The sequence below is a fragment of the Lepidochelys olivacea genome (assembly GCF_965140295.1).
Source record: "Lepidochelys olivacea isolate rLepOli2 genome assembly, chromosome: 24".
In the NCBI taxonomy this organism is placed as follows: domain Eukaryota; kingdom Metazoa; phylum Chordata; order Testudines; family Cheloniidae; genus Lepidochelys; species Lepidochelys olivacea.
In genome coordinates, this window is record NC_140434.1 from 8599285 (window position 1) to 8743095 (window position 143811).

General features: G+C 43.6%; 4 protein-coding genes and 2 long non-coding RNA genes across 18 annotated transcripts in view; 4 read left to right on the top strand and 2 right to left on the bottom strand.

Annotated features, from left to right (window-relative positions):
• The first annotated feature begins 1875 nt into the window (after positions 1 to 1875).
• Positions 1876 to 8438, top strand: PSMB4 (proteasome 20S subunit beta 4). The gene is made up of 7 exons (XM_084613163.1): positions 1876 to 2060; positions 2668 to 2874; positions 5187 to 5333; positions 6361 to 6442; positions 6666 to 6782; positions 7607 to 7695; positions 8283 to 8438. The coding sequence occupies exons 1-7, from the start codon at positions 1915 to 1917 to the stop codon at positions 8293 to 8295; spliced, it is 801 nt and encodes a 266-aa protein (XP_084469289.1). The 5' UTR covers positions 1876 to 1914; the 3' UTR covers positions 8296 to 8438.
• A 3773-nt stretch (positions 8439 to 12211) lies between these two features.
• Positions 12212 to 71267, bottom strand: POGZ (pogo transposable element derived with ZNF domain). Of its 10 annotated transcripts, none has more exons than XM_084613152.1 (20): positions 71052 to 71267; positions 57035 to 57159; positions 54584 to 54742; positions 41429 to 41476; positions 37868 to 38043; positions 34043 to 34151; positions 33310 to 33489; positions 32130 to 32330; positions 31173 to 31282; positions 30433 to 30767; positions 28422 to 28576; positions 24438 to 24538; positions 23265 to 23411; positions 21684 to 21818; positions 21200 to 21372; positions 20425 to 20565; positions 19542 to 19601; positions 16148 to 16260; positions 15180 to 15204; positions 12212 to 15074 (listed from the first exon to the last, which is right to left on the bottom strand). In XM_084613152.1, the coding sequence occupies exons 2-20, from the start codon at positions 57156 to 57158 to the stop codon at positions 13505 to 13507; spliced, it is 4062 nt and encodes a 1353-aa protein (XP_084469278.1). In that variant the 5' UTR covers position 57159; positions 71052 to 71267; the 3' UTR covers positions 12212 to 13504. The 10 variants fall into 10 exon arrangements, with proteins under 10 accessions (XP_084469278.1, XP_084469276.1, XP_084469273.1 ...); XM_084613150.1 differs by having other exon boundaries at positions 23256 to 23411; XM_084613147.1 differs by having other exon boundaries at positions 23256 to 23411; positions 31173 to 31246; positions 33196 to 33489.
• LOC311512112 lies at positions 70083 to 89522 on the top strand. Of its 2 annotated transcripts, none has more exons than XR_014709396.1 (3): positions 70083 to 70199; positions 71676 to 71842; positions 88784 to 89522. It is a non-coding gene; the product is annotated as an uncharacterized lncRNA (long non-coding RNA). The 2 variants fall into 2 exon arrangements; XR_014709397.1 differs by lacking the exon at positions 70083 to 70199 and adding an exon at positions 71288 to 71366.
• Positions 73773 to 92152, bottom strand: LOC311512111. Its single transcript, XR_014709395.1, has 4 exons — positions 92067 to 92152; positions 76791 to 76854; positions 76173 to 76350; positions 73773 to 75578 (listed from the first exon to the last, which is right to left on the bottom strand). It is a non-coding gene; the product is annotated as an uncharacterized lncRNA (long non-coding RNA).
• Positions 92153 to 93641: 1489 nt separating this feature from the next.
• On the top strand, positions 93642 to 119164 carry SELENBP1 (selenium binding protein 1). The gene is made up of 12 exons (XM_084613778.1): positions 93642 to 93788; positions 101966 to 102019; positions 102716 to 102828; positions 104881 to 105066; positions 106403 to 106523; positions 108036 to 108218; positions 110838 to 111016; positions 112832 to 112910; positions 115003 to 115124; positions 116589 to 116681; positions 117131 to 117249; positions 118029 to 119164. The coding sequence occupies exons 1-12, from the start codon at positions 93785 to 93787 to the stop codon at positions 118189 to 118191; spliced, it is 1416 nt and encodes a 471-aa protein (XP_084469904.1). The 5' UTR covers positions 93642 to 93784; the 3' UTR covers positions 118192 to 119164.
• An 11038-nt stretch (positions 119165 to 130202) lies between these two features.
• Positions 130203 to 143811, top strand: part of RFX5 (regulatory factor X5) — a 20217-nt gene continuing 6608 nt past the window's right edge. Inside the window, exons 1-8 of one of the 3 annotated variants that reach the window (XM_084613165.1) lie at positions 130206 to 130518; positions 132477 to 132607; positions 135487 to 135520; positions 136046 to 136128; positions 136622 to 136744; positions 137588 to 137704; positions 141706 to 141787; positions 142711 to 142909. In XM_084613165.1, the coding sequence (XP_084469291.1) occupies positions 132489 to 132607; positions 135487 to 135520; positions 136046 to 136128; positions 136622 to 136744; positions 137588 to 137704; positions 141706 to 141787; positions 142711 to 142909 (757 nt within the window). In that variant the 5' untranslated portion in view covers positions 130206 to 130518; positions 132477 to 132488. Of the gene's footprint in view, positions 130519 to 132472; positions 132608 to 135486; positions 135521 to 136045; positions 136129 to 136621; positions 136745 to 137587; positions 137705 to 141705; positions 141788 to 142710; positions 142910 to 143811 lie in introns of all 3 variants that reach the window. The other 2 variants (XM_084613164.1, XM_084613166.1) reach the window with 2 other exon arrangements.

Consider the following 143811-nt stretch of genomic DNA (forward strand, 5'->3'; position numbering starts at 1 on the left):
TAAAATGTCTTTCAAAGAAGCTGGCTCTTATTATCAGCCCGGGAAATTATTTTCACTGAGTGATTCAGGCAGACATGTGGTTCATGAAACACACTGTCTCCAAAATTGTTTGCTGGCTGGGTAATCAGCAGCTCGTTAGCTTTAATCAGATCACTCCGCTGTCACTTCCTTTTCTGTGTGTGTAGATGGCAGAACAAAGCATCGCAGTGAGGAGTGAATGGAGCACAAGGGAAGGGGGATGTCATTCTACATTGCTGGCTTTTTGTAAATTGCAGTGACTAACCCTTGATTGGATGCTGAGCAGTTTAAACAAGAGATCCCAAAAGGGGAGGCGGAAAGACAGCTGGGTTGTATTTGCATTGTCAAAAGTCAAGTGAAGGGGGTGGTGCTGTGTGCTGGAGCTCAGATTAATTGGGACTAAGGCCTTGAACGCATATGGGATTTCAGGTTTCAGAGTAACAGCCGTGTTAGTCTGTAGTCGCAAAAAGAAAAGGAGTACTTGTGGCACTTTAGAGACTAAGCAATTTATTTGAGCATGAGCTTTCGTGAGCTACAGCTCACTTCATCGGATGCATACCGTGGCATAAAGTCTGCTGCAGTTTCCACAGTATGCATCCGATGAAGTGAGCTGTAGCTCACGAAAGCTCATGCTCAAATAAATTGGTTAGTCTCTAAGGTGCCACAAGTCCTCCTTTTCTTTATGGGATTTCAGTCATCATGGCCATTCAACAGTGTAACTTTCCCAGTGCAAATATCTAGTATACATAAGTGCAAAACCAATACAGGGGCCCCAATGCAGCTTATTCATGCTAACAAACTGGGTAAATTGCACCAGTGCAAATAGCAGCTATACCTGCCTACATTACATTTAGACTGATGCAACTATAGCAAAAAGAAAAGGAGTACTTGTGGCACCTTAGAGACTAACCAATTTAGTTGAGCATAAGCTTTCGTGAGCTAGTCTCTAAGGTGCCACAAGTACTCCTTTTCTTTTTGGGGATACAGACTAACACGCCTTCTACTCTGAAACCTGCACCTATAATAGTGGCTGCAACTGGGACAAACCCCAACATACAGGAGGGCTAAGTGTTGGGGAATTGCATTCACGCCAAGGTTTGGATTTAGCTCTCAATTCATTTGTCTGGTCTAAGTTTTTTAATAGAATTAGATTGGCCAGGGTATTGCACTGAGATGTTGTGACGTGATGGATGGCACTGGGTTTTCACTCCATGCTGTGACACCAGTATGCACTCATTTGCAGAAAACGTCATGATGTTCTGACTGGTAGAGGCACGCCTTGCGATGCATCACGTTGGGATTCTGCTGGGAATGTTTTGTTCTGCAACACACAAAAAGAGCAACCCTGAATGTGCGGTAAGGTGTCATCCTTAGGTCAGTCATAACTACAATGGCTAATTATCCAAATAACACAGTTACATGATTATTATATTTACATATGGCTCATATTCAAATATAGGGGATAGCTTTGGGCAGGGAAGTTCTGGTATCCCAACTACCCTCAAGCCCCACACCCAGTCCAGGGTAGTGCAATATTCCTGCTGAAATGACTAGTAGTGGAATAGTGAATAGCATTTTCCATGCAAAGTGCCATCAGTAGGTTTCAGAGTTAACACACCGTAGCGCTGAATGAGAGCAGGTCACAGCTCCAAGAGTCGCTATTTCAGGGCGGTTATTGCTATCAGGGCTTCGCTCAAGGTGGTTGCACCCATAGGCCCTCGGAGGAGGAGCTGGGAGCCAGTCCCCACCCACGCCGCACCCAAGATGGCGCCCAATGGGACTCGCCTGTTTTCTGTAGGGGCCACGCTCAAGATGGCGGCGTACGGCGCGCGGGAGCGGATAGTGGCTGCTGCGCCTGCGCGTTGCACAGACTCAGTCCGCGCCGGAGTGACTAAGATGGAAGCTGGGGGGATGCGGCTGCCGCTGCCGTTCTGGGCCGGGGGCCCGGCCCCGGGGGAGCTGTACAGCCTGCCCTGCCCCAGCGCGGCCGGCCCGGGCCTGGAGCTCCTGGCCGGGGCCGGGGGCCCCCTCACGCGGACCCAGTGAGTGACCGGGAGCCGCTTTCGGTTCGGGCCGCGGCCTCATGCGGGGCGGGGGGAGCGGAGCCTCGGGGAAGCGGGGCTGAGAGAGGTGGGGAGGGGGCCTGGCTGGGGGGAGGGGAGGAGGGGGCCTGGGGGGAGGCAGGGGAGGGCCTGGGGAAGGGGACGGCGGCTGGGCTAACCCCACCCACGTGGCCCTGTGGGGAAGGGAGAGATGTGGGGGAGATGGCTGAAAGCCTGGCAGACCCAGGTGAATTGCTTTCTTTTGCTAAGGAGGGGACAACGTTGGGGTCTTCTGGGAAAGGGGTGAACAGGGTTGCCCCCCCCGCCCCCAGGGTCCCTGGAGGCTGGTGTTTCCACAGCCCCTATTGTACGTGCCTGTGCTGCCCTGCCATCGTGCTCTGTGACCCATTGGTCCCCATGTAATCAGCAGCCCCTGGCCCAACCCCCATTGGGGAGGGGAAGGTGTGGCTGTAGGGTTCATTTGGAGCAGAATTACAGTCTGCATCCGCGAGTCAGGCTCGGGAGAGGAGTAAGGGCCGTTAGAAGAGTAATGCTGCTGTTGGCTGTCCAGTGCGGGGAGTGCTGATGGTTTTGTTTGTCTCCCCAGGAATCCCATGGTGACAGGCACCTCGGTGCTGGGAGTGAAGTTTGACGGTGGTGTGATCATCGCTGCAGACATGCTGGGCTCCTACGGCTCTCTGGCCCGGTTTCGTAACATTTCCAGGATCATGAAAGTGAATGATAACACTGTGCTGGGCGCATCTGGGGACTACGCTGATTTCCAGTACCTCAAGCAGGTTATTGACCAGATGGTGTAAGTATTTCTCCTCTGCTGACCCATGGAAACAGGCCTTCTCTCTCTGCATTAGAGGGAGCCCCATTTCCCAGGCAGAGCAAGCTTGCACTGTTCTGCCTATGCTGTGGATACCTAGACTTGGCTCCACTGGACTTTACTGTAGTAAATAACAGAATGATCAGATACATAGATGAACACAATATGTTGGGGAAGATTTAATCAACACACCTTTTGTAAAGGGAAATCATGCCTCGCCAATCCATTAGCATTCTTGCACCCCCATATTCCCACCCCCACCTCTCGCACCACATGGGAGCTCCTGCACCCCTCCCCCATTCCCACCTGCACCTCTCGCACCAAATGGGAGTTGCCCAGGTAAGCACTCCACACCCAAACCTCCTGCCCCAACCCTGAGCCCCCTCCCTCATTCTAGCTCCTGGCCAGACCCTACACCCCAACCCCTAGCCTGCTCCTTCACCCCCAGCCCTGTGCTCAGTGCACTCCCACCCTCAGATCAGTGCAGAGAGAGAGGAAGAGAATGGGCTGTAACCAGGGAGAAGGTAGGTACCCACTCTATGTGGGCAGGGCTGGGATCCCAGACTGGCAGTGGACTGAGCGGGGCTGGCAGCCAGGACCCTGGCTGGCAGGAGCCGGTGGACGGAATCCCAGACTGGGAGTGGGCTGAGCCGCTCAGCCCACTGCTGGTCTGGGGTTCTGGCTGCCGGCCCCTTCTCAGCCGGGGTCCCGGCCGCAGGCCCAGCTCAGCCTGCGACTGGCCTACGTGAACGGAACCCCAGGCCGGCAGCGGGCTGAGTGGGCCGGTGGCGCAAGATCAGCATTTTAATTTAATTTTAAATGAAGCGTCTTAAACATTTTGAAAACTTTGTTTACTTTACATACGACAGTAGTTTAGTTATATAATATATAGACTTAGAGAGAGACCTTCTAAAAAGCGTTAAAATGTATTACTGGCACATGAAACCTTAATGTGAATAAATGAAGACTCGGCGCACCACTTCTGAAAGGTCGCCGACCCCTAGGATAGATAAGACAGAAAATATCATAATTCCAATATATAAATCGTGGTACGCCCACATCTTGAATACTGTGTGCAGTTCTGGTTGCTCCATCTCAAAAAAGATATGAGATTTGGAAAAAGTACAGAAAGGGCAACAAAAATAATTAGGAGCAGGGAACTGCTTCCTTAGGAGGAGAGATTAAAAAGACTGGGGCTGTTCACCATGGGAAAGAGATGACTGAGGGGGAATATGCTAGAGTTCTGTCAAATCATAAATGGTGTGAAGAAAATGAATAGGGAAGTGTTATTTACCCCTTCACATAAAACAAGAACTAGGGGTCTTCCAATGAAAATAATAGGCTGTAGGCTTAAAAGTAAAAGGAAGAACTTCTTCACACAACGCACAGTAAACTTGCGGATCTTGTCAGGGATTGTTGTGAAGACTAAAAGTACAACTAGAATCAAAGCAGAATTAGATAAGTTCCTGGAGGATAGGTCCATTGATGGCTATTAACCAAGGTGGTCAGGGATGCAACCCTATGCTCTGGGTGTACCTAAAACTTTTGACAGCCAGAAGCTGGGATGGTCGATGGGTCACTCAATAACTGCCCTGTTCTGTTCATGCCATCTGAAGCATCTGGCACTGACCTCTGTTGCAAGACAGGATACTGGGCTAGATGGAGCATTGGTCTGACCCAGTATGCCCATTCTTATGCTCTCTAGGGTTTGCCAGTCTAGCATCTTTCATTAACACTAAAACAAAATATTTTAAATGAAAGTAACACAAATACCCCAAATTAGTGTTTACAAAATGAATTAGCTCCAGAGATGCTAAAACCCGGTGTGTCATTTTAAGTGTGAGCTCTTTGTTCATCTGTCCCTAAGAGTGCAAACTTGTCTCCATCCCATAAGGTCCCACCACTACCACTCCTACTTAGCTGGCTTTGAGCATGCAGACTAGCTGGAGGTTAATACAGGGCTATTGATTCTTGATCTGCAGTCTCCTTCACCCCAAGAAGGAAATCGCAAATTCTGTACTACAAATCACTCCTCACAGGCCCTTTGTTGGAGATTCACTGGACCTATCAACAGGTCTCTCCAGTTACCCTTCATTTACTTTAGATCTATGGCTGATGAGCTGTAAGAATGCAGAGATGTGTTTTTGCTTTAACAGCCTGTGAGGATTTAGTATATAGGCTATATTGTCTTATTGCTAGCCTGGCTGGCAGGGGTGGGGGCTGTGGTTAAATCTAAATAATGTCAAATGGTTGGTAGGTTTTTCTAAGTTGTCTAAAACTCTTCTCTAAACTAGAATTGATGAGGAGCTGTTGGGAGATGGTCACAGTTACAGTCCAAAGGCCATTCATTCCTGGCTGACCCGAGCCATGTACAGCCGGAGATCCAAGATGAATCCACTCTGGAATACTGTTGTTATTGGAGGCTTTTACAATGGGGAGAGGTGAGTCCTGCACAAACCATGTGAGATGTGTAGCGTTACTTCTCTGCTACATGCCCACTTCAGGGACTTGATCCACTCACCGCACGATAGAAATTGGTGTCATTTATAGTCCCTGGTAGAATAAAGCTCAGGGCTTGATTTAAGCAAGGACAAACAGTAAATCTGAAAGATCTAAAAATGTTTGTAAAGCATAGGAAAGGGCTTTCAATGTGGTCTTAGCTGATCAAACTTTTGTTACTAGCTAATCTGAGGTCTTGGGGCATTAATTTTCTGCCTCTTTCAGGTCAGACTATATCTTGTATCATGGTACATAGATCTATTTTTCCTTTCCATTGCAGATTTTCAGTACCGGGGCACACGACTGCCTATATAATGTGCATATGCAGTTGTTGCAACTGACTGTGTAATTGCTTCCCCTGTGTGTGTGTGCAGGTGAGGCCTGCCTTTTGATACACAGCTGCATGCTCCTGCCGTTGTGGCCCTTGGTGTCCCATAGATCAAATGCACTTCCCCTCCTTGGGCAGTCATTTTACAGCCTTCTCCTTGCTTCTTGTCAGGGACAGCCTGTCTAGGAGAGAGAGCTCCCATTCCATACTTACTGATGGCTTTTTTTCTAAACCACTTCACAGAGGAGCTGACCCTCAGTCTAGCAGCACACATCCCACTCTAATGCGGTCTGCTACAGAGGGCAGTACTAGAGGGTATTTTAAAAAGAGTAAGCCGTGTACCTGAAGGCTAGAAAATACCCTGATCCCAAGCTGTTCTTTTGAGTAGTAGACTGGAAGTTTGTTCGATGCTTGCCCTCGAAAGAACTATCTGTTAAAACAGGAGCCCCTGAACTTTCCTTCCTTTTGGTTGCCTGTGTGCCTAGAGTATCAGCTGGACTTCACCTTTTTCTTGGCTAGCCTGAGGAGTGTTTGCTTTGTCAACTTGTGCTGGAGTTTCCTTTGTAAGCTGGTTACACCACCAGGAATTGTCCCAGATGCTGATGTTTCTTCTGTGCCCCCAGGAATGATTCTGTGTTCAGTTTTCTAGGGTACGTTGACATGTTGGGTGTTGCCTATGAAGACCCTACACTCGCTACTGGCTATGGAGCTTACCTAGCTCAGGTAAGTGCTGGTAGAACATAGACTGGGAACTGTAGAGAGAAGCAGCACAGGTTAGTGGCAAGAGCAGGGACGTGTGAGTCAGAGGCTTGAGTTCTCTGCTAATGACGTGCTGTGACTAGTGCATGCTGCTCTCTTGCTTTAACTGCAAATTCAGCCTCGTGGAACTGAGTTGTTATGGAAGATGCTTTGTTTGTTTATTTATTTATTTATTTTTTAAATGCAGCCATTAATGAGAGAAGTCTTAGAGAAGAAACCCGTCCTGACGAAGGACGAGGCCCGGGACCTGATTGAGCGCTGCATGAAAATCCTGTACTACAGAGATGCCAGATCATTTAACAGAGTAAGTATCCTACCTTGGTGTTTCCTGGTCATCCTGCAGGAACTACAGTACCTGTTGTGCTGGCTCAACTGACATGCAGAGTGTAGCCTCTAAGTTTGTGTGATTCATCTTCAGTCATGATACTCTGCTGTCTTATAACAACTTCCTTCCCCTGACTTCAGAGTGGTTTAGAGCTGCTAAGCCTCACAGCATCTTTGTGAGGTAGTGAAATGGGGAGTATATTTGTTTGAGATGTGACTTGCCCACGTCACGGGTTGTTAGCAAAGGTGGGAAGAGAGCTCAGTCCTTGTTCCCTGCTCTAATCTTGGAAATCCAGCTTTTCAAGACTTGCAGTGGCTCCTCCATCCCTAGCAACAGCAAAATGCAGTTTGCCAACTACCAGAACTGGCAAAGAAACTCTTAGTCTCAAGTTTCTGTAAGGATATTTAAGTAGGCAAAATACACCAAATTAGCTGATGTTTCTCTGAACATTTGGGATCTGGGAATTGACGTTGCTGCTTAGAGTGGGTAGCTCCTGCTAACTGACTTCAGATAAGGAGTGTCAGGGCTCAGACTTTTAGTTATAATCCAGTCCTTCAGTTAGCTGTGCGTGACTTCTGCTTTTGCTGGGCGAAAGGTAAAGCACTAGGTGAAGGTAATTGAATGTGACACTAACTGAGTATTTATACTAAAGCAAATTTCTTCAGTGAAAGGTGAACTTCAGATATTCATTTTTTGGTCACAAACTATCATTTACCCAATGTCAAAGCACTTGCAATCTCAGATTTCATTTGCATTAGTTAGGGCTTACTGGAAATTCTAATTGTTGATCTCCTCCTCCTTAGTACGAACTTGCCATAGTGACCGAGAAAGGAGTTGAAGTGGAAGGACCTCTGTCCGTAGAAACCAACTGGGACATAGCACATCTGATCCGGTAACTTGCCAAAAGTTGTACACGTCACTCAAACTGACAAATGTATTGTAACTGAAGGCCATCTTCTGCCCTCAAGCTTCTAACTGCCATGGGAGTTGAGCCTCCTTCTGGCCCCTGTTTGGGGGGGTAGGGGGGGTTTGTAGATTTTTTTTTTTTTAAAGTTGTGTTGCTCTGCTATTGGAACAATATTTCTGCTTGATGTCATAGCTTGGAAGAAACTGGGGGCATGAATGCATAGTTCTGGCAAAAAGGGGGAAAGCATTTATTCTAGAAAACTCTTTTCTGCACCAAGGGACAGCTTCTAAGGTATTTGAGGTTGGCTAAATCTTGGACCTGGTTGCTTTGTTTCGGTGGCCAGGGTATGAAGCCATTACTAGACAAAGGTTCCTAGGGAAGAGATCTGCTGCTGACTTACCTGTTCACCAGTTTTCCACTTGTCTTGGGCAACTGCCTTTTATCAAGCACTGTAACACCTAAAACACCCAAATCTGTCTTTCACGCTTATTGATGTTGACTCTAGTTTGTGTGTGCTTCTTGTGTAACTGACTTGTCTTCAAACAACCTGACCTTTTAAAATCTCTTTACAGTGGCTTTGAATGAAATCTGAAGAATTGCTTGAGCCTGGTGCATCCATATAGTCTTTCATATGCACGGTGTAAATCAGTTATTTCTACCAGAGCGTAGCGCTCTGAGCAACCCTGAGTTATACAAGTTTTGTAAATGAAATAAACATGTTGAAACAAGTTTACGTATTTTAAGCTTGAAAACGTACTCTGCGTGGGACATCTAAAACTGGTGGTGTACTAGAAGAAAATCTCTCATTTTTAGCTTTACTGAACAAGCAAAGGGTCAGAGTATTTGAGGTTCACAGGGAGTCAGATGTTCCTCTGAGAAATTAACTATTTTTAATGGTTGGTGCAGATGTATATGAGCCTCTTCTGGAAGAGGCCAGGATTTAATGGAGCATCCGCTTTGTGCTGGTAAACTTACCTTTCACAATTGTCAGGGGCCTGGCCATGACTTCAGCATCATTGATAGAAGGCTGTACCTGTTCTATCCTATAAGCATAGCACATTTATAAGACATTCCCTTAGTCATAGCTGCAGCGTAGGCGCTATATAGACCCTCTAATGCAGAAACAGATGAGGGATGGACAACAGTGGGGTCTCCTACTCTACACACACCTTACTGGCCTTTAAGTCTAGCAGTTGGACATCTTGTCTTGCACTCGTCCTGCTTCTGTCAGTACAAGCCCCATACTACTCCCTCTGTGCTTAGAAAGCACTTTTATCTAGTGATCCAGCTGTACATACAGATTAACTTAAAATAGTACAAACACTTCTGGAAATAGGTCATGGAATGTACCCAGCTCCCAGAGAGACTGTTCAGGGATGTTACCTAAAACGTCTTAAATTGTGGGCATGTTTACCATGCTCACATCAGGGAACACTGTAAGCAGGCAACTATATTCTGCATCCATTTAAGTTCCTTGTAGAGGGCATTGCACTAATCCAAGGACAGAAATCTTTCCAAGCCATCACATTTGGAATATCCAGGAGCAGTGGAAGACTGGAGTTGCAAACTTGAATCGAGGTAGGCAGACCTGCTGCTGCCCTTTCAGTGACTGACAGCGTGGTTCAGGGTGGGTGACCGAAGTTTGCTTTATAGGGTCCTGTACTGGCTGAGCAGGATGCTTTTAATTGTAGAGGGTCTGTGCTTAGATGGAGACATGCTGAAGGCAAAGGCTTCAGGTTATTGTAATGCATGTGAAAATACTACTTACCTGCCAAGTTCATCTGCCCTTGCAACAGGAACCCCCTTCATTTCAGATAGATGAGTTAACAGTTGCCTCATCTGTTTTGCTCTGGAGCTGCTGATCTCCAGCGTTTCCTGCTTATTTACTATGGAACTAGGTTTGATGATATCCTATTCCAGTATCTGGCAATTCAGTTACATGATTTAACACCATGAGGTGATACAGAGCAAAACCTCACTGTTACATTACTTATTCCCAAGCCTGGTCATTCTAACCGAAAAGTGCAGCGTTCTCCCTTTCCTGCCCACCATTCTCCACAAGAGTTTAGCAGCTGTAACGAGATCTTATTACTAGGCCAGCATTGCACTTACACAACTTGTTACATGCTAACAGCTGAAGTATTAATAAAAACTGACACTTGGGAAAATAAAACTGTTTTGAGATGCAGTCTCTTTGCTTACCATGTGATCAGTTTTGCAACTTATTACATAAGCACTCTGCAAAGCGTTAGTGTAGCATCAGTTTGGAATGACTTGGCATGACTGTAAGCTTGGCAAAATTAAGAGCTACATGGTTGTAGGCATGAACAGCCTTTCAATTTATCTTGAAGCTGAACTGCAATGCATTTCAGAAAAATATCAACATTTAGTCATTTAATAGAGGTGCACGCTTAGAGTTGTGACAACTACTCAAACAACATGGGCAGCCCCAACAGCCTGGAATACCAACAACTGATGGAGAAAACGGGCCATGCATTTGTATCATGATAGGTAAGAACTTTTAGCTCACCTTTTAATCCAATCCCAGGTGCAATGAAAACACAATTTTTAATAACACCATATAGATTCATAGATACTAAGGTCAGAAGGGACCATTATGATCATCTAGTCGGACCTCCTGCACAATGCAGGCCACAAAATCTCACCCACTCCTCCGAAAAACCTCTCACCTATGTCTGAGCTACTGAAGTCCTCAAATCGTGGTTTAAAGACTTCAAGGAGCAGACAATCCTCCAGCAAGTGACCCATGCCCCATGCTACAGAAGAAGGCGAAAAACCTCCAGGGCCTCTTCCAATCTGCCCTGGAGGAAAATGGAGCAAGTGCTAAATGACATCAGCTAAGTAATAACACAGGGCTCCAACCTTTCCTCACAAGTAATTCCAGAAGGGTAAAACATCCATGGGACCATCAGTTTCATTGCTGACTACTGTGCCTATTGCCCCCCTATTTAAGCACTACCCAGGAAAATTAGACTTGCAAAGACTACTCACAAGTGAGTGTTTTATGAGCAGGCTTGTACTTAAAGCATATTAAGTAATCCAATGTCCTTGTCCTGAGAGGCAGATACTTCATATCTTCTCCATGGTGCAGATTGGAAAAACTTGATACCAAGAGGTTACGGATTTCAAGTTTTCAAACAGTTGCTTTAAGTTGAACAGGGATTTGGATGCCTAACTTTAGACTCCTGTGACTTGGCCAGGGCTACATAATATCAACGCGGAGCCAGGATTAGAACTTGAGTTGCTAGCTCCCAAGCTTGCGCTCTGGTCACGGGCCTAATGCTTTACTGACCATTTGTAAACAGTAAAAACAAACTACCTTTGCTATTTAGCTTATAGCTGTCTTAAGAAACAAAAAGGTATTACCTCCAAAGAGTTAAAATACCAGTTCATTCAGTTAAATAGATGGTCTGACACATTTATACTTTCACAAATGATTATGTATATGGCTGGTCTTCGACAGTCTTACAGCTCTTACCATTCACTGGTTTAACCAGAGGTCCTGCTTACATCAAATTCTAAAAGGACTTGGATGAAGCCCTTGAAAGAGAACCTCACCTCAACAGTGATTACAGTGAAGGAACTAAAACCATTTGAAATTAGGAGTTTTAAAGAGTTCTGTAATCAAATGGCCTCATCATAATAGTAGGTGACAGTAGGATACAACTTGGTATGAACATCATACAAAAAACTGCCCATAGCACACATGCTCTTAAGACAATCGTACAAGCACTTAGAGATAAGATGCCTCCACTTTTTTGGAATCGCAGGTTGTGTGTCTAGCCAGCTAATACATTAGGAGGATAGTAAAGAATGCAGCTACATGTAGCTAAAATACTGAATAGTCTGCTTAAACCGGGCTCTCTCTTTGCAACTGATTTAGCCTTGAAATTATAATATATGACTGCTGCTTAAGTTTCATTTGAAAAGGGTGCATTTATCAGCATCTATGAGGTAAAAACTTAACTTTAAGCTGTAGTTTAAGAATGCAGAGGTTGCCAAATAAAGATGAAATGCAATATATTTATACAGTACAATATAAATATGTATTTATGCTTTTCAGACTTTTTTTTAAAACCCCTTGAAGTCACGACAACAGGCTGTCCCACTTAACCTACTGTAGTTAATATATGGCAGTTAGGGGCCAAACTCTGCTAAAGTCACATTGATTTTATGGAGGGTTGCACAGGTACAAGTGAGGGCAGAATCAGGCTCTAAGTGTTAACTACATGTAAAGCCATTTCATTACTATCCCATCTCTGGCTTTTTTCCAGACACACTGAGCTACTGAGTCCCTTCCCAAGCAGAGGATTTGTGTACAAACGGAATCAAATCAGGAATTGGTCATGTCAAAGAAAAAACTTCATCAGCTTCACATTTTTTGCAGAGTTCAGAGGAGCAAGAGAATTAATATAGGATAATATGTACTTTTCTATCAAAGTCACAAGAGTTAAATAGTTCTCCATAATAAAAACACATATTTATAAATCCATTTCCCTGGTTTTATTAAATGTTCCACTTATGTACACTTTAAAGATGAACCATTTACAGGTTTGCACATGCTGCCTCCTGCTTTCCTTGGGTAATAGGGAAGGTTCTCAAAAACCTCTACGGAAACAGAAAGGTGCAGGTGCTTCTGATTTTTGTATGTCAAAATGCTTTCAGTTTATACCATAATACATACAATTAAAAAACCCTCAAACATGCAAATTGTAGAAAAATTTAAGCTGGCAGTGAAAAATAAAAACAAACGTCTTCCTTTTGTGCACATCACAGTTTGTTTCATTAAATCAGATTTTCTAATTCTAAGGAACGTAGTGTCTGATGCCACTGGTTAAAGCAGGTTTATCAACTACTAGTAGTTTAAAAAGGTCGTTTAATGGTCCATATAGTTTTAGCTCCCATCTATTGTACAGGAAGATCAAGACAGGCTTGTCTTGTCTCTTCCGTCATGTACCCTCTGTCAGTAATTCTTTGGAGCAAGGTGGGTGGGTGTCAGATGGTTTCCTGGGTGGCGGAATGAAACCATCACACACAGTGTCCTCCAGTTGTCATGAAGTCTACTCAAAAACGAGAGGCTGGCTTTAACAATGTACCTAACTCCCTAAATGTAGATCTCAGTTCAACCCCAGTTCAAATACTAATGGCTCCTAAGAACCGTTGCTGGCATTGAACAGGCAAAATTCTATCGCTTGTGTTTTACCCTGTGTCAAGATTCACAAGCAAAGTCATTGCTCTTCTTTTCTTTTTTAAAAAAGAAACAAAAACCCAAATCTTAATGGCCAATAATAGAAGGTTTCACACATTAAAGCAATAATTCATATCTAAAGTTACTACAGAAACCTAAATCTCTGGGTCAAGTGTTTAAAAAAAAAAAAAAAAAAAAATCTGTGTTAAGACAACCAAAAGATTTATATACTGGTTCATTAGCTACATTTTTTTTTCCTTTCTTTAGAAATGGTCACATTGACGATGTAGTATAATTCAAAACATTTTTGCACAATAAAACAGAAAACTATAATACAGTGAGGTAAAGAAAACGCAAAAATATTCACCCACAATATAGCTTCAGAAAATACCAACACAGTGATTTCTTTTTTTTCTTTTTTAAAAAAAAGCACAAAACTTATAAATGAACAGCATAAATGGCTATTAATCTGAGTGATCACCTACAAATTTCCTAATCCCACAAATCCACAGGGAAGTGTAATGGTCTCATCCAACATTTATTTAAAAAATAACCCTTTCTGGATCATGATTCTCAGATTAGTGCTCAGATTTCCATCAGATCCAAATCAGCATCTTCAAAGCCATAGAAGGATTCAGTCTCGCTTTCCCCTTCAAAGAGCTGGTGGAGGATTTCTGGGTCTGTAGATTCTTCGGCACGGGTCCTATCCTGGAATCCAACTTCTTCGTCCTGCAGCTCATCGCTCAGCTTCAGTTGCTCCTCCAGAGAGGCAATCAGCTCCTCCTGCATGTCGGCATTGCGTGTGGGAGAGTTGGCCGTGCCATCGGGGCCCGGCAGCACGCTAGCCACCAGGAAGGACTGCTGCACGAGTTCAGGACAGTCGCCAATGACCTCCAGAACCTCCGCCAGCCAGCATAAAACCAGCTGGAGAAGAATGTCCGAGTCGCATGTGGAGTCCGCCATTTCCTTGGCTTGCTCTTTCCACTTTTTATGCAAGAAGTTTTTCACAGTCCTTTTTATGCACACATCTAGGGGTTGGATTTTGGAGCTGCAGCCAGCAGGGACTACGGCTGGCAGAGTGCTGGATGCATTCAGTAAGGAAAGTACCTCTTCAGACAGATGTGTTCGGTGGCAATCCAGCACCAGCATGCCCTTGCTGTTCTGGCACTCTGTGTGCTTCTGCCACACTCTAGAAGACCACAGCTCCATGATTTCGTCATCGCTGTACCCATTCTCCTTTGCTTCCAATATAATAGACTCCGGCACGTTGGCAGGCTGCTCTACATGACCCCTGTAGAATACCAGAGTTGGCAAAATGCTGCCATCAGCTAAGATAGCGAGGACAACGTCGCACCAGGGCTCCCCGGTCCCCACTGTCTGCAATGCATTCTCTTTCCTGTCGTCGCTGCTCAGTACCTCCACATCAAGGAAAAGAGAGATCTCGTCAATGGCTGCGATCATGGAGAGTGGCAGGTCCTGGGTGTGGATCTGCCGTTGCACAAACTCAATGAAGCAGCTGGCATTTTCGTCTACGTCTTTGGGGAGAGGGTGAGCCACTGCTCTGCGGGTGTGCATGCTGAGGTTGTGCCTGAGCATGAACCTCACCGCCCATTCGTAGGAGATCTTGAAGCCTCCCTCAAGGGACCGGCCAATCTTGGTTGCCTTCTGAAAGAGAGTCTCCTCGTTCACAGGCAGCTGCTGCTCTCTTTGTGTGAGGACCCACTCTGCTAGCTTCTCTTCAGCCTCTAAGCTGAGGTACTTGCCCTCTGACAAAGATGCTAAGTTGTCTTCTTGGAAAGCTTGAAACCTTCGCAGCCAGCGCCTGATACGCCTCTGAGGATTCCTGAAGTGCTCTGCTGCCTGTTCAGTGTTGCAGCACAAGGCAAACAGTACGACACGAAGCTTTTTCACGGACAGTTGTTCCTTTTTGCTTACAGGTTCGGGCTCTTTTGCTGGCTGTTCTTCTTCTTGATCATCAATATTTAAGCACTCTTCCTCCTGACTAACCGCAGGTCTCTTATATGCCTCTAGCACCGCTTCAGGCTCCATCTCATCCTTCTCAGCTAACAAAGGCTTTGTTTTCACAGTAGCAGCTTTACTTGGGGGATAGGTGGAGTATATATTCTTCATGCTTCCGTCATGGGGCTGGCTGTGCCTTGAAGGGAGAGAACACAGAGAACCAGCTTAAAACAAGAAAAACAAAAACAGGGAACAAAAACTAGAAGAGTATTTGGCAGATGAGAGATGTCAGACAGTTTACCTTGAATGTGAAATCCAAGTGGGCCCTGAAAAAGGAAATATTTGGAGGTTAGTTTGCAAACAGAAAGTGAATCAACAAGACAGACAACAACAACAAAAATCATTTTTCTAAGATGATGATCTTGTACCTCTACAGCGTCAGTCATCCTGAAGGATCTCAACACAATTTGCAAACACTTTATATGTGTAATTTCACACCCATAGAGTAATCATTGTATCCAACACTGAAATGCAGCCACCTCTGGGTTGATGCACAGCAGCTAACAATGCACAGTAACACTAGACAATGACCATTAAAACCAGCAGAGAAATACTGTATTCATTTGAATCCACAGGAGGAATACAGTTAGGCCGGATATAGGCCAGTAAACTGGAATTTGCCCAGTCCACTGGAGGTAACTCCTTCCTTTAGCAAAATGTAATAGGGATATTTAATGTTAAGCGTCTAGGATGCAAGTTTTAAGACCCATCCAAACTTGTAATTTCAGCAGCAGCACAATGCCTCTTAGCCTCTCACTGGTTCAATAGTGTCTCAGAGGAAGAGTAACTTACTAACAGCATTCATGCAGCCCCTGGATGAGTCCCACAGCCATATAGCTGTAACTATATGCAAAAAAGGAAAGGAGATATTAAACCAACCCCTCAAACCTCCAGAATAGACAGACTCTCTCATTCTGTTATGAAGGGTCCACAACACTACACATCTACCTACAAGTCCTATGGCCTGGGTTATACAGCAGGTCAGACTAGCTGATCACAGTGGTTGCTTCTGACCTTCTAATCTATGAATCTACTCTATGTTTTACATCTAAATAGCATGGAAAGCTAGAGGAATTATAGGCCAAATTCATCCCAAATAGATACACCAGGGAAGCATCTGGCCCATAGTCTATAAATAATGCATTATGCCGAACATTACTATTATGCTACAGTATAATGTGACATTTCTGCTTCATCTCAAAATCTTACCTCGGAAAATGATGTTACTGAACTCATGTGATGGGTTGAAGACCAGATGCTTGGCCATTGCATCACCTTCAGATGTTGCAAAAAGACAGGAGGCACAGGCCAACTTTACCCCACTAGGAGGGGGAAGAGAAAAGAAGTATATAATAACACAGCATCACAACAAACATATGCATTTCATATAAAGCAGCAACCATTAATAAAGAGATCTGGAAAGTTCTCATGGAGACTAAAGAGGCTATAAAAACAGAAAACTTAGTTGAAATCCCCCATTCATATTACCTCCTTATTGACTGGGTACATGTCACCTCGGGATGGGATTCAGAGATAAAATTTCTAGACACCATTACTGACTGCTTCTTGGAGCAGCTAGTCCTGGAACCCACAAGGGGAGAAGCAATTCTTGATTTAGTTCTAAGTGGAAGACTGGATCTGGTCCAAGAGGCAAATATAGCTGAACCACTTGGCAATATCGACCACAATGTGTAATTAAATTTACATCCTTGTAGGGAAGAAAATACCTAAGAAATCCACCACAGTAGCACTTAACCTCAAAAAGGGGAAATACACAAAAATGAGGCGGCTAGTTAAATGGAAATTAAAAGAAACAGTCACAAAAGTGAAATGTGTGCAAGCTGCATGGAAATTTTTTTAAAAAACACCATAATAGAGGCTCAAACTAAATGTATCCCTGCTCCCAAAAAACAGTAAGAGGACCAGAAAAAAAACCACCATGGCTAAACAACAGAGTAAAAGAGGCGGTTAAAGACAAAAAGACATCTTTTAAAAACTGAAAGTCAACTCCTAGTGAAGAAAACAGAAAGGAACATACATCCTTGCAAGTCAAGCATAATTAGGCAGGTCAAAAAAGAATTTGAAGAACAACTAGCAAAAGACAAGAACTAAAAGTAAAAAAAATTTTTAAAGTACATCAGAAGCAGGAAGCTAGCCAAACAATCAGCAGGGCCACTGGACAACTGAGGTGCTAAAGATGCACTCAAGAAAGACAAGGTCACTGATGAGAAGCTAAATGAATTCTCTGCATCGGTCTTCACTGGAGAGGATGTAAGGGAGATACCCACACCTGAGCCATTTGTTTTAGATGACAAATCTGAGGAACTGTCCCAGATTGAGGTGTCAGTAGAGGAGGTTTTGGAACAAATACTTTAAAAAGAAATAAGTCACCAGGACCAGATTTCTGAGGGAGCTCAAATATGAAATTGCAGAACTACTAATTATGATATGTAACCTATCATTTAAATCAACCTCTGTGCCAGATGAGTGGTGGAGAGCTAATGTGATGCCAATTTTTAAAAAAGACGCCAGAGCCAATTCTGGCAATTACAGTCTGGAAAGCCTAACTTCAGTACCAGCAAAATAGTTTAAACTACAGTAAAGAACAGAATTATCAGACACATAGATGAACATGATACGTTGGGGAAGAGCCAATACAGCTTTTGTAAAGGGAAATCATGCCTCACCAATCTATCAGACTTCTTTGGGGACGGGGTCAACAAACATATGGACAAGGGTGATCTAGTGTACATAGTGTACTTTGCCTTTCAGAAAGCCTTTGACAAGGTCCCTCATCAAAGGCTCTTAAGCAAAGTAAGCAGTCATGGGAAAAAGAGGCAAGTTCCTCTCCTGGATCAGTGACTGGTTAAAAGATAGAAAACAAAGAGTAGAACTAAATTATCAGTTTTCACAGTGGAGAAAGGTAAACAGCAAGGTCCCCCAAAGATCCATACTGGGACTAGTGCTGTTTAACAGTCACAAATTATTAGGAAAAAAAGGTAAAACAGCGAGTTGGCAAAATTTTCAGATGATACAAAATTACTCCAGACAGTTAGGTCCAAAGCAGACTGCAAAGAGTTACAAAGTGACCTCACAAAACTGGGTGACTGGGCAATAAAATGGCAGATGATATTCAATGTTGATAAATGCAAAGTAATGCACACTGGAAGACATAATTCCAAGTATACATACAAAATGATGGTGTCTAAATTAGCTGTTACCACACAAGAAATCAATCTTGGGAGTTATCGTGGATAGTTCTCTGAAAACATCTCTTCAATGTGCGCCAGTCAAAAAACCTAACAGAATGCTGGGAACCATCAGAAAACGGGTAGATAGTAAGACAAAAAATATCATAATACCACCATATATAAAAACATGGTATGCCCATACTTTGAATACTGCGTGCAGTTATGGTCATCCCATCTCATAAAAGATAGATTAGAATTGGAAAAAGTACACAGAAGGGAAACGAAAATTATTAGGGGGATGGTACAGCTTTCATGTGAGGAGAGATTAAAAAGACAGGACTGTTCAGCCTGGAAAAGAGACAACTGAGGGGAGATATGATAGAGGTTTAGAAAATCATGAATGGTGTGGAGAAAGCGAGTAAGGATGTGTTATTCACCCCTCCACATAACACAAGAACCAGGGGTCAGTAATAGGCAGCAGGTTTAAAACAAGCATAAGGAAGTACTTCTTCACATACCACGCAGTCAACCTGGGGAAGTCACTGCCAGGGGATGTGGTAAAGGCCAAAAGTATAACTGAATTAAAAAAAGAATTAGATAAAGTTCCTGGAGGATAGATCCATCGATGGCTATTAACTAAGAGGGTCAGGGATGCAATCTCATGCTTTGGGTGTCTTAAAAGAAGCTGGGACTGGATGACAGGGTGTGGATCACTCATAAAGTGCCTTGTTCTGTTCACTCCTTCTGAAGCTTCTGGCACTGGCCACTATTGGAAGACAGGATACTGGTCTGGGACAGATAATTGATCTGACCTAGTATGGCCATTCTTATGACCAAATTCTGCCTTCAACTGCATAAGTGCATTTCCCATTATGTGCCACATGAAATTAGCTCACACTAAGGCTATGTCTACACTACTGCGGTAAGTCAGCCTATGCTATGCAACTCCAGCTACGTGAATAATGTAGCTGGAGTTGACATAACTTAGGTCAAGTTACCGCGGGGTCTACACTGCAGGGGGTCGACGGGAGAAACTCTCGCATCGACTTACCTTACTCTTCTCGTTGAGGGTAGAGTACAGGGGTCGACTGGAGAGCAATCTGCTGTCGATTTGGCGGGTCTTCACTAGACCCACTAAATTGACTGCCAGAGGATCGATCTCAGAGCCTCGATCCAGGCTGTAGTGTAGACCTGCCCTAAGAAGTCATTAGGAGTTGCAGGTTATCCAGGGTAAAGTAAGACCCAGGATCTTGTGCTCTGTTTAAACACCTTTTTGCTATTACAGAAAAAATATATTGGATCTTCTTGAGAAAGTGGATAATTACAGAAGATGGCAGAGTTAGAAGATCAGAAAATAAATCACTTTAGATGGTTAGAAAATTAAAATAAGATGTAATCAAGTTTGGCATTACCAGGCAGTATAGTTTTTAAACAAAGCCAAGTATTTTGGACTCTTCCGAGGAACGTGGTTGCTGTAAGATAAAAAAACAAACATATTTACTAGAGGCTCAGGATTATTCTGCATATTTAGGCCAGACAAAAAATCATGCACACTTATTCAGAGAAACCTGATCCTATTATAGAACCATTCTGTTGTAAGTTTCCCTATCTTTCAATTAAGGTTTCAGGGGAATGGGATTCCTATCCCTGATTAAACTGCTTGACCCTGGCTCTGGGGGCAACTGTGCTGCATCCATCCATTGTTTTCCAGGATCTGTAGGCTTGTGCGATTAACTACATCTTTCAATGAACTATATACTTGAACCTGTTTTAGGAGCAAGACAGCAATATCCCTGCTCTGAAACCCACACCTCTCAGCTATTTTCACCAGGTGGCAGTTAATGACAGTTCTCACCTAGTAATGTTATTTGTCACAGTCACTGATGCTCAAGAACTTGGAGAGGTTTTTAGGCCCAATGGTCTAGAGCAGGATCACCAAATCCTGATTCTGAATGGGGAGAGCAGCTGCAAAAGTTAGACGGGGTATTTCTAAGTGGCTGACAAATTAAAAGGAGTCGGGGTACGTGTGTCTGTGCATGTCCCTTATGTGAACTGAAATCCACTGAGATTAATCCTCATCCAGCATTTGCCCTCAACTGTTTGCTCAAATCATTTAGGTATATAAAGAAACCCATTACCAACCATTGTACCATCGATACAAATGACATGCCCTATAACCCACTTCTAGTGAACTGGAACTTACTGATGCCCCAGTAAAGGAGAATGTCAATCTAAGGGGGAGGGAGTTCCAGTGTATTAGAGGTTTGCTTTTCTAGAGAGCCCTTTTACACCTACTTGATCATATGGTTGGCATAAGCTCTGGAGCAGCAAGTGCTATAACGACACAGCGAACAGTGGACGTAGGTAGGAAAGTGGTTTGGGAAATCTGGGATTTCGAAGCTGCACTCCAAGCACGTCTGCCTCCCCAGAACACTCCTGCAGATGAAAGGGGACACTCATCAGTGGCTGTACAGGTACCTTGTGGAGTTACAATTTCTGTTACTACAAACCCTGTCAGGCTGGCAGACACAAAAGACAAAGCTAACCAGCAAACAGTGAAGACTATCATTGACAGAGGCAAACTTCCAGAAAAAATTGCAGTCAAAATAATCTCTCCTCTGACCTATACTTTCAGCCCTAGCTACATAGATTGTCTTAGCGTTAGGCTTTAGTTTCACCATTTGTGACACCTCGTTAAGGAATCACTCTCTTATGCCATGTACTCAAATACAGTGGACTGCCCTAACAAGAAAAATTAAGGCTGCAGTGTGGGACCTCTAAGGGAGACAGGCTGAGAGGGGGAAGAGAAAGAGGGAGGCTCCTCTGGGCTCTCTACAGGGAAAACCCCACAAAAGAGAAAATTTAAAAAAAAAAAAATTGTTTAAATCATTTGACTTAATCCTGGTCTTGTGGAAAGCTGGCTTCTCCTGGCATGATAGTTCTTCCTGGCAGTGGACAAGCCGAAACTGCACAGTGCCGAGGAGCAGACTGCCATCAATGGTGGCATAACATAGCTGACTGCATTTTCTTTAACAACCTTTTAGTTTGAAACTTAACAAGAAGTTCTGACATTTTCTTGACTGCTCTCTTCTGGATGTTCCTCTGGACAGGTGGGTACAGGAAGATGGGCTGGGGGTCCGTAGAAGTCGTCAGTGGAGTGGCTTCCTGCAAGGTGCCCTGTGGCGCATCAGACGAAGATACTGGCACTGTCCGCGGCTGTCCTCTAGATGCTCTAATTGTAACCTGCAGCAAATGATAGATACCTCAGCTTTGCATATCTTAAGACACGTGCTGCCCCACTCCTGATCTCTGCTCCTCAGTTTTGCAATGGTCTGCTCAACTTAACATGGAATGGCAGGTGGAATCAATCTGTTCCAACAGGTGGAGATCTGAAGTGATGCACATTCTGCAAACACCTGTTTTATGGCATCTACTAAAAACTGGTAGAAAAATGCTGCTGGAATTTTTAGGAGGTACATATTGATACTGTTGATATACTTCTGAGAAAATGTAGGAGGAGGAGCAAGGGCTGCTGTTTAGCTTGGATCCCTTACCTTGGTTCCAGGTTTCAGTCCTTCTAGCTGCTTCGGCTTTCGGAAAGTTTTGTGGTGCTGCAGCTTGTGTTCAATTTTATCCTTGGCGAATAGGAATTGCAGCCGACACTTGTTACAGTGATAAACACTCTTCTTCTAAAGCAAAATAAAAAAGGAATTTTTAATTTTGGAGAGTGGAGGCAAAAAGGGAAGGTTCTTGGGTGGTTTATTTTATTTATTTAAAGAAACCAAAACAATGGCTTCTCTTTCTTTTATTCCCTTGACCTCAAGTCCAGCCAAGTTTAGGTGCCATTTAAAAATGCTGTACTAAAAATAGCTACTGGTGGTGTTTGTTCCATTTCCAGTGGGTAACGTGTCCACATCATAAAATCACCTTCACCCCAGCAATTGGTCCCTGTATCAGCAGAGGCACCAAGAACTGCAGGGTCAAGAAAAATGAACTCTTCTCTTTCTCCTAGAGGGGGTTTTCTCCAAGTCACGGCTGAGGCACACTGGCAGAGTAGCACATGGAAGCTGCTTGCCTTTCCAATGCCTACCCTATACCTGTTCTGTGGGTAAACTAAGGGCTTCCAGGGTTGTCAATCTGCTACCTGCCAAAAGCACTAACTTTATATAATTTATAAGTACGCTTAGAACTACTCACACTTAAAAGAGGTCACCATTCTAGGCAACAGATATGGAAACAGAGCTTCCCAACAGCTGTACAAAACGTGGTCTGTGGGATGGAATTTATTTTCTGGAATCTGAACTTTTCACCCAGAAGGATAAAGGGCTGATATCACCCACCAACAATCTTTGTTAATTACGAAGTGGAAACAAATACCAACACGGAAAACACAGGATATTTGTGCTAATCATAGCTGAGGTAAGAGGCATGGGGTGGGTGGGTGGGTGGGTGGGGGTGTGTGTGTGTGAGTGTGAGTGTGTGTGGGTGAGTGTGAGAGAGAGAGAGAGAGAGAGAGAGATGAAGTGGGCACATCGCCTGTTTCAGGCCCCGATTCAGCTTTAAGCATGTGCTCCATTCCCAACGAAGTCTCTGTGAAAAGGAGTACTTGTGGCACCTTAGAGACTAACCAATTTATTTGAGCATGAGCTTTCGTGAGCTACAGCTCACTTCATCGGATGCATACTGTGGAAACTGCAGAAGACATTATATACACAGAGACCATGAAACAATACCTCCTCCCACCCCACTCTCCTGCTGGTAATAGATAAGCTATTACCAGCAGGAGAGTGAGTTTGTGTGTGTGTGCAACATGATTATCATACACATTGTAAGGAGAGTGATCACTTTAGACAAGCTATTACCAGCAGGAGAGTGGGGTGGGAGGAGGTATTGTTTCATGGTCTCTGTGTATATAATGTCTTCTGCAGTTTCCACAGTATGCATCCGATGAAGTGAGCTGTAGCTCACGAAAGCTCATGCTCAAATAAATTGGTTAGTCTCTAAGGTGCCACAAGTACTCCTTTTCTTTTTGCGAATACAGACTAACACGGCTGTTACTCTGAAATCTGTGAGAAGTGAAACATTTTAACCAAAGCGTTGCGAAGAATATAAACCTAACTCCGTACTTGGGTTACCTGGTGCCTCATGAAATGCTGCTGGAAGGCATTGCCATTCTTAAAGACTTTCAGGCAATAAGGACAGAGCAGGTGCCGTGTGTCCTCGTGGATCATTCGGAAATGGCTATCCACTTCAGAGTAAAGCGACGAACGATACTGACAGACCTGGGGAAAGACAAATGCAAACAATTAACATGGAAGTAATCTAGGAATTTATATCACATCTATCACTGTAGTATATGGTTACTTTCACTGAAGCATCTAAGCAGCTGCTAACCTACACCCCCTTTAAGTTACTGAATGAACTTATCTGAAGTAAGCAGAAAGGGAGATCTAACAGGAAGTGAGACCTAACAGTGAGTGATCTCTATCAGGTAAAAATGGGGCTGGTCAATCTAGGTAGATTCTTATATGGCAACCATAATCATGGTTCCTGAGCACCTGAGGAGTAATGAGCTCTGAAAGGAAGTAAATCTTATGCAGTCTTCATCACTCAGAATAGAGGGCTACAAGAAGAGAGAGATATCTTGGGGCGTCGGGGGGAACATCAGGGTTTACTGGGGGATACCCATAAAGAATAAAAATAAGCTACTTAGATTTTTTTGAAGAGACTACATACTCTTAAAATTAATAGTTCTGAGAACAGATCTCTCCTGAGAATTCTGTTCTTTCAGATGGTTATAAAATTAGCAGTTAATGACACTATCCATCCAATCTAAAAAGAAGAAAGGGAGTAACAGTGCAAACAGGAATAATAGGTAGTTACTGAAAAGCAAGTCACAGTATGTCAGATAGAACAATTCACTCAGGCCCTATGTCACACTGAAAGAAGTTGCATTTTAGAAGTTTCTTATTCTTCTCCTTTTCTCATTGGATAGGCAGCAGTGGGGCCAATTTATGAAGGGTAGCATCTTGAGAGTGGATGCAAGCACTGATCTCAGGGTTAGACAGCAACTAGGGATGTAGTGAGTGAGTGACAGAGCCTTATCTCCTCCTCTAGAGTGACAGTTTCTCTTTCCTGAAAAGGCACCCATCTCCAGGCCCTCAATGCAAACTACTAGTGTCTGCTCCCTCAGCACTGACTCCAGTGGGACTAATCACCTACTTAAATGCTTTGCTGGAAAGTTCCAGACCTCCTCCTGGACTTCACAGAAACAGTCTAAAGCACAGAGTTTAAAATGTGTGTAATACCTGACAAACGTAGGGCATTTCTCCAGGCTTGTGGGTATCCTTCATATGCTGCAAGAACATTGGTTCACTCTCAAATGCCCATTCACAAATCTTGCACTTCGCTGTAACAGGAAGGAAAAGCAAAGTAACAGTTAAAACCCACACAGCACAAAGGTTGCAGTGAAGGTCTTTGAAATCAGATAATATAATCCCTTTGAAGGAAGCAAAATATTACTTGTTCTCACCTCTTGGATCTGGGGCATGTGATTTAAATATATCTATCTATATCTACTCTCAGCATCTTCTGGAAGGCATCACCAAAACCAACTGAGCAAGGAGTAAAACTGAGTCATCAAAGAACATGGAAAAGCTCCATTTCCTTTGGCCCAGGCCAATGCTGCACTGTTTCCAAAAGTACATTTTTGATCAGATTAGTTTATCATTATCTGAAGTCTATTTGGTAACCCCTATGTGAAATGAATTTGGAAGGTCACAACTAAGCTTGGAATAACAGAGACTTGGTGGGGTAACTCACATGACTGGAGCACTGTCATGGATGGGTATAAACTGTTTAGGAAGGACTGGTGGGAGAGAATAGGTGGAGGAGTTGCACTGTATGTAAGGGAGCAGTATGATTGCTCAGAGCTTCCAATAGGAAACTGGAGAAAAGTCTGTTGAGAGTCTTTGGGTTAAGTTTAGAAGCAACAGCAACAAGGGTGATGTCATGGTGGTCGTCTGCTATAGACCAGGAGAATGAGGTAGAGGAGGCTTTCTTCAGACAACTAACAGTAGTTTCCAGATCACAGGCCCTGGTTTCTCATGGGGGACTTCAATCTCCCTAACATCTGCTGGGAGAGCAATAGAGCAGCGCACAGTTTTTAGAGAGTGCTGGGGACTTCCTGGTGCAAGTGCTGGAGGAACCAACTAGGGGCCGTGCTCCTCTTGACCTGCTGCTTGCAAATAGGGAAGAATTGGTAAGGGAAGTAGAATTGGGTGGCAATCTGGGCAGCCCTGACCATGAGATGGTCGAGTTCAGGATCCTGACAAAAGGAAGAAAGGAGAGTAGCATAATACATACTTTGGACTTCAGAAAAGCATACTTTGACTCCCTCAGGGATCCCCTGGAAGGTTAATATGAGGGAAAAGGAGTCCAGGAGAGCTGGCTGTATTTTAAAGAAGCCTTACTGAGGGCGCAGAAACAAGCCATCCTGATGTGCAGAAAGAATAGCAAATATGGCAGACGACCAGCTTGGCTTAACAGAGAAATCTTCATTGAGCTTAAAAACAAAAAGGAAGCTTACAAGAAGTGGAAATTTGGACAGATGACTAGGGAGGAGTATAAAAATATTGCTCAAGCATGCAGTTGGAGTGGCAGCTAGCAAGGGATATCAAGGGTAACAAGAAAGGTTTCTACAGGAATGTTAGCAACAAGAAGGAGTCAGGGAAAGTGTGGGACCCTTACTGAATGGGGGAGGCAATCTAGTGGCAGATGATGTGGAAAAGGCTGAAGTATTCAATGCTTTTTTTGCCTCGGTCTTCACAGACAAGGTCAGCTCCCAGACGGCTGCATTGAGCAGCACAGTATGGGGAGGAGGTGAGCAGCCCTCAGTGGTGAAAGAACAGGTTAAGGACTATTTAGAAAAGCTGGACATGCACAAGTCCATGGAACTGGATGCAATCCATCCAAGGGTGCTGAGGGAGTTGGCTGATGTGACTGCAGAGCCATTGGCCATTATCTCTGAAAACTCGTGGCGACTGGGGGAGGTCCTGGATGACTGGAAAAAGGCAAATATAGTGCCCATCTTTAAAAAAAAGGAAGAAGGAGAATCTGGGGAACTACAGATCAGTCAGCCTCACCTCAGTCCCTGGAAAAATCATGGAGCAAGTCCACAAGGAATCCATTTTGAACCACTTGGAGGAGAGGAAGGTGATCAGGAATAGTCAACATGGATTCACCAAAGGAAAGTCATGCCTGACCAACCCGATTGCCTTCTATGATGAGATAACTGGCTTTGTGGCTATGAGGAAAGCGGTGGATGTGATATATCTTCACTTTAGCAAAGCTTTTGATACAGTCTCCCACAGTATTCTTGCCAGCAAGTTAAAAAGTATGGATTGGATGAATGGACTATAAGGTGAATAGAAAGCTGGCTAGATCATCGGGCTCAACAGGTAGAGATCAATGGCTCAATGTCTAGTTGGCAGCCGGTATCAAGCGGCGTGTCCCAGAGGTCTGTCCTGGGGCAGGTTTTGTTCAATATCTTCATTAATGATCTGGATGATGGGATAGATCGCACCCTCAGCTAGTTTGCGGATGACACTAAGCTGCGGGGAGATGTACATAAGCTGAAGGGTAGGGATAGGGTCCAGAGTGACCTACATAAATTGGAGGATTGGGCTATAAGAAATCTGATGAGGTTCAACAAGAAAAAGTGCAGAGTCCTGCACTTAGGACGGAAGAATCCCAGGTACTGCTATAGACTGGGGACTGATTGGCTAAGCGGCAGTTCTGCAAAAAAGGACCTGGGGATTACAGTGGACGAAAAGCTGGATATGAGTCAACAGTTTGCCTTGTTGCCAAGAAGGCTAGCGGCACATTGGGCTGCATTAGTAGAAGCATTGCCAGCAGGTCGAGGGAAGTGATTATTCCCCTCTTTTCGGCACAGGTAAGGCCACATCCGGAGTACTGTGCCCAGTTTTGATTCCCCCACTACAGAAAGAATGTGAACAAATTGGAGGGTCCAGCAGAGGGCAATGAAAATGATTATGGGGCTGGGGCACATGATTTATGAGGAGAGGCTAAAGGAACTGGGCTTATTTAGTCTGCAGAACAGAAGAGTGAGGGGGGATTTTATAGCAGCCTTCAACTACCAGAAGGGGGTTCCAAAGAGGATGGAGCTAGGCTGTTCTATGTGGTGGCAGATGACAGAACAAGGAGCAATGGTTTCAAGTTGCAGTGGGGGAGGTCTAGGTTGCATATTAGGAAAAACTCTTTCTCTAGGAGGGTGGTGAAGCACTGGACTGGGTTACCTAGGGCAGTGGTAGAATCTCCATCCAGAGAGATTTTTAATGGCTGGCTTGACAAAGCCCTGGCTGGGATGATTTAGTTGGTGTTGGTCCTGCTTTGAGCAGGGTTTTGGACTAGGTGACCTCCTGAGGTCTCTTCCAACCCTAATCTTCTATGATTCTAAGCTTCTAATGGACAAGTGTCCATTTTCTTTTTGCGGATACAGACTAACATGGTTGCTACTCTGAAAAGTGTCCTGTTGACATTTAGAACAGGCCAAAGAAAGAACCTAAGACTTGTGTGGAAACAACAGTCCCATCATGCTTTGCAGATAAAATAAAGCTAACTTTAAGGAGTGGAATTTTACTAAGCATAACATTTGGCAGTTTTGAAATTGCTGTGACAGATATTTTAGCAATATACTAACTGCAAAATGCATGCAAGATGTAGAATGACTACCACTGTCCAAAGAAAGGTATAAACAATGACTAGTCATCACGTTTTAAGACAGTTGAAAAGTTACAAGAGATTGAGTAAGGCATAGTACCTGAACTTTCTCATCCCACAAGGTGGCACTGGTGGGCATGGTGTGGGGAAACACATCTTATGTGTATAAACTGAGGACTTCAGTCTGCTTTCACCTGCACTAGATTAATTTTATTGTTTAAAAGAATAAACAACAAGCCCCAATAAAAGCTCCATGGAGTTACCTTAGCTCAGAATTTCATTCCTTTAGGAGGTTCATATCAGAACCTAAACATTATCTGATTATGATTGGTTTGGATCTTTAAAATATCCTTGACAATGAAATCACTTTGGACTAATACTACAGTTTGGTTTGAACTTTTGCAGGCATGCAAGAAAATGTAATTCCATGTAACCCCACATCACACCCTGCATCATGATGGCATGGTCCCAGGATGGATAGACCTCTTTCTCCAGAGACTTACACTGAAATCCTGAAATAAACAAACAACCCCCCTGCTACCACCACTTACTGGTTGATTCATAGGGACTGTGAACATTCTCTAGGTGGCACTGCAGCTGGAAGGGGGTGGAGAACTGCCTGTAACAGTGCTGGCAGATAGTATGGACATCTACCTCCCCATTCTGCTGATCTAGTTCAACATGGTGTTTCATATGATTCATAAACCTGAAGGAGAGCAGAGTGTATGTGAACATAAATACAAAAACATTCGCATCCATATCAACCCTGGAAATGGTGTGAACCAGACACTTTTACATTGGTTATTTTGGCATTGCTTTCACTAGTAGCAAAAACATTTATTTTCAAATAGCTAATAAAGTAACTGCATTTTTGGCATAGCATTAAGATACTCTCTTCTCACTAACCCTACTAAAACCAGGCCTGACATGACGGCAACTCTCCTCCATCAAAGAGATGGACATGACGTTCCTCACTCTGTGGCCCAGAGATGCTTCAACAGCAGCTTATTCAGCCCCTGGATAGCAGGATACATCTGACTCTGCTCTCTAACTGCCCACTGAAGGAGCAGCATCAAGAGGATAACAACTAAAATTCTCCATCTGCCATGATAAAGCATATTAGCTCAAAGTCAAATTTTAATACTGACTATTGTAGCAATAAGATACTAGAGAGGATTCTTATGCATTGTACAATCTGTTCCACAAACAGGAAATTACCTCTTCTCTTCAGCTCTCATGTTCAAACTCAACTGGATAAAGCAGTGGAGAATACTCTATCATGGGTTCTAGGGACTGGACTAGCGGTTAGTTAATCAGAAATTACAGGTGTTAAAAGTTCTATTAGGACTCAGGATTCCATTATTCTAGCCCAGAGGTTCCCAAACTGTGGGCCGTGGCCCACCAGACAGTCCTGGGTGGTCTACTGGCCACCATACAGTCCTGGGTGCTCTACAGGCACAGCCATGGGTGGAGTTTGGAGAGGACACTGGAGTTTGTGAAGCAGACAGTGACGAAGTGGCAGCTAGTGATGGCCCCTGCTCAGTGCCGGAGGAGCTCAGCACCCACAGAGGGCGATGTGGAGCCGCTGTGCGACAGGAGAGAAGGGGCTGGCCCTGAGAGGTGGCAGCTCCCAGGGTGGCTGGTGGGTTCGTGGCTGTTCCTGCTCCAAGCCACTGCACCCCCACAATCCATGGCTATCTGGCCTCCTGGAGTATCAGCTCCACGGCTCCCCCAATAACCAGAGCACAGCAGTGCTGCTCTGTTTCCTCCTGGACAATGACCATCACAGATAATGGCCGGGCCCAACCCGAGTGCCTGCCTTTGCCCAGCATTGGGGGCCCCCGAACCTCTCTCTTGTTCCCGGACAGGGGCTGCCTGTGAAGCACACAAGGGTGCTGGGCGGGTGACTGGGGCAAGGCTGCCACGTGACAAGCTCAAGGCACTCAGTGGTCTGCAGAGGTGGAGGGTGTCAGTGGGGGCTAGCTGTGGCACCTGCCTGGCCCCTTCACTCTTTTGCTGGCCCTGCTCCCTGCTGAGGCAAGGGGCTGCGCACGCTCCATGGTGCCCTCTCCCTGACAGACGTGTGGCAGCCATGCTACATGCTAAACAGCCCCTTGCCTGATTTCCCATTTGATCACCTTGAGGGGAGGGAGCACTATCAAACTGTATACACTGATAGCGGGGAGGGCATAATTTAAAGGTTCAGCTGCCCCTGAACAGCTCAAGTCATACCTCCAACCCCAGGTGCCACCTCCTGGAAAGCAGCAAGAAGTGCTAATAGTCGGCTGCAGTGCCTATTGCAGCTGCAGGAGGGCCTCAAGGAAAAAAGTTTGGGAACCCTGTTCTAGCCAAAAGAATTCTGGGTTCAGTTCCCAGCTCTGCCACTGACTCATTGTGTGATCATGGGCAAATCACTTCACCTCTCCATGCCTCTGTTTGTGACTTACCTACCCTATAAGGGGGGCTTTGGAACTTAATTGATTGACATAGTAACTCACTTTGAGACATGCAGATTCAAGAACTGCGAGGTATTGTTATAGGGGCATGTGGCATTCCTCTTACCGTATGTTGTTCTTTAGCCTCTTGGTGCAGTGTGGACACCGGAAGGATGTTGGAACCTTGGGGAAGTTCAAAAGCTGAGTCACTTTGCCGCCATCCCTGCCATAGTAGAAATCATCTACCAACATGATGAGTTTGCTCTGGGATGAATCACCTGCATTTTCACTTTGCTCTGGAGCTTTAGCGGGTGGAGACAATGCAGGGATAGGTGTGGAGGAGGGTGGTGAAGCAACAGTTGCAGTTTTTTCTGGAGATGGAGGCTTTGTAGGCTGAATATTTGGTTCAGGTTCCAGAGATTTTCCTTTCTTGAGGAATTCAACCATTTCAGGGCAGCAGTACTTCAGGAAAAAGAAAAGCCACACTAATGATTAGATTGTACATAACAGTAACTATATCACTACACATACAGTGTGGGCTGTGACCTCATTGGCTCGCACACGCTAAGCAGGCGGGGTCTCATGAGAGCTGGGAGCCCACCACAGCAACCTTCAGGAAGCAGTGAGGTGGATGCTCTTCCCTCCAAGTCGGTACAGCTGAGTGAGACCATTGATAGGAAGGGGCAGTGCTACTGGAGGAATAGTCCTTTTTAACAAGATATAAAACTAGGTCCTGCCTGCTTGGAGTTATTAAAGATCCTGCGGTAGATTTTCCATTCCCCCATCAGATTGTCCTACCCAAGTATATTGCCGTATACAATCAACAGTACTGACTAATGAATTCTTCATCTCAGCATGGTTACTTACACACATATGTCCTCTTAAAGCCTCAGTCACTCGAAATTGGGCATTGCATCTTGGGCAGACTTTCCGGCCACCATCTTGTAAATCAAATGTGGGGACAGGAGAAGAGCTGACTGTAATAACAATAACAATAATAACAACAATAATAAAAAACTGGATAAACCAGATCTGGAATCTGATACTACCCCTACATTTCAATAAAAACTTGGATCTAAGTTCTGGCCCTATTGAAAGTGATTCATTTCAAGAGTAATAACGTTAATTGCTAACAGGACTTGAGAGGAGAGGTATGAAAATGTGCAGATTTATGACCACTCATATGAGATACACTGCACACTCATCACTCCTCAGAACACAGTCACTGATGTCCTAAGAATTTTCTGATAAACATCTTGCAGCTAAAATCATCTTCTCCCACTACTCCAATCACACTCCACTCTCCTTGTATCCTTTCACTGACTTCCTGCCCCCATCCACATCAAGTTCAAACTCCTTGTTCTCACCTCCAAACATGGGCAGAAGTCCAGAATCTGGATGGCACAAAAGTTGGCTTAAAGCCATCTTTTGCCTCACTCCCACTGAGATGTGCCTTCTGTGCAGGAGAAGTAGCACAGAAGCTACCCTCTTACATGTCTGTAAAGAGCTCTGTATGCCCATGGTGATGTGTAAATAGTAATTCTAACAATGGTAGCATGGGCATCCATAACACTGAATACACAGTAATAAATACAAGGAGTAGTCAGGAACTCACATGATAAATATAGGACACTCACTAGGAAAAACTTTAGAGCAATGAAGACATGAAATTCAACTGTATAGCTGTTTAACAGGTCTGTTTCCCCTTTTATATGCAATCTAGATAACATGCTTAGTTACCGTTTTCTGCTTCAGAAATTGAGTGTTAGGAACATCTTTAGAAGTCTGTGCTTTCAGCAGAATCTAGGCTACCACAGACCGTACCTTTCAGCGATGACGACGACGACTCTGAAACACTGGATCGCTGGGAACCATGTGCAGGGCTGCTATTAGAAACCACAAGTGGACCAGGGCTCTGGCCTAATGAAGGAATGGTATTCAGTGTGTTCACCAGCTTAGCAACCTCATTGCTGTTCTCTCCAGTTACTCCAGGTCTCTTCACAGTCACAAAGCTTGCAATACTCACTGCCAACAGAAGGGACAATGGAGAAAAAAATTTAGGAACACAGGATTTGATATACCAGGCAAGACCTCTCATCTCTCATGTCCTACATCCTGATATATCCGATCAGACCATGGGTCGAACATGTCCCCCATCATTTACTGTACCACATAAGACCATCAGTTCTGGTATCCTGACTCTGACCGTGATCAATACCTGATTCATCAGAGTTGTACAGGAAGGGTTAGGGGAGGACAACACTCTTCTGACCCCCTCCAGCTATCAGCTTACACCATGAAACATGAGATTTGTCCTGTGAATAACTATACATGTTATTGATTGTCAAAAATTATCCACACCCCTTTTCTGAATCTTGCTGTAGTATTTGACTCTGACCTCCTAAATGTAATTACATTGTCCGGACCACTTGCTGAATGAAGCAGTACTTTTATTTGTTCTAAAAGTTGTTTACCATTATTTTTGAACAATGCATCATTATTGTAATATTGGACATCATATAAAAGGAATGACTAATTTCCACTGTGCCCTTCTTAATCTTAAGAACAGCTTCATATATAATCTTTCAAAACACACAAATAAGCATTTCTTAGGGTCTTTCATCTGAGTATCTCAAAACATTTTATAAACACGAATTAGTTAATTCTCATACCCATCTGGGATATATGGAAGGATTATCCCCATTTTACAGATGGGTAAACTGAGGCACAGAGCAGTTAAGTGACTTGCCCATAATTACACAATGTGTCAGTGACAGAGTCAGGAATAGAACCCAGGACTCCCTCTCCCATACTCTAGCCACTAGGCCACAGATCTGAAGATCAAATTATAAACACTTGAATCCCACTGCTTTCCCATGGGAGGTCTTACCTAATTTAGGGTTAGTAGCTTGACTGGATTGCCCTGGCTGCTGCACAGTTAACTGTCCAAGTGTTGTTGGCTGCGTTGAAGTAGGAGTTGTGGAGGTGCTGGGAGTGGACTTACTTTGCTGTTGTGACTGGGACTGTGGTACAGTGCTCCTGATGGTAAGCGTGGCCGGAATGACCGTAGTGAAAGTGTTGGTAGTGGGTCGCACCGGCATGGTTGTACCTGGTCTCACCTGGGCCATTTGAGAGAAAACCTGAGGAACTCCAACGGTTGGTTTAACAAACTGGGTACCTGGGGCTTCAAAAAGAACAGAAAACCTGGTTAGATCCGATGCTCCCACTTGATGTGTCAGATATCTAACTGCTTGTTTCCCAGCAGCATTGAGCCCTCTCAACTCCCACTAACTTCGCTGGAGGTTATGAATGCTCAGCACCTTTGAAAATAGTTTCACTTTCCAAGATGAGTGAAATGCAAAAGGAAACAGACAGTGAAAATTACATGTTCAAATTCTTCCCTTTTTAATAATTTTGGGTAGGATTTTCCAAAGTACCACAGTTTTCAGTGGGACTCATACTCCTAGTCATACAGACCCCAATCCTGAAAACTCTTACATATGTGCTTAGCTTTACTGCTGCGAGTGAGACTACTCAGAGTAGGAAAGTGTTTGAAGGACGAGGGGTTTAGGTCCCTAAGAAAAATCCCACTCTTCAAGGGCTACTGGCAACACAGATAAGGAAACAAATTTCAAGATATAATATTTTTAGTTTATGTTCCTTTAGTTGGATAAACGCTAAACAACAGATTTCTACCACATGCCCATTTAGTCTGTTTCAGTGGATACACTGCTTACCTGGGACTAGGGTAATGGGTCTAACTGTTTGGCCTTGCTGTACGTTCAGAACAATTCCAACCTGATTCATTGTGTTTTGTACAGGCCGGACATTCCTTACTGGAAATCCCTGCATTTAAGAGGCAAAATTATCTTTAACATATTTATTCCAACAAACCAAAAACAGAGATAATCCGTGTGCAGTTTACCAATCACAATGTGCAGTTAGTGCCTGAATGGTCTTCCCAAATTACTTCTTTGAGGTTTGCTAGGTATGTTTAGGAGTGGAAGAGACAAATTCAGCAATCACAGCAGAACCAGTATTTGGTCAGTATGAGTCTGCATCGATTTCAGTTGGCATTAGATTGGACCCTATTTCTGCAAAGTAATAAATCCAATTTCTCTTCCAGTAGAAATCTGCTCAAAAAGATCCTCTAACCCCAACCCCCTCCCACCCACCTCAAAAAAGTAAAGGTAAATGAAGAATTTTCATATTGACAGCACTAGTCAGAGTAAGTCATATGAAGTGATCAGAGTGACAAACTGATAAGTATTAGCCAAGGCAGGTTAGTCTTCCAAGCATTTTTATTCTCTGTTTTCCACAGGTATTTGTTTGTTACTAAAATAAAACTAACAAACAGAACTGACGATCCAAGAGCCCAGGCTCCTCTGTACCAGTCAAAGGACCAGCACCATCCCCTTGTGTTGCCATAAGTACTGATAAAAAGGACTTTAATATAAGTGACAAGTATATCATTACAGAAGTACTTAGAAGTACAAATATATTGTGGAAATAATACTTATGCATTTATAGGTAAAAAATACAAGTGCAAGTACTTTCATGCCTGTATTTCCTGGCCAATAGATGAACTACCACCTAAATAACATAAGCACATAGTAGAAGAGAAAGAAAAAGAGCAACGATTAAATTTTATTTATATATACAAAAGAGATGGAACAACAATGAAAAAAATCACTTAAAACGTAAATAAATTTCCTTTCCATTATATCATTTATATGTTATTTACAAACAGCAGCTCATTCGATTAAATGGGCATTTTCTTCAACAACAGTAGAATCTTGAATGTATCATCCTGAAGACAGTTCCTTCTTGGCAAAAGGATTTGTCCAGCGCTACTGAATAATCTTTCCACTGGAACATGATTGGCAGGGTAGTATTAAATTTGATAAAAAGTTTAACAACTACTGGATGTTTTTTCAGTTGATCAAATTCATGAGATGGATCACTGTGGAGTTGTATACCAACAATTCTTAAGTGGGAGTCAGATGCCCCCTGATCATCAAAGCAGTAGAAATTAGTGGCATCTTTGGATGTTATTGCTTGATCTGTAGGCTTTGGTAGGCTGTCACAACAAACCAGATTATGTAAAAAGAACTTCCTCTGCAATTTTTCTCTCAATCTGAATCACAGCCAATGCAACTTTAAAATAAAATCGGCGTGGCACTGGAACAGCAACAAATGACTTTGCACTTTTGTTACTCACAGCTGCATCAAACGTCAAAATACATCCAAAGCTTTTCTATGGCCTTCCTTCACATTATCTACCAAGTCCAGTGGCAACCGTGGACATCACCTCCAGCAACTCACTTAGATATTCCAGCTGTGTTGGAGAATTTTGACAGTGGGATATGCTCCATCACAATATTAACTCTATCAGGCATGTTGTAAATACGGTGAAAGCTACTAAACTCTGAATTCCATTGCTTAGAGGTAGGTTTGCGGATTGTTTTTCCAAGTGTGTCATTCACACTCTCAGAACTCTGGTATGCAGTGTTGCTTAAGATAGAGCACTTAGCCACTACACTTCTGAAGAGACGCTTGTATTGAGAGTTCTTGGCAAGAGCCCTAGAAGCATCAGTAGTTGCTACCAAGTTCAGAGTGTACGAAAAACAGTCATATGTAGTGGCAAAATATGTGGTGGTAAAATATACATGAACAGTCAGCAGTATCGCTTGTCAAAACTTCATCAATACTCACATGGCTACATCTATCAGAACGTGGGGTGTCCACTTGTTTACTAGCATCCTCCTCCACTTCTTTATCAGCATCATCCTCCAACACTCCAGGTCCTGAAAACAGCTTGAAGGCTTTAACAAAATTGCTAACACTATCTTTGTCAAGTGTTATTTTTATTGAATCCAGATCAAACTGTGAGTGGATCTGAGCCAACAGAGAAGTGATCTTATTGTCTTGTGTTCCAAAAAAGTGATGGAAGCCTAAGACTGCGGACTCTTGTTGGATTAGTAGTCAATCCAGTGACAGGTAATACCCACGTAGCTTCTTGCCTGATGTGTCCACACATCTCCAGTCGTGCAAACATAACGTAGAGATGCCAATTTGTTTTTTATGCTTTCAAGAACCAAGCTGTATTGTCCCAGTAGTTTAATCTTTATTTTTTCAGTTCACTTGACAGCAGCCTTGGGAATAATTCCAATAAATAAAGTGTGAAAGCCACACCCTTCAACAGTTGACAGAGTCAGCATATCACTAATAAAACTGAGAATTAGTTTGTCTATATTTTCTTTGGACACTGCTCCATCACAGAGTAATTGCTGCAGAAAAGTATCAAAACTGGGGGTCTTTCACTTTGGGGTTTCCCCAGATGCTGTGAACAAGTCATCAATAGTTTGCTTACATCCAAAGTCCTTTTCTCCATGACTTCTCTAAAAAACAAATAAGAATTATTTTATTTTATTCAGAGCAACTATATATATAAAAATGTTTAATTATTATTCTGCTCAAATACAAAAGGAAAAACAAATGCTAAGTGATGTATAAAACATACCATAAATACTGCTTGGGGTCTGTGTTTTACAACAAACTGAATTAGAGTAAATATGGTATTTCTGGCCTTTTCTGGCCTAGTAAATCACAATTTCAGGAAACATACGAAAACAGCAATTCAAGAAATAATAAATATGTCCAACTAAGGAGAAAATATAGTGAGCAAAAAATGGAATGAACCATATTTAATTAATAATAATTATTTACCTGCATGTTTGGTGAAATCTGAGGGTGCCTTATCTTGTCTGTGAATTGTCTTTCTTTTTGGTTTGCACAAACTACAAACTGCTTCAATAAAGTTCTCATCATCTTCAGCAACATCTGAGAAGTAAGTTCTCACTACAATCGGCAACACTTTATTTTCACACGCCATTAGTGACTGAAGAGATATTTCCAGATTAAAGAAGACTAAGAATATTTACAATTCAAAAGGAAATGAATCAGGAAGTATAATCAATGATACAATGACTGGTAGTGGTGGCACTAAGCAGAAGTTGACAAAACAATTCCTTAGGCCTCAATTTCCCAATAGCCCCTTCAGCACTGGAGCATGCCCAGTGCCTGGCAGGCATTTCTTATCCCACCCTGCAGGATAAGCAGCTACTGGGCTTGTTTTCTCAATGCAGGACACTGAGAAGTATGTGTCTGCCTGCTCTGCCCCCTCCCCCATACTGACTCACCCCCCCCAATAGGCTGGACCTGTCACAGTGACCAATCAGAAATGAAGAGGGCAGGGCCACCACCCTCCCTGGCTGATGGAACAGCAGGAACAGAAAAAAGCCCAGTGCAGCTGGAACTGAGCGCCTAAAGTGCCCAACCCAGGACAGTGGTTTCTGGGGATGAACCAGAATCCAGGACAGTCTGAAAAAGTACTTGCGGTTTTTTAATTTTTTTTTTTAAGTTACTTATGATTTAGGTACCTTCAGTAGTACTTAAATACAAGCACTAAGTACAGAATACGTAAAAGTACTTAAGTACAGTTACGTAGAGTGCTTCAAAATATTTAAGAATACTTAAGTACATGGGAACAGAAAACTCACCTGTGTTGTTATAAAGATAGGTTGGCTGCTCACTGGTGAATTAGTAACATGGTTGGCATTCTGCATCACCTGAACAGGTCGTAACACTGGCTGTGTTACCATTGTGCCTAGCCCCGATGTTGGGTTCTGGGTAAGGATTAGTGGCTGTCCACCTTGCTGAACAAGAGGGTTGGCAGCTGGAAGAAAAACAAGATCTACTTATTTTACACACCTTAAATTTTTCATACTGATTCCTCAGTGACTAGTTTTGGCCTCCACAATTTGAATTAGTTACACTGAACACATTTTAAAATACATTATCCAAAAGACGCACCCCTCCACGCCTCCCATGTATCATTTTACTAGTCTGCACATCTGAGATTTTCAAAGCTTTGCAGAGAACTGGGCATCCAAAACCCACAGGTAGTTTTGAAATATCTCAAAGATGGATTTCTCCTGCTCCCCAGCATAGCTGTTGAACACTGCTCCGGCAGCATAATGAGACGAGAAAAGGTAACCTATTTCCCCTTGATTTTTCCTACCCCCCACCACCCCCACCCCACTGTTCCTCAGACGTTCTTGTTAAACGCTGGATTTGTGCTGGAAATGGCCCACCTTGATTATCATACACATTGTAAGGAGAGTGATCACTTTAGATAAGCTATTACCAGCAGGAGAGTGGGGTGGGGGGAGAGAAAACCTTTTGAAGTGATAAACACCCATTTTTTCATGGTCTGTGTGTATAAAACATCCTCACTGCATTTTCCACTTTATGCATCCGATGAAGTGAGCTGTAGCTCACGAAAGCTTATGCTCAAATAAATTGTTTAGTCTCTAAGGTGCCACGAGTCCTCCTTTTCTTTTAGCTGACAAGAAAAGAATTCGACTGGCACGCAGGCACTGCTTCAGGGTGAGGTAAGCAAACTGACACAGGACCTCTTGCAAGCCCCAGTGTAAGTGGTCTTCCAGCAGAAGAAACACAGTGCACAGCATCATAGAAATTCTGGGCAGCACTGCCAACCATAGGCAGTCAGAGATGGCAGCCACAATCATGCTGAGCGCTGCACTGCCCCCTAGAACAACCCAGTACCGGGAGGGAGGGAGGGCACAAAGGTGACCTTAAAGCCACCTTAGCCCCTCTTCCTGCTCCTGGACAGTGCTTGCATGTGCTGCACATCCAAGAGACACAGTACACAATCTCACTTTCAGCCTTAATATACAGAAAAATTATTGAGCACATTTGGATCACACTAGAGTCATGAGAATACCCTAAAATACTTTAAGGCCTTTGCCCCTTCAGTTCAGCAACTCTTTTTTTTTAAATTAAAGAATGGTAACTCTTTTTTGCCTAGTCTACATGTCTGTGAAAAAGACAGTGTCTTGTGTCCTTTGAATTCAATATCCTGATGTTACATGGTATGGTGAAATATTCCATCACAATCCCTTTGGTCTCAAAGAGTTATTATGCACCTAATAGGTCTCTTTGCGGGAATACCATTGCCTGTTACTGTTATACGCAGTGCTGGTTTTGCTACTATTGTTATAGTTGCCTAATGCTTTCCCTTATAAAATGCCATTTTCAGTTGCAGTTAATTTTGCAAGATTTTGACTGTCCAGGCTAAATTTTCCCATGACAGGTGTCTGCCTCAGGCTGAATTTTCTTAGGAAAGTTTCAGCATAAAACGGTTCACCGTTTCAGAGAGTGAGACTCAGGGAAAATATGTTGTTCTACTCATGTTAGACAAATTCTACAGTGTTTTGTTGAGAAATTCTAGCACCTCTAAGCTATGCAGCAGGAACTTTATATTTGCCAGAGAGATGCCCTGGTGTTGAGGATGTGTCTTTTGCTATCCCCATGAAAAAACACCCAAATTTGACTATCAGCATCTGAAAAATTTCATTTGCACATGCTCAGTAGAGGTTTGTTAGACAATGACTCCATTATTCTCCAAAGATTCTGTCACTACAGCGCCTTTATGTCAACCACAGTGACCGTGCACCATCCCCAGAGTGCAACTAAGCATGCTCAGTCTTAGGGCTGCAGGGAACATAGGGGCTTAGCAGGACTGTCCCTGCAACTGTCCCTCCTGGCACCCAGAGAGCTGCTGTGGCACCAGAACTGAGAACAGAGGGATTGTTTCTCCTGCGCGCTCAATGCTTCTTCAGTTGGCACCCAGGCAGCACGAAGGATCGAGAAGGAATAGGAGCAAACAACCTGACTGCACAAAAGGAAGGGAGTGGGGAGGAGCAAGAGAAGGGAGGGGAAGACACGGGCAGGTTGGGGGTGCAGGCTAAGGGGACAGGTGCCAAGGGGAACTGGAACAGAATGGGAGAAGGACATACTAGGAAAGGGGAAAATAGGGCAAAAAGGTCTTTAACCACTGAAACATACTCCACTACAGAACCGGCAATAGAACTCAGGATTCTTGAGTTCTATCATACCTCTGTTACCACTGTATAGCAGTGAAACTCACTGTCAAAATGTGCATCTCATTATCCTCTATGTGAGCTAGCCACCTGGGGGAAATAAGTCCTGTTAACTGAAGTCTGTGCTGTGGGCCTAAATGTGCCAGTCTTCCTGATGACCCATGTGGGGGTCAATAGAATTCCATGTGATGAAATTTCTGTTTTTCAGTTTACTTGTTTTGTTTTGAGCTTAGGAAGTTACATTGAAGGGAAAAAAAAAAAAGTTATGTCAAAAGAACATTGTGGTTGAAAAGTCCAGCATGTAAAAGTTAGATAATGCCCAATTAAGGTTGCATAGGCAACTTTAATTCACTCCCCTTGTGCATATACATTATGATACAGACTTTAATTACATGGTCACATAATATATTTTTCCATAGAATCTCTGCCTCATTCAGCGCACAGACGAAAAGGTGCTCTGGGAATGAATCAAGGTTGTGTAACAAATGAGGCCGTGTCATCTGTATGAACCAGCCTCATTTGTTGCAGAAGTTGGAAGGTGTGTAGTGAATGAACTAAGGGACTGGAAGAGGAGAAAGGGGTTTTTGTGCTTATGGCAGTTGAATGTAACCCTAGAGAATGGGAGTCTATCCCTGCCTCTCCCACTTAGTTTCTGTCTGATAAGGGGTAAGTCACTTAACCCAAAAACTTTTCACAAGTGCCCGCTGGATCTTCCCCATTTTTCTGGGTTTCCCACTGAAACCTTATCTGAAGAAGTGCTAAGAGCTCACAACTGCAACTGAAGTCAATGGAGCTGTGCTCTGAACATACACAGTGCTACAAAAACACTAAGTACTCTGAATAAAAATCAAGCCTGTGGCATCTCAGGTTGGGCTCCCAAAATGAGTGGGGCATTTGACGATTTTGGCTTCAATCTGTCTCACAGCCTCACCTGTAAAATGGGGGATAATACCATCTTACCTGACAGGGATATTGCAAAGATGAAATTCATTCACTAATATTTATGAACCACTCAGATACCACACTGACGCATGTCAAAGAAAAGCCATGAGGAAATTTATAATACTGTATTCAGGATTTAAATTTGTGTGCAATAAAAAAGGCATGGGGTCAGACATTAAATGATGAGGATAAAAAGAAGTATTGCATAGCTACCCATTCGGTCAGCAGCATTGTTCCTGTGCACTGATTGAGGCAGGGGTCCTGCAGAAAAAACAGTGTGATCATGTAATTAGAGAGTATATCAAAATGCCAAAATAAGACAGTACAGGTAAGAACTCTTCAACAATAGGCCATGACTACAACCCTGAAAGAAAGGAATTTTGCTCGGATCTCCTTTTAATGAGTATTTCATATAGTATCGTCGGCAATTCAATAAGTAGCATTATTCTTCAAATCAGTACTGAACTAATATTAGCAGGTCTGTGCTCGAGGACATGTTATCTTTCAGAAGAGTCATAAAACCAAGGTTCTGAACACTCATGGTCATTAAAGATCCCATAGCAACATTTGTACAACAAGAAGAGTTAACAGTAGTATCTTGGCCAAAATCCAACTAGAACAGAATGTTACATACCCTGCAGTAACCGTGGTTCTTTGAGAAGCTTTGTCCACAAAGATTTTGCTTTTAATGGGCAAACCCCCTCCATGCAAGATAGGATTACTTTGGTCAGCAGTGTTAGTTGGGGCTATGCCTGTGCCCTAGTTGCCCTTGCACCCCCCACACTCCCAAGTGAATAAAGGGAAGAGTGAACCCAATCATCCCTCAGTTCTTTCACCAACAGAGAATCCCACAGAAGTAGGAATTAGTAAAAGTGGGCAAGGAGGGTAGGTCATGTAATCTGTGTGGACAACACATCTCGAAGATCCCAGTTAATACAGGGGAAATAATCATTCTTTCTTCAGCTGATTGCCCTGACAGATTTTATTCTTGGTGACTAAAAAGCAGTGTAGTTGTCCCATTGCTTGGAGGTACATATTAGAGGAGTTCTACTTAAATAAATGACTGCAGAACAGCCCTACTAAATCACCATCTGATCTGGAAGCTTCTACTAAGGAACAGTGTCTTGTAAGTATGTGGATGGAACACCGTGTAGCTGCCCTACAAATTTCAGATATAGAGGCATTCCTCAAACAGGCAGCAGAGGTTGCCTGAGCTCAAATGCTCTCACCTTGCTAACTCTATATAGTATATCCTCGCTATAATGCCCTTCATAATAACGAACCTTCGGCTATAAAGAACCCGGTCACCAAATCCCACTTCGAGCCCCACAGCTGCAGTGGAGGCCGACAACTTCTCCAGCCCTGCCACAGCCACGAGGCCGGAGGAGCTGTCAGCCCCTGCCACAGCCATGAGGCTGGAGAAGCTGTCAGCGGCCTCCTCTCCTCTCCCCCTCCCTCCCGCCCAGGGCAGTCGGCCTCTTTCACTATAATGAACCCCTGGCTATAACAAACAAATGGCTTGAATCCCAACGGGTTCGTTACAGCGAGGGTGTATTGTACTGAAGTCCCAGGAGCATGAGGTGCCCAAACTAGAGGAAAAGCCATGTATAAGGCCCTTTGGAAATCTTGCCACTGAGGGTGGAAAAATACACTGTGACCCCTAGATAGGAAGATGATGTTCAGATATTACTACTAGATGGAGCCTTATGGAGTGGATGGAAAGCACAGATTGTTTCAGGGTTAGCAAATAGTCCAGTATTGGTGCTTTTAAGGGAGAAAGCTAGTGGTGATGCCCAAATAGAAAACCTCTTTCATTTACCTTTGCAATTAAAACTAGCTAAATATTTCCTGCTTTGTAGCAGAATGTTCTGAACCTCAGCTGAACAGCTTCTTTTGGTGGATGTCACCTAGCCAGCATCCAGGCTGTCAGATATAAGGAAACTGTGTCCAGGTATGGGATCTGAATGGTGATGTCCCAGACCATGTCAGGCAGAATGCAGGTGAAGTCTAGCATGCTGTACAATGTAAGTACATGAGGCTGTGTGTTCTGGAAGTCTGAGATGTTCTCACCCATGTTCCTTCAGTAGTTTCACCTAAATTTTGTTTGGAATCTCACTTGAAGAAGGTAAACTCTTGCTGATCTGGAGCCTAACAGTGCTCCTATAAATTCTATGCTCCAAATCAGTGTGGATTTTTGTCTGTTGTCTGCCACTCAGATATAGTTTTGTAGATATGATCATTTCTCATGTTCTTGCTGAAGATGAATGTCTTGCTCGCCTCGCACCAGAGGTTAACCAGAATCTGGCCATGTTCCTCTGCCCAGCTAGCAGTGGGCTTGTTGAAGTAAGGCTAAACTGTGTTTCCCTGTCTCCTTACATAAGCTGTCACAACCTTGGTGAATGCCCTTGAACACAGAGAGAGCATCAGGCTAGACTATCCGTTCTCAGCAGTGGGCATAAAACCTGCTGCCTTGTGGAAACCCCAGACTGTTGGGCAGCAGAGGACCATTTGCAATAGTATCTGTCTCCTCTTCAGTGGCTCCGAGGTCCTCCGTGGCCAACTGTAATATTGGATAGAGGAGTGCTGTGTGAAGGATGGCTCCTGGAGTGACTTCTTCCTCCTTGGGGTCGGGATATAGATGCTTGAAGAGTGCAGTCACCCATGAATCCTTCAAGGAGTAGAGGGCCTCATCCATTCCAGTGTTGAAAAGTTTGTTACCCTCAAAGGGGAGATCCTCAATTGTTGCTTGGACCTCAGTGGGAATCCCCAAAGACTGACAGTATTACCTCCTCATGGCTACTGCAGCAGCCTTGTGAATGCTATAGTGTTAAACATGTACAGCGCAACCTTTAGGGAAGTTTGGGCAGTCAGCTGTCCCTCTGCCATGACAGATTTCATGTTCTCCTGGTGTTCCTTGAGAAGCCTGTTTATAAACTAAGACAACTTATCTCAGTTTAAAAAAAAACAACATATTTCGAGATGAGGGCCTGATAGTCACCCTCCTCTGGAGGTTAGCTGACAAATATGCCATGCCGTTGAAGAAGGCCCCATTTCTTATCCTTTTTTCCTCAGTGTGGACTTAGAAAGTCCCTGCTGTTTTGATCTCTCCTGAACTGCTATTACTACAAGAAAACCCAATGCTGGATAAAAATAAAAATACCTGAATCCCTGATCAGGAACATGGTAGTCCCGGTCAGCTCTTCTGAATGTAACCAGAATGGATATTTTTTGCACGGTCCAGTAGCCCTTCATTAATGGACATGGCAAGCCTGACTAGCATAGAGGGATGTAGAATATCCATGAGTTTGTGTTGCTTCTCTCAGATCACTTCCAGGGCTACATCTAAAGTTTCTGCCATATATTTCATCAGGTCCTAGAATACTTTAGACTCATCAACTGAGGCCAACATGGGTGAACTGCCTCATCCAAGGAATAGCGAGCATCAAGAGTGCCATCATAAACAGGCATCAAAGCATGACACAAGGAACAAGTCTTAAATCCCAGTGACTTAGATTCTGCAATAATGCTAGTACCCCAGCACAAGGGGAGGGATGTAGGCTAACTTATCTAATTATACAGAAATAAAACCAATGGGTGCAAAAATGAGAAAACTACACCAATCAGATATTATACACAAGGCTAAGAAAAAATGACAGTGTGCAGAGTAAGCAGACATTGCAGGGTTCCATGGGCAGTAAGAATGAAGTAAGGGCCAGTTGGGCCTGCTCTGCTTTTTATTCAGTAAGGTGGGGAGGCGTGAGGGCACCAAGGGCCTCCAGTGGACTCTGCTGACCAAAAGAATCAGTCGTGTGTGTGTGTAGCACAGCAAGAGTCCAATGTGTGTCGACAGTCATTCGAATGAAATTATAATCTGCCTGCCTAAACTCCCCTAGTAGTTGTAACTGGACATAGTATTCTCTCTTACTTCTTGTCCTAAACTATTGTATAGTATTGCTGTATCCGGTCAGGTTGTTGTTGTCGTATATTAGAGATGTGTAAAATATTCCCTTCTACTGTTTCAATATTTTAAAGTGTGTAAAGCACTTTGCTTCTTGGGGTGAAAAGTGCTACAGGAATGTAAATTATATTTTTATTTGACAGTGAAATTATTGAATCAAAACTGTCACACTAATGTGGAAGATGGACACCTACCACATTTTCATATCAGCATTGCTTCTTCTTTTTTTAAACAAGGGAACGCTGTCAAAACTGGCAGACAAATATTGGACCTGCTAGCTATATATGTAAATGCCAAGAATTACTTAGGGTGGGGCACAGAGGTAGAAGTAGGAATAATTGAAGGAAATAACAACAGGACCATGTAGACTGAATGCCAATTTAAAAGACTTGCTGAAAGTGAGATGTATTTATGAAAATCTCCCCAAGAAAAGTGGTGGAAGCTTAATCACTTCAGACAGTTAAAACTGAACAGTAGGGAACAATACTGCTCCAGCAGGGAAATGGACTAGATAAACCAACAGATATTGTCCATCTTTAACTTCTGCAACTCTGTTTTTTGATTCACGGACACACAAAGGTACCGCCGTCCACTCCACTATGTCCTTCTATTCACCTTCTGAAAGAGTTAGGCCATGTCTACACTAGTGAGCTTACAGCAGGACAGCTGTACCAATGTAGCTGTGCCACTGTAAGATAGCTAGTGTAGCTGCTCTAGGCCGACAGAAGAGAGCTCCCCCGCTGACATAACACTGTGCAGTTTGTCACTTATGCCAGCGAAACTTATGTCGCTCAGGGGTGTGTTTTTTTTCCACCCACCTGAGCGACATGAGATTTGCCGATAAAAGTGGTAGCGTAGACATGGCATTAGAGTCTTGTACATTTTAATACTGAAAATGTACAATGCCCATAAGGGAATCCCTGCACCAGGTTTGTTACTGTAGGGTCACAGGCACAGAAACTGGCTTTTTATCAACATGGTGGATCTTGTTTAAGAGAAGTTAAATATTAGGTCTGCTACCCTGCATGCAGCATTGCATAAGAAACAATAGGAGAAGATGGATGAGATTTAATGGACTTTTGCCACTCTAATTTGGAATTCTTTTTAATGAGTGTAAAGCAAAATGCAACAAGACAACCTAGGAATGTAAAAAATTAATTGCTGAAAGCTGGGATGGCTCCAGACATGGCTCGTTTCTTGAGCCTGCAATGTAGTCTGAAGTTTAAAACAGGATTTGACCCTCACAGTTACTGGGCCAGTAGATATTGCAGGGATTGTAGAGGTGACAGATGTCCCTCTGGCACTTTGCCACTTCGGTCCCTGCTGGCAGCAAGCCTAAAGGGATTCCCCTGTGAGCCAAAATCAAAATAGTAAGAGATGGCATCAGCTCAAATAACACCACTGCTCCAGAAAGAAAAGTCCACATTCACAGCCAAAGAATTTTATTCTTATTGGATTTAAAAGTTAATTGGCCGAGTTTTTCTCTGTTGTACCAGTAATCCAACTGATATTAATGGAGAAGTATGACCGCAACCAAAAGGAGAATGTAGCCTAATGTACGTAAACTAATGGGCTCTAGAGAGATACAGAAAATAGTCATGTTTCTACAGCTCCATTCATCTCAAGGGATTGCAAAGCATTTCACAAAACTTAAACTGACGTTAGCAACAATTTAAAAAAAAAAAAAAAAAGACCCTTAGGCTTTGGACACACCACCACCACAAAACTAAGTTTAGTAACAGTTAAGGTTGATGGACACATTCCATCCATTTAAAATCTTAAAAGAATGGAAACAAGAAGTTATCACTTGTGCATTCGTTTCCACTTTCATATTGCCTACAGGGCTCGATAATGCACTCCAACAGACTTCCACTTCCATCTTCAACAGATACCAGATAGCAATATATATCCCAACTTCATCAAACTTGCACTCCAGCACAAAACCTTGACAATGGTCTCAGATACTTTTATATCAGCACATCTGACAGTCACACATTCCATGCATTTGGGAAGTTATTCTGCCCCAATACCATGTGGTCATTGTTAAGATTCCCCCTCTGCTTCTCCAGAGTATTTTCCCCTTACACACACCTCTTCAGTTAAAAGACTTTGCATCAGAATTCTGTAGTGGCCATAGTGATTCTTGGCCAACATCTGGCCTAAAAAGTAACTGTATGAGCCCTCAGACTCACTCCTCTTTAGAGCATCCTGTGGCGACCACAGGTGCCAACATGCAGTATTCCACCATGATCCAAGTACGCAAAATATTTAGATGAAGCTCCTACGCTCCTGAGAGTTCCCAGTGCCATCCAGAATTGAACAGAGTTTTGGCAACACCTGCAATGCTGCACACTATAACTCTTCATTCATTTCTATGTCAGGTAGCCTGAGACTGAAAGACAGTCTACAACACACACACACACAAAAGAAAAATAACCGTGGAGAATGATAGGACCCCCATTTGGCTTAGCTCAGTCTATGTGACTGAAGATTTTAATCTCTTCCTTAAGGATTAAAAGAAACATAAGGCAGTGACATTTGCACAGTGCCAACTGCTAATGCATTTCTGTAAGCCAGACCAAAAAAAAAAAGAAAGAAAAAGAAAAGAAAAGAAAGAAAAGAGGCTTAGTTAACTGAGACCACACCTCTTCCTTTTAATATAACTGTTGGAGAGATAGATGTGTAGAAATGTAATACTAGCTGTTCATGGCCAGGGCATTAACAGTACTGCATCTAATTCATTAGGAAGACAATTTTATATACTTCTGTGATTTACAGAACACATACTGAAATTTTCTAACTAGACTGAAGCATTATGTTAGTAATCTTGCTAAGCCTCCAATGTTCTAGATGCCCAAAGGGTTTGCTTGACACATTCAGACTCTATGCAGCAAGGACTGAGAAAGGAATAGAGAACAATCAGGTTTCGTTTTCAGATGAGATGTTGGAGCTTTGAATTAAGAGTATCATGGCAGGAGTTTTCCAAGACTCTTATTTTTAAACAGCCAAAAAAAAAGTGGACAAAATAAGAGGGTTTGTCAGACTTGGCAGGACTATCACAGAATCACCGTAATTTCAGATGTGACAAAAAACTATTCTAATTCAATTTCTGTGACTCTAACCTGTTAGAAGATATTTGGAATCACTTGCATAGTGACCACCCCCTAAGCTAAAAGTACAAATTTTGAATACTGTTCTAGCAAGCTCAGATTTACTGATTAATGCGTATTTCTAACAGACTTTTAAAATATTGAATATTATCTATCAGTAACCCTTAAGCTTTAGTTTATTAGTGTTAATCTAATCAGCATGCCAATACCACAAGGATTTGTATTTATTTTTTGTGATTGATTTAAAGTATCTCCCTAATCAACCCTTATCATTAAAACTATTAAATATTTATCACAATTATGATATGCAGTGATTCTTAAATATATATGGTATTTTTTCAAAAAATGAATTACTACTCCAAGTAAGGTAAAGCACCTGTCCTATTACCTGCAGATGTGATCAATTTTTCTATTAAAAATTGGTATCTGATTATTTTTAATTAGATTTATTGAACACTGAATGATAATCTTACATTTATACAGCCCCTTTAATCCCAAAGGATCCTAACACTCTTTATTAACGTTATACATTGAAATACAAACTATACAGAGAAATTGCTTTAGCCACCTCTGAAATTAAACATGGCAGCTACTTAACAGCACACTGAATGACAATTTCAGGATAGGAAGTGAAGAAGAATACCATTATCCAATTCAAACAGCAGGAAAAGTTCAAGGAAATAATATTCAAATTTAAAGTTGGCCAACGCACCAGTTTAATATCTCTACTCTTCCAAAATGCAACACTGGTTCTTTAGTGACCACAAGTCGTCAAAACCTTTGTTTTATACCACATCTGAAAGACTATACAACTGGCAACAGCAGTTTCCCCTAACATGCTGGGGCACTGGATTCAGTATTGAATTAGAGAAAAGAGAAGCATCTATTCCACTTCCAGCAGAAGAGGTTACTCACCTTGTGCAGTAACTGAGATTCTTCGAGATGTGTGTCCCTGTGGGTGCTCCACTTCGGGTGTTGGTGCGTCCTGGCGCTGGAGATTTTCGGTAGCAGTGCCCAGTTGGGATGCGCATGCACAGTAGTTCACAGTAGTTGTCTCGCAGTACCACTGGCACTTCATCTAGCGCTCCCGTGGCCCGATCCCCTTGGTTCCTTCTCTACCACAGAGTCCTTTCTGCGAACTCTAAAGTAGAGGGGAGGAGGGCAGGTACTAGATCACCCACAGGGAATACATCTTGAAGAACCTCAGTTACTGCACAAGGCGAGTAACCGTCTCTTCTTCTTCAAGTGCTGTCCCTGTGGGTGCTCCGCTTCAGGTGACTGTAGAGCAGTACCCCATTATAGAAGGATGCTGTACAGTTGAGGCTAGTACCGTAAGGCCAAGTATTGTATTGGCCTCTAAACTCTGAGTTATTATGTAGTAGTTTGTGAACATGTGTATGGAAGCCCATGAGTAGCTTGGAATGTGGTCCAGGCAGAAATTGATCTAGTTGAATGGGCTCTGATCCCTGTCGGGGGTTCTATATTTTGTTGTTGGTAACATAAATGGCTGCAATTCTAAATCCATTTCAATAGTCTTTGTTTCAAAATGGCTGCACCCTTCGATTGTTCTTAGAACGAAATCTTTCCGTAGGTCACCATCTCGGTAAAATGCTAGTGCTCTTCTAACATCTAGTGTGAAGAATAGATTCCTGTGTAGGCCCATCTGGCTTAGGGTAAAACGCAGGTGGATGGATAGGTTGATTGAGATAGAATGATGAAGGTACCTTCGGTATGAATTTAGGGTGTGGTCCCATAGTCACTTTGTTTTTAAAGAATATGGTATAAGGAGGAGGGGCCATGAGGGCCCCAATTTCACCCACTCTACGTGTTGAGGTGATCGCGACCAGGAACGCTACCCTCGTTGATAAATGTAGTAGAGAACAGGTAGCAAGTGGTTCAAAAGGGGCTCTGGTAAGGCCTGTGAGGACTAGGTTTAGGTCCCATGCTGATGTAGGGTGGCGGACTTCAGGGTACCTGTTCTAAATACCTGCAAGGAAGCGTTTCGTAATCGGATATACGAAGGCTGAAAAAAAACATCTATCTTGTGGTGGAAAGCAGCTATGGCTGCGAGGTGTATTCTAAGTGAACTAATAGATAACCCTGAATGTTTCAAATGCAACATGTGCTCCAAAATGGAATGTATCGGCGCTGTAAGTACTGATATGTGGCTGTTGTGACATCACGAGGAGAATCTCTTGCATTTATGGAGGTAAGTGGTATGCATGGTAAGTTTCCGGCTGTTTAGCAACAACTTTTTAACCTCTCCCAAACAGGTTAGTTTGTCATGATGGAACCATAGGGGAGCCATGCCTTCAGGTGGAGTTTTCCTAGATTCGGGTGAAGAACTTGACCCTCACCCTGAGGGAGAAGATCCTGACGGAGAGGAAAGGTGTACGGGGTACAAAGTGCCATGCGGTTCAAGTACGGAAACCATGTCTGTCTGGCACATGTCGGAGCTATCAGTACGATCCTGGCTCTGTCGGTCTGTATCTGTGTACCACTCTGGATAATAACAGTACCAGTGGGAATGTGTACAGGAGGGGTATGTTCCATCGGATGACAAAGGCATCTCCTAGGGATTGTGATCCTAGTCCTGCTCATGAGCAAAACCTTGGACATTTGTGATTTTGTGATGTTGTGAACAGACTGATGTGTGGTGACTCCCACATGCAGAATATGTGTTGTGTTGTCATTGTTCGGTTCCCATTCGTGTTCTTGGGAAAACTGTCTGCTCAGTGTGTCTGCCATCATGTTCTGTTGGCCCAGGAGGTACGACACTGTAATGGTAATATTGTGGATAATGCACCAGTTCTATAATTGTATGGCTTCTGTGCACAGGGAATGAGATAGAGTTCCTCCCTGCTTGTTTATGTAGAACATACAGGCTACGTTGTCTGTCATCATTCCTAGTGATTTGTTTTTTATCATTGGTAGGAAATGTTGGCATGGGTTTCAAACAGCTTGTAGTTCGAGTAGATTGATGTGTAATAATGACTCCACGGGAGACCATTTCCCTTGGATTGTGTGTTGGTTCAAGTTTACACCCCATCCGATTAGTGAGGCATCTATAGTGATCAGGATGGATGCTGGGTCTTGGTGAAACGGGACACCTGCGCACACATTTCATGGGTTTATCCACCATTGTAGCGATTGTATGACTTTTGGTGGTAATGACAGGAGTCTGTTTAGACTGTGCTTGCATGGTATGTTGAGTGTGCTCCGTCATCCCTGGAGACCGCGCATGTGTAGTTGTTTGTTCTTGATCACAAAAGTAGAGGCCACCATGTGTCCTAATAGTTGTAAGCAGGTGCATGCAGAGACCCTTTGGATTGTTTGTGACTATGGATATGAGAGTGGTCATTGTGGAGAATCTGGTCAATGGTAACGAAGCTTTGACTTCTATTGAGTCTAGATAAGCGCCAATTAATTCTAGTTGTTGAACCAGAACTAAAGTAGATTTCTTATCATTTATTTGTAACCTTAGGGTATGGAAAAGTGTCAGTCTTCTGTGTGAAGCGTATTGCTTCTGCTTGAATGTGACCCTTCAATACACAATCATCCAAGTATGGGAATATCATAATTCCCTGTCTGCATCAGTGTGCTATTACTATGGCAACAGTATTGGCAAAGACTCTCGGAGCCCCTGAGAGTCTGAATGGTAACACCCTGTATTGGAAGTGGTCTCTGCCTACTGTGAGCCGTAGGAATTGTCCGTGTGCGGGGTCTATAGTGATATGAAAATACGCATATTGTAGGTCAAGGGCTGAAAACCAGTCCCCTTCTCCCAATGCCGGAATTATTGACATCAGCGTAACCATTCTGAATTTGTGGGTACATACAAATTTGTTGAGTCTTCTGAGATCTAAAATGGGTCTGTACAAGATGGTTTACTTCTTGTCATAGAAGATGCTCATGAGAAGAGTCCCAGAAGAGGGATGGGTAGGTGGGATGGCATAACCAAATCGTACTATCTCCAGTATCCAGTGATCTGTGGTGATGGATGCCCACGCTCAGAAAAATGGCCTTAGTTGGTGGCCAAACATCTGGATAGGTTGTGTAATATGTGCTGGTTGTCAATCAGACCCTTGACCAAATCATCAAATTGCATCTTGGCCGGTGGTGCCTGTGACGCAGGTTCACCGCATCCACCACCAGGGAGTTTGGTTGAGGATGAGAGAATAGGAAATACATGCCTTTATTGGGCATGTAAACATAGAATATCAGGGTTGGAAGGGACTTCAGGAGGTCATCTAGTCCAACCCCCTGCTCAAAGCAGGACCAATCCCTAACTAAATCTGCCCCTTTGCTCGTGGGGGGTTATGGTAGCCGGAGTTTGCCATACTGATTCTGCCAGTTCCAGCAGGGCACTATTAATTGGTAGTGCTATCTTTGTTGAGGACGCTGGGTGTAGTATTTTTTAAGAGCTGATGTTGATTTTCAGTCACCTCTTCCAGAGTGATGTTCTGACTTTGTGCAACCCGTTTGAATAAGCCCTGGAATTGTTTTGAGTCATCTGCGACGGTAGGCGGAGTTGGCATTACCGCCTCATCCAAAGATGAAGATGAGTTATGGGCAGGTGAGCAGCCTTGAGTATTGGAATCCTCCAAGTCCTCAGAATCCTCATGCGCCTCCAAGGGGTCAGTGGCTGTCACTGTAGAAAGGCAAATCTGTTGCCTCTGTGGAGTGTGAGGCCTTTGGGTCTGAAATCTTTAGACCTCCATGAGTCCCAATGTGCCCAGTGCACTGGGAATGGCACGGGTGGGCACATTCATGGATTAGCCGGCCATAAGGTATGTCCCTGTGTAACTGGTCACTGGCACTTGTGTGAGATTGTGGAGGCTTGGTGCCTGATGGACAGGAGTGCTCTGAATAGAAGACTGCCTCTTCTAGGTCATCTTCCTCATCACTTGAAAATTGCTGGGCATTAGGTGAGTACGTCTGTACCAATGCAATCAGCACCGGAGAACCGTTGGTGTCAAGTATAGCTCACCCAGACTTGGGTGCTATCTCAGTGTCAGTTGATTGAGCAAGGAAGTGTGGTGCAATGAGCATCGGTGCCGTGCTCTTATGTGTAGAGGCCTGTGAGGTCGGCCCTGTCAGTACCGCAGGCTTTTGCGTAGCCTTGATTGGTGCCGACTTAGTGCATTCAGGCTTCAGCTCCGCAGCATGCGGCACCGATAGAGGTGGCATGGTAATCAGAGGTGCTATCGGCACTGTGTCCTTCCTCGGTGTATTCGATGCCGTGGAGGAGGAGGCTGATTTGTGCCAACTACTTGACTCCTTATCTCTGCCGGCAGAGGTCCCAATACGGACGGTGGCGGAGGTGCCTGGAGCATCAAATGTGGTCACCCCACTGGCCATCGGCACCGAGGGTAGTGATCATGCTACAGAACATTTCCTCTTCAGTGGATCTCCATGGGTTGGAGATGCCTCCCTCTTCCTCAATTTTCTGGAGAAAAGGGAACTCGCTCTGTCCAGCGAGGAGGCACCCGAAGAATCCACGATAGGGTTTTTCCAAGGTAGATGGTGGTGTTAGGGATTTCTCCATAAGGATCCTTTTAAGTCTGAGCTCCCTATGCCTCCTCACTCTGGCTGTAAAGTTGCTCCAATGGTTGCATTTTTGAGGGATGTGCATCTCCCTCAGGCAACAGACATACTGTGAGTGTCTATCGGAGACAGGCATAGCGTCCTTACGTGAAGTGCAGTGTTTAAAACCCAAAAAGCCAGGCATTTTCGTTGTCCAATTTTGTCATGGTACAAAGAGACAGAAACGAAGAGGAAGGCTTTCCAAGATTTTTTTTTTTTTTTAAATGGGGAAAGTCTAAGTAATTAAACAGAAACCTAAGACTAACTAACTACTGGAAATTAAACTTAACAATAAGATTAGAAACAGTTTTCTAGGTAAATTTCTGACACGGCCATTGGAGCTCTATCTGCAGCCAAGGATGGTTGAGAAGAAACTGAGGGGGTTGGCGTCGCATGAGCACTAGATGAAGTGCCAACGCTACAGTGAGACAGCTACTGCCCACACGTGTCCCGACCAGGCACTGCCACCAAAAATCTCCGATCAGCGGCACCACGATGCACCAACATCTGAAGTGGAGCACCCACAGGGACAGCACTCAAAGAACCTAGAGTTTTTAAAAGAGTTCTCCCATCCAAGTACTAACTTGACCCATTCCTACTTAGCTTGTGAAATCTCACCGGATCACAAGCACAAGAGCACATAGCTACCATTGTGGCCTAACATCTCCCCCTGAACACCCACACCCATAAAATATTGAAAGCATTTCTGCTTACCATTGTTGTTTGCAAACAGCGTCACTAGTGTCTTCTTAGCACTGTCACTGTTTTGAGCCCCACTGCTACTGACCGATGTAGCTGTAGAGAGATTACCTCCTATGGATGCATGGGCAACAATCGGCAGAGGGGCAGAAACAGGCTGCAGACTCACTGAAACTGCCAGGAAGGAATTTCACAGTCACATTTAAAAAAATAACACAGAGACACTACAATGTTTGCAGAGATGCCATAACAGCAAGCTGTTTGAGCATACTGCTGTTGTATTACACTAAGCAAAACCTGTAGTTTCAGGTATCCTGTTTTCTTAGCTCAGTATTTCCTACCAAGCAACACAAGCAAAAAAAGGCATTTGGCCAGTTCAAGGCCATTGTTACTGATTTGCTAAAACAGATTATTCCCCATCCCCTACTGAATCATTTTCTCCTTGCTGATGCCACTCTGTCTGCCACAGAAATCTCCCTCTTGCTCTGCTCCGGCCAGAAGAGCATGAAGAAGCAGATGGCACCAAAAAGCAGCAGAACTATACCCTCCCTTAGGAGGCACTGTCTTATCCTACTCACCTACCAATATACCCAGCATCTACTAGCTTGTGGTTTCTTGTTAAAGCCCTGGTGTTGAATCCTTCCCCAAATATCCCATGTTAACAACAAGATGCAAAAAGCAGCTAGTCCAAAGAAATTAAAGAAGAATTAGCTGCCAGGAACACTTCCAGAGCATCGCGTAACAGGATTAGAATTTAGGCTCACAGTAGTTAAAGATGCAATAGGCCAACTACCCCTGAACTAAAGCACAAGACAGTCCCTAGAAGTACCAGATTTAATAATTTTATTAAGATTATGTTAAAATAAAAAGAAAACGCTACAGAGTTTAAGCATAGAAGTTTCTGGTTATCAGGGAATAAGGTACAGATTATCAAGGGGTGCGAAGTTTGGTTTAGGATTGGATGGCATACTATTAAACTGATGCTATTCTTGATCTTAGCCAAAAGGCCAAACAAAAGACTAATTTATTAAATATGCCAGTCTGTTCCACCCACAAGCACAGCTAGGAAAGGACTTAAAAAAAACAACAACCCACACCAGACTCAAGAATTTGGGATGAACCAGAAGGATACTGAGTAAATATTTTTTGATTTTATTCATGTTACATCTACTCTTGAATTTTAAATCAATTATCATCTCGTGATAATTACCCAATTTCAATATTTATCACTTTATATCCAGCCCCCTTCAACATGTTCATAACAGTTCAAGTCAATATTTATGATGCATCACTCTTATACAAATACCTAGATTGGGTAATTATAACTGGAACTATTAAATCAAAACTGAAAAATGAGAAGAGGTGTATCTATCTATTAAGTCCCTTTAAATTAGTCTTAACATTTCTCTCTTAAAGAAAAACAACAATATAATAAAAAGATATTCTAATCATCAAATTTAATTAAATACAGTAAGGACTCGAGATCCTTCAAGCATGCATGTTTTGAAATCAACAGAACTACTTAGGTGTTTAAAGTTAAGCATACATGTACTTGCAAGGCCAAAAAATCAGTTAAAATAGGGAAATAAAGTGATTTTAAAAAGTAATTAACAGTCAAACAGGTTGCCATCTTGACAGTCTGACAATATAGGTTAGGATAGGGGTTCTCAAACTGGGGGTCGGGACCCCTCAGGGGGTCACATGAGGGGTCGCGAGTTGTCAGCCTCCACCCCAAACCCCACTTTGCCTCCAGCATTTATAACGGTGTTAAATATATAAAAATTGTGTTTTTAATTTATAAGGAGGGGTCACACTCAGAGGCTTTCTATGTGAAAGGGGTCACAAGTACAAAAGTTTGAGAACCACTGGGTTAGGATATAGGAAATGCAGTCTGCTGTTGAAATTAGCGGGAGTCAGACTTTCAAAGCTGTTGGAATGAGCATACTACTTAGCAGTAACATTTGCAAAAGTACTTTGTAAAATGTAAAGCACTATATATAGACACACACATAGTGTTATTTAATCTATTATTCTTACATAAATTATAAACTGAGTACTTTTTAAAACAATCACTTTGATTGATTTAACAATAGACAAACAACTGTTAACCAAAGTTTCCTCCTCCCAAAAAACAAATCATACCTTCAAATAACTTTGAAAATCTCTAATTCCACATTAATTCCATTGTTAAACTGCATTTCCTGCCTCTTAATAAGAGGAGGTCCAGTCTGCTGAAGTATCACCAGAACATCAGCTCCCGCAGAGCCATATAACTGTGAACAGAGCTTTCATATATCAGGAATTTCTAACTGTTCAGAAAATGTGTGTTTTAATATATTTATTATTTGATAGCTAAATATTTACTGAACACCACATACAGGGAAACTACAGTGATTAGTTAAGTATAAATACTGTGCTATACAACATCCATATCTTGCATAACTCTATATTAAAATAGAGTATTACCCGTAGCAGTTTTATCAACTGAATTATAATCTTCAACAACAGAATCTTCAATCACATCACTGATTTTCTGCCATGGCTCCAGCTCCTCCTCCTCACATTCCATAAAAAGGTCTGTGTCTGCCATCCTGTAAAGGGAAGAGAGGAAAAACCCTTTATTGGGTGTTGAAAAAACTAGATTTCGTCAGACAGCAAAAGTCTCATTACACAAAGAATCCTAATTCCAGATCCACTAGTAATGTCCATTATTTCTTCACTGGGGTGGGGGAAAATGTGAAACTTGGAACCGCAAATTACATTTTTCTTTCTTGTGTTTTAGAATTTAATCCACATGCTACTTGAAATGGATCTGTTTGTTCCCACTTTACAACGAAAACTGTTTTTACCTTAAAACATCAGGCTTTCAAATCTTTACGTTTCTGTTTCAGTACTGCCAAACATAGGTGTCAAATTCCTCAGTTCCCAGGGGGTGCCTGCCCCTATTCTGCCCCAGGCCCCGCCCCCCAAGCCTCCACTCCCGCCCCGCCTCTTCCTGCCCCTGCTCCTCCCCCCAGTGCCTATGCTGCCACCCTGAAGGTTCAAAAATCTTAACCCAGAATCCCCAAATTCATCAAATTTATTTTTTAAAAATCAGGAGATTTAAAAAATAATAATGATTTTTGGTCTATATTCTGGTTTTTGAGCACTCCCTGACCACCCTCAGTATGTGTGTGACAATTGCAGGCTGAAAACTTCAATTTTAAATGCATACAAGATGTGAACACACAAAAATGCAGGCCTCTGCTCCCCATCCCCGCCCTGAACCCTCCTCAGCTCCCCACTAGCAGACTTTCACAGCCACTAATTCCCCAGCAGGCTCCTATAGCCATCTCTGTCCACACTATGCTTCCTTGTGGCAAAGAGTTCCACATGTCGATTATAAGCTAGTTTTAAAAAGAGTGGATTTCCTGTTATCAGTCTTATAATTATTTCCTTTCCAATTCACTGATTTTATATTAGAAGAATTGTAAATTGGAATGTCTAACTCACCTTCTCTACACCACTCATTTTCTATACCTCTATCATGTCCCCCCTTACCTATATTTTGTCTAAAGTAAACAATTCCAACCATTTTAATGTCTCCTCATGTGGAACTCTCTCCTTTCTGATAATCATTTTTGTCACTTCTCTGAGCTCCAATTTCTTCTTCATCTTTTTGAGATACGGGGACCAGAACTGAACACAGCACTACAACTGAAGGTGTACCATGGATTTATACAGTGGTATTATATTTTTCAGTATTATCTACTCCATTCTTTATACATCCTAACATTTTGTTTGCTTTTTTGACCACCACTGCACACCAGAGAGAAGTTCTCAGTGAGCTGTCTACAACAATGGCCACGTCTTTTTCCGGTGTGGTTATACTTAATTTAGACCTCAGTGACATTTAGGAGTGCAATACTAACACTTATAGATTGTACATCTTTAAGTTGTTAAGTAAACATCCAGACTATCAAGCCAGAATTAAAACAAGATGTAAACTGCTTTACAGTTTTTGATATTAGCCTCTAGAATCACAAAGAATGTCTCTTCTCAGATGGTAAGACAAGTGTCAATATCAGGCCTCCAAAAAGCTGGTTCTCATTAGGGTGGATTTGATTTAAATCAAATTGTTTAAAATCACTCATCAGGAAGACTCGATTTAATCTGGGATTTCTACATAAAAGTGCATTCTTGTTGGTTGTTATAACCTTAATACATATTCTTCACAACTCAGAGATAGATGTAGGTTTCATTTTTAGAAGGTACACAACATACATTTTTAAAAGGATTTATTTTGAAAATGTTTCAGATTAGTTTTACAGCTATATCAGAAAATGAATGATTGGTTGGTTGGTTATTTTATTTACCAAAAGGTAATTGAAGCAGATATTTATGAAGTCACTGGGAGGTGAACTATCTCCAATTCAACAGGTTAATAATTAATGTTTGGAGGAATTTCTTGCCATGCTGTATTAGGAGGAGAACATCACCAGACAGACATTTGAATTGTTTTATTTAACTATTTCTCACCTCTATATATTATGTATTCATTTATTTAAAAACATTTTTGCTGTTAACAAGCATGTTATCTCTGGAGACACAAATCCACAATTTGAGAACTGCAAAACTAAGCATCTCTGATGGTATTTTCTAGGCGGACCACTTAGTCCCATTGGGTAGACAGAAAGATTAACCTAAATAATCTATACAGAAGCCCCTGGAATCCCATAAAATTGGGTCCCTAATCCATGAACAATTGGAACTCATTTATAATTTTTTTCTTAAACATTACATGAATATATTGTCTTATACTATAGAATTAGCATTTATAATCCCTATTCCATGATGAGATACCTTTGAGCTATAATGTACCTTAATTAAAACTATCTTTAGACAGCTTTTTTCCCTCAAAAAGCATTATAAAAAAATCCGATTTAAATAAAAAAAATCGATTTTTTTTAAATCATTGATTTTTATCCACCCTGGTTTTTATTATTACTGTTCAATTCTACATATAGGTCTCTAATAGGGCTTTACACCTTGATATCTCTTGGGCCAAGCAAAATGGAAGCATCTTTCTCATAGAACTAGCTCTGCGTTGTTTCATTTAGCAGGAATTAGCAGTCTCTGAACTCGACATATGATTCGCCAAAAAAAATTCAATTCAATTCAATGGCACATTTACGGCCATGTCTACACTAGCAAACTTACAGAGGCACAGCTGTGCTTATACAGCTGCGCCGCTGTAAGATCATTTGTGAAGCTGCTCTATGCCGATGGGAGAGAGCTCCCCTGTCGACATAATAAAACCACCTCAATGAGCGGGGGTAGCTATGTCAATGGGAGAAGCTCTCCCACTGACACAGCACTGTGCATATCACCACTTAAGCTGGTGAAATTTATGTCCCTTGGGGGCGGGGGAGGGTTTCACACAGGGATAGTGTAGACATGGCCTTAATGGGCTGAAAGCAGAACAAGTGGCAGTTCTGTAGCATAGCTAAATGAGGCTTCACACTTGCAGAAAGGATTTTTCTCCTCTTGATTGTATTTTGGTGGAAGAGGAGACTGTTGTGATTGCATTTTGTCATCTCTACCACCATTTGACAGCCACTAAATCTGATGAGAAACATTCTAAGACAGATTGGCCAAAGTAAACAGCTGACAATAGAAGACAAGCAAGAAAGTAATCCAGCTCATTTACAGACAATCTGTGTTATCAATAGCCACAGAAACAGAGCTGACCAGAATGCTTAAATACAGACCAAGGTTTTCATTAGCTTACTGTTGTAAGGCAATTTTAATTTTATGTAGTCTACCACAGATTAAGTAATCATAGTGGGACTGTAAATGTAAGTCAGATCATTGAGCTACAGTCATTTTACTCCTTATAAAATCAAAGTTCTAGCCAAACAAAAGTTGTATCTCTCTCAAACTTCAGGACATAACTCAAATCGAATGCAATTGTCTAAAGGAGAATGGTTTTTAATGCATCCAAATACTCAGTCATGATTGCTTAGGAGTATCTGTCTGCTGGGTGGTGTTGATGGATCACAGACCTGGGTGGGGTCAATGGGTGTACTAAACACCTTCCATTCAGGCTAAATGTGGAAACCATTAAATGATTCTTTGTTTACTGATAATTGAAACAATGGAAACCACCACCTGTGAACTGAAGAGCAAGGCAAGCCAGGAAAGTGACTGGACCATGCTGCCTAAGGGGTCTTCCTGAAGGCTGATAGCAAATACAGGGACTGAGCATTCTGGTAGGTACTGAGGGGAAATGTGAGAGTCAGAGAGATACGCAGAAGCACCAGAACAGACAGACTCTGAAGTGGCGAAGAATACATCCAGAACCGGCACAGCCCTGAGAGAAGCCTTGGAAGACAGCTTTTGGGTTAAGTGGTGCTGACTGGAAAGGGGCTTGGAACTGTGAACAAAAGAAACCATTTCCCGTTGTTTGGTTCCTCCTGCATTCAGGGAAGCAGAATGTTGTACATTCTTTGTAAATAAACAGGATTGCACCAAAGACACCAGACTATCATCAATTTCTCCGAAAAGAAACAACCCCTCAGAATCCTGAAATTTGGCTACCACTTCAGTCAAAAAAGTAGTAACAATACTGACTTGAATGGGACTTCCCCCCCCTCCCCAACCCAAAGATTGGATAGTAAGCACATGAACCAACTCCACAAAGGTCACGTGAGTAAAGTTATACCACAATTGTTTGCAGGACTGAAGCCTAAATAAGACTATACACAAGGAAACAATGAGTTACGGGATACAATAAATATTCTGTAATTACATTAAAAAACAGAGGAACTCAAGAGGGTTAGGTTGTTAGGACAACACAGCGGTATGTGGTTAAGCATGAAAATCAACTTGGGGAAAGTACTGAACGATTTTATCTTTTAATATTAGTTCACAGACCTGATTAGAAGCTTAACTAGGTCACATACAGTTTTATTCAGAGTAATAGCAGTAGCCCCTGCTTTTCCCCACTTTCATATCTGTACGACAGCAGGGTATTGAAGTAAAAAACAAGCTGTTGCACATGACCAGAGATATGGGCTTCCTCTAAATATCTTTTTTTTAAATCATTCTTAAAACATATGTTTACATGTATTTAAAAATATAACCTGAAGTGACAAAACTTTGCAAAATTAATAGATTGATATAAAATAGGCATTAAATCTGAAACAAATATCTATTAGTAGGAAAACAGATTGTCATTACATATTGTGAGAAGTTTACATGGCATATATCTGAGATCCTTTTATTTAAAAAAGAAGTGCAAAATGTGGCACTTGGTGTAAAATGTAGTGTTCATATTCCATTGGGGATAGGGAAGCTTAAAGAACTGGATACATGGTTTCAAAATGGTAATTTTTCATTAGCAAGCACTCAGCAGCCAAGTTTTGTGCAGCTCCATGCGTGACACTTTATTTTAATTATTTAAGTAGATAAATTTGCACGTCAGTACACATCCATTTTGAAAACCCTGTGGATTTAGTGCTTGTGAAAAGTGCTGGATTGATACAAGGTTTCCCAAGGAGAGAAGCAGGTGTGGGGAGCCATGTGGCTCCTCGGCAGGAGGGGAGGTGTGGTGGTTGCTATAACCGGCCATGTCTGAGCAAGGATCATTCACATAACTAAGGGTTTTCAGGACTGGGCCTTTACTCATCACATCTATCTATAATATTTTGAGTTTCTTTGTTCTTCACTTCTTTCTCTGTTAATCAAAGACTGTTTATAGGATACCAGAAACTCTAGACAAGTATGTTAAATTACATGACAAAGACAGGTCACAACTCCACTGGGAGGTAAGTAAAAGAAAGAGAACAGAATGAGGATTTGAAATTGTACACATTCATCAACAAAATGGCTACTACTGCATTTCTTGCATATCTAGCAAATAACAAGCAAGTGCATTTATGTAGTTGTTGCTATAAGAATCCATACTAAGAAAAATGATCAATTTACCTTACTAGTTTACTCTTTTTTCTCCTGACAGAATAATTAACAAAAAGTTTATGAAATTTAACATACTATTTCAGCCAAGTTATTCCAATTTAGAACCAATCTCCTTTACATCTGTTTAAGCACGTGTCCATTCAGTAACTCCATTATTCCATATGTCCACTGAACTCATACAAATATTTGCTTAAAAGAAGCTTGTTCAGTGAATAAAAAACCTGGTAACCAACAGGAAAATACAACAAATGAACAGCTGATTGGTTAAAAATAACAAGGTAATCTTAATTGTCAAATAAAATATTAGAAAAAAAATCCATAACTCATCATCATGCACTTGGCTAACTGTACATTAGAGTTGCTACGTTAGGCTTCTATATTCCTTTAAAATGAATTAAACAAGTGTTTTTCATAAAAACTTAAGTGACGATCTCTCACAATATGGAACCAGCTCCAGTATCACTTTCAAGGGAAAACTATTTTTCTTAAGTAAATTATTCTGTTGAATTATATCACCTCTGCTATTTCTATTATTTAAGTATCACCACCATAGTATCTGAGCATTTCAGAAACATTACTAATGTATTTATCTTAATAACCCCAGAAGGTAGGGAAACATTGTCCTCATTTTAAAGATGCTAAGACTCAAAGTGACATGCCCAATATTCCACAGGAAGTCTTTGGCACAATCAGAAATAGAATCCAGGTCTCCAAAGTCCTACTGCAGTGCATTAACTGCAAGACGAAACTCCCCCTCATTCAAAATAAGAATCATTTCTGGATGACAAAAGAGAAGGAAACACACCCTGACAAATAAAACAAAAGAAGGCTCTGCAGCATCAATCTACCTTTAAGCTCTGCATAGCAGTGAGAAATAAGACTCCATATGTCCTAAATACCATTTTTTCTCTCATTTGACACAAATTTATAATAATTACATTTGAACTGATTTTAAAAAATCCAAAAACGTGAGATAGATCTATGCATGTTTTTAGTAGGTCACTGTCTCAATTAACCAATGCCTGCATATTTGTGATTTTAAATATTCATCCTCTTAGAAACATCTAGAAAAGAATTCCATGCAATACTTATTGGATAAAGCTCCTCTGAGATAATAAAGGAATGCTGACACTTAAAACAGTAACCATTTGTATGGAGTCGTATTACTCCGTACTAAATGAGCAACAGTGCCTAGACATTATATTGATGGGCACTTTATAAATATTTAAGACAGACAGTCAGATCTCAGAGTAACACCCGTGGTAGTCTGTATCCGCAAAAAGAACAGGAGTACTTGTGGCACCTTAGAGACTAACAAATTTAGTTGAGCATAAGCTTTCGTGGGCTACATACAGCCCACTTCATAGAATCACAGAATATCAGGGTTGGAAGGGACCTCAGGGGGTCATCTAGTCCAAGCCCCTGCTCAAAGCAGGACCAAACCCCAACTAAATCATCCCAGCCAGATTCATCATTCATCAGATGCATGCAGTGGAAAATACAGGAGGACGATTTTATATACAGAAAACATGAAACAATGGGTGTTACCATGCACACTATAACAAGAGTGATCAGGTAAGGTGAGCTATTACCAGCAGGAGAGAAAAAAAACTTTTTGTAGTGATAATCAAGATGGGCCATTTCCAGCAGCTAACAAGAACGCCTGAGGAACTGTAGGGGGGGAAAATAAACATGGGGAAATTGTTTTACTTTGTGTAATGACACATCCACTCCCAGTCTTTATTCAAGCCTAATTTAATGGTGTCCGGTTTGCAAATTAATTCCAAATTCAGCAGCCTCTCACTGGAGTCTGTTTTTGAAGTCTTTTTGTTCTAATATTGCGACCTTTAAGTCTGAAATCGAGTGACCAGAGAGATTGAAGTGTTCTCCGACGGGTTCTTGAATGTTATAATTCTTGACGTCTGATTTGTGTCCAATTATTCTTTTACGTAGAGACTGTCCGGTTTGGCCAATGTACATGGCAGAGGGGCATTGCTGGCACACGATGGCATATATCACATTGGTAGATGTGCAGGTGAACGAGCCTCTGATAGCGTGGCTGATGTGATTAGGTCCTATGACGATGTCCACTGAATAGATATGTGGACACAGTTGGCAATGGGCTTTGTTGCAAGGACAGGTTCCTGGATTAGTGGTTCTGTTGTGTGGTTGCTGGTGAGTATTTGCTTCAGTTTGGGGGGCTGTCTGTAAGCATGCATGGTATGTCTATCCACTAAGGCAAAAGCTATGAAGTTTAAAATTACATTAAGGAAATCTTTCCACGCATGATTAAGAATACATAATTCAACACCTCATAATTATTCAAAAGACGCTAAAGTAAAACATTAAAGAGACTGTAGCTACAAGCTTCCTTTGACACTAACTTGCATTAAGTGTATGGTATTTCATCTGTTCATATCAACTCAACTAAGAAAATGTCTTCTCTCGTCTACAATGTAGCAGCTTTGTTTTTCATAGCTTTGATCTTGAATATTTTTGTAAGTAAGAAGCCCTTGCTCAATAAAATGATTAATCCCAGTGATAAATACTCTACATTTAGCTCTTCAGCTCATAACAGGAAGATTGCTTGCTTGCAAATATGGATGCCAAAAAAAACCCAACAATCACTAAATGTGCTAAATATACTACAAGAAATAAACCATTTTAGATGCATTACCTCCCCGCTGTCAGTTGAAACGTGAAAAAGACCTTTATGGTGTTGAAAGCCAGTGTACATTAATTATACATAATTAATTGGCACTATTACAAAATATGGCCCCTTTGGCTTATGTGGAGCAACATGGCTCATATTCATCTTTACCACAAGGAAAAAAAAATCATTAAGCCAATGATCATTATGTTCTTGTATTAAAAAGATTAGCATTTGATTATACATTCTGCTAAACCAGCTACCTTCACTGGTGGAGACCCAGCAATAAAAATTTGAATTTGCATCCAAGTAGACAGATTACCCTAAATTTGAGAAAGGTCTTTTTCCTTCTCGCCTAGCAGCAAAAAGCTGCTTGTCTCTTTTCTAATTTCAGCTGAAATTTGGCATCTGCTCTAGGCTCCAATTTGTATTTATTAAAATTAATAAACTGCCATCCTGTACAATTAGATAGATATAACATATAACAATTATGAACTGCGATTTTTCTCCAGAAAGCTTGACAAAACAACTAGAAAGAAGAAGAGTTTTTCTTTGTTAGTTTAGTGCTTTTTTTAAACCTTTAGAAAGCATCTCACCAAACAAAATTCAGTTAATTCAAATCCTACCACCAAAAAAAGGCCACAAAGGACCTGATTCTCAACTAATATAAGTTTTATCCTGGTGTAGCTCCATTAACTTCAATGTAGTTATTTATACAGATGTAAGTAAGTGAAGAGAATCAGGTCCCAAATGTGGTTCACTATCAGAAGCACCTGTGGGTACTGAATTCTACATGACAGCTGTAAAATAAGGCAGCTGTAGCTCACTGAAGTGATATCTAGGTCATGAGCTTATATATTTACTATTTCTTTCTCAAGTCTACATTACTTGACACAAAATGAGTTACACCTCCAGGCCTCTCCATACAAAAACTTTTTTAAGGACTGCAAATTCAAGATTCTCTCTACAGTATTCTTGAAAACTTGCATGATAGGACGTGCTATTGGTGTAAAAGCTTTAAATAAAGTTTTTAATTTAAAACAAAAAATCTATATAAATCAGCACTTGTTAGGCCACTGCTGGTCTGCTAAATAGTGACATCATCTCCAACACAAGCAGTCTTGGGGACAGAATACTGGATCACAAGTGAATTTCCATCATACCTTATGGGTTGTTAAAAAGCAACTTTGTTTTAAGATTAAATAACATTTTCTATTTCTATAGCATCATTTATTCCAGAAATTCAAAGCTTTTTACAAACATTAATTAATCCTCACATCATCCACATGAAGTAGAGAAGTATTTTTATAACCATTTTATAGATGGGGGAAACTGAGGCAAGGAGCTGTGAATTGACTTGCCCAAGATCAAATATAGCAACTTATATAAGAGCATTAAAAAGACTCAAGGAGCTTTAACTTCTGGTCCCTGCTGCAACCACTAGTTAATACTGTCTCACTCAACATAAAGCTCTCCTCATTATTAAAACCAGAATCAAAGCAAAATGGAAAAAGATTTCCAGTCTCTAACCTTTCAGCTCCCCCAAATTAATGAATTGCAAATGATGTCATTTTAAACAACATTCACCACCACCGATGCTCACAAATGTGGATTTTAATTTAAAAAATTTTATTCACAAATACAACAAACATGGTGAGAGAAGTACTTGACTTCATGTGAATTTACACATATAAAATGAAGGCAGTGATCTTTTAAAACAAGGGAACTTGCAGGGATGATAAATCTAAGTATTGGACCATATCATGTTGTTAATTAATTTTTTAGACAAAACTCTGCATTATTCCAACAGGGATCTTACACTCATGGCCCACTGTTTGCAATTTAAGACTGAATGCTCATCATGGAAATAACACTAAAACAGGAATGTAATTTAATCTGAACACAACATAGCAAACCTATGAACCCTGATTTAAAAGTCTGGATTTATTTCTCTGCAAAGAATATGCCAGAACAATTTTAGTTTGAACACAAAGAGCTCAAATCCTGCAAGTCTTAGGCAAAATATCCACTGAAGGCAATAGGCCCTGGTTCATCATTGCCCTGCAACCCCCCTTATGCCAACTAAGGTAAACTGGTGGAAAGGACCCATACTACAGGTGAAAGGCTCTCCAGGAGATCTTTGCAACTGCTCTCAGGCTCTCAACCAGGGGGCATTCTGGGATGGGGATAGGAGAGGAGGTGTGTCAGGGGCAAGAGGCATGCCCCGCACACACCTGTGCCCCGATGATTCTGTGCCTACAAAAATGTCCACAGAAGCTACTGAAGCAGATGCACGATTTGGGCTGTCCTAGCTGAGAACAGGATTGAATTAGTAGATGCACAAACTGCCTTTTCTCTGTCCCTTCACTAGTGTAGAATCTAATCCAATGAGTTTTGACTAAGAATTGCAGGATTAGACCCAAGATTATTACCTGTATCCCAGAAGATTAATTTTAACACTAAATTATATAAGCTTTGTGCACATTCCTTGCCAAACAAGTTCATCACCTTTTTTTTACACCAGTCTGGATTTTCTCCCAAAGATTTTATTCAAGAGCACTTATTATATATCCCAGCTAATATTTCAGTCCTCTTCTGCAACTCTGTTGTTTTTCTCAGTATGAAAAAATATCACCTGCATTAATATTTAATTGCCATTTATATTTTCTTTCCCATTTACTAAATAACAAGACCAGGATAGGCCTGAAAACAAAATGAAGTAAAAAAAAGAATGGAACCCCCTCACTTGAAAAACAAAACTAAAACCCTAACGATGCTTCATTTGGTTCTTTATCAAGGACAACATTAGACATAAACAGAATGTATAAATGCATCGAGTCAACCCCTCTCCCTCCTCTAAGCCCATCTCTTCTCTCCATCCCACCTCCCTTCTTGCCTCCACACACACCCCTCACCTAAACTGTCATCTTGGCTCTTGTCTTCTGTATGTTGTCCCCCTATTTGGATTGCAAGCATTCAGGGGCAAGGAATATGTTTTATCTTTATGAGAGCTATGATAATTGATGGCACTGGTATGTTTCTTAACATATAATAAATTAATCCCATGATTAGGGCAGGATATATTCCTCTGCTATTGAGACAAATCCTGCAATCCTTACGCTGGCAAAACGCCCATTGACTTTAAGGAGTATTTTGCCAAGACAGGATATTGGATATAAAACTGATACCAGACTGGATATTAGTTGAAAAGCAAAGAATCAATAATGGGTTTTATGACGTTTTGATTGTTTTTGATATGACTATTTTGATGCTTTTTACAGCACCTCAGGTGAAGTTCGTGGGGGGGAGAGAGTTGTATGATATGTCAGAGTCTAACAGTTACCTCCTCTATGGTAAGGCAAATTTACTTTTCATCAGTTGATGTGGTTCATTTTAGTTCACTGGCTACCAGGATTACTTTAAAGAGCATATTAAAATGTGTACAAATGTTTTCACTTTGGTTTGTTACATGTTTTATTAAAGGCTTTCAAGTGCAATTAGCTATTAATTAAGAATGTATTATTATTGTACATTAAATTATCATCTGCTCTTACATTTTGAACTGCAAAAGAAAAAAATATATTTAACTTGCTTTCTGATATACTTGTGCATCTAGTCTCACCTTATAATTTTGGGGTCATATAAGAGATCCAGGCTATGGGAGAGACTTGCTGGGAGACTGGGCCTGCCCATGAACTTTGCAAGTCTGTTCAGTCTAGGTTCTTATAAAATGCTCATCACCTTTGGCACTGATCTGGCAAATGGCTCTGTGCAGGACCCAAAAAGAACCCCACTGACTTCCACAGGGCTCTTTGTTAGTAGTTATGAGCATCACTAATATGCAAAAAGAAAAGGAGTACTTGTGGCACCTTCGAGTCTAACAAGTTTATTTGAGCATAAGCTTTCGTGAGCTACAGCTCCCTTCATCGGATGCATTCAGTGGAAAATACAGTGTATATAAATCTCCCCACTGTATTTTCCACTGAATGCATCCGACGAAGTGAGCTGTAGCTCACGAAAGCTTATGCTCAAGTAAGTCTCTAAGTTTGTCTCTAAGGTGCCACAAGTACTCCTTTTCTCTTTGTGAATACAGACTAACACGGCTGCTAGTCTGAAACCTGTCACTAATACTCAGACACTAATTATTCCCCTTCTCTTTCAACTGGGTTCATGTGTCCAGATCCCTGAATCCACAATGTATCCATATATACACATAAGCGCGGGGGGGCGGGCAACCATAACATTTGCAGAACCCCAACCAAGACTGGGGCTCCAAGCAGATATGGGCTGGAGGCCATCTGGAATGATGTGGTGGGTAGATGAGCCATGTAGTGTCTTATGTAATTCACACTGATGTGTGATACAGAAATGTGCAGAGATACATGTTGTGAGGCAGATTGTTAATTTCTGTGACCTCCAAACTGCTGGACAGTGGGTAGCGGGATATCGAAAGGAGCAGGGCTATTAGTCTCAAATGCCTGCAGGATGTCCCCCAAAAGGAATGGCAGCCCTGCAAGAATAAGTCACTTGTGCCCTGCTTGATGTGTCTTGGTGACAGCAATTGCTGCCAAGTTCATAAAGCAGAGAGCTTGTTGTTGGTGCATGTGGGATGTTGATGTCTGTACCCCATCCCCATGTATTCTTCACGCCACGTCCTGGCGAAATGGGGTAAGCAGAGGGCAAGTTAAAAGATTCCCTAATGTCAGGTGTTCAAGGTTTCTCAGACATCCACCCATATCAGACCATCTGAAGGGAGAAAAGCAGCAGAGAAGCTAAATGGTTCTACATCACGCTGGGAGGAGTGACAAGCATGTTATGGGGACCCCCACGTTCATTGAGGCAGCCAGGCTGAGGGGAGCCACCCTCACTCCCTGGGAGGGAAGTGGCTTGCACGCTAAGGAGACCCGACCCCCTCCGCTCTGTGGAGCACAAGGATGCCCAGAGCAACCCCTCATTGAGGCAGTTGGGCCAAGGGGTATCCTCTGAGAGTGACAGCCAGGCTAAGGGGACCCCATCGTTGAGGTGAGTAGGCAAAGGAGGGCTCACTCCGAGTGTCAGGGGGAGCAGCAGGAAGGCCAACCCATCCCCCACTATCACAAAGGCAACTTGGTGGACTCCCCCAGTTCATTTTCATTAAAAAGGATGGGGATGGCACCTTCCCCCCAGAAATAAAAACAGACTAGCTTCCATTTATTGTGGCTGCTTGGGAAGAAAAGGTAAAGAAAATAATCCCTGTGCCCAACATGGCCGCCCACCCAGCAGCAGCCCTAGGAAGGGGGTGGGAGGCACGGAGACAAGGGAGTCTGCAATCCTTCTCCCCGCAGCGACGGGAACCAGCATGAGGGGAGCGTGGGAGGCACTTTAGGACGGCGCATGGGTTGCTCTGTGCAGTGTTTAACCCGTTATGTTCGTCTCCAGCGAGCCGAGAGGGAGGGGACGTGGGGGGGCTGACGCGGAGGGAGCAGCCGGGGCCGCATCACTCCCCTCCCTTCAGAGGGAGGAGGGGGTATGCGGATCACTCCGCCTCTCCAGTCAGCGAAGACGAGAAAGCGAGCAAGTAGATATTCCGCCGCCCAGCGGGAGCAGCTCCTCCCCCCTCCCCTCAGGAACCCCGATCCCTCCCTCACCGGGGCTCGCGCTCCCTCCCCGCTAAGCGCGTCTGGCGGCCGCTTTGTGTACGGCGCGCGCTGCCCACCCCCCCCACCCGCTCACAGACCCGGGCGGTTCGAACCGGTTCCAACGGTCACCGCCACCCGCATTCTTGTCGTGCGCGCGCGCCGCCAACCTCTCCCCCCCGTAACCCCCCCCCGAGTCTGATTGATTCTGCAGCGTCCGCCCCCCCCCCCCCAACATAACGGACTCGCGCCAACTCACCTTTCTCTCCGTCTCCCGCCGCTGCCGCCGCCTCCTCAGCCGAGCTTGGCTCGCTCGCACACGCTCTTAAAGTGACACGCACCCCACACAACCTCTTACAGGGCGAAGTGGCCGGGCGGGGAGCGCAGGTTGCATGAGCTCCCCCCAAATATTTTTGCCCCCCTTTCCGAAAAAAAGAAGCTGCGGGTTGATACACACAGAAAGGACCAACAGACACACACACACACACACAAAAAGGGGACCGAACCGGCGGAGGGATACGGTGACGTCATTTCCTCCTCGACTCCAATGCCTTCTTCTGATTGGCTGACTGAGGTGACATCACTGGGACCAAGGCGCATCCTAACTTGGCATGGGGAAGTTTGTCTGAGGCACAAATTTTGGGGGGTTTCTCTGGCAGGGAGGTTGATTATAGAAGGGGACTTTTTTTTTTAGGTTGATCCCACTGGCATGTCCAGGAATGACTGGGAAGATGGAGATTTGGGGGCAGGGAACTTAGAAGTGGCCAGTGCTGCCTTTTAAGGGCCTTGTGGCGAGCCGGTCTGCCTGGGTTGTGCTGCCTGATGAAGGCCAAATAGTTAATGGTCCAAACTGGTATTCAATGTATCCTAACTTTTCCTACAGCCAGCAAAGGGAGTTTGGAGGCAGGACTTGAACCCACCACCTGCAGCGGGTATTGCCTTTGGCACGGCTAGCGACATGGCAACGTCTCAAACCCCTCGCCTGCACCACTTATTGGCTTTGGCATGATTAATGAAATGGCTGAGTCTCAAGCCCACCATCTGCAGCAGGTATTGGCTTTGACATGGTTAACGGTGTGACTCTCAAGCTCACCAGCTGCAGCAGGTATTGATTTTGGCCTCATTAGTAACATGGCAAGGTGCCAAATACACCACCTGCAGAGGAGGTTTTTGGGTGGTTGGCAACATGGCTAAATCTGGAACTGAGCCCAACACCTGCAGTAGTTAATGGCTTTGGGTGGTTTGCAATATGGCTGGCACTAGAACTCCCCACCTGCAAGATACAATGTTATTTGGTGGTGTAGTAACATGGTTGGGTTTCAAACCTGTCACTGGCAGCCTTCCTCCCCCTCCTACCCTTATTGGTGTAGCCACAGGATTCAAACCATTCACCCAAAACAAGTAACATTTCTTTGATAGCTAGTGATGTGGTTGGGATTAGAATCTGCAGCCTGGAGCGTATAGGCGTTTTTTGTGGTTAGCCATGTGTCTGCAACTTCAAGCTACACTTGTAGCAGGTAACTACTTTTGGTGATTAGTGACATGGCCAGAATCTGAATCACTTTTTAGTCAGTCAAGACCAAAAGTCATTACCAACAGACATTTTGGGGCCTCCGTGATAGGAGTTGGAATTAAAAAACAGTTTCATGTCCTCTCCAGAAAACCCATAATTCCATCAGTATTTGGCACTAATTTCTTCCCTCACTGGCAGCTTGAGCAAAGAGACCAAGGAATAAATGGACCCTGGACATTGAACATCTCTGCTGTCCTCCAGGGGGATTGTTGCAGGACAGGACTCGGGCACACTGACATGGAGATCAGAGAGTGTATAGCAAAACTGTAGGCACTGCCCAAGTGGCTATAAAAGTCCTGTTCAGCAGGATGCTTAAACACATGCCTAACTTTAAGTATGTGATTAATCCCAGTGTAGTCATTGAGACTACTCAGAGCTTAAAGTTAGGCACTTTTGCTGGATCAGCACCATAGACTTTTGATTTCCAGCACATTACATCAATGGCTAAAATTCTCACACAGACATGAAATGTTTTAAATCCTTAATAATAGTAATCACATTTATAATTAATACATACATTTAATAATAATCAGTAATACATTTTATAGTAACCACATACAATTACAAAATGAACAATGACAGTATGCTTAACTGATAATACACATAACAGTAATCAAATCAAACATTGTTATTACGAATATATATTTAACAATAATAAATGTATCATTAATATTTTACATTTATCAATACTGAACAATAATATTAAAATTAATTATTTTGTGTAATAGTAAATAGTTCACTTATATATTTGTTAATCACTATTAATAAATAGCTATTTACATCTTCAGTGCACATTAAAAACATTAACTTATGTTTTCTCACAACACTCCTATGAAGTTGGTCTGCCCAAATGGACCAACTTAATGAGGCATGCACCTGATGCTAGCATGTTATTTATTATCCTGGAATTTATTAAACATGCATATTAGTCTTCTTCTGATGGACCACTATGAAGTACCAATCATTGTTCCCAGCTCACACTATGCATCAGGTTACTCAGCCACTTACTGGTGGGAAGTGTTTGCATGTAACTATCTGTGTATCACTTCTCTACCATTTAAAGTTCCAAATCGCTGCTAGGGTATTTCCACTGAAGTCAACAATAGTAGTAATAATGTGTATTTATTTGTTTATTTGCACTGCAATCATACCTAGCAACCCCAATCATGATCCTGCACCCCACTGTGTTAGGTGCTGTACAAAGGAATCATTTAATGAAATACCAGCAATTTTTGCTTGCTTTTTCCATGAACATTTTCTGGAGCTAGTTGCACAAAGAGTGAAATATTTATGAAACGAAAATTAAGAACAGTTCCTTGAAGTTAATTATTTTCATCGCTGGTCTACACTTCGAAATGGAAATGTTAATAAAATGTGTCTACAAGGAATTGAGATATCATTAAAATAATGGAACTAAAAATGGGAATGTTTTATAACAATAACAGATCAATAACTATTGTGGTAAACACTTAAAAATCAACATTTACCACACCACAAGATTTGATTTCTCTATTGTATTTACAATATTTCTTAGTGAATCCTGCTGTTTTCTATTCTATGATCTCTGTCTTCATCCAATGTATACAATTAAGATATCAAGTTCAAGATGAGCCTAATAAGCAAGACAAAAAGAAGTAGAGGATTTAACTGTATGCAGTCACCTCAGTACTGGCAAGTTGTTTTTAACTGTGTGGTGGGTACATATGAAACAAAAGGGAAGACAATGCCACTTTAGGCCATGTATCAAGCCTAGGATTTCCTGGTTGCCACTGTGCTGCTCACTAGGCTGCTCAGAAATTCACAGTGATAGTAGAGTTAGGATTCAGATACTCATGCTCCAAAAAGCTCAGACAGATGTCTGAGAATAAGGGAGAATCTTCCTTAACTGATGGCAGTGTAGTGTTTATGACACACAACTGATCACTCCTGATTCTACCCAGCAAAGAACATTAGCACACAAACACTGGCAAGTTAGTTAGGCATAATATAGATTTTTGGATTTAGGACCTACTACTAAATAGAATGAAAAGGCCCAGTAGGCTTACTATTAAATTTATCAGTCTCTAAAGAAAAATTAACTATTTATTTGAGAGCTAGTCTTCATGGAGAAACGGGTGGAGGTGAGGTCCAGGTGTGTCAACTAACCTTGATCTACCTATGTCATTATTCCTAGCATGGATGCATTGTAATGCCTTTTAACACAATTGAACAGGTTGAGATACATACCACAACCTAACCTCGACACATTTGTCTAGTGCAGACTAGCCCTTAAATTACCGTTTAGCAAAAGTATGAGTGACACAGCAAAGATTAATTGATACATCAAACTAGCTGTTCCAAAGATAGTAAATTGGAGCATTGTGTTTAGCTTCTGCAGTCTGCCAGTTTTCTTGGAAGCCTGCCATGTAGGGTTTTTGCCATGAGTCTAAAATTGGAACCACCTGCAGCTTGGTTGGTGTCAAGGCAAGAACTCAAAAGGTTTCAACATGTGGTTTCCTAACCACTGAGAAAGTCATTGTAAGGGTGTACTATAGCTTGGAAATGGAACAACAGAAAGCTTTGTTATATCATTTCACAAGCAGTTTTTCACACCATATAGTCTGGGGCTGACTGGAAGAATCAGTAAAGAGGTCTACAAAGCAGAAGTTGCCGCTTGGGATTATGATTTTATTGTTATTTGGGTGAAACAAATTTATTGAACACATCAGGATTTGGTGGTTTGGAACTTTAAAGAGGCACGAGCAATTATACTTCTGACTAAAATGTTTTTCCTACTAATAGTCTCAGTTCAGCAAGGTACTTAAGTATGTGCCCAACTTTAAGCATGAGAGTCCCACTGGCAATCTAAAATGCCCAGCATTACTATAATTGACAGATTAGGGGCAAATTTTCCCCTCTTATTTTTTCAATTTATTTTATACATTTGTCAGCACTTTGAATATAGTCAGATTTGCTATTTCCTTTTTATTCTTGAGATGCTGTTCTCTCTCTACTCATGCAGTTGAATTCACATGTGGGATCTAGAATGATTTTATTTGTGATAAATTAATATATATTTGAGATTTCTTGAGATCTGAAAGTTTCAGACTTCTGCATGTTTTAGTATTGCACTTAATTTAAAAGCTTTAAACATAAGAACAGCCATGCTTGGTCAGACCAAAGGTCCATCTAGTCCAATATCTTGTCTTTTGACAGTGACCAGTGCCTGGTGCCCTAGAGAGAATGAACAGAACAGGTAATCACCAAGTGATCCATCCCCTGTCACCCATTCCAGCTTCTGGCAAACAAAGGCTAAGGACACCATTGATGGACCTTTCCTCTGTGAATTTAAGTTTAAAAACTTTGCCTTTCTTTCCTCCCAAATAAACATTGAAATAAATGCCTCCATCTTTCTAAAATAAGCCTCCCTAATCTCCATGAGAAGCATCTGAGAGAGAGCATTCATCTGTTGAGGAGAAATCAACAGCATTACTTTACCCCACAAGATTTGTATTTCCACCTGCCAGAATCTACCTTAATATTTTGCATAATCAGATCCTAATAATACCTAGCCATATTAATTTGTTTAACTTAATCCCTAAATAAATCAAGTTATTTGTTACTCATTTAAATTCACAAGGTATAAAAATGGCTGAATTGCTAATTCTTGGTAAGAATAAAATTTTGATTAAGAATTGTTTAGTTTATATCTATAGATTCCCCCCATCCCCTCCCAACCTGACCCCGCCCCCCCCCCACACTCCCCCAAACCAAACCTCCATGATTTTTAAATTTTCAGGAATAATATTCCTTGGATCACTCACTTACTGATTAAGTATTAGTTACTATTATTTAGTATGTCTGCATAACAACAGAATTAAATCAGAATAACATTTAAAAATGCAGTCTGCTGCCCATTCTAGCACCAGAGTTCCTTTCTGTAATGGATAATGACTTCTGAGGGTTCCAAAGCAGTGGCAATCAGAGGTAGAACTACCTTGTGTACCTGTGAAGTAAGAAAGGAGATCTTAAACCATATATCTATAATAGGATTGTGAATAAATGTAATCAAACATCTGAACTTTGACACAGTGTTCCTAAGGTCACAATCTAGACACAATCATTCAGCTGTCAAAGGCCTAATGTCTAATGATATCATTGCCAGTTGATTTCAATTATCTTTAGACTCCAGTACTCCAGCCAATAGTTTTCTGAGATTATCTGATGCTTGCTTCTGTGGAATAACCCCCTCCTGACCTCTTTCCCTATAATTTTATTTAAACTATTACCCACGATTTTAGTAGGTACTTTGTAGTCCATGTTTCACCACAAGGCTATTTTGTAATTAATACATGGCTTTTGGTCTTTTTAAAGTTTATAAATGAAGAAGACCACAGCTTCAGTCTTGGTATCTGATAAAAGTATTCTTTCATTAAATATACTCACAAGATATTGAGTCCAAAAAGTCCTCCATCTGGTGTACAAAATTCCTCTAGTAAGCTATCTTCTCCTGCAAAGTTATACATTTTCAACCTCTTGATATAACTTAATGTAGCAAATAGCCAAGAAAATGAGCACATGAAAAATTGGGAATTTAATTTTAAAGCTATCTGGAAATTATATAATCCAATGAAGAGAGTTGGTAGTTTATTTTCAGCACAGCAATCAACATTTACTACAGAATATATTTATTGTCATGTGTTTTTTATTAAATGGTTCTGAATTGCAACTAAGCACTTGATTGTCACTAGCCCTGTGTGCTGGTTTGCTCCCTTGTGCCGACTTTCCCTACTGCTGCTCACAGTACTTGAAGGGAAACAGACTCCAACACCACTTTCTACAAGCCATTACCCTCTGATCCCACTGAGGGTTACCAAAGGAAACTACATCATTTGCTCAAGAAACTCCCTGAAAAAGCACAAGAACAAATCCACACAGACACACCCCTGGAGCCCCAACCAGGGGTATTCTATCTGCTACCCAAGATCCATAAACCTGGAAATCCTGGACACCCCATCATCTCAGGCATTGGCACCCTGACAGCAGGATTGTCTGGCTATGTAGACTCCCTCCTCAGGCCCTACACTACCAGCACTCCCAGCTATCTTCGAGACACCACTGAATTCCTGAGGAAACTACAATCTATCGTGATCTTCCTGAAAACACCATCCTGGCCACTGTGGATGTAGAAGCCCTCTACACCAACATTCCACACAAAGATGGACTACAAGCCGTCAAGAACACTATCCCCAATAATGTCACGGCAAACCTGGTGGCTGAACTTTGTGACTTTGTCCTCACCCATAACTATTTCACATTTGGGGACAACGTATACCTTCAAATCAACGGCACTGCTATGGGTACCCGCATGGCCCCACAGTATGCCAACATTTTTTTGGCTGACTTAGAACAACGTTTCCTCAGCTCTCATCCCCTAATGCCCCTACTCTACTTGCGCTACATTGATGACATCTTCATCATCAGGACCCATGGAAAAGAAGCCCTTGAGGAATTCCACCATGATTTCAACAATTTCCATCCCACCATCAACCTCAGCCTGGTCCAGTCCACACAAGAGATCCACTTCCTGGACACTACGGTGCTAATAAACGATGGTCACATAAACACGACCCTATACCGGAAACCTACTGACCACTATTCCTACCTACATGCCTCCAGCTTTCATCCAGACCACTCCACACGATCCATTGTCTACAGCCAAGCTCTATGATACAACCGCATTTGCTCCAACCCCTCAGACAGAGACAAACACCTACAGGATCTCTATCAAGCATTGTTACAACTACGATACCCACCTGCTGAAGTGAAGAAACAGATTGACAGAGCCAGAAGAGTACCCAGAAGTCACCTACTCCAGGACAGGCCCAACAAAGAAAATAACAGAACGCCACTAACCATCACCTTCAGCACCCAACTAAAACCTCTCCAACGCATCATCAAGGATCTATAACCTATCCTGAAGGATGACCCATCACTCTCACAGAGCTTGGTAGACAGGCCAGTCCTTGCTTACAGACAGCCCTCCAACCTGAAGCAAATACTCACCAGCAACCACACACCACACAACAGAACCACTAACCCAGGAACCTGTCCTTGCAACAAAGCCCGTTGCCAACTGTGTCCACATATCTGTTCAGGGGACACCATCATAGGGCCTAATCACATCAGCCACACTATCAGAGGCTCGTTCACCTGCACATCCACCAATGTGATATATGCCATCATGTGCCAGCAATGCCGCTCTGCCATGTACATTGGCCAAACTGGACAGTCTCTACGTAAAAGAATAAATGGACGCAAATCAGACATCAAGAATTATAACATTCAAAAACCAGTCGGAGAACACTTTAATCTCTTTGGTCACTCGATTACAGACCGAAAAGTGGCAATACTTCAACAAAAAAACTTCAAAAACAGACTACAAGGAGAGACTGCTGAATTGGAATTAATTTGCAAACTGGATACTGGATTTAGGCTTGAATAGAGACTGGGAGTGGATGTGTCATTACACAAAGTAAAACTATTTCCCCATGTTTATTCTCCCCCCCCCCCGCCCCCCACTGCTTCTCGGACGTTCTTGTTAACTGCTGGAAATGGCCCACCTTAATTATCAGTACAAAAGGTTCTTTTTGCCCCGCTCTCCTACTGGTAATAGCTCACCTTACCTGATCACTCTCATTACAGTGTGCATGTTAACACCCATTGTTTCATGTTCTCTGTATATATAAATCTCCCCACTGTATTTTCCGCTGAATGCATCCGATGAAGTGAGCTGTAGCTCACCAAAGCTTATGCTCAACTAAATTTGTTAGTCTCTAAGGTGGCACAAGTACTCCTTTTCTTTCTGCAGACTCTGCAGAGCTGCTCTGTTCCCATCTGTTGGAATTTTTTTCTGAGACCTTTTCCAATCGGTTCACAAGAAATTAGCTGAGATCTGGACTTGCCACTGAGGTGTTGTTTTTTTTTAATTGGTATACAGCAACACTACACTAAGGTGATTAAACTCAAATGCAGGAGGAAGGGTGTAGGCGTTTACCACAGCGCCAAACGCTCATAATAAAAAAATCAAATTATATACGTACACTAATGCATACATATTCCATTTTGCATTGTATCACACATAATAATTGGTTTAATAATTTTTTTTAACCAATCCTTGTACAAGTCCAGAAATGTCCACAAGCTACAAAATATGCTATTAAACAAAGCTGCAGCTGCAAGCTTATCACAGATTATTCTTCTTACTATTTCTTTGTCTTTTAAGAACATGTTATTTACAAGGCCATTTGTAAATTCATGCTTTGTCCATTGTTAACCTCTATTTCCTTACTTCCGTTTTCTTTCATTGTTTATGCAAGGCCTATGTTGCCTTGCTTAAAAGCGTAGAGAGGTTTCATCCCCAAGATGGCCAACATAGGTACACTGCCCAACGTGTTGGTGTATGGGGTGCCAAGTATAGATCTGGTGCAGTTTACTAACTCCCTAGAGCAGCCAGGAAACTGGGAGAGAGATTGTGATTTCCTCCTGGGCTGTTCCAGAATCAGTTCTGCGCCTACCTACCCACCCATTACTCTGGGCAAATTGCTCTGTCACAATCTAGGCTGAAAGAAATATAGAGACAGAATGTGACACCCACTGGATAGTACTTACATCACAAGAGGTCTTGCTGAAATCAATGGGATTTTTTGTGGCGTAAGATACAACCAGTCAGGGATCAGTCAGTGTGAATGAGGGTATCACAGTCTGTCCCACAATAATTAGGAATTATGTTTCAGTGGAAATATTGCTTGACCTTTGTGTTTAGACTCCAGCGATTCCTTGTTGATGGCTTAACACCTCTTTGTTAAAGGAGCAACACAGTGCCTATGATTTTATCATGAGTCTTGCAATATTTGATGTTTTCCTTAAGACCCCAGCTGCTGGAATCAAGAGACTGTTGTTTTTGTTAAGTTTCAGAGTAGCAGCCATGTTAGTCTGTATTCGCAAAAAGAAAAGGAGTACTTGTGGCACCTTAGAGACTAACCAATTTATTTGAGCATAAGCTTTCGTGAGCTCACGAAAGCTTATGCTCAAATAAATTGGTTAGTCTCTAAGGTGCCACAAGTACTCCTTTTCTTTTTGTTTTTGTTAAGTAAGACTTTAGCCTTCATGGTTAGAGAGAAAAGTTTGAAAACATGAAAGGAGTGTGTCCTAAAGGCTCAGAAACCAGAAGGCAATTAAAAAGAATGCAAAGTTGGGGTTTGTTTATGTTGCTTAATAATCATGAGATTTTAAAACAAACAATCTAATGATTTTGGGGGCCTGACTCCTGACTTTTGAGTGCTTGGGATTGGCAATATTGAAACAGCAATTTGCAAAGGAAATAAAGCAAGAACTTGAATATCACTTGTAAAAGGGGAAAAATGGTCTTAGCCCCTGGTTTGCATCTTTTTGATATATGGAAAGATCCCCCCCACTTTTTCCTTAACATAGGACATCCAGGTCTTGTCTGCCTTGTTTTTCTTGGATGGCTAAAGAAGGGGCAGGTCTAGTACATCCTGGATACCAAGAAAATTGAACCTGATTAATTGCCACGGGAAGTGATTTCCTTTTGACTGTTTCTTTGTTTTTATTAACACCTATTTAACCCAAACAGTTGGAAGTCTTTTGTTAAAGACTTCAGACTCTTAACATTTAAAAAACAAAAAGGAGTACGTGTGGCACCTTAGAGACTAACAAATTTATTTGAGCATAAGCTTTCGTGAGCTCACGAAAGCTTATGCTCAAATAAATTTGTTAGTCTCTAAGGTGCCACAAGTACTCCTTTTTCTTTTTGTGCATACAGACTAACACTGCTGCTACTCTGAAACCTTAAAATTTAAAGATTCAAAAGCCTTCAGTTTGCTCTCAGTCCACATCTCTGTGTCTTTCAAGGGAACACAACAGCAAAGATGAAGTGAGCTGTAGCTCACGAAAGCTCATGCTCAAATAAATTGGTTAGTCTCTAAGGTGCCACAAGTACTCCTTTTCTTTCTTCTAACAGCAAAATTTGACATTCATGATATTTCAAGAACTTTTCATGTGTTTTTTATGCAAATAAGGATGCAAGTTTTATTTTATTTCCTCTTTGAGGCATTTAAAAGGTTTATTTGTTTGGGTTATTTTTATTAGTTAAATGAGGTATTTCAGTATGAAGTCCTATGGGACTTTATCTGAGACAGCTGGAGGTATGCATCAGAAGTTACATAATAAAAATATTCCCTTTTAAGCATAAACCAGTCTATGGACAAGTTATAACCATAGAGTTCTCACTGAAATTTTTGGGTGCATTTGCCAAGATATTACTTGAGAATTTAATCTTGTATGGTTTAATAGGGTAAACAATTATTTAAATAAATTATTGGCCAATAAAGCTGAATATATATACATTGTGCAGATTAAACCTAAAGAATTATGATTCTTTTAAGAAGACGATAAGCATTTGACCTAGCAAATATGGAAACTAGAGACCATCAGGGCTCAGATCTTCAGCTGGTATAGGTCTCTTCTTATTATTCTGGAGAAAGCCCTATTGGATCTCAGAGATATAAATAAAGAGCTTGACTGCTTTTCTAGAAAGCTCCTAACACATGCTGATTAATCTTTTCTTAACTGTTTTTAATTCTGGTCTTGGACAACTGATAATATTATGAGCCAAAATGTGAGCTTGTTACTTGGGCAAACTCCCTGAGGAAAGACAGTAAAAAATTAGTAAAAAGTAGGTTAAGGACCTCAGAATTTATATCCTAATGATCCAAAGGACCGTAGGATTGGGCCCTGAACCAGGATATTTCTCTGGAGGAAGCTGTTGTGGCTATAAAAGTGGTTTTTTTAAATCATCAGTTTTGTTTGTCTCATCAACTCCCAGCTGGGATTTCCTCTTGCAGTTTCTGTAAACATCCATTTGTTATAATTTCAGCATTACAAACCGCAAGCATTTAAAAATCATGAATCAGCCCCTCAAAAATCATGAGATTTAATTTGGGGTCCTTTTTATTGGTTCTGTTTTGACTCACACTTTGGCCATCTTTTTAAGTGGATAGGAGCAGAGCAGGATAAAACTTTAAATTTCTCATGCTGGGTGTCTGCCTTAGGATGAATCTTTTTGGAAAGTTTTAGGTAAAACAGTTCAGGAATTTCCAAGAATGAGTTTAGGGAAAAAGATGTTAAAATTTTTTTTACAACAGTTTCATTGAGAAGCTTTAGTGCCTTCATGGTTTCGAGCACTAGAGATTTGAAATTTGGTAGGGGGTTTCCCTGGTGTCAGTGATGTGCCTTTTGCTGTACCTGTAAAAATTTGCTCAAATATGGGGAAGTTATGAGCCTCTGAAAATCACAGTTTGCACATGCTCAGCAGAGACTTTAGGGTATGGCAGCTAAGAAGTCCAAAGTGTAAGCAGTAAGCATACGCCATCCCTCACAGCTCCTACATGCCACCAGTCTGGGCATCTGCCATCCTCATAGATCGACTGGGACTGCTCCCTCCATGAGCAGCAGGAGCTGAGATTGCTCCTTCTGGCTGCTGGAGCTGTTGTGGCACCAGGCACAGGAACTGAGAGTAGGCAGAATCTCTCTCGTGCTCTCAATGCTCCTCCATGCAGCCAGCATGGAGAAGGAGGAGGCTGCCTGATCCAAATGCAGAGAAATGATGATGGTGAGGACTAAAGGCAGAAGAAGTTGCAAGAGCCAGAGGCTGCGGAGGAACAGGGAGGGAGAAAGGCAGAAGCTAAGCATTGGCGGGAGAGAATAGGAGCAAAGCAGGAAGGAGACAACCTAGGCGCACAAGGGCAGATGGGTCCCCTACAGAGCCTGGAATTTAACACAGGAGCCCTCAGTCTTTGTTCCTTTGTTGTCAGCAAATAACTGTGAAACCCACTTGCAAAGGGTATGATTCATCTAATCTCCAAAGACTGGTCCATGTAGAGGATAACAGCCTACTATTGCTACCAGTTACTCCATTAACTGGTACATTAACTCCATTACATCAAGAATTGTAACATTCAAAAACCAGTAAGAGAGCACTTCAGTCTCCCTGGACACTCAATAGCAGACTTAAAAGTGGCAATTCTTCTTCAAAAACAGACTTCAACGAGAAACTACAGAACTGGAATTAATTTGCAAACTGGACACCATCAAATTAGGCCTGAATAAAGACTGGGAGTGGATGGGTCACTACAAAAAGTACTTTTTCCCTCTCTTGATATTCACCCCTTCTTGTCAAATGTTGAGAATAGGCCACTTCCACCTTAATTGAATTGGCCTCTTTAGCACTGACCCCCAACTTGGTAAGGCAACTCCCATCTTTTCATGTGCTGTAATATTTATACTGCTTACTGTATTTTTCACTCCATGCATCTGGTGAAGTGGGGTTTAGCCCATGAAAGCTTATGCCCAAATACATTTGTTAGTCTCTAGGGTGCCACAAAGACTCCTCATTGTTTTTCCATTAACTGAAGTGATAGAGGTCTGTGTGTGGATCTGAAGGCCTGAATCCTGCTGTTGACCAAATTTTGGGGTCAGTATGGTTCCACATGATGGATTTTTTTTCCCCTTTATTTTTTAATAAACTAGGGAATTACATTCCAAAAAACTATATTAAAAGAACATTAAGGTTGCAAAATCAAGCACCGACAATTTAGGAAAAGCCACTCTTTAATTACACAATCACATACTATTTTTAACACAGGACCCCCGTCTCATTCAATGCAGAGAATGTATGGTACTTTGAGGATGAATCACAGTTGTGTAGTGAATGAGTGTTGTCTGTAGGACCTCTGCCTCATTTGTTGCAGAAGCTGAAAGGTGTGGGGGGTTTGGTTTTGTTTGTTTCTATTGTAATAGGGATGCTGCTTTTTATGACAGTTGGGACTGCAACATGTGCTGCTGGGATGGGTTGGGAAAGCCAAGCAGCATACGGCGGCAGTGACAGGAGGTGAATCTTAGGCAGCTCTGGGTCTCTGTTGGGAACAGGAGATCTTGGAATAGGAGACAGGCTGTGACCTGTCTGTCTAAGTACTTATCTGGACCCCCTAAAAGGTGTGTTGTGAATGAGAGATTGCAAAAAGAGAAAGGATGGTCTTCTGGTTAAAGAAGTAGAATACTACCTTGAAGAATTGAGGTAAAAAAACCTGCAGTTGTGAGTCTCAGGGCCCCAGTCAGCTGGCTCGGACTCGTGGGGTTCAGGTTATACCATGAACACAAATCAGCTGAGCCAGGCCAATCCTGGCTGTGCCACGGGTCTTTTATCGCAGTGTAGACATACCCTTGCACAGGCTCCAACTCCGTGGGTGCTCCAGGGCTGGAGCACCCACGGGGAAAAATTGGTGGCTGCTCTGCACCCACTGGCAGTCAAGCTCCCCACTCCACCCCGCCCCCACCCCCTCTCCTGGGCGCTCCGCGTCCCTGCTTCTCCTCCTAGTGTTTGCTGCCGCAAAACAGCTGTTTCATGGCAACAAGCTCTGGGAGGGAAGGGAGAGGAGCAGGAACATGGTGCACTCAGGGGAAGAGGCGGGGCCAGGCATTTGGAGAAGGGGTTGGAATGGGGGCAGGGCACGGGCGGAGTTGGGGTGGGGCTGGAGGCAAAGGGGGGTGGGGTCGAGCATCCACCAGCACCAGCAGAAGTCAGCACCTGTGTATCCTTGGAGTCTATCCCTGCCTCTGCCACAGGGTTCCTATGTGATGCTGGGCTAGTTGCTTAAAACAAAATTTTCACAGCTGGCAACTACTTGGGTGTTCCTCATTTTGTGTCTGCTCAAAGTGAGACATCTGGGGCCAGATTTGCACAAGTGCTGAGTGCTCCCAACCAGGGTGGATTTGATTTAAATAAAATTGATTTAAATCACTAGTCAGGAAGACTTGATTTAATCATGGATTTCTACATAAAAGTGCATTCTTGTTGATTGTTATAACCTTAATACATATTCTTCACAACTCAGAGATAGCTGTAGGTTTCATTTTTAGAAGGTACACACTATACATTTTTAAACAGTGATTTATTTTGAAAACTTTTCAGATTAGTTTTACAGCTATATCAGAAAATGAATGATTGTTTGGTTATTTCATTTACCAAAGGTAATTGAAGCAGATATTTATGAAGTCATTGGGAGGTGAACTCTCATTAATATTTGGAGGATTTTCTTGCCATGTAGTATTAGGAGGAGAACATCACCAGACAGACATTTAAATTGTTTTATTTAACTAAAACAATGTTAAATATTCTGCATATTTTTCTTCAACAGTAAATAAAAAGCATATGTCTCTCACTTCTCATGTTTATCTCCAGACTCCTTCTCCAGATCTATTCTGTCCCCAACAATCTTCTATTCATTGAACTTTTTGAAACTTTGCACTTTTAAAGAGAGGTAAGGGATTGACTCTGTGTACACAAATTTGCACAACAGGGACAACAGGGTTGAGGTCTATTATTTCTCAGCTCTATAATTTATTTAAAAACATTTTTGCTGTTAACAAGCATGTTATCTCTGGAGACACAAATCCACAGTTTGAGAACTGCAAAACTAAGCATCTCTGATGGTATCTTCTAGACTGAGCACTGAGTCCCACTAGGTAGATAGAAAGATTAACCTAAATAATCTATACAGAAGCCCCTGGAACCCCATAAAATTGGGTCCCTAATCCATGAAGTATTGGAACTCGTTTACAAAACTTTTCTTAAACATTACATGAATATATTGTCTTATACTATAGAATTATATTTTATAATCCCTATTTCATGATGAGATACATTGTAGCTCAAAGGTAAAAATCTGATTTAAATTAAAAAAAAAATGGATTTTTATCCACCCTGCTCACAACTGCAACTGAAGTCAATTGGAGCTATGCTTTGATCACTATGCAAAATGCTAAGTGCTCTGAAAAAAATCAGACCATAGGCATCTCAAATTGAGCACCCAAAGTTAGTGGACATTTTTGGCCTTAATCTCTCTGTGCCTCAGTTCCCAAGCTATAAAATGGGGTAATAATGCCACCTCCTCTCACAGGGATGATATGAAGATAAATTGGTTAATGTATTTGAAGCACTCAGATGGAAAGTTACATCTTTGAGGAAATTAATAACTATATATTCAGTTCAGGGTGGCGGGTTTTACATAAGATCTGGGGCCGCACATTGAATGTGGATGGTAAAAAGAACTATTAAATAACTACTGATTCATGGAGCCAGGGGTTCTGTGGAAAATATACCAGGGTGATCTTGTAATTCAAGACAGTATCATAAAGCATATACACATTATCCTTATTGTGTATGATATTCTTAATTCTAGCATTTCCTAGCTTTTGAATGTTAAGATTGAAAAATCAGTCTTTTCATGTTGTTTTTCTGGATGTAATTCTGTATCAGTTCTTAACCCACCCGCATCTCTGAAGGACTGAATTTCTTCGTCCTACGTTGAGCCACTTGACTAACATCTGTCACATATAGTTCCTTCTCCGCTCTCTCTCTCTCTCTCTCTCTGATCCTCTCTACGGTAAGAGAATTCCATGTGCAGTATAATGTTTTGTTTTGGTAAGGGTTTTATTTTTGGTCCTTTATTTTGATACTTATTTCACAATCAGAAGAGGGAAAAAATAACGTTATTCGGCCAAATCCTTCAGTCCTTACTCAGTCAAAACTCTCAATGCCACTTTTCCTAAAGGTTGCATAATTTACTCTCTTATTTTGTAGACATCCATTTAAACATACACTGTGCTTTACAGACACTGAAAGGACAAGATCCCAATCCCAAGCTGCCTGTAAAGACAAATATGAGAAGAGTATTATTTACAATTGGATGATGATATTTATTTTCCTAGTATGTTTACCCTGACTTTGTTGGCCAACATATTTTGTTTTTGGATTAATGACAACCTTAAAAGCTGAGGAGAATGAAGGTCAGATCCATGCTTCATGAGGAAGGTTTGCAGCTGGTGTGATGATGGGATAAGTGATACAAACAAAGTGTTGCATAATTTTTGGTTTCTTAATGTGTTAAAGTATTGGGTGTGGGGAGAGGTCAGTGAGGGAATATATAGATTGAAACTGACCATCCATCCATCTATCTTGTCCGGGGAAGCTTTGAGCAAAAGTAATTGCCAGCTCAGATTGTAATTGTTGACTTGCAGCATGTGAAATATGTTTGATATGTCTCAGCCCAGTTCCTAGTGTAACAATTATTATTATTATTTTTATCATGGTAACATCTAAGGACCCCACTGTACTAGGCTGTCTGCAAACAAACAACAGACAGTTGTTGCCTTGGAGAGCTCACAATCTAGTATCCACAACACACCCTTAATTGGTACAATTGTTGGTGGTCATAGCACTGAAACCAAAAATTGAAAGAACCTGGGACAACTCAATGTACATGCTGTCTGCATTTGAAGAATTATAGATCAGAACATGATGACGTGCAGATCATCTTGTGGGGTTTGAGAATGGTCTGTATAGACTCTCACAAAGAGCTATAAATAAAAAATTAAAGGAGTACTTGTGGCACCTTAGAGACTAACCAATTTATTTGAGCATAAGCTTTCGTGAAGTGAGCTGTAGCTCACGAAAGCTTATGCTCAAATAAATTGGTTAGTCTCTAAGGTGCCACAAGTGCTCCTTTTCTTTTTGCGAATACAGTCTAACATGGCTGTTACTCTGAAATAAAAAATTATGGCATTTGAAGTTATTTGCTTAATACATACCTTCATTTCACATTCTGTACAGTGCAATCAGGCTGTCATCTGTTATTGCAAAAGTGGGGAGGGTGGCAGATATTGTTAAATCTCATGATTCAGGGCGTAAGATGATTGCTTCAGGTATGAAGAAAAACTCAATCATTCATCACATACAGCATTGCACAACTGGCCATGGAGGAGAAAAAATTTGCCTCCCTGTGATTACTGGGGATGTGGGACACCAGAACAGATGGACCAAATGTCTGATTTTCTATAACCAGTTCAGGGTTCTCAGACATCAGGTGCGGCTCAGACATCAATTAAAAATCTGTGGGCTAAATTCAAAGGACATACAATTTTTGTATTGCTAGAAGTATACTGAATTAGAAACTGATATAGTTATTCTAGTACAAACGCCTCCTGTGGATGTAGGTATGTTATAAAGGTACTTTATAACAGTATAGCTTATAAACCCCTAGTTGTATCATTTTAGCTATATGGGTTTCTAAACCAACATAATTATAACAGTACAAAAACTGTGTTTAGATCAGCCCAAAGCAATGTATAAATGGGTCTAAGAGAATGGAAGTTGGTCATCAACGCTTCGATGTCATGGTAATAAGTGCTATACAGAAACCTTAGACAGATGGAGAGGTAGAACTTACACTCTGAAGGACCAAACGAAGTTGTACGTTACTCATGGTGGTTGTTGTTTTTTTCCCTTCTCTCTTAAACAGAGTTTGTCCTGCTCTGAGTGTTATAGTTTTGACTGGGTGAATGTACTGAACCTGACTTCATCTTGCACCCTGTGCACTGGGCCTGCCAGCTCCACTCTCCTGGCTCCACAGCTCAAGGCTAAGTTGCAGTTCTCCTCCAAGGTCTATATGTACGCAACATAATCAAGGCCCGACTCCAATTCTGTGCTCATGATAGACGCCTTCCAAGGTGAATACTAAGTCTCACTTCTTCCATGCCAACCACTAGACTTAAGTCAAAGATACTTAGTGTTATATTTGTTGTTTTTTTAGTTAACTGAGCCAACGTGAAGCACAGATGGCTAACCTGAGTAACAGCCTGATCATATTGCTGTAACTCATATCCTTGCTCTGGACACATGCTCCCTGCTGTTTGGCACTCTCACTCATTGAGTGGGATTTTCACAAGCCAGCAGTAGTCTAACTCTGCTCTCCATACCTTCAATGGGTAAAACTCCCCATGATTCCAGTGGGAAGAGAGAGAGGCCAATGAGGAGCACTTGTGAAAATCCCACTTGGTGTCTAAAATTTAGGCCCTAGATCCCGCAATTGGGGTCACGTGAATGGACCCTCGGAGCTGTTTGGAGCCCCATTGGCTTCAGAGGGATGCTGCAGAAGCACATGGGTCTTCCTGGAGGAGATCTGATTGCAAGATCAGAGACTTAAAATCCAAACTCTGAGACAGCTCTTCAGTATATGTTCTGGGGGTTGTTTAATACAATAAGCATGTCTTTGGGTACTCTAAAAAAAATAGTAAGGTGGACTAGGGTGATATATTTCAGAGTAGCAGCTGTGTTAGTCTGTATCCACAAAAAGAAAAGGGGGACTTGTGGCACCTTAGAGACTAACAAATTTAGTTGAGCATAAGCTTTCGTGAGCTACAGCTCACTTCATCGGATGCATTCAGTGGAAAATACAGTGGGGAGATTTATATACACAGAACATGAAACAATGGATGTTACCATACACACTGTAACGAGAGTGATCAGGTACGGTGCGCTATTACCAGCAGGAGAGCGGGGGCTGGGGCGGGGGAACCTTTTGTAGTGATAATCAAGGTGAGCCATTTCCAGCAGTTGACAAGAACGTCTGAGGAACAGTGGGTGGGGGCAGGATAAACATGGGAAAATAGTTTTAGTTTGTGTAATGACCCTTCCACTCCCAGTCTCTATTCAAGCCTCAGTTAATTGTATCCAGTTTGCAAATTAATTCCAATTCAGCAGTCTCTCCTTGGAGTCTGTTTTTGAAGTTTTTTTGTTGAAGAATTGCCACTTTTAGGTCTGTAATTGAGTGACCAAAGAGATTGAAGTGTTCTCCGACTGGATTTTGAATGTTATCATTCTTGACGTCTGATTTGTGTCCATTTATTCTTTTACGTAGAGACTGTCCAGTTTGGCCAATGTACGTGGCAGAGGGGCATTGCTGGCACATGATGGTGTATATCACATCCGATGAAGTGAGCTGAAGCTCACGAAAGCTTATGCTCAAATCAATTTGTTAGTCTCTAAGGTGCCACAAGTCCTCCTTTTCTTTTTAGGGTGATATAGTTACTTTTTTAAAATGGTAGCTTGAAAAACACTGAAGTAGGCAACTATTTTTAGCTAAAATTACATGTTAAAAACAAATCATTAAGGAGGGAACAGGGTGTGGGGTAGGCAGTGGTGGGTCTTCTTGTATTAATTTTGATTAAATAAATGAGCCAAAGATATTAACATAACCACAGTGTTAAACAAGGTCTGGTGTTTGGTATATAGAAACTTCAGCCTGCTTAATACCATGGCAAAACACTATTAAAAGTCCTTTGAACTTTTTATTAAAGATACAGAACAGAAGGGAAAGCATTTGAAATGTAAAGTATTAAGTAAGGCTTTCATTTTAACAACATCCCTTGTTCCCTTTCCCTGCAGAGATTTAGAAGGAAAAACCTCATTTGACAGTCTTGTAGATGTTGTTAAAGACAGTAAAAACTGTTCTTCTGGGGAAAAGAGAAGATGTTAGTTGAAATGAGCTGGAACTGTTGCCAAAGTTCAAACCAGTTTCATCTCAGGTAGTGTTGGGATTCACGATGTCTCCAGAGTCCCTCTCTGGCCCGAGTTGGTCAGAATATGTCTCAGGATTAGGACCAAAAGGGTCTGGAGTCCTAGAAGATGCAGACGGGGGGGGGGGGGGGGGTTCGGGGGCAGCCATGATGTGAAGCTCACTCCAGTAGCCTCCATCTGTTCTTCCTCTGATTTTTTTTTCTGTTCTTCTCCACACAAATTCCCTTTTTCTTTCTTTAAGGACCCCCAAAAAGAATGGTGGGTGGTATAGCCCAACACCTCATTATTTAGTCTACCAATTATGCCTAATATCCAACATGCCAATTTTGGTTTGTTAATTTCCGGTTTCACATATTGTTTTTACCAACCATGATTTTGAATCAGTCCTTGAATCATATCGTGGTCTTTTTGTTCAGACTAATTCAGTTTTTCTGTCTCCATTTTGTTCCTTTTCCCATCAACTTTTCTTGTTATAGGTTATTGTATCATCTACTTTTTACAACTGAGCTTGCAATTAAAGTACATTTGTCAGCCCAATTATCACAACGGCCCCCAGAAATTAAACTGTGTAGAATTTGACAAGGTACAAAAATAACTATTAGCAGAAACAGCCCAAGGACAGGTAGGAGTTATAACCTCATATTTCTCTTGAGTGATTCTTTCTGTCTGATTAAAGGAGTGGCTTTGCTCAGAGCCAGAGGGAGCAGTGTCTGCCTAATGTGCCTGGAGACCAGGGTGAACAGTGAGAAAAATAATACATATCCCTTATATAATGCTTTCCATCTGTAGCTAACATGGCAGTATCCCCATTATGAGAGATGAAGAAACAGAGGAACAAAGACAGATTCACAGATTCCAATGCCAGAAGGGATCATTGTGATCATCTAGCCTGACCTCCTATATAACACGGGCCAGGAACTTCCCCAAAATAATCCCTAGAGCAGATCTTTTAGATAAATTTACAATCTTGATTTAAAAATTGGCAGGGATGGAGACTAGAGTCCACCACAACTCCCAGCAAATTGTTCCAATGAGTAATTACTCTGTTAAATATTTACACCTTCTGTCCAAAAGACTAGCCAAACACCCAGCAGGTCAGTGGCTGAGCTGGGAATACAACCCATACTGGCAAATATTAAATGAATTCTCAATAGAGCAGCGATTCCCAAACTTGTTCCGCCGCTTGTGCAGGGAAAGCCCCTGGCAGGCTAGGCCGGTTTGTTTACCTGCTGCATCCTCAGGTTCAGCTGATCGCGGGTCCCAGTGGCCACGGTTTGCTGCTGCAGGCCAATGGGAGCTGCTGGAAGTGGCGTGGGCCGAGGGACGTACTGGCTGCTGCTTCCAGCAGCTCCCATTGGCCTGGAGCAGAGAACCGCGGCCAATGGGAGCCGCGATCGGCTGAACCTGCGGACGTGGCAGGTAAACAAACCAGCCAGCTTTTCCCTACACAAGCAGCGGAAGAAGTTTGGGAACCACTGCAATAGAGCATTGCTAAATTTTCTTGCATCCTTTTTATGCACTATAGTTGAAGCTTTGTTCATTCAAGAATTTGCAGAAGACAAACTTCAGGCCCATTGTCAACATTAACTTAATCACAAAACAGAATACATTTTGCTACAAAATGAAATGCCTTTTCATTGGAAGCAATTGATAGAGGGCAGAGTATCCAAACAGGAAAGAGAAACAATGCCATGTGACATAGACGACCCATCTCACAGCTGGAATATTGAATTGTAACTATCAAGTACTTGGAGGAATTCACAGCATATAATTTTTGAGCACAAAACTTTTGGCAAGTGGTTTGGGAATGGCAAAAAAATTAGTTTAAAAAATGCAAACTGCTCATGTACAATTTGCATACAGGAAAAAGGGCTAAACTCACCAAATAAATTGTTAGCTGCAGTTTGTTCATTTGATTCTACCTACCAGTCCCTTGGCTCTAGTATTGTCAAGGGGGTTCTCAATGGTGGGTTTTGAGAAGAGGTTAGGGTTTCAGTTGAATAATTTGTGGATTGTGGGGGTGAGGGAAGGGATAGGCCTGCAGTTGTACAATGGTACATCCTCCCCTGAGAACATTTTTGGAAATGGTGGGGCAAAAAAATATTGCTCTTTAGAAAGCCAGGGGGAAAAATATTATATTTGTTCCTGATCAGGGACAGTTTAGCAGTATCCAAAGTGGAAGATGATCTTTCCTAGGAGCAGAGAAATCCTTCCCTTCAAATCATCTATTGAGTAGGGCGGGGGGAGGGGGGAAGAGGTGTTGGTTGATTGTGGAAGATGGCTCCCCTCAAAAAAAAATTAAGCTCCGAAGTTTTCATGGGAGAAATGGATCTAACTAACTAGCAGGAAGAGCTTTTGCAGCTGTCTTGCTTAGAGGATTGAAAAAACATGTAAATGAAAAAAACCACCGGCCTGCCAAGCAAGAGACAATTGGGAGCTGTAACTAGGTCATGCATTCACTGCTTGCTGGAGAACTTGAAATATTGCCTAGAAGCAAGAGTTTTATGAACAGAATTGTTTCCTCTCCCTTTCACTGTTAAAAGCCTGTTTTTCCTCTGTGTAAGAAAGCTAGCTATGGTGTGCCGCAAACATACACACATCCCTAGTATATGGGTAGAAGCAGGTGGGAGCTCCACCAGAACCAGCTGCATTACCCAACCTTTGGGGAAGGGAGCAGTAGAGTCCTTCAGAGCCTTAATAGCGTCCCTGTATTATTAGCAGGGAGAGAAGGAGGTGGTGTGCTATTCTGGAACCTCCTACATGCTTTCCACCATTAGACCTCCCCTTTGCAGCTACCTTCCAAACCCTCCTGCCCGCCCACTGAACTGCTATATATGATCCTTCAATACCAGCCTTTGCTCTGTGGAATCTTCTCCTGTCACACTGCAAACGCTGCTTATTCCAAGTCATAAGCAGCTGAGAATCTAACCAGAAGGCACTCAACATGGGTAAGAAACTGTCCCCAGTCTGCAACTAGCATTAGGCATGAAGACCCACAGTTTTGGCTGGTGGTTCCAACCTGTTATCTTGCCGCTGTTGGTATTTGCAGGCTGCAGCATTTATCCTTTGAAACTTCTTACTTTTTCCCTAAACAGGGACTTGCAGATTTGCTACTGAATAACCAGTGCAGAGTACATGTAAGGAGCACTGTGGGCTAAAGTTTTGTTCCACTGATAAAAAGTTTTTCTTTAAGCTACTTAAACTAAAAATAGCACTAAGTTTTAAAATCTTTAACTGCATCTCTTGGTATGTGAGCAACAGCTACATTTGTTTGTTTCAGAATTTGGAAGCTGCATGAAATGAGTAATAACGGTAATCTTGCTGAGTGACTAATTCTGAATCTCCCCTCTTTTAAGGGAGACTGTCAGGTAGCTAAGGACCAACATATAACACTGTATTTACTTGCTTTCTACAAATCCTACTACTAATATAAAGTCCTTTTGGAAACATTTTTTGGGGAAACAATGAACACAAATAGAGGATTTTTTTCTTTAGATATAAATATTCCCCTATATTATTTACAGCCTAAATAGTATATTGTTCTTGTCATGTTACATGAAAAGGTCCTTGAAGACCATGGTAAAAAACCCTTATAGAGGCAGAATGCTAAACTGACTAGACTGACTAGACTGACCAACCTGAATATTTCCTTTCTGCAGTTCTGACCGTATAAATGGTGAAAAGTAAACTAGAGTTTGTTTATTAGGAGGATTTGATTAGTAACACAGATAAGGCTCCTGTCATAATGACTGCAGTGTACATGCCTAAAGAGTGATCCGAATACCACACATATAGAGAAAACTATGTTTCTGTGCCAACACAGAATTGAGATGCTTTATGGATTTCTGATTAACCCTAAATCAATCTCTGATGTGGGAGGAGGAAGCCCTCTTGTGCAGATTTTTAGAGTCGAGACAGAATCCTCGATCTCCATGATCATGAGTGATCAGTTGTTTAGGTGGGGTCTTGTTTCGCTTTTTCACACAAGTGTTATTTTTGGCCCTTTCATACTGTTAATGCTTAGTTTGTGACTGTTGAACAATGGCATAATTACTGCTATTGTCCTCCAGGTCTGCTGTATATGCTTATCAGTTTAATGTGGGCAAAGTTATGTCATAAAACTAACTTGTTTGACTACCTCCTTTTTAATGTGTTACTGGATAAGTTAAACAATCTTGTAGCTGGATAAGAGAACTGCCTGTTTGTTCAAACTAGATGATGTGCAAAAGATATTCCACTGCACCAATCTAATGCTTCCAGTATGAAGAGGAAAACTAAAGACTTACTCCCATTTGATTTGCTGTAAATGGGTTTCCCCCATCTCAAAAAGAGTATAGCACAGACATGCTTTAATGTAAGCTAACTTACAAAGCATACAGTAGTAGTGGTGGGCTGTGTTGATCAATGTGAAAGGTCTGTTAGGCTCATTATACAAATTTGTTTTATGGGAGGCAGTTATAACTTGGCTATAAGAATTTAATGTTGCTGAGTCATGGTACACAGTGTCAAACTCAAATTGTGCAATCATATACATAAAAGTGTAGTTGTTTAGTGGTGCAGTTAAACATGCTGTAATCTTTCATACTCCTTTAACCTCAAACATACTGCTTTAAACTAAATTATGTAGAAAGGTATCCCTTGATTGTGCAAATGGCTGTTACATTGAACTAACTGGCATGCAATACTCTATCCAGAGGCTGAAACAGTTTTTGTGATCATATTGCATGTTGTAAGTTTATAAAATCTATAGTCTCTTTAGGCAGACTTCCAACAACTCCTGTTTGATCTGAACAGTCTGCAGATTTACTGTAGCTGCCTCAATAGGCTTTATAGCTCAGCCATAATAATGTAACAGCCAGGTTGCATAAGCATAAAGGAAATGACCTTTTTATTTTTAAAATACTGTTCTTCTCAGAAATTATTCTTAAAATAGGCTCCCACATCCCATTTTTATCGCTTGCATGGTACCTAGTGTCTTTGGGCTTCTTTTTGTATTCCCATGGCACCTTTGCCCGATAAATCTGAAAGCATTTTACTGCTATTTATTAAAAGTCTACAGCCCCCTGGGATTAACATGATCCAATAGCTGGAAGTTGAAGCTAGACAAATTCAGACTAGAAATAAGGTATATACTTTTAACAGTGAAAATAATTAACCATCGAAACAATTTACCAAGGGTCATGGTGGATTCTCCATCACTGACAATTTTAAAATCAAGACTGGATATTTTTCTAAAATATCTGCTCTAGGAATTACTTTGGGGAAGTTCTATGGTCTGTGTTATACAGAAGGTCAGACTGGATGATCGCAATGGTCCCTTCTGGCATTAGAATCTATGAAAGTATTATTATTCCCAAACAGGCACAGAGAAATGAAGTGACTTGCCCTAGGATCACACAGTGAGTCAGCAATAGCTACAACTAGAACCTAGGTATCTTGAGGTTAGTCCCCTGTTCTAACCACTAGACTAGAGCAGGAGTTCTCATCCTTTTTCTTTCTGAGGTCCCCCCAACATGCTATAAAATTCCACAGCCCACCTGCACCCCACAACTGTTTTTCTGCATATCCACTAGATTAAATCCAAGGCTGGCGTTAGGGGTAGCAAGCAGGGCAATTACCCAGGGCCCCATGAAGCTAAGTTACTTGGGCTTCAACTTCAGCCCTGGGCGGCAGGATGGTGGCGGGGCTCAGGCTTCAACTTTCTGCCCTGGGCCCCACCGAGTCTTAACAACAGCCCTGCTCTCTGGTTTATTTTGGCAGACCCGCTGAAACCTGCTTGCAGCCCTCCAGGGGAGCCCAGACCTCTGGTTGAAAGCCCCTGGACTAGAGGATACAGTCTTCACTTTCTGACTTTGTACAGCAGGTTCTCTCATTTAGCAGAGCTTGGTGTGGTTAAAACACTAGGGTGGGGATGAACTGTAATTCTCAGGGATGACCTTTGGTTGTATAAAGAAAAGGAGTACTTGTGGTACCTTAGAGACTAACCAATTTATTTGAGCATAAGCTTTCATGAGCTACAGCTCACTTCATTGGATGCATACTGTGGAAAGTTTAGAAGATCTTTTTATATACACACAAAGCATGAAAAAAATACCTCCCCCCACCCCACTCTCCTGCTGGTAATAGCTTATCTAAAGTGATCACTCTCCTTACAATGTGTATGATAATGAAGTTGGGCCATTTCCAGCACAAATCCAGGTTCTCTCCCCCTTCCCCTCCCCACACAAACCCACTCTCCTCCTCTTTTCCAGCTTACAGAGCACCCTCTGCAGGCCAGTGTCTCGCCTGCCACAGGTCCCCATGTCCCTCCCGAACCCCGGTGCCTGTTTACCCTGGAGTTCTGCTCTAGTAGTACCCCACTCTCTGGGTCTCCGCTCCCAGGGGAACCCCCCTCCTCTAAACTCAGGTTGCCTCAGTGGCTACTGCCAGTCATAATCTATCCCCCGCTCACTGGGACAGACTGCAGTCTGTAATGGCCACTCATCACTGGCAAGGGGTGAGAACCTGCTGCCTTTGCCTATCCTCAGGCTGTCCCTCTGCAGCCCAGTACCTTTTGTCCTTAAACAAGGCCTGCAGCCTGGCAGTTTACCAGGCTGGAGCTCCTTTTGCCTTTCCCCAGCACTGCTCTGCTTAAGGTACCTTCCTCTCAGGCAGCTAGCCCTTCTCACTCCAGGGCTTGAGCGAGACTCCTTTGCTTCTGGCCCAAAGCCCCCTTATAAGGACCAGGTGTGGCCAGCTACTCCAATCAGCCTATCTTGGCTGTTTTAACTCCTTTTCTCCAGCTGCAGCCCTCTCCAGGGCTGCTTTAACCCCTCCAGGGCCAGAGCGGGGTGACCACCCCGCTACAGATGGAGGTTGGTCCTGGCAGAAACCACCAGAGTCGGAGACCTCCTGGACTACGACAGGGGGATTGGGTGGAGCCCCGCGCGCTCGGACAACGCATGGGGCTTTCCACCCTTCCGACCCCTAGGAGTGTACTCCAGGAGGTGAAGGCTGCCTTGTCACCCGATTCTCTCGTTTTCCTGCAGCGAGCCCTGCAAGAGGGTATTCCCTGCCCACCCCTCACCCCTAGCCCTCTGGATATTTTTCTTGGGTCCCTGTTCTGCAAGCCCCCCCAGCCTCCCCGCTCCCACACTCCAAGGGTATGCAGCCGGTCCGGTTTCGAACCACGCCCAGAAACCATCTGTACACGCTCGTGCTCTATACATTGCATTTCCTCACCTTCGTGTCCCGCCCCGATACCAAATGGCAGGACTATCTTCCACCTAAAAAGGGTGAGGAGCCCTGGTGGGCTAGCCTTTATTCCACCTTGGTCCCACGGCCCGCCGGGGACATTAGTTGATGGCTCCTTCATGAAGCCGTGAGCATGGGCGTGCACCTGGCACGGTTCACCCCTACACCTGAGGCCTGCCCCTTTTGCGGCGTGAGGGAGAACCTGGCACACGCCTATCTCGAATACGCCAGGTTGCAGCCCCTATTCTGGCTCCTCCAGGTTGCCTCTTGTTGAGGTTCTGGCTGCACTTCTCCCCACTTGTTCCTCTTTGCACACCCTATCCATGGCCCCATGAAGTCGCGAGACCTCCTTGTCAACCTCCTCCTGGCTCTGGCCAAAGTCTCCATCTATAATACCAGGAGGAGGATGTTGGACGAGGGGGTGCTCTGCAACTGCGGGATCTATTTCCGTTCCTCCCTAGTTTCACGCATCTGGGCAGAGTTCCACTGGGCAGCATCAGCGTTTTGAACCTCTGACCTTCACTCCGATCCCTGTTTTTCATTAGTTGTCCCCCGCAATCAGTTGGTCCCTGGGTCCAGTGGTCCCTCCCGTTAGGCTGGGGGAGGGGCCTTTAGCAGTGGGTGTGCTTGCGCCTTCCCACCTCCCAGGTTTTTCCAATACGACCCCGCTACAGAGACAAAATAAAGAGCAAAAGGAGACAGTGGGACACTCTACTTTCCTGCACCTAGCGCTGGTGTAAATGAGTGCAGAAAGAGGATGTAAAATGCTACAAACATCAGAATGGCAGTGTCTTACCCTCACTTTGCACAGGGGCAAATGACTGCACAAGATACAGGGAAACAAAGAATCAAGCCTAGTGTGTCATCTTGGTGAAAAAGGACAAAGCGCTGCACTAAAAATATCGCTTCCACGTGAGCAATTGCTGTAATTGCCACAAGTCTGTTATCTTTATGGTGACTGGGAGGGGAGGTGGATTGCATGGCAGAGGAGCTTTGTCAATAAAGATATCCTCCACATTTTGGGGAGGAAAAAACCTCAAGTATTCCTGATCTAGCAGTAAACTGGACTAGCTACTTATCCCAGTCACATTGTGATAAATGACAGTAGTTTGCAAAAGCATGTTGGCCTTTTGCTAGATTTCTATTACAAATACAGTCCAACTTCAAGGTATTCTAAACATTCAGTCAGACGCCAAGATAGCTGGGAAGCTGCATTTAATGACGACTATTAGTATGTGTAATGACACGTTAATATCTCTAATGTAAACATTTTTAGCAACATCTTGCTACAGATAGCAGATTCATGACTTGTGTGTTCATGAAGAGCCTGACACAAAATACAGTGAAAGCTATATGTCAACTTCAAACAGATCCTCAACAGTTTATTACAACAGAATATTTGAACAAGTAGGGAAGGAACGGAGAGAAAGTGGGAAGGAAGGAAGAGGAGTAAGATGGGGGAGGGGAAGAAGAAAGGCGGGGAATGTCACCATCTTGCCCTAGGTTATCTCTAGCAAACATTCTAGGTTTTAGTGGTCTCTTAATTTATTAATCTGCAAAAGAACAACGTATTTGTGCAATACTAGTCTAGTACTGGTCTAATCCATGTTTTGTCTCTGCTAATGTAGGTGACTAGGAAAAATAGGACAGAGTTTAGTTATATGTATCCATTTTTAATAAAGTTTAAATTGTGCCTTACAGAGCTTAGACATGCAACGGTATGGAATACATCAGATTGTCTGTCCTTTTGCCTATTTTCAGACAGTCTTCTTAGACAGCCTATTTAGTACTAAAACACCCTCGCTTTTTGAGGAAATCATGTTTTAAAGTAACAAACCTCAGAAGGTAGTGAGTGGATTCTACAAAGTAACTTGTCATCTTTGTTTACTAAAGAATAGAAACCTGATTTAATGGGGAAATACAGCTGTCACATCCTATTGAGTTGAAGGTATCGGATTCTGTAGAGTTTGTTTTGAAGAACTTGTTTGTCACAATATAAGATTATAACACAGTGGTGAAAATGAACAAAATGTCAAGTCATTTATCAGACACATGCTTGAAGCACTGCAGTCAACTGCAAAGCGGGCATCACGTTCTTTGGTCCTGCTCAAAATTATCTCAATTTATCACACTGCTGCTGGCTGCTCATTATTTGTATAAGATGGGGGTGGGGAGGGGCAGCTCGACTCTACCTCCAGGTTGGAATGGGTTCAGCAGGACTGGAGCATGGTGACTATAGCAGTGCAGAATTGTATAGTCTGATAAGGTGTATAAACTTGCCGCGTGGTGTTAATATATTTTTAAATAGCGTATCAGGATAATATTTTCTTGATCCTAGATGTTATTTGTTAATGTAAACCTTAAACACGAATCCTGTGACTGTCTGGAATACTGACTGTTACAGTAGCAACTGCTATACAGTAGTCTAACCACAAGAGTGCCATGTCAATGAATTGACATATATGATAATAAGTTGAGATCTTTAATATGCTAATCTATAGGAGAAGGGCACCCCAACATTAGTAGGGTGAGGAAATACAAATAAGGAATGGGGAGAAAACCCTGCTGAAAATGCATTAGATATAGTGGCATCAGCATACCATATTATAAAAGTTGTATCCCAGCCTGTGGCAGGAGGAGCAAGAGAGGTAGCCCTTGGGAGGTGCCAGAATGATGACCACTAGTGATGAGGAGGAAGGTGATGGTGATGAGGAAGACAATGGCTAACATTTCAGGTTGTTCTGCAAGGGATGGTGTGAGTATGTACATGTTCAGATGTACGTTCTGTAGTCTCTCTGTCTTTCTGGGTTAAAGTGTTTGTGACTATGCTAAATGTATTGATAAACTATTGTAAATACAAAAGGGTTCCTAAAGTGTGAGTACCACAACTGTGAACATCGGGGTTCCCAACTGAACTAATTTTAATAATACTGGGCCTGATTTTGGGACAAAAACCTGTCAAATCTCAAAGTGATAACTGAGAATTCTTAAGTATTCAGTATAGTTAATGATTCATAGATTGGGCTACACATGAAATGCACCTTGAATCCATTAAATTCCTGCTTGAACCCTTAAAGCACAGAGGAACACTTGCTTTTAGTTCCTCTAGTGTTTTAATGTACTTTGATCTCCCCTAATAAAGGAACAAGCCCTAAGTCTCCAGCCAGATTTGAACTTCCTCAGCTGCTTGCCAGATTCCTCCACTGCCACTCATCGGGTTCCCTCCCAGTCTCTGGGAACATGGACTCACAGCTGAGCTGCCCCCCCCCCACACACTTCTGCTGGTTGAGACTAGTTGAGGAGTTCAGCTAGAGATCAATGAAGGTTTCAGTTAGCAGGAAGGTAGGATGGAGTGCTGAGGAGCAGAAGCTGGGGAACTGAGTTTCTAGCAGTGAGAAGGTGGTACAGGTGAGGATTCCCCACTAAGCAAAACACTCTGCACTATTGGCTCCTAACCAGTTTCTAAATTCCTAGAAACAGCCACTCCAAGGGGTAATACACAGAAGAGGCCTGCACAGTTTTCCTATAATAATAAAATGGGTTGGTCAGATTGAGCAGTCTGTCTAACTGAGCTCTTGACAGTGCTTCCCTACTAATCCCTAACACCTTTCACAAATCAAGCCTTTCTAAATCCCAGATGTTTATCTGACTGCTTATGATTCAGTCATTTCCTCCATTTTTGGATCTTCAACTTGACATGGTGGGCCTCATTTTCAGAGGTCTGGAGTGCTCTCAGCTTTTATTGGTCCATGGGATTTGTGGGTGGCACTTCTGAAAACTGGGTCTAAGATCTCTTAAGCTGAGCACCCAAAGTCCGCGACCTCTTTAGAAAATGTGCAGGTAAATAACTTGGAGATATCTAACCTTTTTTTTCCCCCCCTTCTTTCATCAGCAAAATGTGGAGCATGTGGTCCTGGGTACAAGACTCCTTTAGATGCCATGAAAGGCAAGTCCTGTCAACTGTGTTCTGAAATTTAGATTACCAAAACAAGAGCTTTATTGAACTACCCTCAGATTCAGTGAAGATTAATGAGGTGCCTTTTGGGTGTAGCATTAGCTAACTCTGTTCTGCAGCTGGCATAATGGAAGGGGTGATAAGCCCTTGTAAGGGGTAGGGAGATTCCCTGGGAATTCCTTTTTAAGGATAATTTTTTGAAAGTGTGTGCACTTTACATTCAAAGGGCCCTTCAGAAATATCTCTGATCCAAGGATAAGTCTTCCTTGAGCAAAGATGGGCTAATAGAACCCCAAACTGCAAATGGGCCATGCCACAGGCAGGGAAATCCCCTTCAGACTGACCCCTGCCTAGTATGCTTCCCTGCATAATGAAGACTCTGATAATATCTACCCCACCCCACCCCTGAGGAAGACTAAGGAGAAAGGTTCCCAACCTCCAGTTCAGGGGGGCTGGAACAATCTTTAAAGTGGGGGTTCTGAGAGCATTGAACCAAACTGTAAAGTCTGTATATAATGGAAACCACTTCAAGTTGGGAGTGCAGCAGCATCCCCAGCACACCCCTAGTTCCAGCACCTATGCTTCAGTTAGGCAAATCCAACCCAGTGAGAGATTCCTCCAAGACTTGCTTTGGGGATAGTGTGAAGCTGATTTCTGTTGACCTAAACAAGTTCTCTGCCTTGCAAGGTCCCAGAGAGGAGATTGTATACCTGCCCTGTATCTACAGAAACACTGGGATAGAGAAACCTGACTATGTGGCCACAGTGGACATTGACCCCAAATCTCCACACTACTGCCAGGTACACCCCTGTCAAGATTTTGGCTCTAATCCTTTGTACTTAGCCTGGGCTGACCCCAAGCATCTTTAGTGCCGTTTAGTAACACTCTAGCTGCAGCTCCTTGAACCCCTTCTCCAAACGGAAAATTTTTCTGTGCTTGCCAGTGGTGGCTAAATGGGGACCTGATGCACGAAAATTTGGAGGACCCTGAACAATCTCTCTCTCTCTCTCTCTCACATATCTATCTATCCGATGGAGTCTTGTCTTGTGTCCACTCCTAAGCCATTAATTTTCCTGCCAAATGTGGGAGGTCAGCTTTATGTTGCCATGTCTCCTTCTGCTCCACTTCTTGCTAACCTATCTGGGACCTGCTGAAATTAAGAAGGTTAGATCCCGAGGGTCCTGCATTAATCTTTCTTTGTCTGCTGTCTTCTTGGTATTTGACTCTGGTAGATCTTTCTCCATCACCACTTTCAAATAGATGTCTCAGTATTGACTATCAATCTAACTTCATGCTACATTTCTTAGAGATGTGCAGCCAGTTCCCAATGAAATCCCAAACCATGGGTAACTCAACTTGTTTCCTATTTCATTAGACACTCTAAACTCAACCCTCCTCCAAAAGGTTCCTCTTCGATTTGCCCAGTTTATGATTTCACATAAATCATATGTGAAACTTGGTGGCTTAGTGGTGTGTTTGCTTTGAGTTTTCAGCCTTTTTCTAAACTTGGTCTTGGGAATCTTCCAGGGATTGCTGAAGGTTAATATTTACCTGTTGTTCCAGGTCTCTTTCAAAGCCTTTCTGTGCTTAGTAGGCATAACCCCATTGTCAGTAGGTATTGAGCAAGATTACTAATCACTGCAGGATCAAATTTGTTGGGGACATCCAACAGGTTTGACAGTTACTCGTTGTTTAAGCTGAGTAGGGTGATCCTGCTTTAGGAACTCTATAAAACTAATCTGTTCTGTCATAAAATGGGAAAGCACAATCTACCTGGCCAAGGCTACAGCTTTCAGTTAGCTGGTAAAACTGTATTTTAGAACCAATCAGTACATGGTTAAAAAAAGTGTAATCTTTCTACCTTTCAAATATTAGATACATTTAATAGCACACCCATTAAAAAACAAATGTTAGGATGTCATGATGTCCAAATTCAAGTGTGATTTTTGTCACAGGGCTCTCTACTCACTGCTAAAGCTCCTCTTTCTAGCTACATCTAGGGATTATCTCTGCCAAACCAACACTCCTTCCTGCAGTTGCACTCTCTCACTCTGTCTTGCTCTCTCAGGACTCAGCTGCTCTCACTTCATTTTTCAGCCCTCCAGCCAGGTCATTGTGGTTTTCCCCTTCTGGGGAAATCACGTGTCTCAGGAATCACTGTCCCTGTCATTCTTCTCTTTCACTGCCGCTTAATGGTGCCACTTCCCTAGTGGCTTGTAGGGGATCCCAAGCCCATGGGAAACCAAGGCCTACCCTCTACACTGGGTTCCAGCCCAAAGACCTTACAACAAGCTGTCAAGGTCTGCATAGTCCTATCCCTTACTGCTTTATCTCTGGGTGACCTCACCTTCTCTCACCCTAACAGTGCATGCATGGCTGCCTACCACTCTCAGCCACAGGCCCCTCCTGTTCCTCTCCAGCTGAGCTTCATCTCTAATTAGTCCTACTTGTTCCCTGGCTCCTCCTCCAGGTGCAGCCTAAGTGTTTAATTGGCCCACCTGGCCACCTTAACCTCTTCAAGCCTTATGTGGGATGGACACCCCGTCACAGATGCACAGAGAGTGATTTGCCTAATATCACACATGATGGTGGTAGAGAGCCAGGAATAGGACTCAGGAGTCCTGTCTCCTGTGCTAATGGCCCAGAATGGGATTTTCTTTAAAACCACCTAATGGATTGAGCATCAAGGGATTCTTAAACTACTCTGAAAATCTCGACCTAGAACTACTGCCTGGATAACAGCAACAATTGCCCTTGTGTTTCCTATGCTGTGTCTGTATTTCTAAAGAACTGTTTTTCTTAGGACTGCCTGTCTTACAGACTGAATCTGAACCATGCCTTTGATTTCATAGGTGATCCACCGCCTGCCCATGCCCAACCTCCGAGACGAGCTCCATCACTCTGGGTGGAACACCTGCAGCAGCAGCTTTGGGGATGTCACAAAAAAACGGAACCGGCTGATTTTTCCCAGTCTGATTTCTTCCCGCATTTATGTGGTGGATGTGGGCACAGACATGCGGGCTCCCAGAATACATAAAGTATGTCTGAGGTGACTCCAAGAGATGTATCTCACCCAGGAGATGGGAACTAAAATTTCCCACTTATGAATGTGGATGAGGAAATCCAGAACAGGTTTTTAGGGCTTTTGGGGAACCTTAAGAACTGGTCAGTTTCAAAGTCTTTAGAATTTTAAAGAAAATTATTCTTTTTCCACAGCCAAAGAAGATTAAGTTCTTAAATCCTTGAGCTCTATATGTAGAGCAACATCCCCCTCCCTCAACCTGATGTAAATTGGTGCCCTCAACGTACAACTTGTAGTTTAGGGTAACTTTGGTTCTTTGGGTAACAAGTGTGACTAAACCCTACTCTAGAGCAATGATGGCTGCTTTGAACTAGCTCACTTGATATGCTAAAATTATCTCCTTTTTCTAAGTACCAAATTAAGCTGGCACCTGAAAATCAGGCAGTGTTCTCTTTGCCTTTAATAGAATCCCCAGTAATAAAGGTGCTGGAGTCATAATTTAGCTGACCGGTACCTTGCTGATTCAGACAGACTAGACTCCATCTAGTTCTCGTCTAGATGTATTGAGGGAACAGACAGCTCCAGTGTGTCACAGACAGCTCTGACTTTCAGATGTACTGAGTAACTCTCGGCCACCGGTTTCACATAACTTGTCTTTCGACTAGAGACATGCTTTCAATGTAGCAGCAGGGTACACGTTCTTCAGGAGAACCACTTAGTGACAGTGGAATTGATTAAAATATATACAAACTCGTACCTTTGAACTTCAGGCACTGGGATTTTGTTTAGTCTCGCTTCATAGTTCAAGCTGGGCAAATAAAAGACTTTTCAGTTCACTTGCAATTAAAAAGGAAATTAGTTTTGGGCTGAACAAAACATTTTGTTTAACCCAAAATAATATGTTTTGTTTACATTTCAAGCATATGTTTTAACTTTTTTTTTTAATTTTGAAACAAAAATTCATCAAATGGGAAAAATGTAAATATTTAATTTTTTTTTCCTGAATAGTTTCAATGTTTCTCCTCCTCCCACCCAACCAAAACAGTTTGGTGAAATTGACATGAATTCATGAAATGTTTCGATGTCACCAAATCTCTATTTTTTGCTGAAAAAATGTTTCGGTTGAAAAATTTTGCCCAGCTTTATTCATAATTTCCTTCTCTCTGTCTGGCCAAGCCCAGAACACAGGGGCTGAGTTTTCAAGTGGAAAAAAATCCAACAGCCTAGAACTTTGAAGAGTTTTAAGACGTCAGGAAACCCTCCTGGATGGGGATAGGGATTGACACTCTGATTTTGACTGGGGGTGGCCTGACCAAGGAGGGATTGACTATGTGCATATAAACTCTCCTTAGATGATTGAGCCAGTGAATGTATTCTGGAAGTGCGGCTTAGCCAATCCCCACACAACTCACTGCTTGGGCAATGGTGAGATCATGATCAGCAGCATGGGAGACCCATCCGGCAATGGCAAAGGTATTTATCCCCTGTAGTCATTCAAGAGAAGGAATCCTTGCTACAAAAATCCAAGCTACAAAACTGGAAGCCTTGTTGAGAACTTGCAATCCTTTTGAGCTGCTGGCCAGTTTAGCAGCCCTGGAGTCAGAAGTTCTCTACTTTACCACAGAATAGGTACATAGAATCATAGACTATCAGGGTTGGAAGGGACCTCAGGAGGTCATCTAGTCCAACCCCCTGCTCAAAGCAGGACCAATCCCCAATTTTTGCCCCAGATCCCAAATGGCCCCCTCAAGGATTGAACTCACAACCCTGGGTTTAGCAGGCCAATGCTCAAACCACTGAGCTATCCCTCCCCCCGATCAGGAGGCATGGCAGGGCAAATTTCACAAACACAGTCCCCTGTCAATGTGATTCAATCCTGACTTGGAGTACCCACCTCCGGTGTTAAAGGTTAGTTCAGTATCTAGGGCACATCCAGTCCTTGAGAGCTTTGAGCCTAAGAAGGGGACAATTGTGAATATTTGTAGTTTGGACACTTGCCAACAGGTGTACTAGGCTGAGACTAATAGGGCTTTCTTATTGCATAGTTGCTGTCAGTTGTTAACTAGGATAGGGCTGATCCCCCAGATGTGCTGGAATTGCTTTTCAGAACAAAGGGAACTGAAACATTTTGGTTTAGAAGAGAATGCTACATGTCAGGTGCTCTGTGGCCCTTCCTCCCCCTCTACTAGGGGCTCCATGCATGCCATCCAGATTCCTGCTTCCCTCATCACCACTGCTCTCCCCCAGTCCTCCTCAGGCCCTGCTTCTCCATTGCACTCCTACAAACCCTCCTTGCAAGGCTCTGATTTCTGTTAGCTCAGTCTACAGACAACTTCCTCATTAGGCAGGTTTAGCAGTTGCCACTGATGCATGTTGGTGGCAGCAGAGAAATTCCTCTGCCTGCAGCACCAGGCAGTCTGGGGCCCCTGATTTTCCTCTGAATCAGGCTTTTACCATTTTCTGATTTGCACCCAAATCAATATCTTGTTCCCATCGATGCCTAGATCATTCCCTGAAATTTTGGAATTGATCAGATGCTGTGTTCCAAAGTTATCGCATACAGGCCAACAGAAATGCTATTGAGTTGTATCATAGAATATCAGGCTTGGAAGGGACCTCAGGAGGTCATCTAGTCCAACCCCGTGCTCAAAGCAGGACCATGCTGGGCCTTACTTTGCTTGGCCAGTTGGCATACATGTCTGGTTAGGAGGACACTTATGTTAAGATACTTCATTGTTGAATCTTTGGGAGGAAATTCTCTTTGAGTTAATTTGCTTACTGGTAGAAATATTAATGAAAGCCCTTGCAATGGAAAGCACAGAAAAAACATCTCCGTTCAGAAAGCTTTCTCCACCCTCCCTCAAGTACATGTAACATGCTATTGCCTGTTAGAAGAAGAGTTCAATATTGCATTGTGTCTTATCCTGCTTAAGTTCTTAAACTGGGTGATTAAAATCAAACAATTTGTTTTGTTTTTGGCATCAGGTGGCTTTATCTTGCTGGATGGAGAGACTTTTGAGGTGAAAGGGAACTGGGAGAAAGGATCCAACATCCCTAAACTTGGCTATGATTTCTGGTACCAGCCACGGCATAATGTCTTGATGAGCACGGAATGGGGAATGCCAAAAGTCTTGGCAAATGGGTTAGACCCAGCAGACCTAAAGACTGGTGAGAGTGTGTTTGTTTAAAATTTGATGACATTCTGGTCCAGTGTTCAATAAAGCGAGGACTGCATCCAGGGACTCTCCTATCACCAGTGAAGGCTGGTGATTTCAGAGTACATAGGCAAAATTGTCATATAAAGATGTCTGCAGAGTTAGTTTACACCAGTCATTAAAGATCACAATGTATACGGCCCCAAACAAGGCAGGCAAAACCTACTCTGAGTGTTCTTTAATAGTTCTAGCTGGTGACATCAGAAGTTCAGCAAAACCTTGGGAACATATGAACTTGAATGGCCACAAGGGCTATAGAGCTGTACTCAGTGTCAGAATTCAGCTGTGAGGAGGAAGGGGCATCTCAGTTTAGTGTGACCTCCCCTCAGAAGGTCATCTTGTTCTTCCCTATCAGCTCCACGGGAGACAGTCACATAGCCAAAATGTTGGAGGCCACTCATACTGCTTTTGAAAAGACCCGTATGTAGCTAACCTGGGGTGTTCAGACCTGAAGGATCAATGGATTGAGACCCTCTGGTCTCCCATTGAACTCGGTCTTTCTCTGTTTTCTACTGCACACAGGCCAAGGTGTTGTAGTGTCAAGAATCCCACAGTCTGATGCCTGACCCCTCACCTGTGATGATTTTTAAATGGGTGAAGATTTTTGGCATGATTATATAGTTAAGAGCAAAGGTCCATTCTCTGTGCTATTAAAACCCTTGAAACCTTTCATAGAATCGTATGACTGGAAGGGACCGTGAGAGGTTTTCTAGTCCAGTCCCCTGCACTCAAGGCAGGACTAAGTATTATCTAGAGTAGACCATCCTTGACAGGTGTTTGTCTAACCTGCTCTTAAAAATCTCCAGTGATGGAGATTCCACAGCCTCCCAAGGCAATTTATTCCAGTGCTTAACCACCCTGACAGTTAGGAAGTTTTTCCTAATGTCCAACCTAAACCGCCCTTACTTCAATTTAAGCCCATTGCTTCTTGTCCTATCCTCAGAGGTTAACAAGAACAATTTGTCTCCCTTCTCATTGTAACAACCTTTTATGTACTTGAAAACTGCTATCATATCCCCACTCAGTCTTCTCTTTTCCAGACTAAACAAACCCAATTTTTTAAATCTTCCCTCACAGATCTTGCTTTCTAGACCTTTAATCATTTTTATTGCTTTTCTCTGAACTTTGTCCACATCTTTCCTGAAATGTGGCGCCCAGAATGGACACAGTAATTCAGTTGAAGCTTTATCAGCGCAGAGCAGAGCAGAGCAAAAGAATTACTTTTATCGTGTCTTGCTTACAACAGTCCTGCTAATACATCCCAGAATGATGTTTGCTTTTTTTTTACAATACAATATTTAGCTTGTGATCCACTATGACCCCCAGATCCCTTTCCACAGTACTCCTTCTTAGGCAGTCATTTCCCATTTTGTATGTGTGCAATTGATTGTTCCTCCCTAAGTGGAGTACTTTGCATTTGTCCGTATTGAATTTCATTCTATTTACTTCAGACCATTTCTCCAATTTGTCCAGATCATTTTGAATTTTAATCCTAACCTCCAAAGCATTTGCAACCTGTCCCAGCTTGGTATCGTTCTCAAACTTTATAAGTGTACTTTCAATGCCATTATCTAAATCATTGATGAAGATATTGAACAGAACCAGACCCAGAACCCATCTCTGCAGGACCCCACTTGATATCCCTTCCAGCTTGACTGTGAACCACTGATAACTCCTCTCTGGGAACGGTTTTCCAATCAGTTATGTACCCACCTTATAGTAGCTTCATCTAAGTTGTATTTCCCTAGTTTGTTTATGAGACGTTCGTGCAAGACCGTATCAAAAGCCTTACTAAAATCAAGATATAGCACATCTACTACTTCCCCCCTATTCACAAGGCTTGTTACCCTTTCACAGAAAGCTTTTAGGTTGGTTTGACATGATTTGTTCTTGACAAATCCATGCTGCTGTTATTTATCACCTTATTTTCTTCTAGATATTTGCAAATTGATTGCTTAATTATTTGCTTCATTATCTTTCGGGTACTTAAGTTAAGCTGACTCCCAGGGTTTTCCTTATTCCCCTTTTTATAGATGGGCACTATATTTGCCTTTTTCCAATCCTCAGGAATCTCTTCTGTCTTTCATGACTTTTAGAAGATAATTGCTAATGCCTCATTTATCTCCTCAGTCAGCTCCTTGAGTATTCTAGGATGTATTTCATCAGGCCTTGGTGACTTGAAGACATCTAACTTGTCTAAGTAATTTTAAATTTGTTCTTTCTCTATTTTACCCTCTGATGTTACCTCATTTTCACTAGCATTCAGTATGTTAGATGTCCAGTCGCTACTAAACTTTTTGGTAAAAACTGAAGCAAAAATGTAATTTAGCACTTCTCCCATTTCTACACTTTGTTATTGTTTTTTCCCCCCTCATTGAGTAATGAGCCTATCCTGCCCTGGGTCTTCCTCTTGCTTCTAATGTATTCTTCTAGTATAGGCTGCAGCTGCAATAACTCTCCTTGCCAGAGGCATTTAATTGTTTAGCTGTCTGTCTGCGCTCTTGGAATTGGTTGTTCTCCAAGGCTAAAATCACCTCTCCTGACTTTATTTTTGTTTGACTTGATCTCTCAGGGAGCTATGGCCGTTACATTAATGTGTGGGACTGGACCACTCATGTCTTCACTCAGTCAATTGACTTGGGGGAAGACTCCATCCCTCTGGAAATCAGATTCCTCCACAACCCTGATGCAGCAGAGGGATATGTTGGTTGTGCTCTGAGTAGTGCAATCCATCGCTTCTACAAGACAGGGGTAAGCACTCTAGCAGCTGCCATGTGACAGAAGGCAAGGTTAAACATGAGCATGTTTCAGAAATCCACTGGGTCACTTAGACAATGGAATTCAGTTAGGATAGATTTGGGCAGCATCTGTTTTTTGTGTTGCATCCAGGTTGACCAAGCTGTATGGCTCTATGAAACCTCCCAGAAACGTCATGGATAGGCACCAAATCTTTGCTCTAGAAGGTCCAAGAAAATACTACTTGTTCTCAAAGGAAGTCAATTGGCTCATGTCAACTTATATTGGGAGCTCCCACAAGCTCCTAACGTTCTTTGTCTTTGGCTGAGTTTCACTTGCATTGTAGAAATTCTGTGTCCAGTGTGCCCTGCCAGTGCCTTTACAAGCCAGTGGGCATTTGGAAATGAAGAGATAGTTAATAAATACCAAAACTTGCTATATTGGGAACCCAACAAAAGCCAATATCCCCATGTGAAATAATGTGCCCTCAGCCTCTAGCCACTTTAAAATGAACTCTTTGGCTCTTGACAACTGGGTGGCTTGGAGAGGTCTTGCCAAACAACCTGTTCTTACAATAATATTCCTGTTCGTGGAGTTCATTTGAGATAACAAGCTGAGTGAGGTAATATCCTGTATTGGAACAACTTCTGTTGGTGGGAGAGACAAGCTTACCCAGAACTCTTCTTCAGGCCTGGGGAAAGTACTGTGTCACAGCTAAATACAAGGTGGAGTTCATATAAGGGACATTCATTTTACATCTCACAATGGATCTAGAGAACAGCTTAAATGGAATTAAACTGATTTTCCTATATGCACGTATAATTATCTAGACTCTTTGTAGTGAACTAACTGGCCCAATGGCTACTGTATTTTCCCTGCCATGTTCTTTATGGCCTGTGCTAAAGGTTTCTGCAAGGTAGTTATGTTGGCGAGATATAGCCTCAGTTCCATAGACTGCACAAAGCCTCCTAACCCATCATGTATATATCCCCCTGTCCCTGGCCTATACCTAACAGTTAGGTTGACTTAGCTACATCGCATAGGATGTGAAACATTCATACCTCTGAGAGACTTAAGTCGACCTAAGCCCTGGTGTAGACACTGCTAGGTCAACTGATTCTTCCATCAGTCTAGCTACTGCCTCTCAGAGGGGTGAATTGATTAACTACAGTGATAGAAAAACCCCTTCTGTTGCTGTAGCAAGTGTCTACACTGCAGCAGCACAGTTGCAGTGCCGTAGCTGTACCACCGTAGCATCTGTAGTGTAGACATAACTCCATGGCTGTGCTCCGAAACCATGTCATAGCAGATGACAGAACGAGGAGTAATGGTCTCAAGTTGCAGTGGGGGAGGTTTAGATTGGATATTAGGAAAAACTTTTTCACTAAGAGGGTGGTGAAACACTGGAATGCGTTACCTAGGGAGGTGGTAGAATCTCCTTCCTTAGAGGTTTTTAAGGTCAGGCTTGACAAAGCCCTGGCTGGGATGATTTAACTGGGAATTGGTCCTGCTTTGAGCAGGGGGTTGGACTAGATGACCTTCTGGGGTCCCTTCCAACCCTGATATTCTATGATTCTATGATTCTATGCTAGGCTATTGTTGAGGTCCAATGAGCAATGCTTCTATTTTTAGTATTGACAGATATATAATCATTAACTCTGTGTTTCTAGCTAGTCACCTATTTGCTATTCACATCAATTGTTAACATTTATTTGCAGTACCTTTGTATATGCTAGGTACATACTATCACATGCTTATTCTGCATCTCCCATGTATACTTGGGTTCTTGCTGACTTATTGCAAGGGAATATTATGTTTATTCTTGTACAGAATGGAAATTGGGCAGTAGAGAAGGTGGTTCAAGTCCCCAGCAAGAAAGTGAATGGTTGGCTTTTTCCTGACATGCCAGGTTAGTGTAAGCACATTTCAAAATTTTCCTTCCCATGCTTTGCAGCTGGGCTGAGCATCTTGTCATTGAATGACAAACACTTTTTGCATGAAGCATATGGAGGAGCTTATCAGTTATACAAGGACTTTGGCATACCTTCAAAGACATGCATGTGTCCCTCCAAAGAGGGAATGGCTTAGAATTGCCAATTGCATACCTATTTGTGTTAAGATCTCCCAATGTGTATTATGAGTGGGAATCTGGCTCATCTTGACTGATGCTATAAGGAAGTGGCCCGTGTCTCTTCCTATGAGAGATTCTTTTACAGTGCCCTTTGGAGCACCCATGGGGAGAACATGGTGGGTGCTGAGCACCCACCAGCAGTCCCCCTATCAGCACCCCCCAGCACCTCCCACCCAGTGGGCCCCACAGATCAGCACCTCCGTCTCCCTCCCCATGCCTCCACAGCATGCAGGAGGCTGTGGGGGTAGGGAGAGGAGAAAAGACACATTGTGCTCGGGGGAGGTGGTGGGAAGAGGTGGGGCTGAAGAGCTGGGGCAGGACCTTGAGGGAAGGGGTGGAGTGGGGGTGGGACCTGGTGCAGAGCCGGGGGTCGAGCACCCCCTGGTACTTTGGAAAGTCAGCACCTGTGACACCATGTATCTGCCTGTTATCACCATCACACAATAGTTGTCACATTCTCTCTCAGGTAGCTGGTTCCCCTGGAGCAGATTTCTGGGATGGTGAATGCCAACTAGTCCTGTATTTGGGAGACCCCTTTCTGTATCCAAAGGGACTTGAGGGCCTCTCAATTGAGATCCCAGTCATTGGTTGGTCAGGGGAGAGCTCATTTCCAGTTGGACCCTTTCCTTTAAATCCATGCCTCTGGTTCCCCCACCTCTCCAATTTAATGACCATAACATCTCCTCTTGCAATTTTCTCCCCCTGTTCCTGCCTCCAATAGCGGAAATTGTGGCTGTAAAGCAGTAGCTGGAAGCTATATGCTGCCGGCATGTCTCCCCAGCCCATGAAGGACTCACTGCCACATTGAGTCTTTTCCAAGCACAATTTTATTCTCCTTACATAAAACTTAAGTAATACCTCAAAACAAGGCCATCCTCAGCCCATCCTGGGCTACAGCTCCCAGGGGCTTTCCCCCTTTTTCTCTCTCTCCCTCCTGCTTCAGGACTGGAGGCCATCTCCCTCTTGTCCTTCTTTAGCCCTCCTCCAGGCCATTTTTCTGGAAGTTACCTTTCTCCAGCACCTCCCAGAGCAGCTAAGTACCCTTCTGCAGCTTCTCTCACTACCAGAGCTCTTACCCTTTTTAGGCATCCCAGGACCCCCTCCCAGCTGGGCATAATAATTAAATAGCCACATGATCTCTAGCTGACCAGGATCAGATGGAAAGGGAGCCAATGAGTCACAGATGGGGCTGGGGCTGACTCTCACAGACGGCTGGCCAGCCTGTGACAAACTGGTTGCATTGTTTTTGTCTCAACCTGAAGGTTTGATTCAGAGCAGCACAGGGCTTCCTATTCCTTCCCAAAGCAGCTTAAACACATTGATCCTGGAACAGGGTTGGGTTTGGATTCTCCAGCATAGTACCTCTGGTCTGGGCCCATATGCAGCTTACTATATTCTGTCACCAGCTGCTGATTGGGAATGTTCTAGTTTGAAGAGTGGCTTCTGCTCAGCCCTGCTTGTGAACTACCATGTAGGTGACAGGGTTTGGCTCCTCCTCCCAGGTTGGCTGCTTGAAGCTTGACAGACAGTGGTCTCTAGAAAGAATGTGGGAGTCCCTGTGTCTTTCAACAGGAACTCACAATAGTTGTGTTCTCCAAGGAGTGGGTTGATCCTGGCCGGAATCCTGGTAATTAATGAGGGCTGAAAAGAGACCTGGAGAGGAAACCGAATAAATACAATGATATGGCTGAGACCACCTTTTGCATTGGGCTTGGGTTTCATATCTGAACTAGGTTTGTTTGATCTGGGTCTGTGCTGATGCTCTGTGACTGGGGTTCTAACAAAGACAGATCTATGGCCATATGATCCTTGTCATTGTCTGCTGATCTCTGTGTGTTTCCTGACTCCACCTTTGACTGCTCTCTCCAAGGTCTCATTACTGACATCCTGATCTCACTGGATGACAGGTTCCTGTATTTCAGCAACTGGCTCCATGGAGACATTCGTCAGTATGATATCTCTGACACTCGGAAGCCCAGACTGGTGGGACAGGTAAGCCAGAATCATAAAAGCGGCAAAGAGTCCTGTGGCACCTTATAGACTAACAGATGTATTGGAGCATAAGCTTTCGTGAGTGAATACCCACTTCTTCAGATGCATGAAGAATCATAAAGGCTTCTATTACTAGGTTGTGAAGCTGGGGAACCCCATCTCTTTAGGGGAGAAAAGGACAGTTTTCTATTGCATAGGGGTTAGATGGTCAATTCTGTACCCTCATGGCCATGTTCCTTTCATACATGTGTGATGGGTTGCGTCACAGAAACCCCTTTGGGATTGCCACCTGATGTGCTGGGACTACCTCTGAGTCCGTTTTCCCTGCCAGCTTGGGACTTCAGTACCTTGCTTTGTTTGAGCCAGACATGCTTGCCTGCTGCAAACACAGATCCAAGTCTGAAACATGTCCCCAGCAAGCTGCAGGTGTAACTGAAAACAGCTTAAGAAGTGCTTCTGTCTCTAGCACTCAGATACCCAGCTCCCAATGTGGTCCAAACCCCAAATAAATCCATTTTACCCTGTATAAAGCTTATATGGGTAAACTCATAAATTGTTCGCCCTCTATAACACTGATAGAGAGATATGCAGAGCTGTTTCCCCCCCACCCCAGGTATTAATACATACTCTGGGTTAATTAATAAGTAAAAAATGATTTTATTAAATACAAAAAGTAGGATTTAAGTGGTTCCAAGTAATAACAGACAGAACAAAAGTAAATTACCAAACAAAATAAAATAAAAAACACAAGTCTAAGCTTAATACGGTAGGAAACTAAATGCAGACAAATCTCACCCTCAGAGATGTTCCAGTAAGCTTCTTTGACAGACTAGCCTCTTTCTAGTCTGGGCCCAATCCTTTCCCCTGGTACAGTCCTTGTTCCAGCTCAGGTGGTAGCTAGGGGATTTCTCATGACTGCAGCCCCCTTTGTTCTGTTCCACCCCCTTATATATCTTTTGCACAAGGCGGGAATCCTTTGTCCCTCTCTGGGTTCCCACCCCTCTTTCTAAATGGAAAAGCACCAGGTTAAAGATGGATTCCAGTTCAGGTGACATGATCACATGTCCCTGTAAGACTTCATTACCCACTTGCCAGCACACAGGTATACAGGAAGACTTACAAATAAACAGGGCCATTTTCAACCAATTGTCCTGGTTAATGGGAGCCATCAAGATTCCAAGCCACCATTAATGGAACATACTTTGCATAATTACAATAGAACCTCAGAGTTATATTTCATATTTCTAGTTTCAGATACAAGAATGATACATTTATACAAATAGGATGAACACACTCAGTTGATTATAAGCTTTGTAATGATACCTTAGAAGAGACCTTTTGCATGAAGCATATTCCAGTTACATTATATTCACACTCATTAGCATATTTTCATAAAATCATATGGATTGCACTGTCACAACACGGACACCCTGAAATCTTTGTGGCACATCCTCTGGCTTACAGGTGTTCCTGGGAGGCAAGATTCCAAGAGGTGGGCCAGTTGTTGTGGTGGAAGACCAAGAGCTGAACTCTCAGCCAGAGCCTTTTGTGATCAAGGTGAGCAATGCAGGCTGTTTTCCCCACTGCTCCATTAATACTTCTCTACTGGCAGCTGTCTCTTGGTGCATGCCAGCTCCTATATGAGTGCCAGCTTCCTATATGAGTGCCAGATTCTGCACATCTTACTGAGGCAAAACTCCCATCCAAGTACAATAAGACTTGCCTGAGTAGATGCTGTGGAATCAGGCCCTTTCTGGCATAACCCAGTCTGTGTATGCACAGGTTAGCCAGGAGCCTGTATCAGGCAAGCGGTCAGTCTCGGTTAGAACTGCTCCTTGCCCAAATGCAGGGGTTCACCACCCCATGCATTCAGGAATGCTGGTTGTCAGATGTTCTGCCAGGAGCAGAACCTGCCATGCTGCTGTACTCCCTCCTGTTGCATTCTTCTTCCCTTGTGATGCCACTAGTAGCTTATAAACCCAGGTCTTGTTTTCCTGTAACACCAGGGGAAGAGGGTGCAAGGTGGACCGCAGATGATCCAGCTGAGCTTGGATGGCAAGAGACTGTATGTCTCCACTTCTCTCTACAGTGCATGGGACAAGCAATTTTACCCAGACCTTGTCAAGTAAGAAACCTTTCTTGGATGGGAAATCCCAGGGCCAGCCATAGGCAGTGGGTGATGTTTGCACCACCTCCAAGGGCACATGGATGTGTGCAGGAGGACTGGCTTTATTAGCTCGTTTCACACACTAGTAAGAATCAGCCCACACTTAATAGGCACAACAGCCTCTGAGCATCTGCAAAATTTAACAATGTCTGATATTGAAATCATTCCTCTAGTGGTGGGGGTGTGGAAGAATTCATTAGATACTAGTATTCTGAAGATGACCTAGCCTACAGGAAACCTGTATTGCTTCAAAGCACCGGCAAATACATGGTTTTTATTACATAAAGCAGATGATTTTCCACATGACCACATGAGGGCATGGTGCGGCTTGCCTATCACCTGCAGTTAATGTATAACTGCACATCTAGTTATAGTCACTTCCCATTCACTGGCAGCTCTCTGTCAAGGTTTTCAATGGAGCAGTGTAACTCTCCATAGGACGCTTCTGAGTGTGACCCCCAGGCCTTTGTTGGGCAGTTCAGTGTACCTGAAGCCTTTGCCTGTCACAATGGGCACTACAGTCTGAGTCCCAGACCGAAACCCCAGTGTTCCAAACACACCTGAATACTGGTGTGCCCAAAGGTTAAAGCTGGGGGCTCATCTCCACTCTGTCTAAAAGACCTTTTGGTTAACTAGAAAATCTGGAAGAGAAGAAGAAAGTGTAGGAATCTCTTAAACCAGGACACAGCCTCTTTTTCTCCCTCCCCGCAATGTCTGCTTTCTTGTCCCTTGTTCAGGGAAGGCTCTGTCATGCTGCAGATTGATGTGGACACTGAGAAAGGTGGACTGAAGGTGAATAAAAACTTCCTAGTGGATTTTGGGAAAGAACCTGATGGACCCGTCCTTGCTCATGAGATCCGCTACCCTGGTGGAGACTGCAGCTCTGATATCTGGGTCTAATTCTTGTGTGTGGGTGCCTCTCTCTCTCTCTCTCTCTCTCTCTCTCTCTTCCTAACTATACGTGTGAAAAAGGCATAGGTAGGTCTGATCTCCTGGGGTTCTATCCACTACAGATGTCTAGATTTCCATGGGTGCTAAGCCAGAGAAGCCATGCACCTGCTTGCATACTCCTGGCTGAGCCAGCCAAGTGAGTGTGTCTAGCCATGAAACATGATGTCTTACTTCTCTGCCCTCTCCTGTGGCCTGTCTATTCACTGATGGTCATAAACTTCAAGGTGTACAACTCCCTGTGTTGTGGGAGTCCTGATAATCATTTGTAAAAAGGGATTCTGGCAGCTGCCTTCATGCCAATGTCTCCTAACAATGCTACAGACCTTAACATCTGCTAGATTTCCTAAATTGGCAGAGTTAGTGGAGGGTGCAAAGCTACAATTTTGAGCGTATACAATTAGGCTTAGAATTAAATTCTTCTCCACCCCAGTCTCTGGGTCTAATAATAAGGAACCTGTGATCTGCGTGCCCAGAGCTGTAGTCAAGACTAAATACAACAAGCCCCTGAGCCATCACAAGGATCCAACAGCTCTTTGAGATGACTAGAGTTACCCATTTTAATCCCATACAAGAGAGTGGTGGGAACATTGTTTTTTCTCTTTACTGTAAACTTTAATCATTCAAGCTTTAGGGCTTGTCTGTGCTCAAACATTAAATGGATTAAGGTGGGGTGCAAATTTAAAGCACAATAACTGAATAACTGCATGTAGGGACATCCTTATTCCAGAACAGAGAACTTGTTTCTGTTTAGCTTAAATCACTTAGTCAATGCCCTATTGCACAGCACTATATAAACAGGATTTGATTGTAGACTGCATATTGGTGTCTGTTTCCTGAAGCTGGATTGTATTTCAGTTCTTGTGCAGTAATGCAGCACTTAAACTGCTTTAACAAACAAATAATAAAATTGTTCTTTGCACAAGCACGTCATAATTTTTAACTCTTCCGCATCTTTCAGGGAGCAGAAAAATGTAAGATGGTGATTGTGAATCATGTGTCTGAAAATCAAGAAGACCTGTGTGCCTAAAATCTCTTATGGGGGAGACTTTCCAAAATCACTTTAAAAAAAAAATCCGGAAACCAGCTGGTACAAGGTCTTCCTGTTCCCAAAAAACAAAGTATATTTGTGTTACTGCAGTCAAAGTCACGGAAACATAGCATTTGTCTAGTAACTATATTCTCTGTTCCTGATCAGTAAAATGCGGATAATGGCACTTTGCCATACCACTGTGAGAGTAAGGGACTGGGGCATAGGCAGTCTTGCCTAGCAGTCACGGCTGGGCTGAAGTCTGCCCACTGGGCACAGGAGTTGCCAGGCTGGAGTTGGAGGAATCGCAAGGCCACGTCCCATAAACAAGAGTCAGGGTTGGTAGCTGGGGTCCAAGACCGGAGATCAGAGGTAGTACCAGGTTAGAACTGAGAGGCAGGAATCAGGGTAAAAGTCAGGCTGGAGTCAAGACCAGAGGATGAGGCGAAATCTGGCATTTCAGCAGGCCAAGATCTGTGTGGCTGCCCAGCAACTTCCTGGGGCAACCCCTGTGGTTAAGTAGCGGTAGCTGGCCAACCAGAGGGCCACAGTGTACTGTCACTCTGGGTCTCATGGGCAGTACTTCCTGCAGCGCCTACTCTCCACAGCTCCCTGGCTGTACCTCTGCATGGCCTCCTAGTGGCACTGTGGGATTATCAGCCGCCCCCGGGTCCTTACACCAGGGCTGGGAGGATCAACACACTAATGATTGTGAAGTGCTCAGATAGTACAGTATTGGGGGCCATATCGGTCCCACAGACAGAGGATCTAGCACAATCTAGTTGTAACTGTTATCTGCATGATCCCTTCAGTTCTCACAGGGTTGATCTTGACTAGGATAAAAGGTGTGTATAGAAATCGCTGTGTCGCTCTAGCGTGGCCTTTAACACTGGTTAGCTGGTCAAGTTTATGTTAAAAGGACATTTGGACTTCACCTTGATCAACTAGTGCATCAGTCTAGCATGGATAGGGCAATGTAGTGTTAGAATGGGGTAACTGAAACCTTCTAAATACACCTTTTAAATCTTGGTCAACATGATCCCGGTCCCAATAAGATATTTAATATGCTCTCTACAGTTGCTCTGGTTTACACTGGTATAAATTTAGATTAAACCCTCCATCTAAACAGGATCTAGTTTCTACTCTTCCAGCCCTTTGCCATGGGCTTCCTAGACAGTGATACTGAGCTCCCCACAACCTCTTCCACATTCCCATCCTAGCACCCACAGGTGGAGTCATGTGCACGCTTTGCAGCAAATGCTCTCTGTGTATCTTGGACTCCGCTAGCTTTGGTTCCACTTGTTCCAAGCCTCTTGATGGGATGATGACTTCCGGATGATTTTTTTAGTTAGAGGGTTTTTTGTTTCTGCAGTAAGATCAACTTTGAATTAAAACCTAGAGACAAACGCCAGCTCTTGACAGCCTTCTTCTGTGGGCTCCTGGATGTGATCTGCCTCCCTGGGCTGTGATTGAGCTAGTGACAGAAGGAAAACACTTCAAAGAACAAAAGATCTAAAGCATACTTCTTGTTTAGCAAGCTGCCAAGGTGAAACCTACAACTGAAGTAAATACGAAGTCCAGTGTTCTATTGTGGAGAATGTTCAGGAATTTTGGGGTGGGCAGGGAACAAAGTCTTTCACATTGATCTTAACTAGGGGCAAATAACTTACCGGCCATTTAATATGTCAGCATTTGCCACTTATTTCCACAGAGGTCTGCCCTAATGGTAGAGCGCAGTGTCTCAGCGCACCAGTGGTAACTATTGCCGGACACAGAGTATTCTTTTTAAACGGCAACCTATGTCCACATGTCACCTGCTGCGATCAGCTGCTTCCTAACATTGCTCTTCAGCATCCTCTGCCAGGCTAGGACAAGTCAGTGAGGGCTGGGAAGATGCTGCAGCAGCCAGCAAGGGGGAAGAACCCCTTTGGAGTTGGAGGCGTTCCTCTGCAGAGAACGAACCTTCAGAAAGCTGGCACGCCCAAGCCTGTTGACCCTGTTTTTGTTACAGAGACGTGGTGGCTGCACTCCATCACCGCTTTCAGTTCCCCAAATCATCGTCACCTTAACCTTCTTGCTGGAGCTCTGCCAGCTGCTTCTTTCTTGTCAATTACGCTGGTGGCACACACTGAAATCTCCACTCCCCCTGGAAGCCTGGCATGAGTCTCGCCCCCCACCCCACTATCAAGAGGGAACCACTTCCCTTCTGCCTGTGGGTGATACGTAGGGGGCAGGGAGGCAGTTAGTTATGAGCTGTGTTCTGACGGTGCTCAGGGAGCCTAGTCACGGAGCACGGCCCTACGGTGCTGAGTGCTGTGCAGACATGTAACCGTGATGGTCTCTGCCCCCCACACCTTACAGTCGAAGTATAAGATGATACAGCGGGTGCACAGAATGGACAGGGAGCGCATGACAGCCAGCGCACACAGCACACCATTACCAAGCTTTCTGTAAGCATCATGAGAGAGGAGAGATTTGAAGGAGGCCCACGAGATGGCCTCATAGATTTTCTTTGCAGGGGGAACTCCTCCCATGCGTGAGGGGCAGCGTGGGTGAAAGCGGGACAGCGCTTGTTCCAGAATTTAGCAAGTAGGTAATGAATGCCACCATCCCTGGCAGAGCTGTTGACCCGTCAGTAATAAAAGAGAAGAGAGGTAGGTGGGGCTAGGCCGTGAAAGGGAAGACAAGTCATTTGTGTTTGATGCGTGGAGAAGGGGAGCCGGTGCAGGGCTGCAGAGAGAGGGGTGATGCAGTCAAAGGGGGCGGGGGCACCAGAAAAGCCATCTTCGCTGCAGCATTTTGAATGGACATGCGCAGGGAGCAGGATGGGATTCATCTAGACCAGAGAAGAGGAGGGTGCAGTGGCTGATGCGGACCTGCACGGGAGCTCCAGTAGGGCGGATGACGAGGAAAGGCCAAATCTTAAAGTTGTGATGCTGGAAGAACTGGCAAGATTTAGATGCATCCTGAATGTAAGGATGTAGAGAGAGGGCCGAGTTGAAGGTAGGGTGCCCAGGTTATGGGTCTGAGTTAGGGTTGCCAACTTTCTAATCACATAAAACCAAACACCCCTGCCCCACCCTGCCCTTTCTCCTAGGCCCTGTCCATGCCCTGTCCCTTCTTCACCAGCCTCTGGGAATGCAAGCACTGCCTCCCAGGCGTACTCCCACCCCCAGCTTCTTCGCTCTTTCAGTACAGGTCAACAATAGGCCCACACCAGCCCCCACGTCCTCTGGAGCACCCAGCCTGTTCCACTGAACACTCACAGATCTCTTAGCATCTCCCCTCCCAAAGGAACAGCACACACCCACTGACTTGAATCACGCTGCATAACACACAGCACTCACATGTATTTATAATGAAAACAAGAATAAGTTTATTAACAAAGAACAGATTCAAGTGACAGAAAGTAAAACTTTTGGAAACAAACCATAACACGCTTTTTAAAGCCTACATTTAACTCCCAAGGCATTCCCCTGTCCCTACAGGATAGCATACCCCAAGACCTGGTGTTTCCCAGTGTTTTCAACCAGTTTGGGTGAGCTCCCTTCTCATAAAGATCAAGCCTGCTGGCAGCTTGGTCTCCCAGATGGAAGGAATACCTGAGGGCTCACGTGCACAGCAGTTATAGTTTCAAAAGTTCATTCTTACTCCTAACCAGGATCACCCGTTTGCTTTTTCCTGCAGCCCCCCACAATCTATTGATTAACATTTTGCTCAGAATGTAAATGTGGGGCGCTTGTGAACCATTCAATACTTACTCAATTTGTACGTGACCAGCCAGAGTGAGATAAGCCCCTCTTCCCCACTGCCTCAGAGGAGTGTGTGGATCACCTTTGGGTGACCTGCCTTAATTCAGAGACCCGTAGAGAATAATTTTTAGCATATAGACATTGCTAAGGCCCTACTTAATTTGCAATACTGCTGAAGTTGCAGATCCCGCAATATTAGGCTTCCATCGCAATTTTGATTTTAATTAGCTTACTTTGCACAGTCCACAATTTTGCACACATTTTGAGGTTTGCACACACACTTTTCCCCCCATTAGTACAGTAGAACGCCATTTACGTGAGCTGACAGCAGCTGGGACTCTGGCTGTCAGCCCCACCCATTAATGACTGTAATATAGCTACAGCAAAATGTCTGATATCGAAAAGATTAGCAGGCATAACATAACAGTTGAGAGTTTATATTATTCCAGCAAATTTTTCTTAAACAAATAGGGCTTCTCTGGCTTTGTCCAAATTACCGTGATTAATACAGTCCATTATTACTTTTCTACGATTTTCCATGTCTTGTCCACAACTCAGCTGCAATTATTTGAAAATCTTCCTGCAATTCAAGTAGGGCCTTAGGTATTACTCTTCACAGCTGTTCCATACATACATCTCACAATGATTCTGCTGACCAGTGCATAGGCACGGACTCTGTGGGTGCTCTGGGGCTGGAGCACCCACAGAAAAGAAATAGTGGGGTGCTCTGCACCCACCAGCCACAGTTGTTTGGCAGCACCCCCAATCAGCTGTTTGGCGGCGCACCCCATTAGGTGATTGGAGGCGCCAACAAACAGCTGTTTGGCAGCAGAGGGAGAGGCTTGGGGGAGGGTGAAGAACAGCAAGCGGAGGTGGTCTTGGGGAGGGGGCAGAGCGGGGGCGGGAAGAGGTGGTGTGAGGATGGGGTCTTGGGGGAGAGGGTGAAGTAGGGGCAGTGCCTCAGGCAGAGTGGGGGTGGAGCACCCCTGGGTAAAAGAGAAACGCAGCACCTATGGACCAGTGAGACACATGCTTTCATCAGAGACTTTATATTACATTATTTGGTAGACTAGTATGTAAATATCAGACACAGAGGATCCCTGTAACCCTTATGTTCCCCTCTGCCCTCTGCCAGTTGGCATTAAGGGGTCCTTGGGTCACAACGAGATCAGCCCAGAGTGGGTAGGCAGATCTGTGGGTCATCAGCCTCAGAGGGTAAATTAAGTTCTGCTTGCAAATGAGATCACCCAGTGACAAGGTGTAGAGCAGTGGCTCTCGACGTTTGCAGATTACTGTATCCCTTTCAAGAGTCTGATTTGTCTTGCATACCCCCAAGTTTCACCTTACTTAAAAACATACAAAATCAGACATAAAAATACAAAAGTGTCTCAGTACTGATCAGTTGCTTCCTTTCTCCTTACCACCATAAAATAAATCAATTGGAATATAAATATTGTACTTACATTTCAGTGTATAATATAGAGAGCAGTATAAACAAGTCATTGTCCTTGAAATTTTGGTTTGTTCTGACTTCACTCGTGCTTTTTAGGTAGCCTGTCAAACTAGGCAAATATCTAGATGAGTTGATGTTCCTTCGGGAATACCTCTGAGTACCCCCAGGGGTACAGGGACCCCTGGCTGAGAACCATTGGTGTAGAGGAAGAAGAGAAGGGGGCCAAAGACAGAGCCCTGAGGAACCCCCATAGGAAACTGGAGGGATGATGAAGAGGCTCCTCTGAATTAACCAACGCTGAAGTAATGCTATTGTATTTTCCCTTCTAGCAATGAGCACAGGCCTGGCACACAGGAAAGTTACAATGACGTGAGGTAGAAAGGAGATTAGAACAGAACAAATATGTTTGCAGCTTGCTGGAGGGAGAAATGACCTTAAGGCTTATGCTCTTGCTGTAAAAAAAAAAGAGAGAGCCTGGAAAATTCAAGGCCTGAGGCCTGAACCAAAGTCAGCACTAGCTAGGCTATAAGTAAGTCAGGCCCTGTCATAAAGCAAATGCCTGTTTACACGTTCACTGTCCGGTACATGAACTTGGCAAACACATGCCTGGCATTGCTAAAAACACAGGCACTCGTAAGAACTCCAAGGCACTAGGTATTCACATAAACACGTTCCACAAGACACCCAACATAAAGTTGTGGTGTGGACACATTCCTGGAAAATGGTACAGAAACATACCAACCCCAAAGACAAGGATGGGAGGACAGAAGTATGAATGGGGATGTTTTATTTGAGCCAGCAGGTACAAGGTGTACGGTTGGTAAGTAACCGTCTCAGAGGTGTCATATGTCACTTGTTTGTATCGACGTATAAAAGGAGGGACGCCTTTGTCCGGCCTAGGGGGCAGCAAAAAGTCCAGCTGCTTACTGAGCTGGTCTATTGTGACGGGTGTAATGTGTGAGCGTACCTGTAACCATTGAGCCGGGGTGCTACAACCGCGCTTCGTTAACACCTTTCTGATCCCACACACCATGTAAAATCTCTACTCCTAGTCTGGATTCATCAGCAAAATGCAGAGCTAAGTGCATTGCAGCCAGGAGCCAGTCACTTGAGCATAAGCCAAGGAGACAGGAGCTCTAGTTCTGGCAAAGCGCCGTCTCCAGCTTTATGTTTGTTTGTTTTTTAAATCCTGAGCAGTCAGCAGCTTTCAGAACAAGTGCCAGCTAGTGATGGAGTGACCTCCAGGATGTCTGGCACTCAGATAGACACCTTGGTAGTTGGATGAAGATCCCTCACCTCTGCAAAATAAGATGCCCATTTTTAACAGCGAGGGTGATTAGCCTTTGGAGCAACTTACCCAGGGACATGGTAAATTCTCCGTCACTTAGTCTTTAAATCGAGACTGGATGTCTTCCCAAAAGGTATGCTACAGCTCAACTAGAAGTTATGGGCTTGATGCAGAAATTGGATGAGGTTCTTTGGCTTATGTTTTGCAGGAGTTCAGGCTAGATGATGGTAATGATCTGGCCTGAAAGTCTGTCTAAATGGGGCTTTGGAGGGCAAAACTAGGACCTCTGTTTCAGGGGGTTTCTGATGCTCATGCTGGAATGAAAGAAAACCTGCAGGACAGTTCAAACATTTTTCAAACAAGGTTGAGCAAGAGAGTTGGGAAGATTCTGATTTTATCCAGATTGTGTTCACCCTAGTGCCATGAGACTATGAACTTACTATGGGGAATTGGTCAGCTTTAAGGTTGGTATCCATGTCAAAGATTCTGGAACCCATGTTACTTATTCAAATAAATTATCAATAATTGTCAATTGTCAACTTTCCTTCAAATCGAGCAGTGTTCCTGTCTGGCCACAAGTTATGGGAGGACTACAGAAAGGTTGTGAGGACCACCAGGTGGGTCATGCAGTTGTCTTTTTGATCTGACCCAGGCCCAGCGGCCTGATGTCTGGGGAAGACAGAGCCAAACCACCCAGGTTTCCAATTTTATACATTTTATTAATTAAACGAAAGCATAAAATAAAGTCCATTTAAACAAATCCAATTAAAAGAAAGTGAATAAAATCAAATTAATCTAGTTTGCAGGTTGTGGGAAGAAACAGTTCCTTGTAAGATTTGTGTAATAATTTAGCAAGGGGTAGTTTTCTTTAGTCATCAGCCTCAAAAGCAATAAGGTATTCTCACTCTCAATGCCACTTGATAGATTTATATTTCAGCCAAATAGCAGATACAGGGAGGGTCAAATTGCTCCCAACTTGAAGGCAATATGGAGACTGGCAAATCAGAATGAAGCACTCCCCATTTGAAATCATGGGCATCACCCAGAGGGGTTTGATGACATAAACCTCCTTGTTCCAATAAATTTGGGCCCGAAAAGTCCACATATCTATAAGTATATCTAGTCAGTCAGTCGGTCTATAGGTAATCTGAGCCATGTGAGGTCACGTGTCAACCCACGGACGTCATCTCTACCATCTTACAAAAGCCCTGACTCAAAAATGATCTAAAAACTGCAAAGTTAGCAAAAAATTGGAACTGAAATTGTAGAAAAAACACTATCATACATTCCTTCCACCCGTGCACTGAGAGAGAGTTCCTGTTTCAGAAAGATGCTTATAACTTCCTCTTGCATCTTTCAGCATGCAGTAGCTCAACTTTGAACAGCATTTTTGGCACATGCAATGTGCGTGAAAAGTCAGACTTTTGCTTGGTCAGAGCCAGAAGACTTTAAAATCAAAATATTGGGGTTTGATTTTTTTTTTTAATATATTTTTGCTATACAAGGCCAGTCTGCCTCACAGCCAACACTAACCCTGGCCTTCTCAAATGTCCCAAGAATCAGCACTCTTGAGTTGGATTTGGTGTCCCTTCACCGTCACTTTGATGGTTAAAGGATCCACAGCATTTTGAATTTCCAGCATGAGTCGCTTATTTTGGGACTTTGTCACACCTCCATCCTGGATTAGGGCCCAGGCAGGCCTCGGCTCCTTAGACTGCCTGACCTTAGCTGAACATACGCGTTCATGTCTAGCACATGAAAAGTGCCTACGTTTTAGTCTTATAAACCTCTGGTGTTTGCACTGGTGTAATGTCCCTAGCTGGGTTCTGGACACAGAGGCAGCTGATAGAAAGAGATGACCTAGGAGTTCTAAATTCAGAGCCTGATTCGGGTTCTGGGGATCTGATCCTGACCTTCTCACCTGGGCGCTGGGCCAAAGCGCCTTCCACTCCCTGTGTGAGGTGCTCTACTTCGGCCTGCCTTCTCTAACGCAGACCTGGAGCCATGTGGACATTTCAGAACAAATAATAACAAAACCCTAACAAAACAAACCACTCCAATGCACAACCGGGAGAGGATGAGCGAGAGGGAGCCGTGCACGACAGGGTTAGTCATATTGCTTAGCTGGAAGGTGCTTATATACGACAGCAGTGAAGGTGGGGTAAGAACAGAATAGACTGTTGTGATGGAGATGCCGGGACTTTCCCCGCTGTGCGCAGGAGGCCTAATGGGTGCCGCACCCAGCGGGGTAGGGGAACCCAGGTCCTCTCACTCCGCCAGGTTCTGACCCGGGGAGGCTGGTTTCTCTTTGTTCACCCTGGTGGTGCCTTGCGCCAACCTCAAGTCAGCTTCCCTGGATCACGGCTTCCCTCCCGCTGCATCCCAGCCAGCCACCATCCATCCCTGGAGAGCGTTTTCGGACTTCCAGCCCTGGTCCCATTCTCCGGGTACTGCAGCTCCCCCTTTCAGCCTTTTAAATGCCACCTCCAACCCCAGCATGCTCGGTATGGGCGGAAGGGTGCGGCCTCCTTAGCCAAGAGTTGCTCCTTATCCCCCTCCTGTCCAGTGCAGGGTTTATATACCCCATCACACACCCCACAGATGTAGGTGCCAGGTTATTTCCCTGCCCCCCTAGATCTTGCTGGTAGAGGAAGGGGGAAATGAGGTCAGCCTGAGGAGCCACTGATGCAGAGGGCTGTGAGCAAATAGCTTCCTCCCGGTCCAGTACCCTCTGCATAGGATCTGGAGCTGGTTTAGATGCTGGCTGCCCTCCTGCTCCACTCTGCTGATAGAAGGGGGCAGAGATGAGGGGCAGGGCCGCACCCAGCTGCTTGCTGGGGTATATTGAAAACGGTGTAAAAAATTACAAGCTATCACCTTAAATCCTAAAGGGTTTTCCTGGTCCTGCTTGCCAGCCAGGGGGCTCTGTAGGGAAGCATGTGATCAGAGTCAGTTCTGCAGACAGACAGTCTACAATAAAGTGGGGTGAGGTGTTTTTAGGGAGCAGCCTGCTTTGTCTCTTTCTGTTTTTTATTCTTGTCTGTCAGGGTTCTGAATACCAAGAAATAAAGTCGTGTTACAGTGCAACCTTCCAGCAAAGATATATGTATGTTTTTATCTCTGTTTGTAGTCCATGATCATACAACTGACCTTGCTTGGGCCTGCTGCCCTGCTACCACACCCCTTTGGGGAGCCATTCACACCAGCAGAGGCGCCGTCTTCCTGAGTTCGCAGGAGATGCTTGACCCCGCACTCCACCCCACCCCTTCCCCCCAGCACCAGCTGCATGCCGCTGAACAGCTGACCATGGTGGACAGGAGGTGCAGGGAGGGAAGGGGAGAAGCTGATTGGCAGGGCTGCCGGTGGATGCTGAGCACCCACTTTTTTTCCTATGGGTGCTCCAGCCCCGAAGCACCCAAGGAGTCAGCACCCGTGCACAGCAGCACAAGGTGGGTGTAAAGCGCTGGTCCTTGCAGCCTGGCGGTGTTGCCAGTTTGTGATCTGTGGTCTTTCTCCTGAAGCACCAGCTCCCAGAGCCACATGACTGTGTGGGGACTGGCACTTCCACTGTTGAAACAAAGCATGGCCCTTGTATTTTTAGAGAAACCCTTGATCTCTAAAGGCCAGAAACAGACAGACACAACCCCACAAGGCAAACACAACCCCACCCATGCTTTATCTTAAAAATCATGATTAAAAATACTCTCATCATTTTGGGAGCAGGGTTCTGATGTGTTTTTTTGTACCACCCCGCATCCCAAGCCTTCAAAAATCCTGAGTCGGGCCTCCAAAAAGAATGAGATTGGCGTAAAAACAATGAGTTTGTTTTTTAAAATAATAAATTTGGGCCTTGCATTATTCATCTGCTGCTTTCTGAGCTTTTCACGTGCACTGGGGACACGTTTGCATGCCTTCCTCTGCAACCAGGAGAGCTGGAGACGGAACGAAAGCTGAGCGGCTCCTCTAATCACATGCCTCCGGGAGCTGGGGCTTTAAAAACAACTCCAGATAAGGCTGGTTTTGGATGCATGGTGCTGTCCATGGCGGGTCAGAGGGACCGGCTTTATGGTGAGGGATGGGGTGGTGTGTCAGTACCTGGCTTTGCAGACAGGCTCAGGCTCTGCCAGGGGGCAGGGAGCAGCCCTGGCTGCTGTGACCCCCGCCCCGCAGCAGCCCTGTCAGCAAAACCTTCCCCCAGGCCTGCATTTGCAACTCCCCCCCCTCCCCCCCAGCTTCCTCCTCCAGCCGCCCCGCCCTTTGCCCAGCCGCAGCTTGTTACTAGGCAGAGTTGACATCCAGCCGGCCAATCAAGAGACCAATCGGATTTGTATCCGGGTAGAAAAGCCAGCCGCAGCCAATCAGATTAATGAACGGCCAAAGTCTCCGGGCAGATCAAAGGTGCGTGAGCCAATCAGAAAAACAGAGCGGCAATCAGGGCAGGTTGGGGGGGGGTTATTCCCCCCCCCCGCAAGACGAGTTGGTGCTGAGCTACTTTCTTTTTCTGTTTTGCCCTTGGGGCGGCACGTGCCCGTCCTGTGCGCCGGGGGGGGCAGCGACCCAGAGGGGCCGGCAAGCCAAGCAAAGAAGCCGGGGCTCGGGCCATGCTGCCGGGGACGCCTCGCCAGCCGGGGGAGCGAACGGGGAGGCTGGCCGCGGACTGAGCGGCTGGGGCGCGCGCCTCCTTCTCCCTTCCTGCAAACGCACCTTTGGCCACTTGGCTCGCTCTCGAGGGGGCTTGTGGCGACCCTGGGAGTAGGTGAGTTTCCTTTGTTTTGTTCCCAGTCTCTTTCTTGCTTTGCAACGTAGCCAAGCCTTGGGGGTGAGGATGGGGCGGGCTTGCAAAGTGCGGGTCGCTCCCAGAGAGAGAGGAAATCCGTCTTGCAAAACCGTAATAAAGGGACGCACAAGGATCGGCTCGTCTTTGCAAACCGAAAATCGTCGCCTTGGTCGGGCCAAGCTGGCTCTGGGGCATGGCTCTCTGGACCTTGCGGCTGCTGTCAGACCTGGATGTGCGACGTTTCAGCGCCCCCCCCCCCCACCTCGAAAATAAATGATGAGATCTGGAAACGCATGTTGCAAAATAAAACCCGAGATGCTTTTACAGCCAGGAGGAGGAAGATTTCCCCCAGCCTGGGGACAGCGCGATTTGGCAAGTCTGAAGCTGCGGCTCCCAGTTCAACTGCAGATATTTAAATCTCCCTCTTCGTGGGATTCCCCCCCCCACTTCCCCCTGGGGCATTCCAGCCATTAATTGATTTCCTCTCAGTGGTAGCACCTCGCCCTGAAGAAGGAACTATAGATACAGGATCTATAACTAAACAGGCTACTCCGGAGCTGAGGTTTGCAGAATTGTAGCATTTCATGCAAATTTCTTGTACAAACTAATAATTAAATTAGCTCCAGTCTTCTGTTGAATGCAGGGTTATTAATGGAGCCTCCTTGAGCTCTGCTGAATCCTCACTTTTGCAATTAAACAGGGAAAAACTCAGCAAAAACTTTATGGTCTTGCTAATTTAATTTGACTTAAAAATTTTATTTTTTGGGGGGGGGGAGGAAAATAGGACAAGAAGAAGAAGAAGAACGCTGTCTGGTGGAGGTAGTCAGAGCTGAGGCTGAGTGTCAGGACTCCTGGGTTCAGCTCCAGGCCCTAGGAGGAAGTTTGATCTAGTGGTCAGAACCGGGGACCAGGCAGTGGGACTGTAGTGTTCTGTTCCCAGCTCTGACACCCACCAACTTGCTGAAAATCACTTGACATAAGACAGCGTTATTTCTTCAGTGCGCTCAGCTTGAGTTCTATATCCGTATTCTTGACATTGATTTTTTTACTTCTTGATTATTTTAATACTATGATAGTGTCCAGTGGCTTCAGTCAGCATTTGTGTTAGGTGCTGTACAAACTCATGGGAATGGTTTACAATCCAAGGCCCTGGTCCTGCAATGAGCTCTAAGCCCACAGACCCCATTGCAGGGTCAGGGTCTACCAGGAAAAGTGTGTGGGTGGGAGGGGGAGATCCTGACTGCTTGGGGTCTTTAATGACCACATGTCACTTTTTGCAAGAATCTGGGCCCCGGTGTCAAATTCCAGCAGGGGTTATTACATTCAACCTCATGAAGGCTAGGGAACGCTTTCATGTCTGTCTGTGCTACTCTCCTTTCAGAACTAGGTCCCAGAATTCCCTTTCATGCTTTCAATGGGATTCTCCTCCCATCACGCTTCCTCTCCTCGGCCCCGATCCCGCACTGCGACCCGCTAACTGCTCTGTTTAAGTTGATGGGCGTTGAGGGTGCTGAACACCTTATTTGGGTGCCTAAATGCAGAGTTGGGGGCCTTTGAATTAGGCCCCCAAGTTAGAAGGCATCAGCCTTTGCTCCCAGCTCTCCTAACCAGCCTTACAAGCGTGAATTGTATTTTCACGCATTTTTATTTCTTTGTAGAATAACTACCTGTATTGTGACAGCATCCACAAGCCCCAGTCGCAGACAAGGTACGAGGTGCTGCACAAACGCAGGACACTGCCACTCTGCTTTTGGACCTCTGCCTCGTCAGCGACACCTGACTCCCTCTAAGCTGTCAGGTTTCTCCCCAAGCAGCAGGGAAAGGGGCCGAGCGCTCGGTTGTAATAACAAATGGCACTTCTGCACCGGTTGGGTGGCTGTCTGCCGTGGGGCAATCTGTTCTGGGCTGCTTTTTCACGGCTCTTGTCTTTTAGGCAGCTGCCGAATGTCATGGCTGACGACAAAGCTGGTCCCAAGGTCTCTAAAAAGGGAAGCTCGCAGCCTGGGAACTCCAGAGGGGATGCCACAGAGCCCAGCACCCTGCTGCAGAAACTGAAGAGCACCATCTCGTAAGGGCAACATCTCCCTCTCGCTTTTGTATGGCTGGCTTCTTAGATGTTTTCTTAGTGGTAGTGAAAGGCGCTGGCTGCCCAGCCCCGGAGACGTTGCGTTGCTCTGCACCTTGGGTATTCTTATCTCTTTGAATTGTGGTGGTGTGAGGATCTTGTGGTGCTAGGGGCTATGTGCGATTGATTAGTACAGGCCAACTCCAGCACCCGCACACTAAACCCTACAACTGAAACGAGACCAAAGTATCATAGCCCACAGGAGACTAGACTGCCATGGGCGGCAGGCAGAGATGAGGAGGGACCGAGGAATACCAGTGTGTGAGGCGCCCTGGGAATGATGAAGTGAGATATAGCCAGATAATCCCGGCAAGTGACCTGTACCCACATACTGCAGAGGAAGGCGAAACACCCCCCACCCCCGGTCCCTGCCAATCTGGCCTGGGAGAAAATTCCTTCCTGATCCCACATCTGGTTGTCATTTACATCTAACTGATGCTCAAAGTCTTTAAATATTAACAGGCAAAATGTTTTGCTGTGAAGCAATCAGGGTTGCTACCCATATGCAACATACCTGCCTGAAACCCACATGAGCAAGGAAATGAAAAAATTAAGCCACATGGCCCTACATACCGGTCTGCATCACTCACAGACACGCTGCTTTCCCTGACCGCTACCCCAGCCCACACATGGTAACCTTAACTCTGCCCTGACATAGCCTCCTCTGCTTCATGCTGGCCTCCTTTGTAAAGTGCTTGGACATCTATGGATGAAAAGCGCTATATAAAAGCTAGTGAATGTTATTTGCTAGGTGAAAGTCCCCATTGTCATATGGAAGTAATTCATGAAGATAAAAACAAACAAACCTGAAAGTGGCTGAGAACTTAAAACTAGGAAGGTAACAGGCCGTGAAACCCGGCGATGATTCAGCCTGGTGATATGCTGAACAAAAAGAGCTGTCAGCCATGCTTGTAGCTGTGTCCGTCGCTTCACACCGACTCAGTGGTCCTCAGTAGACCCCGAGCGTGTGATGATTTGGTGACGCTGACTTAGCCAACGTTCTAGGCTTCAGAGTGATACACAGACAGATGCATAGACCCTGAACTCTGATTACCAAATTTTCCCCTCCTGACACTATTCGTCATGAGTGTTTGGTGCAGAGGTGTGACAAATTGGGTAGTTTCTATAATATTTGTATAAATCCTAGGCATGCCTCAGTTTCCCTCTTGCTACCCAGTGGGTGCAAAAGGTTTAACCCTGCTCCTGGAACAGGGCAGGAGGGGTGTGCGGGTCACCTCACTGTCTGGAGGGGAATGGGTAGAGTCACTAAAGAAGTGGCTCAAACCAGCCCGAATCAACAGAGGGTCTCCAGCAAGACCGAGAGATGCCCTCAGGATTGAACACCTAACAGCAGGAACCCCTCTGCCCCGCAGGCTGGACCGGGGACTGAGCTAGAGAACAGGGTGTCAGGTGACTAGAGGAAGGGTGACCCCTTTGGAGGGACTCGGGAGCCTGGAGCTGGGCAGATAAAGGGGGAACACGGGACGAGAGCCAGAGGTGGAGTCCATCACAGCTTGGCTGGCTCATCAGGGCACTGGTTTAACCAGAGTGGACTATGGCATAACTTCTGCCTCTCTGTGCTACACCAAGGACGTTCGGATTCTGTAGCCAGGTGACTCATCAATGGCCCCCTTGTTCTGAAAAAGGCTGCCTGTGTCACTGTAAATACTCCCGGAGAGCACGGTGCGGGCCCGGTACAAGCCTCCCCCTGGAGTTTGGCTTGGCCGGTTTCGCTCCAGGGAGCCATGGACAGAGACAGGGAATGCTGGGGCCAGAGGCCTGCCCCTGTGGATCTGTGTGGGTCCTTGGGGCCCAGCATAGTAAAGGGGTCACTCCCAGGAGGCTACATACAGGCTGGGACATAGCTCAGACCCTGTGACTCAGTGAGAGGTGGTGTGTTGGGGGAGGGTAGTTTGGTAAAGGGGGTGACAGAAGGCTCACCCCCCGAGTGGGCAGGGCCTTCTTAATGACTTCAGAGGCCCCTGGGCACAGCGTATTGGGTGGGGAGACAGCGGAGCCCTGCCACGTTACAGTAGAAAATAAATAGTAATTCTTGCCTGTAAAATGTTATTGGGAACTAAAACACAACGTAGCGGTAACAGAAAAAGTGTTAAATGTATTCTGCTGATTTAAAAACCTCTGCAGGCAGCGAAGTGACAACTGACCTCTGAAAATCCAATTTCCTGAATCACTCCAGACTCAATATTCATCGTCGACTCGATTAACATTTTTTTGTCGATTAACATTTTTTTGTCACACATCACTGCTGGGGCCACCTTTCCGTTGGCACATGCCCAGTTTGCCCATGCCTTAAGCTGTCCCTGCTGGTGCGAGCAGGGCAGAGTTAAGGTGTGTGGGTTATAGGGGATGGTAATTTGCCTGTGGGTGGAGGAATAGAGGGGATGTACTATTCGGTGGCTCAACATTTCATTGCTCCTGTGGGTTTGAGTCAGGCAAGCTGTGTGTGTGTGAAGCAAGCCTAAATGTTTCCCAGCAAAGTTTTTTGCCTGTTTAATTTCCTGGTTTTTTAATCCTTAAGCGAATGCGTCTTTGTTGGGGAAGTGGATCTGTGGGCTGGATGTAAAAGCAGCTGCTGACTGAGTAGACGTTCTGTTACAGCAGCTGCTGCATATGAAAGCTTTCTCTGTTACGCACAGAAGCTGGGCTTTGACTCCAACGTACTGGAGGCAGCAGTGAGGTTTGGCTGGGAACCCATGAGGTGTTTTCCGTCCCTGTGGTTCTGCTTTGTGCAGGGAGTGCTGTACAGTCCACGCTCTGTGGCTTGATGACGGATGCTTTATTTTTTCTCCTGTTTTAAACAGCAAATCCGTGCAGAACAAAGTGGACAGCATTCTGGTGAGTGTCTTGAGCAGCTCTTCGGCTGCTTAAAAACCCTGTAGCGTAGAGACCAGCACAAGTGAGTGTCAGCCCTGGATCTTCTCTCAATGGCAACATCCCATGCTGCTCTGCCTCTTACCATACTGGCTCAGTCCCTCAATTCTACCTAATCCAGTAATCCTGCCATAAGGGATCCGTTCAGTGGTTCAGTCAGTCCAGGATCCAATCTCTAAGAGGAGCAGTGAGCAATGCATGATCTTTCAGAGCAAATCAGACCATCTGCCCTTGACCAATTATGTATTGCTAAATAGAGTGGGTGGGAGAAGGCGTGCTTCCTTCCTGACCCCTTTATTGGTCAAGTCATGCCCTGATGCATAAGATTTTATTTACTTTGCCTTGCACAGCAGCAAACATAATTATTGGTCATAGAATGATCTCTGCTAAGAAGTCTCTTTAGTCATTGCAATTAGCAAAGTAATTTGACTTCTAGCTGTTTTGCTGCCTCTGTTGAATCTCTAACCATTTTGTCCCTGCTAACAATAGCAAGATGTGCAGAAATTTTCAGACAACGATAAACTCTACCTGTACCTACAGCTGCCATCCGGTCCGAGTTCTGGGGAAAAAAGGTAGGGAACAGACTAAGATACCATTGTGCCTTGTCTTTCACTACAGCGCGGTTCAGTGGTTAGCGCAGGAGGAGATTGGGGATCAGGATTCCTGGGGACTGTTGCCAGTTCTGGGAAGGGGGTGCAGGAGTTCTGGGCAGTTGGACCCTGGGGTTCTCTTGCCAGTTCTTGGAGGGATCGTGGCCCAGTAATTTAAGCAGCATGACTGGGTTCTCTTCAAGCTGATGCCAGTGTTTCCCTGTAACTCAGTTTTCCCGTGTATTACCCCCCCACCCATTTTATATTACTTCCGAGCCTCAGGGGTATGGGAGGGAGGGAGTCTCCAAATAATGCCTATGATCCTCTGAAAGTTGCTACAGAGAGGAATGTAACCCTGGCCTGGCAACCTCTCTGTCTCCCCCCATAACCCCTCACTGATGCAATCTCTGTGCTAATTAATGTTGTCTCTAATTTGATCATGTCTGCTTACCATGACCTGCCTCCCTGCGAGCAGCAGCCTGGACCTGAGCTCCTTGAGCACTGCTGAGCACATGCATGCGTGCAACTGGATCCGGAATCACCTGGAGGAACACACGGACACCTGCCTGCCCAAGCAGGATGTCTACGACACATACAAGTGAGCATGTGCACAGGGCCCAGCGTGAGTCAGTGCAGCCAGTGGCCTTGCATTGCGAGCGCTCTGGATCTTGCAGGCTAAGCAGGGACTGGCTGCATCAGGGCTTGACTGGGAGGCCTCCAAGGAAGGCCTTAGATTTCCAGCCTCCGTTCATTCATAGTCCGTTTGTACCCATAACATCCTGGATTACCAGCTCCCTGGGGCAGGGGCTGTCTCTTTATTCTGCGAATGTACAGTGTCTAGTGCTGGTCCGTGACTAGGGTTCATAAGTGCTACTGTAATATACCTCATACTTTACAGCGCCTGGCGCAATGGGGTCCTTCTGTTCCGTGACTGGGATGCCTACCCGCTACCGTAATACGCCTAATAAATAATCCTGAGCAAATGCCAACTGTGCTAGCGATGCTCAGCGTTACTAAGTTCCCTGTGGTGTTCCAGATACTCTCCCAGAGATCATCCTCCTCTGGGACCACACGCTGCTGCTCTTGCATGGGCAAAAAATCCATTGCCTGAGTCAGAACTGTAGCACTGGGCTGTAATGTGTTGGGCAGCTGTTGAAATGCCGTTTCACCCAGAGGTGGCCGCATTTCAGTGGCGGAGAGTGATTTTTCCCCCTGTGCAGGGAGTAGATCAGGTTGAGTTTGCGGAGGCTGAGTTTGCAAAGACCCTCTGTGATAAATGTAATATGACTTAACTAGAAGAGACGCTGGTGCCCAGCGTTCAGTACTGCTGGTGATAATCCACGGGGAAGCAATCGAATGCACGGCCAAGGCAGTAGTATCAAGTGCAGGACCTTGGCTTTGGGATGAAACTCTCTCTCCTCTGATCCTCTGAACCCGGCAGGCGATACTGTGATAACCTCTGTTGTCACCCTCTGAGTGCCGCTAACTTTGGGAAGATCATCCGGGAGATCTTCCCGAACATCAAAGCCAGAAGACTGGGAGGACGAGGACAATCGAAATATCCTTGTACGCTAAATAACCTCTGTCTACACCTCCAAGAACTAGCCCAAGCAAAGGGATGATGTCAGCTTAGTTTTGTGTGGACAGGGTTGGCGTCTTTTAAAGAACAAGAATGAATGGAAATGATTTGTTTTTAATTGATTAGTCATTACATTTTGCAGCTCCACAGGGGAATGGAGCAGTTGGAGCAGGGAAGTGGGAGCAGGGCTCCTGGATTGTATTCCCAGCTCTGGCAGAGAAGTGGTGTCTAGTGGTTAGAGCAGGAGGCTGGGAGTCAGGAATCTGGGAGGGGGTGGTATTGAGTGACTGAAATAAGAAACTGCATGTCAGGACTCCTGGGTTCTGTTCCTAGCTCTTATTAACAAAGTGCTGTGGGATCCTCTAGCACAGAGGTTCTTAAACTTAATTGCACCGCGACCCACATCTGACAAGAGAAATTACTTCATGACCACAGGAGGGAGGACCGATGCCTGAGCCCGCCTGAGCCCCACTGCCCTGGGTGAGGGGTCCAAAGCCCGAGCCTCACCGCTCTGGGCAGGGGGGCCAAAACTGAAGCCCAAGGGCTTCAGCCCCAGGTAGGGGGCCTGCAACCTGAGCCCCACCGTCCAGGCTTCAGCACCAGGCAGTGGGGCTCAGGCTTCAGCGCTGGGCCCCAGTAAGTCTAAGCCAGCCCTGGCGACCCCATTCAAAGGGGGTCATGACCCACTTTGGGGTCCCAACCCACAGTTTGAGAACAGCTGCTGTAGCAAAACAAAAACAATGAGGAGTCTGATGGCACCTTAAAGACTAACCGATTTATTTGGGCATAAGCTTTTGTAGGTAAAAACCCCACTTCTTCAGATGCATGGAGTGAAAATTACAGATACAGGCATAAATATACTGGCACATGAAGAGAAGGGAGAGCCAGTGTCGACAAGGCCAATCAGTCAGGGTGGATGTGGTCCACTCCCAACAATTGTTGAGGAGGTGTCAGTACCAAGAGAGGGAAAATTGCTTTCGTAGTGAGCCAGCCAGTCCCTATTCAAGCCCAAATTAATGGTGTTAAATTTGTAAATGAATTGTAGCTCTGCAGTTTCTCTCTGAAGTCTGTTTTTTGTTGTTGTTGAAGGACGGCTACTTTTAAATCTGTTACTGAGTGTCCAGGGAGATTGAAGTGCTCTCCTACAGGCTTTTTTGTATGTTAACATTCCTGATGTCTGATTTGTGTCCATTGGATACAGACTAACAGGGCTACCCCTCTGATATCTAGCAAAACAGGGTTGCCAACTCTCATGGTATTTGGGAATTTCCTTAAAGCCCCGGCTCTTAGAATCATGTGATTCCATGAGAACCCATGATCTGGGGCAAAAATTGGGGATTGGTCCTGCTTTGAGCAGGAGGTTGGACTAGATGACTTCCTGAGGTCCCTTCCAACGCTGATATTCTATGATTCTAAGTTTCTAGCTGTCATGGTTGCAAAGAAAATTTTGTAAATGCAAACCCTGAAGGCTCAAAAACCAGAAGGCAAATAAAAAAGAGCCCAAGTTTATTATTTTTTAAAATCTAGGATTTTTGGGGGGTGTCTAACTCATAATGGTTGAACATGTGGGATTGGCACTACGGTTACTCTGGAACACACTTTAGGATCCTCTAATGAAAGCTGATACAAAAGGAAATGTATTATCTTTAAATCCTTGATAGATTTTAAGTAGGGCTGTTGATTAATCGCAGTTAACTCATGTGATTAACTCAAAAAAATTAATTGCGATTAAAAAAAATTAGTCACCGTTTTAATTGCACTGTTAAACAATAGAATACCGGTTGAAATGTATTAAATATTTTGGATGTTTTTCTACTTATTCAAATAGTTGAAATTTACAACGCAGAATACAAAGTGCACAGGGCTCACTTTATGTTGTTATTTTTATTACAAATATTTGCACTGTAAAAATGATAAACAAAAGAAATAGTATTTTTCAATTCACCTCCTGCAATACTGTAGTGCAATCTCTATTGTGAAAGTGCAACTTACATATGTAGATTTTTTTTTTTGTTACATAACTGCACTCAAAAACAAAACAATGTAAAACTTTAGAGCCTACAATTCCACTCAGTCCTACTTCTTGTGCAGCCAATCGCTAAGACAAACAAGTTTGTTTACATTTATGGGAGATAATGCTGCCCTCTTCTTATTTACAATGTCACCTGAAAGTGAGAACAGCTGTTTGCATAGCACTGTTGTAGCCGGCGTTGTTAGGTATTTATGTGCCAGATATGCTAAACATTCGTATGTGCTTTCATGCTTTGGCCACCATTCCAGAGGACATGCTTCCGTGCCAATGACGCTCGTTTAAAAAAAACTGCATTAATTAAATATGTGACTGAACTCCTTGCAGAAAGAAGTGTATATCTCCTGCTGTTTTACCTGCGTTCTGTCATATATTTCGTGTTATGGCAGTCTCAGATGACGACCCAGCATGTGTTCGATTTAAGAATACTTTCACTGCAGATTTCACAAATGCAAAGAAGGTACCAATGTGAGATTTCTACAGCCCTTGACCAAGGCTTACAAATCTGAAGTGCCTTCCAAAATCTGAGAGGGATGAGGTGTGGAGCATGTTTTCAGAAGTCTTAAAAGAGCAACACTCCAATGTGGAAACTACAGAACCTGAACCACCAAAAAAGAAAATCAACCTTTTGTTGGTGGCATCTGACTCAGATGATGAAAATGAACATGCATCGGTCCGCACTGCTTTGGATTGTTATTGAGCAGAACCCGCCATCTGCATGGAAGCACATATTCTGGAATGGTGGGTGAACCATGAAGGGACATAGGAATCTTTACTGCATCTGGGACGTAAATATCTTGCGACGCTGGCTACAACAGTGCCATGAGAACACCTGTTCTCACTTTCAGGTGACATTGTAAATAAGAAGGGGGCAGCATTATCTCCTGCAAATATAAACAAACTTGTTTGTCTGGGCGATTGGCTGCACAAGGGGTAGGACTGAGTGGACTTTGTTTTGTTTTTGAGTGGGGTTTTTTGTACAATATTCTACATTTGTAAATTCAGCTTTCATGATAAAGAGATTGCACTACAGTACTTGTATTAGATGAATTGAAAAATACTGTTTCTTATGTTTGGTTTTTTACAGTGCAAATATCTGTAATCAACAATAAATATAAAGTCAGCACTGTACACTTTGTATTCTGTGTTGTAATTGAAATCAATATATTTGAAAATGTAGAAAACGTCCAAAATATTTAAATGAATGGTGTTCCATTGTTTAACAGAGCGATTAATCACGATTATTTTTTAATCATGTGATTAATCACGATTAATTTTTTTAATTGCTTGACAGCCCAAATTTTAAGCCCAGAAAGTAGTGTTGTGATCATCCACTCTGACCTCCATATATAACTCAAGCCCTAGAACTTCCCCAAATAATTCCTGTTTGAACAAGAGCAGATCTTTTACCAGAACATCCAATCTTAAATTGAAAATTCCCAGTGATGGAGAATCCATCTGGCCCTTGATAAATTGTCCCAATGGCTAATTACCCTGACTGTTAAACATTGATACCCCATTTGCATTGTTGACCTGCTAATTGTTGACCTGCTAATCTAGCTTTGGACAGAAGTAGCCTCTTCTGTAAGTCCAGAGAGAATAAATACTTCTTTTCAGCTTATTCAACTAGTTAAGTTCAGTCAAAGTTGAGACTGGGAGTTGAAAAAGCAGGAAAGTTTATTTTCCTCTTCCACTCATGGTGGGGGTCGAGCAGATCTGGGCTAGCTCATCGGAACTGAGAAGTGGACCGAACTAGTGTGGAGCACAGTGAAGTATAAACTGTATCGGCAGTGAAAAGCAAGAGGATTTGTGATTCCCAGATCTCTAATTGGATGTGGAAGGAGTCACACTAAGGACTTAAACAGCCTCCTTTCAAGCTTTAACGTCTCACTTTTGCAGCTTTATTTAGTTCCTTCCAACTTCCCACTGAAATTCCTTAACCTTGCCAAACGTATTGCTACAGCGGGATCAGGAGGAAGACCGTGGTCAGCATGCCACCCCTGCCCAGCCTGGACCTCAAAGTTACCGATACCGTAAGTTCCCCAGAAGCACGGCCTCCTAGTGTGAAGGCTGCTTGAGCTTTAGTGGGCCATCCTGGTGCTTGTGGGCTCTAAAGCCCTCCATGGTTAGGGGGTGTTTCAGTAGATTTCTGCGATGTCACTGCCCCAGCCTTAGCTACCTAACACACCTGCTCTGAATTTTAGATTTAGTGTTGAGTCTGTTTTGCCTTCATGCCATTGACCATGGGAAGGTCCTAGCTCAGCCCCATCGGCTATAGGAAGTGTTGTGGGGAGGTTGTATATTCCCCCTACCGTGGGCACTGGGCCCCCTACCATGTCTGGGGCTGGCAGGGGTGTAGAGGGGTTTGTACATAGAGCTGGGAAAAACTCTTCACCCAAAACATTTTTTGTTGTTGTAAAAAAATGCAGATTTGGCAACACGGAACCATTGTGTGAATTCATCTCAGTTCCTCCAAATTGTTACAACTGGGGGGAAAAAAAAAGGTTAAGGAAAAAGTTAAACGTTTGACCTTTCGGTGTTTTGGTTCAAAACGATGTCTCAAAATATCGTGTCCTGAACCTTTTAAAAATGGTCAAAAATCAAACCTTTTGTTCGACCCAAAATGGATTGATTTTGACTTTTTGGAAATGCCAGACATCCATTGCTGGGAAAATTGGCTCTCCCTCCCACCCCCCCAGCTCTTGTATGTTGGCATATAACGTGACCCGTCCTTGGGAACTGTCCTCACCATGACCTCCTGTGAGTTCAGGCAGGAGCGCTGGGTGTCTATCGGGAGCACCCCCGGGAGTTTTGGGCACTCGATTACTGAGCACTGGGCATACACCAGGAGCGCCCTGGGAATTTTGCGTGCTCACTGACTGTGCCCGGAGAGGGGAGCAGAAGCGCTCCAAGGCCTGGTTCTGGTCGCTGACCTCCCTCCCCTCCCCTGACACAGTCGGAGCTGACAGACCTGGTGCAGTCATACCACGACGAGCTGGTGGACGCGGCCTGCGCTTTGACCTGCCACTGGGCTGAGAAGATCCTCAAGCGCTCCTTCAACAACATCGTGGAGGTGGCTCAGTTCCTCATCCAGCAGCACCTCATCAGCTCGCGCTCCGACCGCGCTGACCTGGTCATGGCCATGGTGGTCTCAGGTGGGTCGGGTGCTCAGAAAGGGGATTCCTCCCACAGGACCTGCTCCTGCGCTTGTGTGTGGGGGGGTAGGTGGGAGCCCCATTGCCAAGCGTGGGGCTCGGTGGAGTACTGGGACCTCCCACTGCAGTGCTCGTTGCAGGGTTGGGGTTATTGAGAGTGCCGCAGGCCTCTCTACCCAGGCTGGCTTCAGCCTAGGTGCTGCCTCCCCAGTAATGGACACAGGGCTCCATGTGTTGAGTGACACCCCTTTGTGGGGCTGGGTTTATTCACATTCACAAGGAAATTCAAGAACTCCCCAGCCTCCCTGCTGGCTCCCACCTCTCAATGCAGGGCTCTCAGGCATAGAGATCATCGAGCCTGACCACCTGTATATTGCAGGCCACCAACCCCACCCAGCACCCGCACCCCAAAGGCAACCAGACTTGAGACTAAAGTATCCCAGCTGGTGGGAGACTAGACTGTTTTGTGCCGCAGGCAGAGAAGGGGAAGGACCCCGGTGCACTAACGCCCGAGGCCTCTCCAATGGCAGAGCATTAAGTGAGAGATTCCCGGTCATGCTGCAAAGGGAAGGAAAAACTCCTAGGGTCCTTGCCATGCTGACCTAGGGGAAATTTCTGCCTGACCCCACATATGGCAGCGATTGGTTAGACCCTGAGCAGGTGAGCCAGCCAGCCGAGCAGCTGAGGGGGAGAATGCTCGGAGCACGGCCCTCCCCGACCAGTGTCCCAGCTCCAGCTGTCCTGTCCCCGCTCTGTCAGCAGCAGACTTGCTCTCCGGTCTCCCTCGCAGGCTCCTGCAGGCTGCACCCCTGGGCTCTCTGGCTGGGAACTGAGGGGGGTCACTCTGTGCAGAGCAGCTCATGCAGCCCCCTTCATCCTTTGAGTCACCCTTCTCCTTCCTC

Coding starts and splice junctions, on each gene's coding strand:
- PSMB4 (XM_084613163.1), top strand. CDS start 1,915: ATGGAAGCTGGGGGGATGCGGCTGCCGCTGCCGTTCTGGGCCGGGGGC. Junction 2,061..2,667: donor GGCCCCCTCACGCGGACCCA/GTGAGTGACCGG, acceptor TTGTCTCCCCAG/GAATCCCATGGTGACAGGCA. Junction 6,783..7,606: donor ATGCCAGATCATTTAACAGA/GTAAGTATCCTA, acceptor CCTCCTCCTTAG/TACGAACTTGCCATAGTGAC.
- POGZ (XM_084613144.1), bottom strand. CDS start 57,158: ATGGCAGACACAGACCTTTTTATGGAATGTGAGGAGGAGGAGCTGGAG. Junction 31,283..32,129: donor GTCGTCGTCATCGCTGAAAG/GTACGGTCTGTG, acceptor TTGTTATTACAG/TCAGCTCTTCTCCTGTCCCC. Junction 30,768..31,172: donor CTTTAAGAGGACATATGTGT/GTAAGTAACCAT, acceptor TTTTTCCTGAAG/TACTGCTGCCCTGAAATGGT.
- SELENBP1 (XM_084613778.1), top strand. Junction 105,067..106,402: donor GGGCTCCCAGAATACATAAA/GTATGTCTGAGG, acceptor AACTCTCCTTAG/ATGATTGAGCCAGTGAATGT. Junction 108,219..110,837: donor CCCAGCAGACCTAAAGACTG/GTGAGAGTGTGT, acceptor TTGATCTCTCAG/GGAGCTATGGCCGTTACATT.